At 41.6% G+C, this 142,787-nt stretch overlaps 13 protein-coding genes, 1 long non-coding RNA gene and 1 pseudogene across 17 annotated transcripts; 4 read left to right on the plus strand and 11 right to left on the minus strand.

Moving 5' to 3' along the window:
- On the minus strand, positions 914-7,552 carry LOC8056721 (tankyrase-2). The gene is made up of 12 exons (XM_021454352.1): positions 7,286-7,552; positions 6,892-7,056; positions 6,327-6,458; positions 5,623-5,762; positions 4,778-4,888; positions 4,410-4,535; positions 3,077-3,256; positions 2,343-2,435; positions 2,169-2,270; positions 1,678-1,848; positions 1,515-1,594; positions 914-1,214 (listed from the first exon to the last, which is right to left on the minus strand). Exons 1-12 carry the CDS (start codon positions 7,413-7,415, stop codon positions 1,151-1,153), a joined length of 1,494 nt encoding a protein of 497 aa, XP_021310027.1. The 5' UTR covers positions 7,416-7,552; the 3' UTR covers positions 914-1,150.
- On the minus strand, positions 14,108-20,365 carry LOC110432972 (ankyrin repeat and protein kinase domain-containing protein 1-like). Of its 2 annotated transcripts, none has more exons than XM_021454366.1 (11): positions 20,162-20,365; positions 19,976-20,044; positions 19,717-19,881; positions 18,355-18,486; positions 17,489-17,628; positions 17,052-17,159; positions 16,773-16,898; positions 16,037-16,138; positions 15,233-15,403; positions 15,059-15,138; positions 14,108-14,440 (listed from the first exon to the last, which is right to left on the minus strand). In XM_021454366.1, exons 1-11 carry the CDS (start codon positions 20,241-20,243, stop codon positions 14,395-14,397), a joined length of 1,221 nt encoding a protein of 406 aa, XP_021310041.1. In that variant the 5' UTR covers positions 20,244-20,365; the 3' UTR covers positions 14,108-14,394. The 2 variants fall into 2 exon arrangements, with proteins under 2 accessions (XP_021310041.1, XP_021310046.1); XM_021454371.1 differs by lacking the exon at positions 14,108-14,440 and adding an exon at positions 14,519-14,953 and having other exon boundaries at positions 20,162-20,359.
- LOC8054173 (ankyrin-1) lies at positions 22,424-28,431 on the minus strand. Its single transcript, XM_002466626.2, has 11 exons — positions 28,150-28,431; positions 27,759-27,923; positions 27,232-27,363; positions 26,508-26,647; positions 25,669-25,779; positions 25,416-25,541; positions 24,776-24,928; positions 23,953-24,054; positions 23,140-23,310; positions 22,964-23,043; positions 22,424-22,874 (listed from the first exon to the last, which is right to left on the minus strand). The coding sequence occupies exons 1-11, from the start codon at positions 28,277-28,279 to the stop codon at positions 22,832-22,834; spliced, it is 1,353 nt and encodes a 450-aa protein (XP_002466671.2). The 5' UTR covers positions 28,280-28,431; the 3' UTR covers positions 22,424-22,831.
- Positions 28,278-32,984, plus strand: LOC110436536 (annotated as a pseudogene).
- On the minus strand, positions 35,778-42,569 carry LOC8056722 (ankyrin-3). Its single transcript, XM_021461192.1, has 13 exons — positions 42,368-42,569; positions 42,150-42,218; positions 41,312-41,461; positions 40,105-40,236; positions 39,722-39,861; positions 39,102-39,212; positions 38,884-39,009; positions 38,520-38,672; positions 37,204-37,299; positions 36,992-37,093; positions 36,558-36,728; positions 36,390-36,469; positions 35,778-36,119 (listed from the first exon to the last, which is right to left on the minus strand). The coding sequence occupies exons 1-13, from the start codon at positions 42,453-42,455 to the stop codon at positions 36,065-36,067; spliced, it is 1,473 nt and encodes a 490-aa protein (XP_021316867.1). The 5' UTR covers positions 42,456-42,569; the 3' UTR covers positions 35,778-36,064.
- Positions 51,344-52,825, plus strand: LOC8054175 (cytochrome P450 89A2). Its single transcript, XM_021463849.1, has one exon. It carries the CDS (start codon positions 51,344-51,346, stop codon positions 52,823-52,825), a length of 1,482 nt encoding a protein of 493 aa, XP_021319524.1.
- On the minus strand, positions 54,440-60,447 carry LOC8056723 (phosphomethylpyrimidine synthase, chloroplastic). 3 transcript variants are annotated; one of them, XM_021450777.1, is made up of 7 exons: positions 60,291-60,445; positions 59,270-59,565; positions 59,044-59,171; positions 57,793-58,619; positions 56,560-57,235; positions 55,847-55,942; positions 54,440-55,664 (listed from the first exon to the last, which is right to left on the minus strand). In XM_021450777.1, the coding sequence occupies exons 2-5, from the start codon at positions 59,560-59,562 to the stop codon at positions 56,561-56,563; spliced, it is 1,923 nt and encodes a 640-aa protein (XP_021306452.1). In that variant the 5' UTR covers positions 59,563-59,565; positions 60,291-60,445; the 3' UTR covers positions 54,440-55,664; positions 55,847-55,942; position 56,560. The 3 variants fall into 3 exon arrangements, with proteins under 3 accessions (XP_021306452.1, XP_021306450.1, XP_002466673.1); XM_021450775.1 differs by having other exon boundaries at positions 54,440-55,685; XM_002466628.2 differs by having other exon boundaries at positions 54,635-55,942; positions 60,291-60,447.
- Positions 66,716-68,030, minus strand: LOC8054176 (probable galacturonosyltransferase-like 1). The gene has a single exon (XM_002466629.2). The coding sequence runs from the start codon at positions 67,979-67,981 to the stop codon at positions 66,920-66,922; it is 1,062 nt and encodes a 353-aa protein (XP_002466674.1). The 5' UTR covers positions 67,982-68,030; the 3' UTR covers positions 66,716-66,919.
- LOC8054177 (E3 ubiquitin-protein ligase RNF5) lies at positions 79,898-82,450 on the minus strand. Its single transcript, XM_002466630.2, has 2 exons — positions 82,020-82,450; positions 79,898-81,062 (listed from the first exon to the last, which is right to left on the minus strand). The coding sequence occupies exon 2, from the start codon at positions 81,037-81,039 to the stop codon at positions 80,350-80,352; it is 690 nt and encodes a 229-aa protein (XP_002466675.1). The 5' UTR covers positions 81,040-81,062; positions 82,020-82,450; the 3' UTR covers positions 79,898-80,349.
- Positions 88,706-94,222, minus strand: LOC8054178 (crooked neck-like protein 1). The gene is made up of 4 exons (XM_002466631.2): positions 92,438-94,222; positions 89,886-90,102; positions 89,581-89,779; positions 88,706-89,452 (listed from the first exon to the last, which is right to left on the minus strand). The coding sequence occupies exons 1-4, from the start codon at positions 94,070-94,072 to the stop codon at positions 89,335-89,337; spliced, it is 2,169 nt and encodes a 722-aa protein (XP_002466676.1). The 5' UTR covers positions 94,073-94,222; the 3' UTR covers positions 88,706-89,334.
- On the plus strand, positions 100,825-104,118 carry LOC110431884. Its single transcript, XR_002449363.1, has 2 exons — positions 100,825-101,015; positions 103,886-104,118. It is a non-coding gene; the product is annotated as an uncharacterized LOC110431884 (long non-coding RNA).
- Positions 112,733-113,545, minus strand: LOC110436567. The gene has a single exon (XM_021463911.1). It carries the CDS (start codon positions 113,543-113,545, stop codon positions 112,733-112,735), a length of 813 nt encoding a protein of 270 aa, XP_021319586.1.
- On the plus strand, positions 121,472-122,250 carry LOC8054180. Its single transcript, XM_002464042.2, has one exon. The coding sequence runs from the start codon at positions 121,535-121,537 to the stop codon at positions 121,943-121,945; it is 411 nt and encodes a 136-aa protein (XP_002464087.1). The 5' UTR covers positions 121,472-121,534; the 3' UTR covers positions 121,946-122,250.
- LOC8056724 (translation initiation factor IF-2) lies at positions 124,691-125,833 on the minus strand. The gene has a single exon (XM_002466633.2). The coding sequence runs from the start codon at positions 125,572-125,574 to the stop codon at positions 125,026-125,028; it is 549 nt and encodes a 182-aa protein (XP_002466678.1). The 5' UTR covers positions 125,575-125,833; the 3' UTR covers positions 124,691-125,025.
- Positions 128,127-132,139, minus strand: LOC8054181 (thymocyte nuclear protein 1). The gene is made up of 3 exons (XM_021457609.1): positions 132,010-132,139; positions 128,635-129,868; positions 128,127-128,540 (listed from the first exon to the last, which is right to left on the minus strand). The coding sequence occupies exon 2, from the start codon at positions 129,389-129,391 to the stop codon at positions 128,651-128,653; it is 741 nt and encodes a 246-aa protein (XP_021313284.1). The 5' UTR covers positions 129,392-129,868; positions 132,010-132,139; the 3' UTR covers positions 128,127-128,540; positions 128,635-128,650.

Consider the following 142,787-nt stretch of genomic DNA (forward strand, 5'->3'; position numbering starts at 1 on the left):
AGGTTCGGTACGCCTGAGGGCGCAGAAGAGAAATAATAAGACGCATGAGGAAATAAAAGTGCTTCGGGAGAAGAAAAGGCCCATGAGGGGCGCTGTGCCAGGCCCAGGCGGGGCACCGGACCAGGCCGGGGCGGGACGCGAGCAGGCCGAAAGCCGGCCAGGCATAGCCCCTGACGTTTTTGCGAAAAAGGCCCCGAGAATGGCACAAACGGATTCGTCGTGTTTGGGACTGCTACTTTTTTCAGCTCCACGTTTTTGAGACAAACGGTTTCAGCTCCACGCACTTAGTTCGAGGAAAAAGGATGGAGTTGTGAGAGCACTTAAAGAGGTGGTACTCCATAAACTCCAGTTTTTTGTGGAGCTGCTCCATGGTGGAGTTTATGGAGCAGAGTTTGTGGAGCAGTCACAAACACCCCCTAAAACTCTACTCTCTGGCACAATTGCAACCCCCCCTCCCCACCTCCTATAAATTCTTGATTGGCCCTGTTGCTTAGGATTATATATTAATTGATTTATATCTATGCTTATTAATCACGTGTCTCGTATGGTAGAGAGGACATACTCTTTTTTTTTTTTTGCGAAGAATAGAGAGGACATACTCCTTCAGAATCCAGCGAGAAATCTCCTCCAGAATCAATCCAGCGAGACATCATCAGGATCCAGCGACTGTCTGAATTCATTTGCTCTTTTTTCTTTTATGTGAATTGAGCCATTCGATCACGATGTCCATGTTCATCTTGTAAATGTAAATGTAAAGAGTCGGAGATCGTTCCTTAACTTCTGATAAAGTGACAATCAATCGAGATTCTGACAACCATGATTGAGCCTTGGGTTTCGCCGTCGCCGCAGTGGCATTGGGGCAAAACTGCACTCTATGTCAGGCCTTGGCCCATATAAATAATATTCCGCAAAGTAGCCCATTTAACCAGCCGAGAAATTAACCATTAGGCTCATTGGGCCAGTGTACCACAGTCCACAGCTGCACATTAGCCAGCCGAGAAACGATCATAGTATATTGGACAATTTTCCGTGGCAGGAAATCACCATGGCTGTCTACATATTTACAAAATGGGCAGCACAAAAGAAATCCCATACAAAACAGGCAGCACAAAAGAAACCCCAGTGCCTGGACATGTCAGTGCTGGTTCATCTAATCGATGGACTCCAAGTCCTTTGTACCAACATGGTCCTTTTTCATGGCCTCAGCTGCCTCCCTGCGAAATAAGAGCATTAAACAGACCCATCAAAGCCGGCATAAGAAACAACTTTTCTCCCTCAATAAAATCTTTCTTGAAAATGTATATATCCTTTTATTCTGGCAGAACTTTCATGCCTTAAGGGCAGTTTATCCCAAAAATGGAGTTCACCCAAACCTTGCGATTATTATGAAAAAATATCTAAACGGTTACTATAGCCATTGCACATGATACGAATGGCTTACTGTCATGGAAAAGAAACCAAAGAAGAGATCCACACACACAAAAAAAAAAATTAGTAGTCAATAAAAGGTTTACCAGAACATTCTCTCCATCACAGCATTTGAAGGGTCTAGCTTGAACCCAGCCATGAATGCATTACATGCTTCTTTGTACTCCTGGGATGAAGATTTGAGCTGATAAATATACCACTAGGTGACATAAAACAGTATACAAGAGGAATTATGCCCTTCGATCTAACCTTGAGTGACATGAGGGCAGTTCCTTTCCTGTAGTAACCTTTTATCCATTCAGGTCGCATTTTGATGCAAGTACTGGCATCAGACAGAGCCCCTGTTGCTTCGCCAATTTGAAGAAGGCACAAGCTCCTGTTTGAATACAGTGTTGCATCAGCTGGGTCTAGTTCAATTGCCTGCATCAGAACACATGCGAACTCAGTGCTCTTTCTCAAAAAAAAAAAGGAACTCAATGAGCATCACAATCCAACAACTTTTGACAACAGCAGACAAAGTGTATGACTATAATCAATGCCATAATGGTATATTGATGTCTGATGAAGGTTCTAGATTGCAACCTGAAAACAAAGGTTTGAATTCAGGCCTTTCAAACACCAGCAGGTGTAAAAATAAGTATACACCCCTCTGCTAATGCATAGTATTAATGAAAGCATAGGTTAAGTCAAGCATCAGAAGAGCACAATAACATAAAGTTCCTCCTAGTATCACCACCAACCTTGCCATAGAACTTTGATGCGGTAAGGTAATCCTTTCTCCCAACAGCCTTATCACCATTTAATTTCAGCTCATCTTTCATGCTTTTATCATATTGCTCAGCCTAAATTATGAAGACAAATCAAGCTTCAGATGAGCATAATAAAAACAAATTGTAAATCATATCATCACTGACCTCCCCATATAGCTTTGATGTGGCAAGATGGTTCTTTCTCCCAACAACCTTGTCACCATCTAATTTCACCTTAACTTCCGTGCTTTCCTCATGCTTGCCAAAGACACAAGTTCAATGAGGTGACATCACATTAACATATGCAAGGATTTCAGAAATAACCAAGTTGCATACAGTTAAAACAAACCATCTCTTTTAAAAAATGTAAGTGCAATGCAAAAAAGCATTGTGTAAACTAAGATTTCAACCTAGGCTTGTTTTGCAAGCAAATGCCACCATGGTGACATGGTACTGTATTCAACTCATTTCAATCCACTTCACCAGGAGATTATAATATAGAAGGTTAAAAAAATCCCATGCCAAAGCATAGGTCTAGATTGGGCCTAGGTCGTGTCTGTTCTCAAATGGGCTATAATGCCGCTGTGTATGTGTGGGGGTAAGGGTTCAGGGGTTTTCTCAACCTGCTTGAGGTCTTCTTAGCAAAAATGGCCATGGGTTGCCCCCACCCCCAAACCCCCGGTTGAGTTTTTTTTAATAAGTGTAAACATGGAAAACTATAGAAACATAGACTGTTGACTAGGATCGTAGAATCAGATCAATTAGTTAAGATCGTAAAGACATAAAATCGTATTGTAAAATCATAGATTAACAAGGTGTGTGGGTGCTCCGGCCTTTTGTAGATGTGCCCAGACTATCTTGCAAATGAGGGAGTATGTATGAACACATAAAGTTCATACCTTGGGCTTTGAATGTTTCGAATGTTTTGAATATTTCGAGCGTTTTGATTTGACATGAGAAATAATTCCATCAACACTCCATTTTGACACAGTTTGAATGGGAGAAGTGAAAGGAAATAGCATCTCCACATGCTTTCTTCTTCCACAGCTTGCAGCAGTTTCTATTGGCATAGCACCACACTGTCAGGCAACACAAGAGGAACCTTATTATAAGCTATGTCAGGTGATTCAAAAAAGATGACGGACATCATATAGGAATAGATGTAACAACTGAAATGGCAGACATGGATTTCTCAAAACTCATCTGTACTCAGCACACACAAACAGTAGAATATGCAACAAATACATAAAAAAAGTTAAATACATCAGCAATCCATGAACTTGTCCCGGTGTGCCACTTAGGTCCATGGACTCTGAAAATGCATTTCTGGGTCACTAAACTTGTTAAATGATGCGCCCCAAGTCCATAACAGTTTGTTGGCGCTTCCTTGCTGACGTGGCAAGATAGCATGGCATATGTTTTTTTTATGAACAAATGGATTTCTAGAGTTTGTGGACCTAAGTGGCACAACATGACAAATTCATGTACCTCTGATGTATTTAACTCAATGCAAAACAATTAAGCATTGCTATTGTAATGACCACGAGCACTGTCTTTTTCTTGCAACAGACTCATATCTGAGACCAATTTCCTGAAGGAAATCCGTAGTTGACTAGTTGTACTGTGTCTTCGAGAAAGAAAAGAAGCAATACTATTTATTTCCCTTCTTCAGCACTAAGCACTACTCAAGTGACACAATTAGATGTACTTAAGTACTATTCATGTTGACATTCTAGTTCCTCACGTAACTAGCTCGAAGTACCACAAATTCGAGACCAATTTCCTTGACCTTAAGTACATCTGCCCAAAATCTCAAGAACAAAGGTCTCAAGATAACAAGGCACAACCTCTATCCTAATTGTAGGATCCAAAATAATGAAGACTGCATTTGACCACGGGATAGTAGTTGCAGTAGCAATAGGGAAGCTATCAACAGATGTGCCACATGGTAACAAACTGTTAGTCACTAACATGAAGGTTGTAGAACATTGATTGTATGGCTTAGGAAGAGGCATTATTGTAAAATAACAAAAAGATGCCTATACCAGAATTTCCCAAGTATCCTAAACAAAACTGATGATTAACAAAATTTAAAAAAAGATCCTCCAGTAAAAGTGTATATGTATATTTATTGGTAAAAAAAATACCAGAAGGGATTGCATGATTAACGAAACTGCAAGCAGCAAGAACAATGAGCAGGTAAAAAGAATAAAAATGTTGAAAAATACTCACACAACTATTTGGAATGTTAGCATTTGCACCAGCCTTCAACAAATACTTAATGCAGTCAGTCAAGCCATGAGTAGTTGCGACCACTAAGGGAGTGTCAGGATCAGTAGAATTCACATCAGCACCTGCCTGTAGATATGGATTACATAGAATAAAAGTTGTGGCAATTTATCAAAAAATGTTAATACCATACTCATTCTATGAGATTAGACTTTTGATATATTTTTATTCTCAGACCCGCAGGAAAGATGTGCCATTGTATAAAAAGATACAAATGGTCCGGTTATATGCCGATTCCACGGCTTGGATTAGTTTTGAATGAGTATGATATTGATACAATGACATGAAGTGAAGGTGAAATAGTCGCTTACCTCAACAAGTACCTTTACACACTTCAAAGAAATACATTCCTCAAGTCCTTCTGTAGTAGCATGAAGTGTTGCAACCAATGGTGTACCTAAAACTTCTGAAACCATGTTCGGCTACAATTTTTTTGAAAAAGAAAACATCACCTCTAGTGAAAAATGTATTGAATATGATCTATGCAATACATAAAATACTGGACCAGAAATATGGAGCCAAAATACTTTGAAGTACAGAACACATCAAGATGCAAATGCACAGTTCATATTCAAAACCTCAAGCAATAGTATACATATAGAAACTCCCCCCATTCTTATAATACCTTGCCTTTGCTTACAGTCAGCATAAGAAATACTGCAGGATCATAACAGCCCCCCCCCCCCCCCCCCCCCAACACACACAGACCAAAAAAGAAGTGTAAAACAGATATCTGTATTGAGTGGCAAACGTAACTAGAAATCACAGAAGGGTACAACACTCCCCATGTCCATACTTGAAACTGAGAAGGCATTAAAGATGCAAAACAATGCACCATCCATAATCTCATGGTATACCATAAAGATTGAACAATCACAAATATAAGGAAATAAGAAGATGCAACTGTAAAAAACAACAGGTCTAGATGAAATGTTTGTTCCAGCTGACAACTCCCTACATGATTTTGAGCTGATAGTAACTGTAAGTACAGATGAATATCAAGAGTTGAACTGTTGAAGACTTGAAAAAGTTGAGATAAGGTCACAGTGGATTAGTAGAAGTGTACTCCAAGTCTCCAACAAACTACATGCATTAGCATTATTTACCAAGGTAGCATACAAAACACAAGTTAAGAAGAGTAGGGTTTGCTAATTACATCTGCATGGTGCTCCAATAAAATTTTCATGACACTGGCCTTCCCATAGACAGCAGCAATATGTAGTGGCGTCGCATGAAAATAAGTTAGATCAACACTGGCTCCTCTAGATAGTAACAGCTCTGTTACTTCGGCATGCCCTATAGAAAAAGCACAAAAAAACCAAGTTACAAGCTTTCACTCTCCTAAATACCATGAGCATAAGAATTCTTACACAAATTGACTAAACAACGAGGATATAATATTAGAATGTATGGTTTCATCATACATTCTGAATATATAATTTAAGTAAAACTCATCTGGAAGAACCTAACCATGTTCTATATGATCTCAAATACCAGTCATGCGACTGCTAGTTCTCAAACTTGGAACAAAAAAAAGGCATCTGAAACTGAAGGTAAAGTAGTGATGCCCCCAACATCATCTCATCCAGGGGTCAAAAAGGTAAAGAACACACTTATTATGTTATTGGGCAACACTAAAGGACAGAAAATAGGGAAAGCATACAAAAGATCAGCAAGTAATCTTTTCAAAGCTTGTAAGAAAGCTCAAAGAACAAGAAAACCACATCTCACTAAGAGCAGAAAACGAGCAGTGGCAGAAATACTAACTATCCCAGCACAATAAACTGTTGTACTAAATCTATTCCTTTTATACAACAGCAAATCTGCAGATAGAAAGTTCAGAAAATTTAGAGGGAACACCATATTTTGCAGCACAGTGAAGAGGAACTTGGCCAAGTTCGTCTTGCAGATTTGGATTAGCCCCGTTGTCCAGAAGGTATCTCACAGTGTCGAGTCTCCCATCCAATGCAGCAGAAGACAAAGCTGTCAAACCTGCCATATAAGATGAAACAAAGTCACTGGCTGTAAATGTAATCATCAGTACAATTACAAATCTACCAAGTCGGCAAGTCCCAACTATAGAGCATACAAAAGATACGTGCACAGGGTAATAAACATATAGTCATCTAGCTGCAAATATGATGTTTAGTGAAAAGCCAAGTTAGTTGGAAGCCAACAAAGCAGAGTTGATAAATACCCTTGACAACTGGCAAGAAAAGATGCAAAATTTCAATGATAGCAGGCTACGTCAAGCAACAGTCCACGGATTTAATGGCACGAATTTAATGAACCCAGCATTTCAGAGTTAATGGATCTCCAATGGAACAAGTAGATAAATTATGACGAACGCTGCAAAATCAGAGGCTCATGGATGATGCATCAGAGGAGCGAAACCTTAAGGCAGAGAAAGGAAGCGCGCACATACCAAACTGGGCGCTGCCGTGGTTGACGTCGAAGCCGAGGTCCTCCACCAGGTACCTGACGACATCCAGCCTCCCCATGCGCGCCACCACCTGGAGCGGGCCCAGGCCGTCAAAGCACACGTCCGCTAGCAGCGCTCTCTCTTCCGCGTCCTTGCCGCTCGCCATCTCTTCAGTCCGATCACAAAATGAGTCCGTCAGCAGCAGTTAGACCAAACAAATACTAGCAGTAGCCGCGCTCGGCGCTACCCGCGAAGCAAAGGCCAAAGCAAACCCCCTCCAAAACCCCAGCGCAAAATGCAAGGCGAAACAAGTGTGGCTGGGGGGGGCAGCGGCCGCCGCATCGGCGGCGCGGCAACGGAGATCGATTCCAGGTCGGGATGTCGGCGATCGGCTTACCCCTGAGGCGGGGGATGTCGCCCTCGAACGCGGCCTCGAAGAAGTCCATGTCCGGCCCCGTGGTGCCGTACGGAAGGTTGCGGTTCAGGCAGAGAATGGTTCTCATCTTGAATTCGAAGGGTGCCTCCATGGCCGCCGCCGGCGACGACGACGGTCGAGGTTCGTACAGGTCGCTAGGGTTTCCGCCTCCGCGGGCCGCGGCGGGGGGGTTTGGGATGGTTGCGTGCGGCGAGCTGGTTTGAGATGAGAGGAAGTGCGGACGTGAAGTAATGTAGTAGTGGAAATGTTGGAATGCGCACGCGCACCCGGCACCCGGCACCAGTATGCGGCAGCGGCACACTGGGAACTGGGGGAAGTGGGAAGGGGAAGCCGTGTTGTGGCTGGGATGTCGCATGTGTCCGTCCCGTGTGTGCATCCAGCGTATTGTTGTTTTTGGTGCTGCCGCAGACATCACAATGCAGCAAGCAAGAAAGAAAAAAAGAATGAAAAAGAAAAATAGGCAATGTGCCTTGGAGGCCTGGAGGAAGAGTGAGCAGAAGCCGTTTGTTCACGAGCAATCAACAGTATTTAAAATGGGGCTATATTGTGATGGTGACTAATAAACAAAATTGTCTCTTGATTTACTCCCTTTTTGAGCCTCTCTAGTTTGTAATCTTTTGTACTATGTACCTTTGTTTCATTTAATTTAATCTTTGTAGGGGCTGCAGCCCCTCCAATTCTTCCAAAAAAACTAATAAACAAAATTGTACATAAAGAGCAAATAATTACTACTTTAGTAAAAAAATATTTATAGGATATGGGCTAGTCAAACTAGTTTAAGTTTGATCAATTTTATAGTAAATAATTAATTTAATGATACTTATTTTGTATTATAAATGTTAGTGTCTTTTTAAATTTTAGTCAAATTTCAAACTGTTTAACTTCTTCAAAAGTAAGAATTCATTTTCTTAGAACGGATGGAGTAGACTATAATCAAATAGCTACAAAGGGAGATTTTACACTTTGATAATCAACAAAAAGTGAGCTTAAATCAACCCGTTGAGTGTGTGTTTTTTTTTGAAAGATCAAGTTATCAACTTTCATCGGTAGAAGAGAGCAATTTACAAGGCTATGTAGGCATAAGCCTCGCCTATATTTTTCCATGGTTTTACAATGAAGTGAAGACCGCGCCACCCCTAAAGTACTTGAACTCGCTTTACATGAAGATTAATAACAACTTAATAGCACTGTCTATGTAAAAAACCCATTTGGCGTAGTTTGTGCCGGCTACACGTGCATTGGTAGAATCATTTCGAGGCCCTTGTTCCCGATGAATATCCACATCCTTGCCTCGTCCCATGTTGCACTGAGCACTTGAAGCGGTGTCCTGCTAACCTTTTTGAAAACGTGGTTATTTCTTTCTTTCCAAATTTCTCAATTGGTTGACTAGACCATCGACCTTACTCTCGGTCTTATGGTTTGTGGTCTATTGTTTCCTATCTCAATGAACAATTATCCCACATCCTAGAGAATGAACAATCCCTATACATCTCGTTAGGTTGAGCATGATGTATGGCACAACCAGTTGAGTCTAATGTATGGCCATGCATCCAACTTTTAGGTTGGAGTCATACTCAAATTTAGATGCAATCAATTGCTCTCACTTTAGGTCTTCGTTTGGATTGTTCATGTATCCACTTCAATCTATATGTGTTTACACATGGATTGAGGTGGATATATGTGCATCTGAACAAAACCTTAATTTGAGCACATAGACGGCTTGAGAACCTGAGGCAAGATGCACAAGGACCACAACATCGACATGAACGTGAACAAGATGGCAACGATGATTAGAGGTGCGACCTAATGGAGATGGACATCGAGGACTAGTCGGAGCCTCTGTCGAATGGGTCACGGTTTCCGTCGCGACCTGAAGATGTCGAGGTCAAAGACCTAGACGAAGCTAACGGTGGCGGCATGTGCAGCAACCTGTCGTCTCCGCTATGGCTCTCAGGACCATAACTCTAGTCAGACATCTTCGAGGGCAACGCCTCTAGCCCCCATGCCTATAATGGTGGAGAGTAGCAAAGCAATGGGAGTTACCCGTCTTTGCGCCACCCGCGCCTCCCATGTTGCCCATACACAATCATCATCATTCGCTATTGTGCCCGCACTCCGCTGTAACAGTGAGAAGGTGCACGGGCACCACTTTTTTTTTGAGGGTCGACGGGGGAGAGGTGATCCCCACCTGAAAATATTTATTTTAGCCCAAAACGGCTCGCAATTTTGAGAGGTTACAGAAGCTACAGAAGTTACATGGCAACAACATGTTTGTGTTGACGGTCACAGAACTTCTAAGATAGGAAAATAGATTATGAATGTCTCTATCCTCTATCCTTGCCTTGCTCTAGCCATTTGCAGAATGGAGCACCAATGATTTATGATGGGTCTTTTCCTCGTTGGGAATCTGTACAGCAGTTAAGCATTCCTAGAGCACCTGATTCACTGTTTCGTTTCTGAATATCTTTGCATTCCTCACCTTCCAAATCTGCCAACATACCAAAGCGACAAAGGACGGTAGCTCTGGAATTAGGTTGGAAGGTTGACCTTGAACTGAATGTAGATCATTCATGTCCACTGAGATTATGGACAGAAGGTTCATTCTTGCCCAGACATCGCGGCCAAGAGTGCAACCATCGATGATATGCTCCGGTGTCTCATCGGCAACGCTGCAGATTTCACAAGTTGCGGAATCAACGATGCCTTTCCTCGAGAGCACCGAACGACACTGAATTTTTCTTTGCATTAGGAGCCATATGAACAGCTGCACCCTGGGAGGTGCCAGGCTTTTCCAGATGAATGTTGCCCTTGGATTACCTCTCTGTCCTCTTGCCTTGATCATCTTTGTACAGTGCACCACTGTCCAAATTGTTGTTCGGCCTGAAGAAAGGTGAGCTTCTCTTGTTAGGTATCTGAGTTAGGGTTGTTTGATCGATGACCTGAAGCACCAGCTGTAGCTCTTGTTGATAGGCGAGGCACTAAGGTTGACAGTAGACCGGATGTTTTGATCTCCCAGACGGTAGCCTGTTTGAAGGTGCAGTGAGACATAAGAGCTGGGAACCTGTCGGCCAGCGGTTCAGAAGGAGTTACACTTGCCATCGCCGACCACGACAGTGGTAATGGCCTGGTATAGAGGAATGATGGCCCTCAAAGTCTGCCAGTGATCACCATGTAGGTCACCGCTCAAATTCGTGATGGAAGCCCGTCTCGGCACCCATTCTACCCAAGCAGATGATTGGGGGCAGTGAAGCCGATGCAGGACAGTTCGTGGACGAAGAGGTGGGGCGACCATAGTGGCCATGGCGCCGCGAGCAGATACAGATTCTAGAGAGTAAGAAAAGGGATGACACATAAAGCTAAGGAAGAGTGTGAGCTTCTTTGTACCTTGAGAAAAATACCGTCATTGAAAGTTTGCAGTCTCCATCTCATTTAAGCTTCCACGGTTACTTGCTGTAACATCCAAAATTTGAATTTCAATTAATAGGATTTAATTTGAATTATTTAAGAATTTTAGTGAGCATTTAATGTAGCAAATAAACAATTTTGTGGAAATTTAAAATTTATCATAAGCTTAGTAACATGATTTTGTGCATTCATGCTGAGACATATTTTATTTTGTGTTGATTGTATTTAGTTTATATTTAATTGTCCTCAAAATCCTTTTTGAAAAAGGTTTAAAAAAAAAAAAGAATAAAACAAAACAGAAAAAAAAAAAGAAAGGAAGCCTTCCAGGCCGAGGCCCAGCTCCCCTCCCCGCGGCCCAGCAAGCCGCGGCCCAGCCGGGCAGCAGGCGTGCCCCCTTTCCTTTTCCCTCTCTGGCCGACAGCTGGGCCCCGCCCCTTCTCTCACTGCGACGTGGGACCCAGCGCGCAGCGCCCTTCTTCTCCCTCGCCGTAGCCGAGTGGAACTCGGTGGGAGCAACCGAACCAGCGTGATCTTCCAAGATCCCGAAACTCTCGCGATTTTTTTTGCCGTTTTGTGCGCTATAAAGTCCCTTTCCAACCCCGCGGTTTTCCCTTGCTGCGCGGCTGCCGAACCGAGCCCTAGACGCTCTAATCGGTGCACGTTTGGATCTCGCCGAACCGCGAGTCGAGACACCACCGTGGCGCGAGCTCTCTGCCCACTCACAGGCCGAAACGATCCCCTAGGTGCGTTCGCGTGAAGCTCCTCTACCTTTCGGTGCTCTTGATTTCGTGTTTGGTGCTCAAAATCGCGAGTTGGGAGGTCGCCGGTGAGGCGCACGGCGGCGCTCATGGCGCACCACCGCGCCGGACCTCTCTCCGGTGGCCGGCCGGCCGGTGTGGCAGTTGGATGAATCGGGAGCCGTCCGATCGGAGATCGACGGCTGATAATAGAAGATACCCTTTCGCCGGCTGTTTTCTTTAAGAGCCCCTGAAGTTTTCGCTTATCAAACCCGCAGTCCAAGGCGCTTTGGCAGTTTACGCTTTCCCCATTTGAAAACGTATTTTGTCGGTTCAAGTGAAAAGGCGTAATCAGATATTTACAGTTTTGCCATTGGAATTGAATTGAGCATAAAATATTCATTTTAATTCCGTTTTTGTCCATCCAAATTTCGTTAGATTTGTTTCAATGAGCACTACATGTTAGAAGTATTGGTTTACTGTTTTGAAACTTTTTAATTCAGCAGTAGCATTTAATTAATTATTTCTCTATAGGAAATCTTGGAAAATGCATAACTTCTCCGTTTTAATTCCGATTTTCGTGAACTTTACGTTTGTGTGATCGTAGCGCTGCGTAGAATATTTCGATAAAGTTTTATCTTTGTTTTACCACTGTTTGGTGTATTGTTCTAATTATATCTTGTTTGCTTCGTGTATGATTGTCTACATTGGATTGCGTGTTGTTGATTGGTGATTGGGGTTAGACGGTGAGCCGTACGTTGGTGCTCAAGATCAAGTATTTGAAGACCAGCAGGCTCAGGAGAGCTTTGAGCCAGGCAAGTATAACTTGGGATTGTCCTTGTTACCTATTCACTTATAACTACACATATACGTCATATGCATGCTATCACCTTGTCGACCTTAGCAAAATCATAGATGATTGTTACCTGTATTCCTTGCTACCTACTTGATATGCATTTGTTGTAGATGTGCTAGTGCTTGAAATAATCCATGATCTTGTAAGATGATTAATAGCTATGCAATGAACATAAAAGAATGACAAATAACTGTATGAGATCTTGTCTGTACGTGATCACCCGGGATAACAGTGCAACCATGAGGGCTATAATGGCTCTGGCTTTAGCTCAGTATGGAGACCTTTTCTAGCTTGTTAGAGGTTACCCGAAAGGGCGGAGGGGCTGAACCGACACGGGTATAGTGCGAGCCCCTGTCCCTATGTGTATAGGCTGCGCGTCATTGTGCCATTCGGAAGGGGGGTATCTATATCTGCTCGCAAAGGAAACCTTGCGGCCCTAACTTGTTAGACGAACTTTTGAAAGGCTTCATAGTGATCCCTGCCGACCTCCCTAGGAAGGGGGTTAAGAGATTAGCTACCTCGGGCGAAAGGGTAAATCATGACTCATGGGTAAAGATGTACAACCTCTGCAGAGTGTAAAACTGGTATACTAGCCGAGCTCACGGTCAGGAGCGGCCTTGGGGACATCTACATTAAGATGATGAGCTTGTTATGTTATTACGTTCATTTGATTATCGTTTATGCTATGAGATTAACTATGCTTACACATGATCATGGGATTAATGGATTATTTATGCCTCCTTGACAATTGTTCATTAATTATGAACATGCTATCCACTATTAAAAGCTAATTGCAGTCAAACCAGTGTCAGCTATTTGAGCCTCATGAACCCCTGGTTATACTTGTTGAGTACGATATGTGCTCACTCTTGCAATTTCCCAACACCTCAGGATATGATAATGAAGATGACTGGAATGAGGATTACCGTAATGAGTACTAGGTTTGGGGTCAACCAGTCAACAGTGTCCCTGTGTGGAGCTTCCGTCGAGAGCGTTGCTTACTTTATGCTATCATTTTTGTACGAGACTATGTGATTCAATATATATTCCGCTATGTAATAAACACTGCAATGGTACATTTGAGATTTGTCTACTTATGTGTGCGACTGTTTCTGGGGCACATATGAGTCTTTTATGCATCCTATTTTGTTCTTAAAATATGGGTGTGACACTTGCTTTTCGAGGTTACCAGATTTACCTTTCCTAGTCTACCTTGCTAAGTTAGTTGACATGATTAGAATCTAGGATGCAAAACGCTTTAACGATAGATATAACAAACACTTACCAAAAACATAGTGCGCATCTAGATAAATATCTTGCATGTTTTGTAACTTGTAAGTAGGGTTTATAGACCCTTAGTTTTAAGTTGCATAATTCACACCTAAGCCCCTCTTAGAAGTCTCAGTCCCTACACAAACTTTTTCACGCTCAAAGATACCTTGAGCGCCTCCGATCTGCACTCTGAACATGTCATAGCTGCCTCCACTGTCACCATCATCCACTCCATCTTTAGCCAAACATTGTTTATTCATGGCATTGGCACCCCTACATATGGCTGGCGGCTAGTGTTGCTTCATCATCTACACTCGCATCTCCATTGGACTAAGCCTGTTGTCAACGAAGCTAATAACTCTAATATCGACATCTATTCAGGAAAAACCCAACTCTAAGCCACAAAACTCCGACAATGAACATTAACATCAGCGAGGTGTGAATGAAGTCAGAGCAGAGGAAGAGATGAATGAGGAATAAAACTTAAGCATGGAAAGAAAATTGTCAAGAGGATATACTATAGAAATTTTAAAAACAAAATTTCATATAGTCGCCCATTGTTGAAGAACACATCAAAACGTGGCCAGGAAAATATGCAGAAAACATAGATTTAATATGACAGCGCTTGTTCAAGGAGTAATGCAAATCCATTTCTTCAGGCATGCATTTGCCCTGCGTTGCACTGTGCTACAAATCCATAACCTTTGGATCAAAGTCTCATTTCGATAGATAGACCTGAAGGTCACCATGTCAGTTTATTGGTATTGACTAATACACTTGTTGCAGATTGGTTGATGAAACTATTTTTCCAACATACATGATCCTTCTGTCGCCTCAAGAACCTCTCTGCAAATAAATATAATTAAACAAACAATAGTTTCTTAGGAGAAACAAAATTAACAAAAGCTAAAAAATACCCAGATGTTGAACATGCAAACACAGCAAGACAATAGTCTGCAGCAGCACTCAAATTCACAGAGCAATACAGGTGATAAGTTTGACAGGTTGAAAAAGGGAGACCATTTGCACTTGGAAGTTCAAATTCAAGCTGCATACTTCGTTTATCTCCCTATTAGCATGGAAAAGGAAGCCTTCCAAAAGTATATTGCTAAAACACAAAGACAGTAGGGAAGTTAAGCGGGTGTGCTTGGTTTGAGCAATGAAGTTTGCAAACTAGTGCACCTCTACCACGGTTTTAGACAATTCCGTGTAAAAGTTTTAGTCCACACAACTGTCTACATATGGCTATGCTACACACAATATATATAAGCATAGAGCCCATAAGTTGCCATTTCCTCTTATTGATAGTGGAGGCCCTATGTAGTAACATGGTCCTTTTTCATGGCCTCAATTGCCTCCCTGTGATCATGTAAAGATAACACTGAACAATTAGTAATGTCCATGAAAGATGGCAACAAAAGACAACCAAATCTGTAATAGTCTACTAGTCTATAGATGGTTTACCTGAACATCCTCTCCATATCAACATTTGTAGGGTCCAACTTCAGTCCAGCCAAGAAAGCATCACATGCTTCTTTGTACTCCTATAGGTAAAAAAGATTGGATCTGATACATATACCACAAAGTGACATAAATATAGTACTAGGAATATAACATCATATTATATTTATATCTTACCCTGAGTGACATGAGAGCAACGCCTTTTCGGTAGTAACCTTTCAACCATTCGGGTCGTATCTTTATACAACTATTGGCATCAAGCAAAGCCTTGTTTGCCTCGCCAATTCGTAGATGGCAAAGGCTCCTGTTTGCATACAATGTTGCATCATCAAGGTCCAGCTCAATTGCCTGCATTAAAATAGAGCCACATTTGTGAGCAACACCTACTTCCAATTAAAGCAGACAAAGCTACACATTTGCGCAAATGTCATGGGCAGCTGGCAGCAGCACTGTGATGACATGACCAGTACAGCACACCGCAGACAAATTAGCCATGCTAAGGTAAGCTTGGAGATACAAATTTGATTTTAGTTTGACGAACATTTGATTTAGTTTGAAGGGTGGCTGCATAAATAAGTTTGGATCCTTATCCATTAGGAGACTGAGCCCTCTGGGAGGTTATCATCAAGGAATATCACAAATGATGAATTAACCGTCCACCATAGTTTTGTCAAGTCAATCCATGTCTTTCTACCAAGTTTTATCCCTTCAACCATGTCATTTTGTGCTTTGTACATTAATTGTCCAAATGTCCAAACATATCAGGTTTATCATAGGCAAAGTTACACATAAGAGAACAAAATTTCCTTGTCAACCATCAATAACACAATGCTAAATTGATCCTTCACAATTGTTCTAAACTTATTTTTGCACACTGGGTAAACAAAAATAGTACACCATTTACTAAAGTAGATATTAGTGCAACCACAGATCAAGTCATCAAGAATAGAGGAGCACTATAAATATACTGATACAACTCACCTGAGTGTAGAGCTTTGATGCAGCAAGGTAGTTCTTTCTACGAACAGCCTTATCACCATCTAATTTCAGCTTAAGTTTTGTAGTTTTACCATTCTTCTCAACCTAAATAATGAAGACAAATTAAACCAAGTGTAGTACGATGAAATTATCAGTGAACTGACAGATCAACAAGCCAACTCATCCTGGTTCCTCTATTCTCAATTCTTTCATCTAAATGTTAGTGGGTTTGTGAGGCACCTGGTTTATAAAGGCAGTTGAAGAGTCCTAGGTCAATCATGCAAGAACCTAAGAAGTAGTCCAAGCCTCCCGAAGGAGCGAACCAACTGGTTCTTCCTGCTACCCTAGCCAATCTATATTAGCCTCTGACTACACTATAAAGTAAAAGAGGAACAAATCATAATAAGTTTGATTAATACATCCACAAGAGATTTTATAAGTGGTTTGCCACCAGAATAATTTCACACCTAAATGTTTTTCAGAAGTGTAGATCAAATTAAAATCAGGAAGTTGACCATAAGAGATTAATTTACTTAGGGGCAAAAGTAATTCATGTAATCCCATAGAAAGGCATGAGATGTGCATACAAAGACGTAGAGCATGCTATCTAAACCATGTCAGACTCATGGGTGTAGAAAAATATGAATAGGTGATAATGTAACTGTGTACTTGTCAGTCTTATCTGTTGCATTTCATGTGCCCTACAGATGGCAAGAAATAGGGAAGAATAAAACTTCACCTGATTCTTTGCAATGTTGGGGTCTGCGCCTGCCTCCAGTAAGCACTTAATACAATCAGTCAAGCCATTCACAGTTGCAACCTCCAAGGGAGTGTTTGGATTGGCAGAATTCACATCAGCACCAGCCTGTGGGTGAGTATAATGTCAAGCAAAATGCCAATGCATACAGCAATCAAATAAGTCGAGAAATCAGGTGATCAAACCCACTTATATCTTAACTAATCGGTTCCAATCGCTCCTAGTTAAGACAACGAAGCTAAGAGGGACAGGATACCAGACCTTGATGAGAAGCTTCACACATTCCAATGAATCAGATTCATTCACAAGTTTAGTAGATTGAAGAGCTGATACCAGAGGGCTGCCTGACACTTCTGAAATGATGTCTGGCTACAAATCAAAAGGAAAAAAGGTAACCCCCAACACAAAAAGTGATATAAACAGGCTATAGAAACTTCAAACTTGAATGCAAATAATGTTGGAAATTTGGGATAGAATGTAAGAGCCAACCAGTATCCTACTTTATGCTATATTTAATATTTCAAATTTGTACCTATGGTCTTGATACTATTGAAAACCCATAAAACTAACATATTCATGGTCAACGATCTCACCCAAAAGTTGGTAATTCTTTTACATCCAGATATCAACAATGACATTAAACTAGCATATCCAACATGAACTTGAAGCAGAAAGAAATGTCAAAATCCACTTATTACATCGGCATGGTGATCCAGTAAGATCTTTACAGCATCAATGTTCCCATAGGAAGCAGCAATATGTAGTGGTGTCCCCTGAGGTATAGCAATATCAACTCTGGCTCCTCTGGATAACAATAGCCGCATTAATTCACCATTCCCTATATAAATAAATATAGAGAGAGATGTCAGGGACACAATAACTGGAGAAGAAGTAACAATAAATCCCTATATAATGTATGCTAATGTGTTCCATAGAACACATAATCAGGCTGTACCATTCATAAGATAAGTTTTAACACTTCAAGATGCAGACATGCTATGCAGAAGCAACAAATTGTGATTCATTTTTAACTGCGCTACAACAAAACAGTTAAATGCATAGCAGTCAAATTGCAATTTCAAAGAATGTGGCCTGTAGCATATATGCAAGAGTGATGGATGAATTTATACTGACCTCTGTTGATCAAACTGTCAACCACAATTGGCAGATATCATGATATAAAAGTCACAGTAATTGAAATGCTGGTGATCTATAGTATGGTGAAACACCATCATTTCAAAGCATGTTAGCATGGTATGAAAATTCCAGGTATCAAAAAACAGTTGGAATGTTACTAATTACTGTACAATTGATGAATCGATGACCAAATTATGGGGAAGATCAAAGGTTGCATGGAACAATAATCTGGTGACTGTAATTTGTGAGAAGAATAACAAGTGTTATTATTAAGGCGCACTCCAGATAGACAATTCACATATTGTTTTAGCCGCAAGGGTGAAACAAAGCAGTATAAAGTGATAAAATGATAACATACAAGTGACAACTAGGTTTATTCTTGCTTATTTAGAAACATTTATATTGATAAGCATATCTAGAGGGGTACCATTTTTTGCGGCGTTGTGCAGGGCAACAGAGCCTGTCTCGTCCATCTTGTTCGGATCAGCTCCATGGTCTAGAAGAAACCTCGCACAAGCCACTTCTCCAAATAATGATGCACAACCCAAAGGTGTTGCACCTGCAAAAATAATGTGAACAACCATGCCAGGTCCAAAGCATCTCTGGTTCTCTCAACTAATAGATGAAATAGTTGCAGCTATAACAATGAACAGTAACTAAGATATAATGGCATCTAGAGCACTGCGCCCCCATTTCACAATATTTAAAAGACCTTTCACTCCTAGAGGGCCATAGAATGCTACACTGCACCTGCGTGTGATGTATAAATTTTAGGATTTAGGAAGGGAGGTTATATGTTCGCATGTGCTTGTTAATGGACAAATGGAATGAAACAAGATATTTGGACTCTCTAACTCACTTTCATTAAAGATAGCACGTTTAGTGTAAGCCTGGTAAGGGCCCATCAGCCTATCTTCCATACTAGTCCAACACATCTTGGTATTTGGGTGTTGATACGTTGTTTAATTTTTTAGTGGCATATAAACAAAGGAAAATTAAAGAAACAATTGAAATGTCAACCTTCATTGTTCACTAATGCAGACATTAAAAACTTGTCTCCCTACTCCTTTGAGCCCTTTTTCACCTAAATCAGATTAACATTTAAGCAGATAAGCTCAAATGTGCTTATCCTGATCTAAGCCATTCAGATAGTCAGAGTCCCCCAAAATTTAGGGTTTTTTAGACTTGATAGCTTCTACATTTATGACTTTGAACTGCCCTTCAGTCCTATAACAAGAAGTACAAACACTCCTAAATTACTCAGTCGAATACTCAAATTGACTTACAGACTAGAGATACAGAGTTATTGCTTTTTTTCTGGAGAATACTACTTGTATAGGACTATAGGTAACTGATGTTCTGAATGTTTTGGGTAGAAAATGCTAACTTCCCTTGTTTCTGTCTCCAGCCCTGATATTATGGTGTGATTATCCTTGTAATAAAATCCAAATGATGGAGTACACCATGCTATAGCCAGGCTTGAAATAATTTACCAGCACTAAGAGAAACTGAAGTTTTTCGAGGAATTGTACAGTGAGGGCAAAGCTGACCAGAACTTTGCCAAAAGGATGTCGGAGCTTTGTACATCTCGGATATGTGAATATGGGGGATTGGAAAGATATTATATGGCTAGATTTACATTGCACTAAGTTGTTTATCATGCAAGCACCAATGTGCTTAGTCGTTCAGGTAAATTGGCTTTTGCAAAGAGAAACGAAATTTACTAGGTATATAACAATTTGGCACAGGAGCACGAATTCAATTAACCTGGCACAGAAAAAGCACTAACCATTACAGAGGCCACTGCAATCCACGTCAAAACTGAGGTCCTCCACAAAGTACCTGCAGACCTCCAGTTTTCCTAGGAACACTGCCAATTGTAGCAGCCCATGTCGATCAATATTCATTTTGGCAAGCTTGGCTCTGGTATTCTTTTTCATGCTACTCACCAGCCCTTGAGCACAAGATGTCAGAGAAGAATCACAGTGAGAATATGAGATGCACGTATGTAACAACCGGGAGAGGCAAGATCAACAAATCTTCATTACCCTTGAGGCGGCGGACATCTCCGTCCTGGATCGCCTCGACGAGCTTGCCCTTAATCGAGTCGCCTAAGACTGGATGCAGGATGGAACAACCAAAGCCACTCGCCGTTAGTACGCTCCGCCGCCGGGGCAAGTGGCACGAACTAGGGTTTTAAGGAGGGAGGACGTGCCGAGGGGAATCGCACGTACCGAGGATCTGGCACCCGAGCCAGTAGTAGAAGTCGTACTTGTCCACGCCGCCACCACGAGGCCGTGGCTGCGGCAGTTCCATTCTGAGATTTGCGCGGCGCGGCGGCGGAGATGCTTCGGTTTTGGGGTTTTGGCGGTGGCTTCGCGGGGAAGGAGGTGGGAGCCGGGAAAGCGAAGAGGCCGAGGCGGGAATGTACGTGGGAAATGCCGAAATGGTGAGCTGGACCTGGATGGTATGGAAACGGATCAAACTTTCTTTAATTTAATTAGGTTCGTAATCGAGTTTCATTAAAATTTCATGGCATTAAATATACTAATGTGGCACCATATTAATAAAGAAAGATGATAAAAGTTTTATAGGAATAGAGAGAGTTTCATAGAGACAAAACTTTTCTATACTATTTCAAAAATTAAATACTAATTAAATTATGTATACATTTATACATGCACATGTATACATATCAAATGTTAAAAAAACTAAGAAATATTACAATGATTAAAATACTAATTAATATTCAAGATTAGTCAATGATAATTAATTTGGTGTTAGAACATTCATCAAGTTATTAAAAGAGTGGCACAGAGGGAACACAAAAATTAATTTAAGCTTCTCTAGCCTGAGGGCATTTAAGTTATTTTGTAACGCCGTTAGCCACCGTTAACGTTAAATATGGACGGAATAGCTTGTACGGCAAAAAAAAAGAAAAGTGTCATGACATACAGGTTCACTCCAACTTTTTAGTGACACAGAGAAAGGTGTCATCTTTCTTAATGGCACACAGGGAAAAACCTTAATATTCTTGGTTTTCAGTTAGAAAAGATGTGATGACAATTGTTTATTACTTTGGGCCTAGAATAATATTGATTTGAGTTTGTGACGGCTTCTACGCATTACAAAAAATCAATATTTTGCCGTTATGCTCCTATGCATTAGAAATAATATTCTTTCCATATGACATTAAAAGTGACGGTGTAAGAACAACTCCGAGAAGAGCTATTCATGTTATGTAATCTATATTTTGCTATTTTAGAAAAAAAAAGAGTCCAACAGCATATATCTCGGAATCCTTGTAAGCTAGATATAGCTTGTATGTGCCGCTAGTCATTCACTTCATCCTATTGGAAAGGTTGTTAGAGTTTTATGTTTTTTTACTCGAGTTTTTATTTTAAATATTAGCTAAATCATGAGTTTAGCCATCTATTTTTTACTAACTTTGTTGGAGTTGCTCTAAATTTTTATGAGTTTGTGACTAGGCAAAAGGTGATATGAGTTTGAGATTGCTTCTATGTATTATAAAAATCAGGCTTTATGGTTGAGGTCTATGCATTTCAAAAATAATTTTTCATACGATACTGATTTTTATAGTAATTGGATTTAGAAATTTGATTGTCATTCTTCTATCATGGAAGATTTTTAACACACACGTGCGTGGATTTTATAAAAGAGTCACTTTTGTGAACAAAAAATTATGATTACATTATATTAATATTTATATTACATCAAAATATGGCAATGTTAGCCATATTTGTCTGACGGGCTCCCCCCTCCCTTTATTTCTTTTATGGTTCCACCGCTGGGTGTGGATTAAGGGCTTGTTTGGTTCCCTTGCTAAATTTTAGCTAGCTAAAATTATTTTAGCTACTCTTGGGTGATTAATGGAACTAAACTATTTTAGCTTCTTTTAATCAATGTATTTGTAACTTTAGCTACTAAAGTGACTAAAATTTAGCTAACTAAAATTTAGTTGGTGGAACCAAACAGTCGGAGAAGGAAGAGATGAACAAGGAATAAAAATTTAGTATGAAAAGAATTTGTTGAGGATATACATCAAAACACGGCCACGAAAAGATGCAGAAAATACGGATTTAACATGACGTGACGCTTGTTCAAGGAGTAACGCAAATTCATTTCTTTAGGCATGCATTTGCCCCACGTTGCCTGTGCTAGAAATCGAGAACCTTTCGATCTAAGTCTCATTTTGATAGATCGACCTGAAGGTCACCGTGTCAAAGTTTTTTTTGAACATAGGTCACCGTGTCAAAGTTTATTGGTATGGATTAATGACTACATACACTTGCTGCAGCTTGGCTCAACAAATTAAAAACACAATAGTTTCTTAGGAGAAACAAAATTAACAAAAGCTAAAAAAAAATGTCGAACATGCAAACACAAACAAGTCTCCGATTCAGCGTTCGAATGGATAGCTTCGAGCAGATTAGCTTCTATGCATTGAAGCTTCGAGCAGAGCGTATTACCAGAGCTAGGGGGACTAAGTACACCACTGCCGCAAGTGATAGCAAACCATGCAGCATATGAAAATCTTCAGTGCAATACAGGTGATAAGTTTGATAGGTTGATAAAAGGAGACCATTTGAACTTCAAAGTTCAAATCCAACTGCTAACTTTGTTTATCTCCCCATTAGCGTGGAAGAGGAAGCCTTCCAAAAGTGCATTGCTAAAACACAAAGACCATGGGGAAGTTAAAGGGGGTGCTTGGTTTGAGAAATAAAGTTCACAAAATAGTGCACCTCTACCACGGTTTTAGACAAATCCGTGTAATAGCGTTAGTCCGCACAACTTTCTACATATAGTTGTGCTACACATATATATACAAAATGGCAGCATAGAGTCCACAAGTCCTGCCAGTTCCTCTAATTGATGGTAGTGGTCTATGTAGTAACATGGTCCTTCTTCATGGCCTCAATTGCCTCCCTGTGATCATGTAAAGACAACACTAGACAATTAGGGATGTCCATGAAAGATAGCAACAAAAGACAATTACTAGTCTATAGATGGTTTACATGAACATCCTCTCCATATCAACATTTGTAGGGTCCAACTTCAGTCCAGCCAAGAAAGCATCACATGCTTCTTTGTACTCCTATATAGGGATAAAAAAGTGGAGCTGATAAATATACCACAAAGTGACATAAAAATAACAGTTGGAAGGTAATATTATATTATATTCATATCTAACCTTGAGTGACATGAGAGCAACACCTTTCCGGTAGTAACCTTTCAACCATTCAGGCCGTATCTTTATGCAACTGTTGGCATCAAGCAAAGCCTTGTTTGCCTCACCAATTTGTAGCTGGCAAAGGCTCCTGTTTGAATACAATGTTGCGTCATCAGGATCCAGCTCAATTGCCTGCATTAAAACAGAAACACATTTGTGAGCAAAGCAGACAAAGATACATCTTTAGGCAAATGTCATGGGCAGCTGGTAGCAGTACTGTTGTAGTTCACGCGATGATGTGAACAGTACAACACACAGCAGACAAATTAGCAATGCTAAGGTAAGCTAGGAGATACAAATTTCATTTTAGCTTGATGAACATTAGATTTGGTTTGAAGGGTGTATGCATAAATAAGTTTGGATCCTTCTCTGACAAGGAGACTGACCCCTCTGAGAGGGTATGCTATTATCATTAAGGAATATCATAAATGATGAATTAACTGTCCATCATAGTTTTGTCAATTCAATCTTCGTCTTTCTACCTACTTTCAAAAAAAAATCTTCGTCTTTCTACCATGTTTCTCCCTTACATTAGTTGTCCAAATGTCCAAACATATAAGGTTATCATAGGCAACACGACACACAAGACAAACAAAATTTCCTTGTCAAACAGAAATAACACATGCTAAATTGATCCTTCACAATTGTTCTAAACTGATCGTTGCACACTGGGTAAACAAAAATAGTACACCTTCTACTAAAGTAATATTAGTGCAAACACGGATCAAGTCATCAATAATACAGGAGCACTACAAATATACTGATACAACTCACTTGAGTGTAGAGCTTTGATGCAGCAAGGTAGTTCTTTCTACCAACAGCCTTGTCACCACCTAATTTCAGCTCAAGTTTGGTGATTTTACCATACTTCTCGACCTAAATAATCAAGACAAGCCAAACCAAATGTAGTATGATGAAATTATCAGTAAACTGACAGATTAACAAGCCAACTCATTGGGAAAAAAATCTATTCTCAATTCTTTCACCTTAAACTTATGTCCATAAATACATGTAAAGATAAAATTGAAGTTCTACGACAACTACTAGTTCCCTTTTATATCCCTACCTTCATTATCAACATTTATTTTAGAGTCATTACCACTAATAAAATGAGTACTTAGCAAAAGCCTTGTATGTGGATACTATAGTCTTTTATAGATCTATTGATGTTGTTTGCAAATTTCTAGAATCCTCTGTCTTACACTATAGGTCATTTCAGCTTTTCTAGGTACATAACTTTTGTTATGCACCAGAGTACTTAGCAAAGTCCTTTTATGTGGACCTTATATAGATCTATCGATGTTGTTTGCAAATTTCTATAGTCCTCCCTCCATTTAAATTGTAGGTTGTTTTGACTTCTATAGGCACATAGCTTTTGTCATGCACCTAGATATAGAACTCTAGATATATATATAGCAAAAACTGTGTCTAGAAAAAGCAAAAACGACCTATATCATTTGGAACTGAGGGAGTACATCACAACTTAGTAAGGACCTTGCATGTGGGTAGAGTCTTTATAGATCTGTCAATGCTTTTCTGCAAGTTCTAGAATACATTGTATTGAGGATCAGAAGAAGCACCACATCAAAGTTCATACCTTGGGATTTGAATGTTTTGATTGGGCATGAGAAAGGATTCCATCAACAGTCCACACTGATACAGTTTGAGTGGGAGAAGTGGAAGGAAATAGCAATTCCACATCCTTTCTTCTTCCATAGCCTGCTGCAATTTCTATTGGTATAGCACCACACTGTCAAGCAACACAAAGAACAAGATTTCTATTGGCATAGCACCTTAACAAATTAATCAACAGATTATTCAGTATATGAAAGTTACCAGCTTAACAAAGTAATCAACAGATTATTCAGTATATGAAATTGCACATACATATATAACTACCAAAAAAATAGTGTAGACCTAATTAAGCCTAATGTTTCATTATACAGCAAATAAATGGTGGGCATAAAGCACAGATTAAACCAACTTTTGACCAAAAATCGTGAGGATCACCATCCATTTGATCATGGCATAGTAGTGGCAACAATATGGTTTGTAAAAATGTGCACCAAACAATTACTTATTGACATGTTTTCTGTGGCATATTGATTGTATGGTAGGGGCTTGAATATTATACTCAAATATGATGTTTGTGCAGATGTCACAATGCTATAAAGTTATAGAGCAGCAAGAATTAAGGGAAAATCACGAGCAGGTTAAAAGATGCCAAAAGAACTAACACATTTTTTGGGGATATTCGAGTTCGCGCCAGCATTCAACAAGTACTTGATGCAATCAGTCAAGCCATGAGTAGTCGCTACCACCAAAGGAGTGTCTGGACCAACAAAATTCACATCCGCACGCGCCTGTAGATATGAAATATATAGAATTAAAAGTTGTAAATGGATACAGATATATTAAGGTCACTTTGTATGGGATTAAACCTTCAATCATGCAAGCTGAACTGATAAGGCAAAGTGAACAGAAGCATACCTCGACGAGTAGCTTCACGCATTTCAATGCAATTGATTCAGGAAGTCCATCAGAAGCAGCATTAAGTGTTGCAACAAGCGGTGTACCTAAAGCTTCTGAGATTTTGTTTGGCTACATGTTTTCATGAGAAAAGAAAAGAAGATGTCACCTCTACTAAAAATAAATTATAACAGGGTATTTAAGACACAATCTTGGAACATAAATAGAGGCAGAGTATTTTGGGTTTAAGAAATATCCAATGTAACGCAAACGTTGTCTGACTTCAAACCTCAAACACAGAAACACTAGTCTACCATGTACAGGAATCAAACATGTATCCAAACTCATATACACCTTCACATTTGCTTGCAGACTGGCACAATAAAACTATAATCTTGACAATTTGTAATCCACTGCTATCTTATAGATGGATAAGCCTTAACAGCAAGGACAACCTTTTCAACTGAAGAAAACAAGGCAAAAATACTAGACAAAAGAAAATTATGTTGCGCTAAATCAGAAAGCATACATGGCAGATTGGCAGTATACTAGTATGGTACAGAAAGAGTTTCCAGCTTATGCTTAAGTATGGGTGCGCTAAATATTTAAGTCAATTGGCAGTATATCTCTTGCTACAAGAAGGGATATAAGATAAAATGATAGACATCATCGGGAACCAGTGAACCTTCAGTTACAACTTGCTAAGTCATACATGATTTTGGACTGACAGTAACTGGAAACACATAAATGAATATCAACAATACAGTAAGGCCAGAGTGAAAGTGCAGTGCAAGTACTCTAAATGTGTGTGCATTGTATTTATTGAGATAGCACAAAAAAACATGGAATTTGCTTATTACATCTGCATGTTGCTCCAATAAAACTTTCATGAAATCAGCCTTCCCATGGACAGCAGCAATATGGAGTGGTGTGCCATGAAAATAGGCCATATCAACATTAGCTCCTCTAGACAACAACAATTTTGCTACTTCGTCATGCCCTAGACAAAAAGAATGAAAAGGCCAAGTTAATGTCTATCATTTCCCTAAAATGTCAAATCATTATAATTAGACAAATATGAATACAACAAGGAATTGGGTAAACAACACAATGATAAAATAAACATGAGCTATTCATATTATTGTTTTCCTGCATACTAGCGATGATGTTAGTGACAACTGACAAGACTATTTAAATGCAGATAGTACATTATGCTCTACCAGTAAAGACACAAGTGTTCTATGTTACACGAAGCCACAAAGTAGGGATGTTTACCATTTCAGTCAAGGCCTGCCCAAAAGGAAATGAGTTATAGGATCGAACAACACTAAAGGACAAAAAGAATCAGCAAAAAATAGTAAAAGTCACAACTTTTCTTGTCTTCATAAAGTTGCCAGCAAATTCAGGCTACCATAGTGTTAGATGTGAAGAATGTAGCATCTTCTTTAAAGTGAGAAGTGACCACAGGAAAGAAACAAATGCTATCCTAACAGACAGTGAATCATTCCATTATTATATATATTTGACTTCTTTTATACACAACAGCAAATCCATTAATGGGATACAGAATATGCAGAGGGGTACCATATTTTGCAGCACAGTGAAGAGGAACTTCACCAGGTTCATCTTTTTTATTTGGATCGGCCCCATTGTCCAGAAGATACCTTACAGTGTCCAATTTCCCATCCAACGCAGCAGCATGCAAAGCTGTCACACCTGACACCGACATCGAAAGCAAATTCCTTATGTGAGATCATGTAAAGTGATAACACTTCGAACTATAAGGGGATGAATCTAGAATTCTAGATGAGCAAGTTATTAGAAGTAAGTGTGACATTAGCAAATGGGCAAGTAAGATATACAAACCCACAAAACAAGTCAAGTGTGGGATTGAGTGAATAGGACGCAAAATTTAGATGACCGCAGACCGCAATATTCAAATAATGGATACTGCATGAACTCAATGCATATAATTTAACTGGACATCCTAGATTTAACGAATTAATTCAATGTTCTAACTTGCAAATTACAGCAATGAAGCATGAGTCAGGGCCGAGATCACGTCATAACTCACAACGCGGAGGAAGGAAAATGAGGAAGCGCGCACGTACCCGTGCCACTACTACCCAGATTGATGTCGAAACCGAGCTCCTTCACCATGAACTTGACGACGTCTAGCCTCCCCATGCGCGCCGCCGCTTGGAGTGGGCCCTGGCCCCCGATGCAGACGTCCACGAGCTGCGCCTTCCCCTCCGCGTCCTTGCCCCTAGCCATCTCTTCAACACCCGACCACAACGTACGACAACGAAACCAAAACACAGATGAACACATCAGAGTGAGAGCACACAATCGCAGCCAGTATTAGCATCCATATAGGCGCGCAGCGACGACGACACGAAGCCATAGCGCGAAATGCAAGCCCAGTAGAGGGCCCGGCCGCACCGGCACGGCCGCGCGAGGGGTAGTGGACGGGGAGGGAGGTCGGCGATGGGGAGCGCTTACCCCTGACGCGGCGGAGGTCGCCCTTGAACGCGGCGTCGAAGAAATCCATCTGCGGCGATTTGTCGCCGTAGGGAAGCCGGGAGTTGAGGCTGAGGAAGATCCTCGTGTTGAGGTCGAAGGCTCCCTCCATGATCGCCGCCGCTGCCGGCCGGAGCTTGGGCAGCAGTTTGCTAGGGTTTCCTCACTTCGGTCTCCGCGCCAAGGTTTTGGGGGGTGTTTGCGCGGTGTGGTTTGGGAGGAAGAAGTGCAGACATGAGTGGGAAAGGAGAGAACGCACGCGCAGATATAGGGAGGCGCTGGACTTGCGCGTCCGCGAGAAAAAAAGCCGGGAGGACGAGAAGTCCTGTACTCGTGTCATGGTGTGGCTGGGGCTTGTGATTGTGATAGCTGGGGGCTGTGTTTTGCGGCCTTGCGGGTGGACGAGACTTCAGACTTGCATCTTCTCCCGTTGCAAATTACAAATCGTTCCAATTTTTTTTATAAAGAGTTATATATTTTAAGTTTGATTAAAATTATAAAAAATATAAAGATTAATATTAAATAAATGTAATATAATAATATAATTAATTAAAACTCTATTGATAATTATTTTATATTAGGGCTTGTCCAAAAACTCCGGTTATTAGGACCGAAATTCTTAATCTCGTAAAGTTGAACTAAGAGCAACTCTAAGATATTCTCTATATCTTTCGTAATTGCTAGTAATAAAAATTTTAATAAAAATATCATCCAATAGTTTCTTTATTTAGTTATTATCTAAATATAGTTCTTCTATTTTGAATTTCTCGTTAATCAAATATAGAAAACGAGAATAGCTCTGAAATATACACAAGATACAGAAAAACTATTAGAGAACAAAAAGATATAGAAAATAATTTTTATATAAATAGTTCTCCAAATAATGATTTAGAGAGTGGGTTTTACAAAGACTCTTAGAGATACTCTAACTAATTATGTATGGAAATACTCAACATTAAATCGAGTTATATATATATAGTATTGAAATGGAATTAACGGGTGTATTCTTTTAACCCGCTAACTAACATGGAAAGGCTCCGCGGGTGTATTTGTGTGTGATTATGAGTAGAGAGTAACTACTCCTTGGGAGTAGGAAAATACTAATTTTACGATAATATGTATACATATAAGGAGAGTATATTCAGTAGCTAGCTACAAAATAAGTTATTCTATAGCCACTTCTATTTACGATAGTTTTATATACTAATTTACGATAATATATATACATATTTATGATAGTTGGGTTACTATAACACATGGGGATATTTACCATAACATTACAGCAAACCACTTAGTAAGAAGTTACTATAATCTCATAAATTAACATAGTTATTATTGTAACTTAAACTGGCTACAGAATATGTTATTTTGTAGCTAGCTGTAGGATAATAGTTCTCTCTCTCTCTATATATATATAAAGGAAATGAGCACTTTGTTATATTTATTTGTGTTTTATCCTTTGTATTAAAATTGACAATTTTTAAGCTTTTACAACTGACTTTGAAGCAGACTGTCTATATATAGTTTATATACATGCTCTTAGACTTTTTAGGGCTTTTATTTCACGCACAATGGTACCTTATACTCTCTGGTTGAAAGGAGCCTAATAAACTTTTAAATTATAATCTTTAGATTTGATTTTAATTTTATATAGATTGTATAAGTTTCTGTCAATTTGTGCATTGTTCGTGAAAAGACAAGAAGCTAACAGTACACTTTTATTGGTAAGTCGAAGTCTATATATACCTTGAGATTGATTTTTATTGTGCGTTGCAACGGGGGAAAGTATCAAATGGCCATAGAAAGTTATGACATAATGTTACATTCTATTTATGTTTATGTTTTTTATAAAATTTAAAGTCTATAATTTATTTTATTGATAACCATGACATCTATGGTATTAAATAGTTGATATTTAAAATAATATGTAGCTTGGAGACATATTTCTTTAATAGTAAAAATAGAAATTAGTCAAACCTTCTCTTACTTTAATATTACCTCTTCATATACGTTAGTATTATATATTAAAAATAAAAAGTTTGTTGGTAGCTTTGTTTTTTATTTAGATTAGGATTTCTATAAAATATGATATATCAGTTAAATGTACGTAGATTATAAACACATGGACTTATAAAGTGTTCACATAACATAACAACACATCATGCAAAGATAGTGTAAGCATCCTCAAGCATAAATTTAGTTAAATTAGTAAATCAGTGAGATATACAGGAATTATGCTAAAACTTTTACCACAAATCAAGCATCACATTAAATAGGCTATTATAAAATTTTCATAATAATTAGAGCAAGATAACTACAATTTTAGTTTTACACTAAAAAGCATAGGCAAGCATCTACCAACAGAAAAATATACTAAAATTTATGATTTTTTTGTTTACTATATGGATCTAAATATGTGGAGCTGAACAAAATTTGTTTTATAATTTTTAGATTTTTCTATAAATTACTATATATTTATTAATTTTATAGAAGATTTTGTATTAGGAACCCTAAAAAAACTTCTATTCTTTTTCCTCTTCCCGTCTATCTATGGGCTGATTGTGGATGCGGCTCTTCCAGCAGTCTATCTACGGGCGGTCGGATAGATTGGCTGACAAATTTGCACTTAAGCTCCTGTACTTTCTTTAATTTTAATATGAAAATTTCTATTTTTTTTCCTCCTCTACTGATTCCAAAAGGAAACGGATATACGGAGTAGTGGATAGGCTGGCAGGAAAAATATGGCAGAATAGGTAAATAAATAGGTATAGATTCAGCTAGGAGGCCCTTTCACGAGGTGAAACCACATGTACCGGTGATTATGGGATATGGTCAAGTCCATCACGATGTTCACCGAACCAAACACAAATCGTGGCCATGGGGTAGATAAACCAACCCGTCTCACGCACTTGGTGACGACTATCTGCGGCACCAAACAGAAAACTCAGGCCTTATTTAATTCCCAAAAATTTTCAAAATTTCCCGTCACATTAAATCTTTATACATATACATGGAGCACTAAATATAAACAAAAATAAAAACTAATTGCATAGTTTGTCTGTAATTTGCGAGACGAATCTTTTAAACCTAGTTACTCTATAATTAGATAATAATTGTCACATACAAATAAAAGTACTACAGTAGAAAAAACAAAAAAATTCGTGATGCAAGAGGTCCGAGTCCGGGGTGAGTCCATCGATCGAGCACCTCATCCCCAAAGCGTTTTTTTTTCCGAGCGCGGGTCAAGGAATAATTCCGTGCCCCCAATAACGAAGATTTTATCTCGGCTTTTTTTTTCTTCTTCTCTCCTCTATATATATATAACAAGGGAGCTTCTTGGCAGAGATCAGATCAGGAGACGGCGAGATTCAAGTTCAAGATTGCCGCACCACTAGCGGCGCCAACAGTGTCGATATGTCTGCGTCGACGACGACGACGTCGCCCTGGGCGTCGTCTCTTCCGGATGATTTGGTTCGCCTGGTCGCGTCGCGCTTGCTGGCCGCCGACGTCGTGGACCACGTCCGGTTCCGAGCTGTCTGCGCCTCCTGGCGATCCAGCACGGCCTCCCCGCGCGGTCGCGGCGTCGTCGACCCACGCTTCCGCCCGCGGCGCTGGATGATGCTGCCCGAGGGCCACGGGCTCTACCCTGGCCACCCCAAGCTGCACGGCTACGTGCGCTTCTTCAACCTCGACACGGGGGCCTGGGTCCGCGTCCACATCCCGCTGTTCGACGACCACTGCGTCCTCGATTCCGTCGAGGGCCTTCTCGTCCTGCAGCGGGACGACGACACCGCCGTCCGCCTGCTACACCCTTTCACCGGCGACATTGTCGACCTGCCGCCGCTCTCCACTCTCCTCCCACAGATGCACCAATACCCCACCGCAGAGCGATCTGCGCGACGGAAGGTCCTCTACCTCAGATCCATCGTCTCTGCCGCTGCTACCTTCACCGACGACGGCGTTGGTGACCGTCATGCTTGTGTTCATCAAGAGAATACAACGTGTGGCCTTCGCAACTTCACAGGACCACCAGTGGACGATGTCCACCTGGTCGTACCCCATACATAGAAGCGGCATCGCACCCTTCTCATGCCATGGCAAGACCTACGTGGTGAGTCAGGACATAATAGGGGAAGTGCGACACACATATCTAACCAAGATTTTCCAGATAGACACGCCTCTGCCTGGTGAGTCGCTACGGCCCCCAAAGCTGATCGCCACATGCAAAACGCTGTGGCCACGCGTCTTCATGGTGGAGTGCAACTCGGAGGTCCTGGTGATAGGCCATACCGACGCTGTTTGTACCAGACAGCTAGTTTACAGGCTCGCGGACCTTGTCATGGGAAGGTGTATGCATAGTGGACAAGGCCATCTTCGCGCACAAGAGGACGCTTAGCGCCTCCGCCAAGGCGTTGCCGATGCTTGAAGCTGGCACGATCATACGCCGCAATCCAATGCGATATCGTCTGATGAAATATCACATTAGCAGTGGCTCCTGGTCGCCGGCCATGGATCCGTGCAGCTTAGATGGGATGGAAGCAGGTCCATGCAGCTTCGCCCAGCACATGGTGACCTGTTGCAGCTGTACCCACTGGTACGTATTACGTGTCTGTCTACTTTCTGTTTCTCGATCTCTCAGGCTTGCGTGTTTCTTGTTTTTCTGAGTTATATATGACACAAGTTCGATCTCATTTGGTTTTAAATAATTTTATTTCTGTTCTATACTGATCGACTTTTAGCCGATTCACCTTTTTGCTGATGATGTGCTTTACGTACAGGAACAAAGGAGTGCTGTTCCAAGGGAAGACACGCTTTGATCACCCAGCGAAATGGCTTCGGTGGCCAGTGAAATGGAAACTCCGCCATGGGGTTAGTCTTCGTATCCATTGTTTAATTTGTTTTTTTTTTGCTAATAATAATACATGCTTTCGTATACGGACTTCCGTTTTGCTTCCTCTATAGTGTGTAAATTGTTAGTATTAAGCTGAAATTCAACTGTCGTCAATATTTGCAGTGTAGCTTGCTTCAGCTAATTTGAGTTTTTTAGTTTTTGTCTTCACTGATCTAAAGAGAAAATAGCTAGAGCCAAATCAATTCAAAGGTGATATATGGTCATCATACAGTATTGTTGGCACTTGTGCTATGTCTTCACGGTGTTTTCTAGAAATCGGAAACTTGTTTTTATACCCTTAGAAAAGCCCTCGAATCTGATTATTAATGCTATGTATATATTATCACGTTAGATTTTGATGATTTATAGAGTAGAGAGAGATAAGTGAGACAAAAGAGGCCAACGTGTTTCCTTAATTACGTGCATTTTACATTTTTTTCAACTTCTAAAAAAACATAAAAAGTATTGTAGTCCGATTTCCAACCTTGAATTACGAAACCAGGTAATCCGGCACCCTCCGGCTGTCAAACCGAGCTGGTTTCAAAGGTGGTTTATCATTTTTATATAAAAATGATAAATATCCCATTTACTATGTAAAATTCGTAAATAGTTTAGTTAAAATTTAAAAATGAAACTAGTACCAATTTTTTCTCAAAATGTTATGTACTTCCTCCATCCCAAAAATCTTAGAGAGTCAAAACATCTCAAGTTTGACTGACATTATAGAAAAAAAAATTAGAAAGATTTATAACATCAAATAGATATTACTATGAAAATATAACTAATGAAGAATCTAATGATACTTAGTTGGTATCATAAATATTATTATGTTATCATATAAATTTGGTCAAACTAGAGATGCCTCGACTCTCTAGATTCTTGAAATGACTTATAATTTGGTATGGAGGGGGTACCTTTTATGATTTATATGTAGTTATTTGGAATTGATTTTAATTATATTCCTATTCCTTTATTGCTCATAGCCATACTCATTAATTTAGAGCAGCAACAAACATATAACATTTTTAGAAGAAAACTGGTGCTAGTTTCATATGTTTCTAATTTTAAGTAAACTAGGTGAACTCCCCGCGCGTTGCTGCGGGATTTTCTTAAAAATAAATCATTATATACATAACAATACTGAACAATGTGTTTTATTGTATTAGATCTAGGAAAAAAAATGCTAAGCTAATAGAAGAAAAACTAATATTTGGTTATATTATAGAGGAATTGGTAATGAAACAAATAGTATATGTACATGACTTGTATGTTAATAGATTAAAGATTTAATCTATTTCACATGATATAGATGATATGGTTATTTTTTATAATTAATATGAAATGATATGGACTTAGTGGGGAATGATGTGGATACCTTGCATGAAGAGATAGAACATTTAGTGGGTCATTTAGTGGAGAATGATGTGGACACCTTGCATGAAGAGAGAATTCATCTAGTGGGGTTTAGCTTTATAAAAGTATATGATATGATATGATATGATATGATATGATATGATTAATTATGAATTTTTAAAGTACAAATTAGTTTTTTGTTATTTTAAAAACACCTTTGAAACTAGCTAGCTGAAAAAGTTTATCTAGTTCTGACAGTTGAAGGGCGCCCGTTACCCAGTTTCTTAGTTTAGGATTGAGAATCAAATTACTATGTACGTTAGATGGAGGTTGAAGAATGTATTTTATCCGCGTATTTGCATAGCCAACTTGTTGATGAGTCCACTGCTGTACTCCCTCGTCCATAAATAAATGCATTTTTTATTTGACCATTAGTCTTATTTAATTTTTTATGCAAATAATAAAATAAATAAATCATTAAAAAATATATCTAACAATAAAATAAGTCATAAAAATAAATAATATTTATTAAATTTTTTGAATAAGATAAACGGTCAAACATGAATCATAGAAGTCGTGTTTATTTGTGGAACGGAGGGAGTAAAACACATCAGAGACTCTAAACATACATGGGCGTAAAACTATAACCTACGAGATAGCTAGAATCATCCTGAATGACCTAATGGTAATTCTGCACAAGAAAGTGAGTGCTTATGATATATAGCTGGCTGTCATATTTCTTGCGCTTTAACTTTTATGTTTCAAAAACATATGCATGGCTGATGGCTCTGTATTGTTCATGGACCTGACGTTTGTGCTTTTTATTTCGCGTTGCAGGCGTGAACTCTCGCACTGCCGCACTGGAGAGCTGGTTCCCGGACATTTTACCATCATCGATAATGAAAGCGTCATTAGATTACTTCTACTTTTTATACAGTACGTATAAAACAAGTGTCCTTATTTGGAGCAACTAGAGGGCCAGCCACAGCGCCACGCTGATCGAGTAACTGATGTGCTGGATGTAATCAGTTCTGTATTTGCCTTCAATTCCTTTCTCAGCTGTGCCGGACCAAGCCAGTTTGTGAAACTATTTGGGCCCCGTTGCAATACATACAGAATTATGGATCTTGAAAACTGGTATTTACCAGCATGAAACACGCATGCACAGCAAACGAAATCTTCTCTTTTTGGAAAAAATAGCAAGCGAAATCTTGAGACCTTTGAACAATCCATTACGTCGGTTCCTTCTCCTAAAGGATAATAATGCTTGGCTGCTGGCCATGCACTTCCTAAAATAACGAAGGCCAACTTCTGATCTCCAATCATACGCCCAAAGGTAAGAAAGCATCCAGCAATAGCCACATAATGTAAAGTGAAGTAGTGAACCATCTGCCTATCATTACAGGCAAAGTTCTTTGTTGCAAAAGGAGAAAGGTCCTTACACAATTGCCTACTGGCCAAAGTTGCGGCAGAAACATAGGTCCAGCCACTGTTCAAAAACACCTGTAGGTGGTGAGTACAGTACGTCCAACCAACAGAAAAAAGACATTTCCGAGACACGGTAACATAAGAGCATATCCAATTCCCCTTATGACAAGAAGTACGAGAAACTTCTGAAACAAACAGGTGACTCGCCCAAGCCTACTCAAGTAACTAATCAGCACTTTGTCCAGTAGAATGTTTCTTGATCATTGCCTCGTCTGCCTCCCTGAAAAAAATCAGCAAGCTTATTCAGAAATGTGAATGGAGCTGGTTTACAAAACCTTGAAAATTGAAGGTGCATTCTGTTCAATATCTCTAGTTTACAATCATTTTGTGCAAAATAATGTCCACATAGATCGTAGGATACAAGCAATATGATTTTTTAAACATGTTTCATTTGATTACCACAAGCTTGGAGTACAAAATGTCAAATGCAATTTCAAGCAACCTTTCAAGAGTAGTGATCACATATGAAAGGCAATAGGGAGAACAATACCAGTAAGCATTCTGTATGTCCAAATTTGAAGGATCCAGTCTCAACCCATCCATAAATGCATCACGTGCTTCTTTGTACTCCTATAAGAACAAAAAAAGATGGAGCATATGATCAACAAGAGGTGTGGTGTCCAAAGCAGAACGAGACTAGAAAGTTGTATCAACTGACCTTAAGCGACATGAGGGCAGATCCTTTACGGTAGTAACCCTTTGGCCAGTCAGGCTGCAGGCTTATGCAAGCATTAGCATCAACCAGAGCATCCCTGGCTCCACCAATTTTCAGATGGCAGAAGCTCCGATTTGAATACAGTGTTGCGTCAGCAGGGTCCAACATGATTGCCTGATAAAATCAAATGGTGAGAGCACACCCAAAATCAAACTGGGCATACCGAAATCAAAATCGTGAGAGCACACCCAAAATCAAACTGGGCATACCGATTTTATTAGTACATACACAATATGATCCTTTTTGAGTAAAATCTGAATGTTCATCCTTGATGTAAGAATGTAAGCGAAACAAGGCTTTTGAATGAAACACAAGTGCCAACATTTCAATCCAAGAAAAAGTAAACCAGAACCAATTGACAGTACACGATGATATACCTCAGTGTAGAATTTTGAAGCACCAGCATAATCTTTTCCTTTAACGGCTTGTCCACCATGTAATTTCAGCTGAGCCTTCCTATCTTCATCACTTAATTTATCCTGTACCATATAGAAAACATGAACCATTGTAAAAGGAAAAAATACAGATGCTGCAAACATGAGGTCAGCACACTAGATTATTTCCAATAGAAATATTGCACTAGACATACCTCGGTGCAGCCCTTCAATGCGCCAGCATCCTCCTTGACTGATCTTTCACCATTTAAGTTCAGCTGAATTTTGCTATCATTATCAGATCTCTCGCCCTGAGTCAAGATGATGGTTAAAAGGCTATCATAGCTATATAAGGACCAAGAAGTTACTCCCTCCATTTCAAATTAGAAGACATTTTGGCTTTTCAAGATACATAGTTTTTGCTATGCACTTAGATATGTCCGTACATAGTAAAAACAATGTATCTAGAAAAGCCAAAACGTCTTATAATTTGGAATGCAAGGAGTACCAAAAATAGTTAGTTTTGACCGCATTCATTAGAACGGCAATTTAGCACCTCAGATAGTTGCCGTTCATTTCCAGGCCACTGTTTTAACAAATATTTGCTAAAGAGTAAAGGCACACCAACGTGAAGCACACAGGCTACTAAAATAATACTGCCGCTGTCCACAAATGAATGCCATTCTAGGTGCATTCTTGGTTAATATGTCCAAAGTTTGACTAAATATATAGGTAAAAGTATTATTGTTTATGACACCAAATAAGTAATAGTGTGAAAATATATCTCATGAAAAATCTAATTATACTTATTTGATATTATAAGTATTGATATTTTTATTTATAGTCAGTCAAACTCAAGATACTTTAACTTGGTAGTTGGTACTGTTCTAGAATTGCATTCTTTTCTGGACAAAGGGAGTATAAACAACTAAGTATAAATCAGCAAACAAGTGAGTATTTATAAGCAGAAACTGTAGTAGTATAAAACTGTCCAGAATCTTGCATATTAGTTGAGTTTTACAAACAGATCAGTCCTGTTTACCAGATAAAACAGACGTAGACTACCAAACAAGGACAAGATTCACCATCAATTTAGAACTTAAGAATAATCACAAACATCTCATATATGTAGAGGCTACAAGAAGTGGTTTTAAGTGTGCATGGGTGCAGGCGCACACGATCTGCTAACCATGCTGCCTCAGGAAAATTAATGGTTTAGCTCTATAATCTGATTTCACAATAATTAATTAAATAAATAAATAATCTGAACTCCAGATAACACAAGGACAAATACAACACATGTGAACTCTAGTACTCTACAATATATGACAAGCTACAGACTCTCCACTCTGCTTCTGCTTGCACTTCAACCTACCCTACAAGGCTACAACCTCTTGTCCGAATGCTATTTGGCTAAGTTATTCGATTATCCAGAAGTGAATAACAGACAGAAGTGATGGGCTCAAAGAATGACCGAGTCATACAGCTGAAAAATATTCAACAAAAATGGCTAAATGGCAGGTTCTGTTACCTTGTGTTTTGATTGCCTTGATCTTGCATGAGCAAGGATTCCTTCAACACTCCAGTCTGAAATGGTTTGAATGGGTGAAGTGAAAGGAAATAAACTCTCAACAAGATTTCTTCTTCCAGACTTTGCAGCAATCTCTATTGGTGTTTTATGGCCCTGTAATGAAATAAAGAACAAAAAGAACTATTTTACATTGGTTAAAACATAAAACAAGAGAACTCTTATGCATAACTAGTTAGTATTATCATACAAATGAAATTGTTTCCTCGTCCTACCAGAAGAAGAAAAAAGGAGAGAAAATGCACAATTGAGTGTAGGCATATAAAATTTAAGAAAAAAATAAAGTTAGTAAGAGATAAAAGCTCACATGTTTGATTTGAATATTTGCATTAGCTCCAACCTCCAATAAGTAATCAATACACTCATTTAAGCCTCTGCTAGTTGCTATAACTAATGGAGTGTCAGGATTTGTAGAATTCAAATCAGCACCAGCCTGTGATTAGCAATTAGTACTGAATTAAATAAAGGGATCTTTCAAGATTCTCTCCATTGATCAATATATAAAGAAAGCAAATTGGGTACCACCTTGACAAGGAGCTTCATGCACTTTAAGCAAGCAGATAAACTGGCTTTTTCATATGTGGCACAAAGAATTATAGCCAGGGGTGTACAAAGATCTGGGGAAACCCTATCTGGCTGCAAAAAAAATTTAACAAACAGCTGCAAATCCATCCCAAGAAATCCCTCTAAAGCAGCATAAGTTGATAAGATAAATCAATTTAATGCAGCATAATTTCGAATGAAGAGCAGGTACATTGTCCAAAACAAAACAGCTGCCAATTTACCCAAAGAAAACCCTCTAAAGCAGCATATGTTGATGAGAACAATCAATTCAATGCAGAGAAATGTAGGATGGCTAACTAAACATGGAAGCACAGGGTATGGTAAAAGTTCCAGTCACAAACATATAAAAGAAGGCCACAATGAAATGAATTCTAATGTAGCAAATATAAAGTACAGTGAACATTTCATCCGTGTTTGGGTTACCGGCACTAAAATCTTATGTACCCACACAAAGGTGCAACTGGAGCTGGAGCAAAGCAAAGCACAATTTCCAATCCCTCAGCCCCCCCCCCCCCCCCCCCCCAAACCAAATAATACCCCACCCCACCATGTTGAAGTTAAAAGTTTGTATTAATAATTACGTCTGCATGGTGCTCCAACAAAATCTCCATGACACCGAACTTCCCACGCGCAGCAGAAACATGTAGCGGTGTCCCTTCAGAAGATTCCACATCGACATTAGCTCCTCTAGAGAGCAACAAACGTGCTATTCCACTGTACCCTGGAAAAAAAATCAGAAGCGGGCAACAGTGTTACAATAAACTCATCCAGCCACCTCTTACATACTATCAGTCCCCAATATACAGGAGCTCTAATTCATGCTGTTAACACATAAAAAATGTTTAGGTGATCGTTAAGTAAGATTATAACCAGATACAAATTCTATGCACTATGCAGTGATGGATGAATTTTAAAATAAATATAAAGTGTGAGTAGAAATGAAGGCATTCACAGAAAGGGGGACCTTTTTTGACAGCATAGTGCAGAGGAGTAAAGCCCATGGCATCTTGCTTATTAAGATCTGCACCCTTGGCAATAAGATACCTCACAGCAATCACTTTGCCACGTGACACTGCACAAGTCAAAGGAGTCTTCCCTGACAAGGTGTAACAAAAAGGCAATTTAATCAGACCTATCTTTGTGGACTACCACGGCAAAGAGAAGGAATAAAAGATTCACCAGCACATCATACTATTCCATAGATACAATTTTAGCAAATGTGAAACAGTGGTTCAGAAAACGTTTCCATCGTAGACTAAGATTTCATATTAGTAACTTAAAATCTTTCATTTTTGGGACAGTATTAGCAGAAACCACACAGAAACACCATATTTATAATATGGTATCATTAGAAACAGGCATTGCAATTGGTGTCATCTAGAAACATATTATTAACATAGGATCTAAGAATCCAATTAGCGTGTCCCATGATTAAATTATACCAATGCCACATAAATAGAAGAAACCAAAAAAACTGAGACTATACCTATAGAAGAGGACCTATAACTGGACAAATTGTACCAGCAATGGCACACTGTGCCCGTTAAATCAAGGCCTTGTTTACTTCCATCCCAAAACCCAAAATTTTTCAAATTCCCCATCACATCGAATCTTTAGACGCATGCATGGAGTATTAAATATAGACGAAAATAAAAACCAATTGCACAGTTTCGTCGGAATTGACGAGACGAATCTTTTGAGCCTAGTTAGTCCATGATTGGACAATAATTACCACAAACAAACAAAAGTGCTACAGTGTCACGAAATTTTTCAAATCCAGGAACTAAACACGGCCCAATATAAAAGATGAGGAACTAAAGAAAGATTTAACTCTTTAAGAAAAGCACATAAAAGGTAGGAATGAATGGTACCTTTTGTGCATACGTGAAAGTAACATCCATATCTCACGAGTTCAACAGTGTTACAATGTTGTATTTAGTGAATAGTGATACAGGACAATTTCACATGATAAACCATAAGCTAAGAAAAAAATAGAACATCCAGATTTGAAATTATAGGCTAAATATATTAGTAATAAATACGGAAAAGATTCACATTATCATCAGTTAAGATATGCTCTCTTTTTTTTGCAAGTCATCAGTTAAGATATGCATCTCATCATATTACAGAACAAGCAGAAAATAATGAACTTCAACCTAGGAAACACGTACCCGAGCCATCATTAGCACGAACATCGACATCAAACCCAAGATTTTCCACCAGGTGTTTGCAAACATCCATTTTGCCCGCCCCTGCCGCATCATGCAGTGGCCCCAGGTGCTCCTCCTCGTCAGAGTCTTCAGCCATTCTTTCAAGCACCTCTGCAAGTCCCAAACAGACAGGAAACAGGTAAGTGAGAAACTTGTCAAAAGGATAACCCATATGTTCATAAGAGAGAACTGCATAACATAGGACCAAAGCCTCACGGAACAAGGGAAATGCGCACCCTTCCCAAAATCACAGTTCAGAACATAACAATGTCAAGCAATATACATAGCCTATAAGAATGTCATATTTAAAAGCAGCAGAGCATGAAAACATTAGTGCGAACCAACAGACATGCACAAAAATCTCATCTCAATCTCATCTCAATTATTACCAGTAGTATCACTCATCGTACATGCATAAAAATCTTAAATTAAGAAGTAGAGAAAAAGGAAACCATTTTGTGGTTGTGTCTGAACTCTGAAACAAGTACCCAACCATGATTGACACCGCACATGATGACATGAACATGAGACTGCCAATTGCACCACTCCTCCCCACACCACCATATACGTGAACAAATATGGACACGCTCACCCCACGAGCGCTCACGATTCGACTATGCCATAGATCAAAACAAAAAAAAAAACCACAACTTCAACAAGAAACCAGTGCCGTTTTGGGGGGGAAGGCGCTCACGATTCGACTATGCCACAGATCAAAACAAAAACCCACAACTTCAACAAGAAGCCAGTGCCGTTTTGGGGGGAAGGGGGAGAGGAAGAGGTGGGATGCCGATCTCACCCACGACGTTGCTCGCGTCGCAATCCGCCTTGGCTACGGTGCGCTTCATCTCGTCCAGCGTCTGGGAACCTGCACGAGGAGGAGGGGGAGCAGCGGCAAAGCATCAACCACGTGCCGCACTACAGCGGGACGGGACGAATCGAAGCGCGAACTAGGAAAACATAAAAAAGGAAACAGCCCCGGCCGGGCCCTGGCGACGGCGGAGTCGTTTTACGTACTAATTCCGGTCCCCCCCATGGCGGAGGCGATCATGCGCAAGGACGCCGCCATCTGCTTGTCGTGCTCGCGAGAGCTCCAGGCCGCCATGGAGGAGCGGTTGGGGTTCCGGGGTTTGTTGGGGGGTTTTTGGGGTTTTGGAGTGCTGTGAGGCGGAGGCTTCCAGGGGAAGGCAGGCTGGAGGAGGAAGGAGAGGGGAAGAAGGCTGGCCTCGCTGCGCTGCGCAAGCTGGCAGACTTTAAGCAGGGAGAGCCGCGGGAAGAGAGAGAGAGAGAGAGAGAGGAGGGGGAGCGGTGCCTCCATCGGCCGACGCGTGTCCGGATGAACGGACTAGATTGGGGCGAGGAGCAATTGTGGAGGGGTGATTTGCTATGCAGCGCCCGGACAGAATCGTGGCCTGTGAGCGCAGGCTTCGGGATTGGGTGTTCGTACCACGGTTTTCAAAGAGGAGAAATGGTACGCGTACGCAGCCGGGCTGGCACAAAACTTTTGCAGATTGACAATCACCGTTCATGCTGGCGGTCACGGGCCGGGGCCCACTAACCTGTTCATGCTGGTGTCCATCCCTCGGCGCCCCGATGGGCGGCCGACTTCGGCCTTGGCCTTTAGGCCATGTTTAGTTCCAAAATTTTTGGCAAAATGAGCACTGTAGCAATTTCGTTTGTATTTGACAAATATTGTTCAATCATGGACTAACTAGGCTCGAAAGATTCGTCTCGTCGATTTCGACTAAACTGTGCAATTAGTTTTTATTTTTATCTATATTTAATATTCCATGCATACGTCTAAAGATTCGATGTGATGGGGAATCTGAAAAATTTTGCAAAATTTTTGGAGAACTAAACAAGGCCTTTCAAAATATTTTGTAAAATAGACACCGTAGTTTTTTCGTTTTTATTTGACAAATATTGTCCAATCATGGACTAACTAGGCTCAAAAGATTTGTCTCGTCAATTCCGACCAAACTGTGCAATTAGTTTTTTATTTTTGTCTATATTTATTACTTCATGCATGTGTCTAAAGATTCGATGTGACGGAGAATCTGAAAAATTTTGCAAATTTTTTTTGGGAAAGTGAAAAGTTTTCGGTACGGTAGCACTTTCGTTTGTTTGTGACAAATATTATCCCATCATAGACTAACCAGGATTAGAAGATTCGTCTCGTGATTTACAGCTAAACTGTGTAATTAGTTTTTGTTTTCGTCTATATTTAATGTTTCATGCATATGCCACAAATTTTGATGTGACGAAGAATTTTAAAAACTTTTTAGTTTTCAAAGTAAACTAAACAAGGCCTTCCTGGGTGGGACACGCTCGTGCTAGCGCCAGTGCCTCCCTCATGGCTGGAGCGCTCGCCACGCCCACGCCATGTCTGCCGGCGGCAGCTACGCCGCACTCATGGCCACGGGCTAGCGCTTCGGCACCAGCATCGGGGCTGGGTTCTCCCGCGTTAGGCCTTGTTTAGTTACCTGAAAATTTTGCAAAATTTTTCACATTTCTCGTCACATCGAATCTTTAGACGCATGCATGGAGTATTAAATATAGACGAAAATAAAAACTAATTGCACAGTTTGGTCGGAATTGACAAGACGAATCTTTTAAGTCTAGTTAGTCCATGATTGGATAATATTTGTCAAATACAAACGAAAGTGTTACTGTGTCTATTTCTCAAAATTTTTCAGAACTGAACAAGGCCTTATTGCGCCGGCCGGTGTACAACGCCGTGAGATCTCGCCGCGGCGTCCTGTCGTGTCGACCCTGTCGTCCTTGCTAGACGTACGTAGTATGCCTGCAACGTTTGTTGGTCCCGAGGGCCTTGTTTAGTTCTGACGCGTTAGGCCCTGTTTAGTTCTCCACCAACAAAATTTCATCCATCCCATCGAATCTTTGGACACATATATGAAACATTAAATGTAGATAAAAAAATAAACTAATTACACAGTTTGGTTGAAAATCGCGAGACGAATCTTTTAAGCCTAGTTAGTCTATGATTAGCCTTAAGTGCTACAGTAACCCACATGTGCTAATGACAGATTAATTATACTTAATAGATTCGTCTTGCAGTTTTCTGACGAGTTATGTAATTTGTTTTTTTATTAGTTTCTAAAAACCTTTTCTGATATTCTTCCGACGTATTCGATGTGACACCCAAAAATTTTTCATGTAAATCTAAATGGCAGTGCACAGTCGCAGCGGTGGTTGTTAATGCGTGCTGCGTGGGCGCTACAAGCTAGCAGGAGGCACACATGGTGCTCGATCGTGCGCACCTCGATCGGACGCACCTCTGAAGCCGATCCAGGAGATCAAGCAAGCCGTCGAGGACTCCAGGCGCAGCTGGCAGCGGCGGCGCGTGTGGAAGGAGATGCTCTATCGTGCGGCAGACCGCAGACGGAAAACGTGCTCTGGATCATCATCTGCATTGTCGGTCTGCAGTCCTTGCAGCAGACGTCCGGCATCGATCGACGCCATATATCGTGCTCTACATACAGCCCGCTGTGGTGTTCAAGAGAAGGTCGACATGTCGTCGTCGAACAGTGCCATGCCACCATTGCCGTAGGAGGGGTAGGAGTGGTCAAAGACATGCTTCATCCCTCGCGGCAAAGCTAGCTCTTCTCCGACCGAATCGGCCGTCCGGCGCCCGCTTCAGCTCCTCTTGCCACTTGCCAGAGCACGCAGCAGGCATTGCTGTGGCGCTGACCTCGATCTTTAGCCCTTACCCTGTGCATCATCGGCGCCATGTCCACTCTACACGGCGTGCAATGCGTCCGTGCAGCGGTGCTGCTAGCCGTCGTGGGCTCGTGGCTGTGTTCTCCGTTGGGTTAGGGCCGCTCGCTGGCGGCGCCCACGTACAGCTCGGAGATCTCTTGCCGCCGCGTCTGCGCGCGCAAGGCACGAGCGCGCCTTGCCACGACGGTGAACCGGGTGACCTGTGGATTTGGTGACCATGACATAGGCCTTGTTTACTTCCACCCAAAAACACAAAATTTTTCAAGATTCCCCGTCACATCGAATCTTTAGACGCATGCATGGAGTATTAAATATAGATAAAAATAGAAACTAATTATACAGTTTGGTCGAAATTTACGAGACGAATCTTTTGAGCCTAATTAGTCCATGATTGGACAATAATTTTCACAAACAAACGAAAGTGCTACAGTGGCGCGAAATTTTTTCGCTCAGGAAGTAAACACGGCCATATTGACAATTTGACATTCATCTGTGTCGCGGGACTAGATCACCATACCTGGGTTCTTCTTCCTATTTGCTGGTATGGAAGCAGCCGCTGCTGTTCATGTTCGTGTACCTGCAGCTGCCAGAGACTAGTGGGTGGAGCTCGGAGGACATGGACATGCTCTTCGCCAAATCATAGGCCTTGTTTACTTCCTAGAAAATTTTGCAAAATTTTTCACATTCCCCGTCACATCGAATCTTTAGACACATATATAGAGTATTAAATATAGACAAAAATAAAAACCAATTGCACAGTTTGGTCGAAATTGACGAGACGAATCTTTTAAGCCTAGTTAGTGCATGATTGGACAATATTTGTCAAATACAAACAAAAATGCTACAGTGCCTGTTTTGCAAAATTTTTTGGAACTAAACAAGGCCATAGGGAGGGTCTATTTCCTAAGAGAAAAATAATTGTGAGAAGTTAAATGTTAAAATACATATCATGCGCATGCCGCATCAAGAAAAATGTCTACCTGGTTGGCATGGACTTGAGATGCACCTCTTAAGGCCAGTCTCAATGGGGTTTCATTAGAGTTTTATGCACATTAAATATGCTGATGTGGCGCTATATTAATGAAGAGAGAGATGATAAGAGTTTCATGGGAGTAGAGAGAGTTTCATCCCCATGAAACTCCTATGCACTGTTTCCAAAATATTGATGTGTTGGAAACTGTGTCATGAAACTTCCATTGAGAATGGCCTAACAAACTTAGAGATCCAAAAATATATTTTTAAAGTTCGTGAACTTACGCGACACACTCTTCCAAGTTTTGAGGGCATTTCACTCTTGTTTTTTTTTAAAGAAAAGAGTGCTTTATTAATTGCTCAGAATCACAACTACAATCTTTAGGCCATGTTTAGATCTTGTTTTTTGGATTTTGATATGGTCGCACTTTTATTTTTATTTGACAAACATTGTTCAATCATGAAGTAACTATGCTCAAAAGATTCGTCTCGTGATTTACAAGCAAATTGTGAAATTAGTTTTCGTTTTCATCTATATTTAATGCTCCATAAATGTGCCGCAAGATTCGATGTAAAAGGGAATTTTGAAAAAAAAATGATTTTTGAAGTGAACTAAACAAGGCCTTAATAATAACTTGCTCGATACACACTGAGACGTTGAAATGTCATGTTGCTGAATGTCTACTGTCTATGTCTTGTCGGTTGTACAAGGACATGTGCAATAACAATTTGGGCCTTGTTTAGTTCGCGAAATTTTTTGAGTTTGGCTAGTAACACTTTTGTTTGTATTTATTAATTATTGTTAACCATAGACTAATTAGACTTAAAATATTTGTCTCACAAATTATATAGAACTGTACAATTAATTATTTTTTATCTATATTTAATGTTTTATGCATACATATCCAAAGATTCTATGCAATTAGAAAATTTTGAAAAATTTTGGAAACTAAACAAGGCCTAGCTCTCTTTTCATGTGGACAGCTTTCCAAACTGGTAACCTTTACCTCTAACCTCTATTGCTTCTCTTATGATTGATGATAAAACTCGCGTCTGTTTTTTAGGCTCAGAAGGATAGCACTGACAAAAAGGAAACCCAATAGAACGAGAAAGAAGATGCTGACTACTACCGACTACCGAGGAACAAATAATCAAAGAAATAAATTAAAAGAAAAGATTATTGACATTTCAACTCTTTTATCTATCATGAGAATCTGTTTTACCAAACATTCTTCTATAGGAGTTGCTTAGAGCTAAAGAAAGTTGTTTCACCAAAGAAGGTAGAGCCCAAGTATTTTTAGCTAAAACTGGAGCTCTGCAAACACACCCTATATTTTAAAGCTTTTTAAACTTCATTTTCTTAAAAGTCCTCAATGGCAACCAAAGGTTAATATCTATCTATCTGGATATAATTTTTTTCGTGTAGTTTATTTGTTTTCTTTTTTTAGCTCTTTTTATATAAAATTGTGTTAGCTCCTTTGATCTCATTGTGCTTAAAAGCTGCAATAATGCACTTAAATATAATAGCTAACAACCGCAGTAGCCCTTCCCGTGCGGTGGTCATCATTTTCCCAATTCCCATTCCACTATAACTCTGACTCAGCGAGCAATATATATGCAACCAACGCCATCGTTATCAAAATATGCCGAATATAGTATAGTATCTTCTTAAAATTGCACAAATCGGGGAGGGCCATGGTCCATTATGGCCACAGTGAAGCTCCATCCCTTGTTACCCCCACTGTATAGTCAGTCCCTTCTCCCTTGGATTTCGGACAAAAGCACAATGTCTAGTTGAAAATTGAAAAGAACCTGAATTCAAAGAAAATGTAAGAATTTCTAGAGAGTTGAGTTCAGCCTTAGAGCATCTCCAATTGTTTGGCAAAATTCGTTTCTCAAATCATATTGTTTGTCAACTCCCAAAATAATATGGGGAGGGAAAAAAATCTCATCTCCAACAGTTGACAAATTTCGTTTCCAAAAATCCACTAACGAAACAAAGAGCCCCGCTAAGCAATGAAGAGCCTCCACTAAGCATGAGGAGAAAGACCGATGCTAAGCACGGAGCCGACATGCATATTTGCGCGCTAGAATAGGGAGATATGCTAAGTTAGAAAAGACGGAGAATTGGGATGCTAAACTGTTGGAGAGAGGTTTTTCTTATTTTGCTAAAAAAATTATGAATGAGAAAGTTATTTGTCAAACTGTTGAAGATGCTCTAAACAGCAAACTTCGTACCTACCTTGATGACCACTTGAATTGACCCCCTTCTTTATCTTGGTGAACACTAAACACCTTGATAACCATCAATTAGGTTCACCCCTTCTCACAACCGTGCTACCTTCACACACGTCCGACACTTTCCTCCCTTCTCTTTCTTCCATGGCGAGCTTCATCCATGGGCGCCCTCGCCCGACCTAGCCCACCATGGTCCTGCCGCCCACTGCCTCGCCACGAACAAGCTAGGGTCTTATTAGAGTCCCATGGTCGCGGTCATAGCCATGGAGCTCCAGTGGAACTCTAGCTCGCTCACGGTGACACCTTCTTCCCCTCCACTCGCCCCCCACCGCCGCCATGGACATAGCGCCCCCGCCCTGACTTGGCTCATCCACCTCCACCGTTGCCAGGCCCCCTAAACCTCCCTATCACCTGACCGAACTTCCTCCCCAAACCCCTTCCCTTATAAGGTCGTCAGAGTTTGGGGAGAAGGGAGCGGTATGGGCGCGAAGGAGGAGAGGACGTACCTCACCAAAGCTGAATTCACCCCCACTGCCTGCCGGAGGAGGTAGAGTGCGGTTGTGGGCATATGGAGGAGGCTGCCAAGAGAGAGAGAGAGAGAGAGAGAGAGAGAGAGAGCAGTGCGGGCGAGCGCAAGTAGGAAGAATGTGCATGTGTGCAGTGTGTGCATGACACACACGCCCATTTTGAAGTCTTTGCCTAATTTTCTCTCTTCTACCCCATCCATCCCAAACAGAATGTAAATCTCGCTACCGGAGAAGTCAAAGATTCTTAATTTTGATCAAATATAGATAAAAATGTATTAATATTTATGATGTGTAATAAGTATTATTTAATTAATCATGAAGTATATTTTCATAATAACCCTAAATAAAGATGTAGATAATATCTTATATATATTTAGTTAAACTTATGATTATTTCACTACTTGTGAAGCAAAATTTATATGTTTTTAGGATGAAGTATATATATCTATCATATTTCTTCGTATATTGGTTTCCGTTTCGATATAGTTTTTATAAGAAACTCCTTTCTTCAATTTTTTTCCTTAATTCTAGTGGCATATCATTACCATCCTAATTAGTTTTCTATCTAATTTCTAGGTTGAGACTACCCTTACCTAGGCTTATCGTGGTAGCTGTGGACCTGGTGGTAGGGTCAAAGGTCACTGGAATAATGCCATTACTGAGTCTGTTCTTTTGAGTTTATCAGTCAAATCTGCTAACATTCACTATGGGAGACAGATGCTTTGCCGAGTGTCAAAAACACTCGGCAAAGGCCCAAATACACTCGGCAAAGCCTTTGCCGAGTGCCACACTCGGCAAAGAGCACACGACAAAATTCTGGTCGGCAAAGGAGTCTTTGCCGAGTGTTTTTTATCGGGCATTCGGTAAAGGCTTTGCCAAGTGCCGACACTCGGCAAAGAAAAAAAATAAAAAAAACCAAAAAAATAGAAAAAAAATGTATTTTTTTTTGGGGAAGGGCTGCCATCAGCTAGCAGTAGCGCCCGCTAGCTGCACCCTCCTCCACCTTCTTTTAGCCCGCTAGCTGCACCCTCCTCCACCTTCTTTTTAGCTTTTTCTACAAAATCAGCGGAACCAAGATTCGAACCCACGACTTTCAGGTCACAGAGCTCCCTACTTCACCAGGGCACTACACCATCACATGTGATTACATTACGTTTTGGTTCTTCATATATCATACTAAATCACATGTAAATTGATTATTTGAGCCTCTAAACGATTTTAAATCAAAAAGTTATCAACTACAAAGTTTCATAACTTTTTGAGATCTATAATTTTCATTTAGAAAGTTTCTCCATCCGAGGTCGTTTACAAAATTTGAATTTCAAATTTGAGAAATTTAAACATAGTTTTTGCATGACAACAAGATTTCAAATCAAAAAGTTATCAACTACAAAGTTTCATAACTTTTCGAGACCTACAAAGTTTATTTAGTCAGTTTTTTCATCCGAGGTAATTTTAGAAAATCAAAATTAAAAATTTTCAAATAAAGACTCAGTTTTAAATGATAAGGTAAACTCAAATGAAAAAATTGTCAACTATAAAATTTCATAACTTGTCAAAATCTATAAAGTTTATTTTGGTTGTTTGATCATTTGCTCATCTGACACGGTAATTCTAATATTTTTTACAAATCTTATATATCTCTCTTGTAGTTCTAGGAACTATAAGAGAGAGATAAAATTTATGAACAAACTTATTTTCATTATGCCAAATGAAGAAATGGCCAAAATAAAGATTATAGATCTTGAGAAGTTATACAACTTTATAGTTTAAAACTTTTTTATTTGAATTTGTTTAGGGCTTCAAATTTTGATTTGAAATTTTCTTTGCCGAGTGTTTCTTTTTTTGCACTCAGCAAAGAGGGTCTTTGCCGAGTGTAAAAAAAAACACTCGGCAAAGAGGGTACTTTGCCTAGTGTCAAAAAAAAAAACACTCGGCAAAGACCTTCTTTGCCGAGTTTTTTTTTTTTTTTTTTTTTTGCCGAGCGTTTTTTCTTTAGCACTCGGCAAAGAAGCTCTTTGCCGAGTGCCCGAAAAAAAACACTCGGCAAACCATTAGACACTTGGCAAAGACTGGTTTTCCGATAGTGATTTAACAATGTTTTTCTCTCACAACAAATCAGGCAATAGTACTTTCTGCACAGCCAAACCAAGAAGGCCATTGGTGCTTGGAAGGCTAGTTGAGAAAAAACACTTGCATGCATGCGCCAAACAAGCGAACGGTTCAAAGGGGAGAGGCGTTCGTTCGGATGGCTGTGATTAATCGATTGAGAAAAATATGAAAGACCTAAAGTACTGGTGATGACCCATACTAATTATATTAAACTAAAATTGGTGAGGAGAATCACAATGAAGCCACCATGATCTATATTCTATATCACCAAAAAATCATTAGAGCACACCAGACGACGAAGAAAAGAAGAATCAGAAGAGCAGACTGGGCAGCTGATCAGTATATATATACGTATAGGCACAACAGGATTCATCACAGATTCACAGTTTCTAGGGAAGAAGCCATGGATACATTAGTGCAGGTCCTCACACTTGGCACGGCCTTTATTATCTTCCTCGCCGTTTTCCGGCGAAGCATTTGGCACGGCCGTGGTCCGGCGAGGCCGACATTGGTCGAGATCAGTGACTCTGCCGTCGCCCGCACAGCGCTGATCGACCACGCCGACGCCTTCTCGAACCGCCCGCTCACGCTGTTCCCGGTGGCCTTGGTCACCGGGCAACGCCGCCGCCGGAGCGACAGCATCAGCTCGGCGCAGTACGGCCCGCTCTGGCGCGCGCTCCGCTGCAACCTCACCTCCGAGGCTCTGCACCCCTCACGCTTCGACCAGCTCGGCCCGCTGCGGCGAGAGTTCGTGGCGGCCCTCGTCGCGTCGCTGTCCGCGAGGGTCGCCGGCGACGGCGGCGATGTGGTCGTTATCAGAGACAGCGTGCACGCTGCCGTGTTTGCTCTGGTGGCGCGCTTGTGCTTCGGCGACCTCGTGGGCGACGCTGCCCACCTGCTGGCCATGCGGCGCGTGATGCAGCAGTTCGTTCGCGCCATAGGGGAGGCCAATGCCTTCGCGGGCTCATGGCTCACCAAGCTCCTGCACTGGAGGCAGTGGCGGCGCTTCGTCGCCTACCGCGGCCAGCAGGCCGCGTTCTTCCTCCCTCTCGTGTCGGAAAGGGACCGCCGGCGCCGTTCTGGGTGCTGCAACGACGGCGGGATCAGGCCGTACGTTGACACTCTCATCGACCTCCGTGTCCCCGACGACGACGAGGACGACGACGACAACGACACCGCCCGGCGCGCGCTCACGGACGACGAGATGGTGAGCCTTCTGTCGGAGTTCCTCGGCGCCAGCACGGAGTCGGTCGTGTCCTGCATCGAGTGGGCACTCGCTCACCTCGCCGCCCAGCCGGAGGTCCAGGAGAAGCTGCGCCGCGAGATAGCAGGAGATGGAGGCGGCGAGGGCGGCGCGGTGCCCGAGGAGCGGCTCCGCACGTTGCCGTACCTGCACGCCGTCGTGCTCGAGGCGCTTCGCCTGCACCCGCCGGTGCCCTTCCTCATGCGCGAAGCCCACGCGGACGCGGAGGGTGCGGCGGCGGTGGCCGGCGGCGGAACAACGGCGGTGCCTGCAGTGGGCGGCGGCGGGAGGACGCGGGTGCATTTTCTTATACGGGACATGGCGAGGGACAGGAAGGACTGGACGGACCCCGACGAGTTCTGGCCGGAGCGGTTCCTCGCCAACGGTGAGGCGGAGGGCGTCGGCGCGGTGCCCGGGCCGAAGGAGATCAGGATGATGCCCTTCGGCGCCGGCCGGAGGTACTGCCCCGGTGCTGGGATGGGCATGGTGCACATCAAGTGTTTCCTCGCCGGGCTCGTGCGCGAGTTCGAGTGGGCACCGGCGGCCGATGGACATGGCTGCGGGATTGACTTCACAGAGCTGGACGGCTTCTTCAAGGTGATGAAGACGCCACTCAGAGCGCATGTCAAGCGGAGCACCTAGACGTCATCCACTCGTGTATAATTGTACAAGGAAATAAACGAACCATCATCCGCTCTATATATACGTGATTGAATCTGATTCAAAAAAAAACAAGGAAATTGAACCAATGGCAGCGAATTTTCTCTCTTGAGAAGCCTAACAAGCCATGTCCATGCCACTTCTTTTTCGAATTTTGATGAAATCACACTCACCCCAAGACTGAACCGACAGTCACGAGCCATGTTGGAACAACCCGCATCAAGTATTTGAATCCAAATGTATAGGTTGTGCTACGTTCAGAACTTCAGAGGCAGTCCTTTAAAGAAAAGGCTAATAATTCATACGAATAAATCAAGAACACACACAAAAAAAAGTAGAATGTAATTTAAAATTACGCAATAGTTGGCTCCACAAACCGAATTGATGATGAAACCATTCTATGAAAATTTTTCTAAGCAAAACATGATGAAAGCAATAGAGGCAAAAGCTAAGCAGTGGCCAAGGCCCAAGGGGGCCAATCTAGAGAAACGTGGAGTGTGCTCCCCTAAACATGAATCCACCTAAAGTTCTCATATATACATAGGGTCCATCCTAAACATGAATCCCCCTAAATTGTTCTCTCTCATAGCAGTTCTTCTAGATCTCAATCTCCTATTTTTCAAGATAGGGTAGACAGAGGAGTGACTCAAATTTGAGGTAGGAGGAGGATGATTTAGGATGCCACAAATTTAGAATGTTGGATAGGACCATGTTGGGTTTTTTTTTTTTGCATAAACCTTATTTTTTTAATATGGTACATGTTGAATAGAGTCACTATTTGAGATGCTCTTATCGAGGAGGGACTTGGGCCTGTGTCCTAACAAAATTGCAAGGTCCAAGGCCTTATAAAATCTGGTGCAAGACTTGCCATAATAGCAAGGACATGTTGTGATGATTTTTTAAGCCTCACCTATGTGATATTGAGGCTAGACAAGATCAATTTGAAAGTAGGTACTCATATGCCTTAATAGGACTCTGAAAACTTATGACCTCTTCTCAACTGTGAGGCTGCTTACAAACTAAAAAATGTTGTGCTTCCGTGGCCCTGTACTCTAAGATGGGTCTTGTACCATCCATGCTTCATATATGTAGTCTTGTAGAAGCCATGGCAGGTGTCTTTCAAAGCGTTTAAGACCCTCAAATGATTCTCCAGTATAACGAACACAAGCACCTTCTTTTTCGCCTTCGTTAGTCTATCCTAAAAATGTGCCCCATTTTCCCAATAAACCTGGGTTAATGTCTTAGAACCTAAATAAATATTATGCTTATTTGCTGCCAAGTCCCATCTATTTACTAAGAAGTGCAGTGTTTTTAATATCCATGTCATGAATTCCTAAACCTCCTCCTAACAGAGTATGCTCTGTTTGGCAAAGTTGATCATAGGTAGAGGTCCTGCTATTTTTGTTCGAAAAAAAAATATTCTTGAGATCTTTGCCTCTGGTAATTTGAGTTTGAATAAAGCAAAATAGTAACACACAGAACAGTACAAAACAGCTAAAGCATTGGGTCCTTAATCCATAACAAAATTATACTCAGGGAGACATTCAGATAGAATTCCTCGGTTCCGTATAAACAGAAATGGAAGTCTTATAATAATTAACATTTCAAATTTTCTTGGGAAGCACTTATAAGGGATAACATGAGATTATGAGAACTTGAGCAGCAACATCAAGAAATTAGGTGCCCAGCTCAACTCCACAAGATTTGACACTCCGCCTTGTGGGCACAATCAGAGTTGATCTTAGCTTTGCGGATGGGAATAGTTCATTGGAACCACAGAGTGCACAAACATTGAGCAACAACAGAATAATTTACTTCACCGACACATTTAACATCCCACAATCAGCCTTGGCAGTTGGATATGAACATATAATGCATAATACAGCCAAAGCGTGAAGCAGGCTGCAGGCAGTGAAACATGACAAAAGTGCAATCGGCTGAAGTAAAACTAATATAGTATTCTTCACAAATGCAGCAGCTTGGAAGTTACAATCTAGTTCTGTTTTGAATTTGCAGGTGCTTTGAGATACTGCTGCTTTCAGACAACATGCATATGGAAATTATCATGCATAATGCTAGACTTGGAAAAAGTTCACATGAATTTTTTACAATACTGTTTAAAAAGACTTTGTGAAATATTTAGCTACACCTATTTGAAAAACCCACGAGAATGGGGAGAAGCAATTAATTGACAAAAAAAAAACTTTCTTAGTTATTTATCAATAGATGAGTACAATATAATGGCATGGTACTTTCCACCCTCAATTGACAAACATCATCCATCTAACAAAATTGTCAGTTTTAGCTACCTCCTTTTGTACTACTATATTAAATATACTCCCTTCCCAAAGAATTCTTGATATTGTACTATGCCAAAAGGTCCTATCTCAACAGGTCTAGAAAGTAGAACTCACAAGCTTCATCAAAGAATAGATGGAGCGCACAATCAAAGAACAGATAGATGTAGAACTAGATTATATAGGACTAGCAAATGATATGACAAATTTCGTGGATGTGTAGATTTAACTAAATGATTTGTTAATTATAAATATAATGTTAGGTGACATGATGAAGCTGATACCTGTTAAGATTCTCCCCCCTTGGAGAAATGCTAACAAGCTGCTGTGTAGAGAACAGGTAGGCCTGGTTGCTGAGCTCCACACAATCATGGACAATACCTCAATTTCCACCAAAAGGTTGATAGGTTCCTGGAAAACATGAAAATAGAATTGCACACTCCCTTCGCAGGCATTATCCTGTTCAGGTTCAAAGGGACTTTCTCAGCCCATCTCACAACAGTCCAGGCTAAGAGGCTCTCAGACTGTTGAGAACACAGGCACCCCTGGTGCAATTTTCATCACTAACAATCCCATTGTGATACAAAGACGACCTAAAGCATAAATATAATGCTAGGGAGAACAATACAGAGTTTTTTATTACAGTACATAATGACATTTACAAACTGAAGGTAAGCAACACCAGCTTTATTCACATACTGCTTACCATCTCATTAGATAAGATGGTAGAGCTGCTGCGATGAATGCCCTAGCCACTAGCCAGCACATCTGCCTCACTTGGAATGGATGGCTCTGAGGAAACCTACATGAATTTTGCAATTCTGAGTAAAAGAGCTTCTATATTCAAAACTACAAAGAAAGCAAAGCTTAATAAATTAATAGTTTGATGAAGTTCCATAAAGATACAAATAAGAGTTTCAGCAGAGAATAAAAAATGATATCACAAAAATTGCATAATACAAATAGTATTTTAGGGTGGAAGCACTGTGTCCTGCATGAGATCTATATCCAATAATTAAGAATGCCAAACAGAAGAAGAAAAACATACATGGATCAAAATTTATGATCATATACTTAATTTTTTTTACAACATTTCGGATATAAGATATGAGCGACATGGTTATTGATCCAAGAGAACTTCTAATTTCCAAAGCACTCATTACTCTGCAAATTCAGAAAAAAAGTGCTGTGTCCATGCTAACTGACTAGCATGTATTATTACTGTGTACTGATGTATCAGTCTGCTAAAGTTCATTTATATACTCTCTTATATGTGTGAAGTTTGTTGAAATAATTTAAATATTATCCCATGACTATATCATAGATCACTTCATGCTTCTTAAAAGATCATACATCTTCAGAACAGAACTTTCATGGATGAGCTCTTGCAAGGCAAACTCTACATGATAACAGACTGACCTTATTTCTGTGCTGCATAGCTTTCTGGTACATAGATCTCCCCTCCTGCTTCACCATGCTGTTCCCCACTAATTGTTTTCCTTGCAGCCAAAAATTCAGCACTCATAGCATTCATTCCTTGTATCAAAGCTTCCTCTACTGTTCCATATCCATTTTCATCAGCATACTTCCTGATATCCTCCGTGATTTTCATTGAACAAAACTTGGGCCCACACATTGAGCAGAAATGTGCCACTTTGGCACCCTCAGAGGGCAATGTTTCATCATGGAAAGCCATAGCAGTTACTGGATCCAGAGACAAAGCAAATTGGTCAAGCCATCTAAACTCAAACCTTGCCTTGCTAAGTGCATCATCCCAAGCTTGTGCATAGGGATGACCCTTTGCCAAATCAGCAGCATGAGCAGAAATTTTGTAGGATATTACACCAGTCTTGACATCATCACGATTAGGCAAGCCAAGGTGCTCCTTTGGTGTTACATAGCAAAGAAGCGCAGTGCCAAGAGCCCCAATGTTGGCAGCACCAATGGCTGAGGTGATGTGATCATAACCAGGTGCAATATCAGTTGTCAAAGGACCCAATGTATAGAAAGGCGCTTCATTACACCACTCCAGTTGTTTCTCCATGTTTTCAGGAATTTTATGCATTGGGATGTGACCTGGGCCTTCATTCATCACCTAAAAGTCGATACATGTCAGGGAAATTGGTCTAAAGTGAGATACATACTGAAAAAAAAGAAACTTAAAGATGGATATCATTTAGAGACCATCATCTATAAATCAAGGGTTCCAAACATAAAGTATTTTGTTATATGTTGATCTAGACAAACTCTTGAAGGGTGTAAGTAACAATAGGCAATTCCTAGACAAGCTTATTAACAAAGGTAAACTGTTGTACTTTCAATACATATAATTTAAACATACTGCTATCAAACTAAGAGTAGATAACTGATTAGATCCTACACAGCTATACCTCATCTTTCATGCTTGATATGCAATATGTATATCCAGCAATCATATTTGGTTATAGTGCAACAGATTAGCTTTGTCAATCGTACATGGTTTAGTCAAACTCAGATTTTCAAACCCATAAGTTACAAACTTGCAATATCTAATACTTTTCTGACCAGGTCTGCATACGCACCATCTTAAATTAATCATTTGCCTTATGCATTTTGAAGTTAAAACCATGTTCGTATTTAAGAATATAATAAAAATAGGAATTTTATTCTCACCTGCACATCTTTTGCCCATGCTCGACGTGTTAGTTCACCTTGAGTCAGCAGTTCTGCAAACTGTGCACTATCATTCGCATCATAAATGGAACCAGGCCTCAAACCATCACCAATTGATAATGCCACATCATACTGATTGCATATGTCAAGAATGTCATCCCAATGTTCATATGCAAAGTTCTCCTTGTGATAAGTTAAGCACCATTTTGCATGAATTGAGCCACCACGTGAAACTATGCCCGTCATTCTCTTTGCCGTAAGAGGAATGTAACGAAGCAGGACACCAGCATGGATTGTGAAGTAATCAACGCCCTGCTCGGCTTGTTCAATCAAGGTATCCCTAAAGATTTCCCAGCTCAGATTTTCAGCAATGCCATTTACTTTCTCAAGTGCTTGGTAAATAGGAACAGTCCCAATAGGAACCGGAGAGTTGCGAATAATCCATTCCCGGGTCTCATGGATATGTCGCCCTGTTGAAAGGTCCATGACAGTATCAGCTCCCCACATCGTGGCCCACTGGAGCTTGTGAACTTCCTCCTCAATGGAGCTCACAACAGCTGAATTCCCAATATTTGCATTCACCTTTACAAGGAAGTTTCTTCCAACAATCATGGGTTCCAATTCCAGGTGCCTCTTGTTGGAAGGAATTATGGCTCGTCCACGGGCAACTTCTGTCCGAACAAATTCAGGACTAAGGTTCTCACGGCTGGCACAGTATAACATCTCCTCTGTTATGATTCCCTGTTTGGCATAATACATTTGTGTGTACCGAGGACTACCCTGTTTTTCCCTCCTATCAATCCACTCCTTCCTTATCTTTGGGAGTCCTGAAAAATATTTTGAATGCTTGTTACAAAATGCAGTGTGTTAAGTTGTATGCTGTAGAGTAATAGAACTTCTGTTAAGGGAATACAGCTTGATAGAGCCCATCTTTCGAAAAATAATATAGCAGAACAGTGCAACAGAGTGATGTCAGCACTTCTAAGTTATTCTGGTTTATCAGTGCTTATTTTGCTGTTGATACTATCACGTAATTTTATAAGGAAATTCGTGCATCACAATTTGCAGGATATATATAATTCATATTATAGCCCTTTTTTCTGAAAACTAGGTTAACTACTCCAATCTGAGCTTTTTAAAAATAGAAAAATAATAAAAAAATTGTATATCAATTTGAAGATATGTGAACACAACTAAAAAGAATGCCAAAGCAATTGAAGACACAAAAATGAAGCAAGGCCATTGAGTTACCAATCCTTGGGCTTATATTTTGAGGGCCACTGGTGTCATATGTATCAAAGTGCTTCTGATCTCCAGTCAAATGGACTCTCCGGAATGGAACCTTGAGGACATGACCAGATTCCTCATGAATGATTTCGCTGAATAGTATAACCCACAGACAAACATAAGCTATGTTAGACTGTTAGTATGTCCAAGAATAACCATATAAAAGGTGAAACGAGAAAGGACATCATGCCTTGATTCTTTGGTACTCCTTGGAAAGCATTCCTCAAAAGATGGGAGAGGCAGAAATTCTGGAGCTGTAGGGTCGACCGTGTGCCTGTTTTGCTTGGGTTTCGATGGCTCTGCTATTGATTGGTCAGTCACTGAAGCAACTTTGGGGATCAAACAAGCGAAGCTAGCTTTCCTGTCTTGAGGGCGTGGAATGCCACCAAAACCAGGTAACAGTGCAGTTTGCGGGAACTTCAGGGCACTGCAGCTACTCTTCAAAGTCATTGCTGGTGAAAATGAGGGTTGCAGTGCAGCCATTTCCTGATCATCAAGGTACAAAATAGTGAGGCAACACATTTCTTTTTTTTTTTCCTTTTTTTTTTGGAAGGGCGGTTCTCGATTCTCCGTTATTCGGTGTGATCGGGAATTGACGATATAGTAAAAAACTGAACGACCGAGGGCACCGAAATTCCGTTGCCCATGGAAGATTTCTAGCTGAACAGCAAAGAGAGCCATTTTCCTTCGTCCATCACACTCACTGGCGGGCCCAGAAGCCCACATAGGCCCATGAAATAAAATTATTAAAAAGATAGGCCTATAAATACGCCAGCACAGTAGGTCACTAGGCCACCAGCCCACGAACTCGTACGTGCAAATTGTTTTGATGGAAAGACAACGAACCCTAGCCGCCAACAGCAGCTCTCCCGCCATCGAATGGCACTAGATTAAGAAGGGAAGTGGGGAACCAAGCAAATCGAGCAACAAGAACCGAAGAAAATAGACTTTAGATCGAGGATGAGAAAGGCGATGAACCCACTGGAAGTCGCCGGAGGACGGAACCAGTCGCGGGCATGTCAGCCGCGGAGAGGTTTCGTCACCCGGGAGGCGGCGCGATGCGTGTGCGTCGGCGTCGGCGTCAGGGGTTGTGTAGCAGGCGAAACTAAAAACCGAAGCCGATCGAAGAGATCGACGAGGTCACCGGACTACATGCATGACGCAAACGGGATCGTCGTCGGATGAAATGCGCAAGCAGGTTAATTTCTCACCTCGGAGGAACGGCGGGTCTGGACGCGAGGTGGCGATGACGATCGGCGACGGCGAGAGAAGAGCGCGAGTGTGGAGTGGCAGATTTTTCCTCTCCTTATATAGGACGCCCCCGTGAGGGAGAGGATAGGGGACGGGTGGCCACACGCCCACACCACGCCGTTAACGAAAAAGGTGAGAAAGGACAACAACCGAACAGGACGAGGACGGCGACCTGAGATATTTCTTTTTCCCGAACGTGACCTAGAGATATTTCCATCGCCACTGGAAGATATTGGTAGGCTTTGCTCATGAAGACCCACTTTAGCTGTGGTTTCGCTGGTATACGTTTTACGCCCAACTAATCATCGGATGTTCGCTAACCAAAAAAACAACGGATGTTCGCTGATTTAAGGCCATGTTTAAGTGCATCCAGCTAACTAGCTATGTACTAATTGTTAGCTGGATGATTGGTAAGATATTAACTGGCTTGTAAACTAATGACCTCAATTAATTTTTAGTATAATGCTAAAAACCATATGGTAATTTATAGAGAGATTTACTTGTATGGTTCTAATAAAAGATGCCTCTGTCTTGTATGTCCTTTTTTTTTGAACTTCCTTCTATGGTTCTCAAACGAACTTTCATTTCTTCTATGACCTTCCGTCCATTTTCAATACTTAACCGTGTTAAGTGGAGGGTAAAAAAACTATAATGCTCATTTGTAGGATTGCTCAAGTCAATTCAAGAACTCTTGTCAAGACAAGAAAAGCGAAGAGAACCTAGAACATCTACTGTGACGTTAGTCATAGGAGTAGTTTGGGCCAAGATAGTTTGAAGCCTTTTGATTAGCTGGTGTTGTTTGTTTTTCATTGCTACTATACTAGTTTCCTGTAAACCGATAAACCCAGCAATGATTGAATCCAAACTTGAAACTTCTATGTAAAAATAGAAGTAAGAGAAAAAATTAAATTAGTTCGTTACATGTAAGTGGGATATGAGCCCATTGGCCCGTTGCAAAGGAGCTCACTACTATACTAAACATTCGGCCCATTTCTAGGTTTTTATGGATCACAAAGAGTCACTTGTCTGCTAAATATTGAGCCCATGCTCATACTGACATCTAGAACCCCTTCCAACTTTGCTTGAACTTTAGATTTGAGGGGGCGGCGATAAACCAAACTATTAAGTCTAAAAAATATGAAACTATTTGAAAATTTTCCAAAACTGATGTCCATCTTATGGTGCCTAGTTTGGAATTAGCTGAATCTTATATAGTCTTCTTTTCTTACATTTATCTGTTAATGCCTTAGATTACGTAGAAGTTCAAGTGACTTCAACGACAAAACAAGTGTTATATAATCACCTCATACCTAATCCTATTTAGTTTGAATACAAAGTGACAACTTGTGATATATGGCCCAATTTAGATTTAGCGTACAGTGACCCTTCCGTACATTTTATGTAAGATTGTGGGGGTTTAGTTCTACCTAATTATTGAGGGTAAGTTAAACCCATATATTAGACTTCTAGAGTCCATATCAATATATAGCGATCCACGAGTTAACCCTTTTAAACGAAGAGGTTGGTGGTTGCGTGTGGTTAACTCAGCATATAAAGTGGATATGAGTCATTTGAACTTTGGGGGTAAGAATCCCACTACCGAGTTGGTGCTCACTCAAGCATGCCCTATGAGCTAAATAATGAAACATAAACATCCTTTATTGCACATAATATTTTTTTATTTATTGTCTACACTAGCATGCAAATGATTTTTCTTAATGATGTTTGAATTATTAGCACAAATCTGACACTTGTGAATAGTGTGGATTGTGGAAATAAGTTCACAAAATATTGTGAATTGGTTGGTTCCTTATGGTTGAACCTGCTTACCCAAGCTTGAGTTCTAGACTCAAGATATGTGCTCATATTTTTCTAGATTCAATGTACATACAAAATTATTTATGTTGCAGACTACAAACACGTCGACATCAATACTTTATGGTGGGTTCACTAATCTCAAGTTTTGTGCTAAGTGATGGTTGTGCATGCGTGCATTCATAGACGATGTGACAGTGGATATGTATATGGAGCATGCAGGTACAAATTGAAACATATCTTCACATTTTGTTGAAATCACTTGAACTCCTAATAAACACATAAAGGAGACTGATTGGAATAATTCTAAGCTAGGCATAATTAATGTCCTTTTAAGATTAATCAGGTTGGGATTTTTATTTGCATAACTTCTGAAAATATATTTGATATTTAAAAAAAATATTTTCATAACTTTTTTATGAAGTCTATTTTATCCTTAAATTGTCAACATAGTCCAATTAAGGCCTTGTATAGTTCACCTCAAAACCTAAAAACTTTTCAAGATTCCTTGTCACATCGAATCTTGCGGTACATGCATGATACATTAAATATAGATAAAAGAAATAACTAATTGCACAGTTTATCTATAATTTGCGAGATAAAACTTTTAAACCTAGTTAGTCCATGATTGAATACTAATTGCCAAATAAAAATGAAAGTGTTATAGTATCAAAAACTTTTCACATCCTCAACTAAACAAGGTCTAACATTCCTCGTTGTCGATATGACACCATGCAGAACGATTGATGTGGCAAGTTCAAAAGTTAGAGAAGGTAAAAAAATCCGGTTTTCTAATAAGGGAACATATCCCGTGCAACTCAGCTTCATGTGCAACTTATGCAACCACCAATTAAGACCACAGGATCTAAATCTAACGTCTGAGGTTTTTTTTCACATAAACCCTTCCATCTGCATACACACGGGTTAGATTTAAATCCACAGGTGGAGGAATTTAAGTGAAAAAAATCTCAAACGTTGGATCTAGATCCTGTGGCCTTAATTGGTGGTTGCATATGTTGCATACGAAGGTGACTTGCATATGACACGTTGACTTCTAATAATGGGTGGAACGGTGGTGTTGTAGTCGAATATTGAAAAAAGTTGGAGGAAGTCGGGGGACTTTCCCCCCATCCAGAAACAGATATGTGGGCTAAAATAGAAAAGATTCTGCAAACATGGAGATGTCTTGGTGGCTGAACGGGTACATCAAGGCCTGGTTTAGTTCCAAAAAATTTTGCAAAATAGGAATAGTACCAATTTCGTTTGTATTTGATAAATATTATCCAATCATGTACTAACTAGACTCAAAAGATTTGTCTCGTCAATTCCGGCTAAACTATGCAATTAGTTTTTATTTTCGTCTATATTTAATATTTCATGCATGCGTCTAAAGATTTAATGTGATAGGGAATCTGAAAAATTTTGCAAAATTTTTTGGAAACTAAACAAGGCCCAAGTCGATGCAAATGCAAACGTGAAAAATCGAAACAACTCGTGAAGTCGTGATTGGGAATAAAGTGTTTTTTGACCGAAGTTTATTTTTTTTTATTTTTTTATAATGTAGATCTGTTTAAATTGGTTCCTACGGAAAGTCAAATCTAGGTCTGCTGGTGTTAAATTAGGAGTAAAGTAAAGCATAGGAAATCAAGGTGACGATGACACTACACCACAACACTAAAATAGCATCAGACGTCTGTTGCTAAATATTAAAATTGCCGTTGAACGGTCCGTTGCTAAACATATCTCTCGGATCCTCCGTTGCTAAAATTCAATACTTAGATGGATAATCCGTTGCTATAAGTATTTTACTTTTGCGTTAGATCGTCCGTCGCTATATATCAGTAATTGATTCTGATCGTCCGTTGCTAATAAATTATTCAGTGGCGCATCGTTTTCATCCCGTTCCCACGAAAATTTTGACCCAAACTGAGATAGAAACCCTAGTTTTCACACACCAACCACACGAAAAACATCCACACATCTCTCCCTGCTCCCGCTGCCACTTCCCACGCCGCCTCCCTGCTCCCGTGTTGGTTTCGTTCGTACGGCGCTGCACAGGCCGCCGCATCGAGCCATTAGGCGGCCGCCCGCCCCTGCCCCTGCCTTTGTCGGCCGCCGGCCGCCCGCGCCCTACCACGCCCCTACTCCTGCCCTCACCGGCCGCCGACCAATCTCCATCACTGAAGGTCGCCGGTGCACTAGACGTCTGCATCAGGTCCCGACCGCCGGAGTACCAGGTGCCCCAGCCAACAGTACGCCTAGGTCCTGGCCGCCTGAGCACTAGACATACTTGCTCCCATCGTGTGCCCACACTAGCAGGGCCCTCTGCAGCTGGTCACCCCAAATCTTCTAAAGGTATGTGCTTTATCTGAAATAGATGCAAATACAGGCAATGTGGCACGTATAGCATTGGATTTGCAGGATCTATTTTTGGTTCTTGAGTCCGTCCTTTTTTTGGATGGGGGAATTGTTTGTAGCCTCAAACTTGCTTGTTGTATTGGTTGTTTCACCTGAAAGGAGAGGGACCTAGTGCTCACTGTAAATTTGCTATGGCAATGGTGGACTGAAAGAAATAGAGTCTGAGAGGGAGAAAGGAGATGGGAAACTAGCTGGACAGCGTATATTGTCTCTTTGCAATTTTTTTTACAACAGTCTCTTTGCAAATTGATGAGTTCTTGAGCCTCATAGAGAAAGAACTAAAAAGAACACGAAGGCTGAAACAGACATGGGAATGGGTTCAAGTGTTTTTACTTGCCACATTCATTTTATACAGGTACTGCCGATTCAATCTGTTACTAGATTCGTTTTTTTCTCTTGTCAAAATTATATTATAAGGTCAAGAGAGTAGAAAGGTAAGGATCCCTAGTACAACCTGAGAGCTTGATTAATTCTTTACATTATTCTTACCATTTGGTTCAAGTTCACTCATGAAGTCAGGCATTTATATGTGTCGCCAGTGATAGGCTAATAATGAAAAAGGATATCTGCATATGTGAAACTCTAAATAATGGTGTATATATCTGCATAAGTGACATTACATATATAATGTACTAGGTCGATACAAGAATCAATGTATGGATAATTTGATCACTTTTGAATGTCATCACTTTTGTGTATGTGAACCAAGGTATGAGTAATGTTTGATCATCGGCTATAAATTTAGAGCAGCTTTTATTTTTTTTACCTATTTAATTGAGCTCGATGGACTGTCCGTTGCTAAAAGTTCTTATTGCGATGGATTGTCCGTTGCTAAAAGCTCTAACAGGCTGTCTTTTGCTAAAGGTTGGACCGTCAAACTGTCCGTCGCTAAATATGATGTCCGTCGCTGTATATATACAACGACGGCTTCAATAGCAACGGCAGTGGTCCGTCGCTATAGCCTTTAGCAACGAATTGTCCATTGGTGTACACACCTTGTAACAACGGATTGTCCATCGCTGTTTAAAGGTTGTGGTGTAGTGTGACTTAATTTTTGCAGCGTGCTTAATTAGTCTGGCACGTAGGCTGTTATAGGCATTGGGATTAGATACGCTCGTCTTTGTGCTAGCACACGTTCTTCGGGCAGCTCTAGATCCCCTGTTGCCTTTGCCGATAACAGTGGACCAGGGCGACCACGGCCTTGTTTAGTTTCGAAAAGTGAAAAGTTTTCGGTATTGTAGCACTTTCGTTTGTTTGTGACAAATATTATCTAATCATGAACTAACTAGGATCAAAAGATTCGTCTCGTGATTTACAGCTAAACTATGTAATTAGTTTTTGTTTTCATATATATTTAATGTTTCATGCATGTGCTATAAAATTCGATGTGACGGGGAATCTTGAAAACTTTTTGGTTCTAAACAAGACCCGCACTGCTGGGAAGCCTGAAATCCACCTGCGTTGACAAAACTGGCCGGGTGCCGATCGACGCAGCTCATCACAGGTTCGAATCTGCAATGTGGAGTGCAACGCAAGGATGAGTTGAGGGCCATGGACCGTTCGAAAGTTGAAAATCGCTGACTGACCATGAGTCGATGACGGGAGATCGGCTTCGAGAGGACAAAAAAGTTTCTCTAAAGAAAATGACGAGAGGAGGCGGTGGAGCTGACACCGTGAATAACGCGGATCATCAGAGAAAGGCTCGGTGCGCGGCTACCTAAAGTGGAGGACGAACCGCCGGTCGTCCCCGTCGTCCGCGGCAGCCGGCAGGCACGGCCTGGTCCCTCTCCAGCCGCGGCGCCGGCGCCGGCGCCTTGCAGTTGTAGGATTCTCACCAACTCCACGCGACGCCTAGCGCTCAGCTGCGGGGCCCAAAGTGCCCGAAATCCTGAATTTCTGGTGATTAAAGTTAGAAAGATAAGATCATATTTTTATCTTTTTAATTTTGTTTTAAAAAAATGAGAGGCCGCCCAGTAATTTCTTTTTGTTTGCTATCACTGATGGTCCGATTTTTCTATACGAGGAATCAGTTAAAGCAGCCCAACTGTCTATATACTGGATAATTGCTGGTAAAGTGGTAACAATAATCTAAATCTGACAACCAGACGGAAAAATGCTTCTCAATATTTTAGTGAAAGGAAATAAAGCGAAATGGAGAACTAAAAACTTTTCCAGGAATATTGCTCTTGTAGTTATTATTATTGAAGTTAGCAACAGTATGTACAGTTCACATGAACCCTCTGATGATCGATCTACCAAATATCTAGTCTAGATCAACAAAACAACGAACATCACGTGCTTCTAAACCGACCAAAAAAAACGAGCGCTCAACTCGATCGAACGCCGTTGTGGGTGGTCACGAGCTCTCGATGCCGGCGGCCGGCCGGAGCAGGTCGTACTTGGCCCAGACGGCGTCGAGCGGGCAGGGCCTTCCGGCATCCAGGCGGTCCCAGGGCTTCCCCTTGCCGCTCCAGTGCAGCAGGCTGACGGCGCCGGCGTGCAGGCCGCGGCAGAGGCCGCGGTAGTTGTCCCCGCCGAGGCCGTGCTGGTTCCATCGGTGGTCCACGGACGCGATCCGGCCGGCGAACACGAGCAGGAACGGCGGCAGCGAGCCAAGCTCGTAGATGCGCACGCGCTTCTGCAGCTCCATCCACTCCTCGATCTGCGCCGTGTAGCCCGCGCGGCGCCACCGCGCGAGGTCCAGCACCATGACGCCCGTGTTGAAGTAGCAGGCGCGGCGGCCCGCGAAGGTGGAGGACAGCGCGGGGGACGCCCAGAACCCCGGCGTGAAGTAGGCGGTGAAGTTGGCGCCGCAGTACTGCGGCGCCGCCACGGCCGTCTCCTCCTCCCCCGGGAGCGGGGTCGCGGCGAGGGACGCGATGTCGTCGGTGAGCACGACGTCGGAGTCGAGGTACACGACGCGGCGCACGCAGGGGGGAAGCGTGGAGGCGAGGTAGGACCGCGCGTAGTTGAGCGGGCGGTCCAGCGCGCCGCGGATGGAGGTGGAGATGAGCCCCGCCACGCGGGCCTCGTCGGCGAACGGGTAGACACGGAACGCCAGCGACGGGAACGACGCGCGCACCGTGGCCCCCAGCTCCTCCGCCGTCGCCCTGGACTTGGGGGAGGCGGAGGCGATGAAGTGGAAGTGGATGGACTCCGGGCACGACGCGTGGCGCAGCACGGAGAGCACGGCCGCCATGGTGCCGCGCAGGTACGACGCGTCCAGCGTCATGGCCACGTGCACCGCCGCGTGCGGCGAGCACGCCGCGTCCGCGTCCGACGGATGCAGCGGCGGCGGGCACTGCGCCGCCGCCGAGTTGGTGAAGTGCGGCGCCTCGCGGTACCGCGGCACGGCCGCCGTGGCGGCGGCGGCGCAGAGGAGGAGCAGTAGGATCAGAGTCAGAGGAGAGCGCGTCATCTCGGTGAAGTTTGTTTGCGTCGTTTGGAGAGGCCTGTGTGAGCGCGGCGAGGCCCGCCGGGTTTATATACGGGCGGGTGAGAGAACGCGTAGGTGTCAAACTTTGGGTCAAAGGCTTGCGGGGGGCTATGACTGACTGAGCAAAAGCGTGTGGGGGAGCTGATGTGAACGCGTCAAGGGGGAAAACAACAAAAGGGATGGGATTAACTCGTGGTTAAATATCCGTGTAATCTTTGCAAAAAGTTACAGCTACTTTGCGTGTGCCGTGACGCCGTGACGGTGAGGTCTGGCATCGCCACCGCGTGAAAGGAATTGAAGGTGCGTTGATATATAGTTAAAGCGATTATTATTATTACCTTAATAATTCAATAATAATATGCTTCCACTTGTGTATCACATGGTGTCTTCTGTTTTGGGTGAGGTAGCATATAGGGTGGGCAAAATTCACTTCTTCAAATGTGGAGCGAGATTATGTTTGTAGATATGGGAGGGGAAATGATTGGAAGTACTGGCACTGCGTTCTTTTTGGTGATTTTACTACGTTGTCTATCAAAATCATCTCTTAAAGCAAAAGCTCAAACACAGATTGGGACTAATATAGTGGAGGATCCATGATGTAAATCCATTAAAATTGTGTAGCCCTCGTTGGGTGACCACAGTGTGACATATTATTATTTTTTTATTATTTTGATGCAGAAAACAACCTGCTAATACTTCATCTTGTGGTGCTCCACGACCCACTGTCTTAATCCAACTAGTTAGAGCATCTCTACCAATTTGTCATATGGCTTTTTTATCCTTAATTTTTTGACAAAATAAAAAAAAATCTTCTCCAATAGTTTTGCATCTTCTCTCTCCATCTTTTTCAACCTTGCAAAAATTTACCTGAGCATGCATATATGCTTGTAGCCTTGGAGGACGTATCCGGAGTTCCGTGGCCCGTCTAGTAAAAGGAAAAAAAGATATGGTTACATGTGAGAAAAACACAAAGAGAGAAAGATCGGTGGAAGGGCTTAAACGCGTACCGAAATAAATTCAAGGTTCGTAATACATAATGTGAGATCGAGTCGTAGGAAAAAGTGACGACGAGAAAACTTTTAGGATAGAAATATAGAAAACTCTTACAGATGACTTCTTTCTTCCTTCCTCATACTAATTTAAGAGTTGGTAAATACCATATTTTGAAGAACAAAATATAAAGATCTCTTAAAGATGCTCTTAGTATGGCCAAAAACCGTGCTTTTATTTATCTTTTCCCTTTTTGCTATAGTCAGTGGTTTTTGCCACTTCACTATGATGGTAGTAAAATGAAACAAAGGACATGAAGCCAATCAAGTCATCAAGCATTTAAACTAAGGGCTTATTTAGTTCCTCTTCCTAAGCGCTTTTTTGGTTCTTCTTGATTTTCTTAACACCCATCATATCGAACGTTTGGACATATACATAGAGTACTAAATATAGACTATTTACAAAACTAAAAACATAGCTAGAGAATAATTTGCGAGATGAATCTTTTAAACCTAATTAGTTCATGATTGGACACTAATTGCTAAATAAACGAAAATATTACAATACGTATTAAAGTTTAACACCTCCAACCAAACACCCCCTAAGAGCAACTCCTAAAATTAGTAGCCAAATTTCATTGTTTATCAATTTTGTAATATAAAAAGCTCCTTAAAAAGGAAGAGATCTACAATAACCTTGCTATTTTACATAGTTAGATAACCAGTGTCCGTGGTTGGCCACATATGCCCACCAAAAATTAAGGGATAGGCAGCTTTCTATTTTACAAAGTCATATAACACATTTGTTGAAGCCTATTTTTGCTATACAAAATTAAAATAGCCTCCACAGCAGGAATAACGAAGTTGTTGGAGTTGCTCTAAAGTTTACTCTCTACCCTATCGGATGTTTAGACACATGCATGAAGTATTAAATATAGATAAGAATAACAAATTGGACATATTGTGACTATTTTACGAGACGGATCTTTTAAACTAAATTAGTCTATGTTAATGATAAATTAATTAGGCTTAATAATTTCGTCTCACAGAGTAACAATGACTTCTATAATTTATTTTATTATAGAGTCTCACAGTGCAAAACTTTATCACAGAGTCCAAGACAATTAATTACATATTATTTATAGTATTCTGCTAATGTAGCAACATATTTATTGAAGAACGAGGTAGAAAAAATAAGACTCCAAGTCTTATTTAGACTCTAAGTCCACATTGTTCGAGATAATAAATAACTTTAGACTCTATAATAGAGTCTACATTGTGCAAGACTCTATCACAGAGTCCAAGACAATTAACTACATATTATTTATGGTATTTTGTTGATGTGGCAGCATATTTATTGAAGAAAGAGGTAGAAAAAATAAGACTTCAAGTCTTATTTAGATTCCAAATTCATATTGTTCGAGGTAATAAATAACTTTAGACTCTATAATAGAGTCTGGTGAGTGCCCTTATATGATATTTGATATAACACCTAAAAACTTTACGCGATTTAAACAAGGCCCTCCTCCGGTAAAGCCACAACCAACAAACCAAGACTTGTGATTGGAGCATTTTGAATAATCCGCCGCCGGCCACCGCCGATTTTCGGAAGTACTCTACATGATGACATGCATGTGATGCCCACTACGCTTAAATTGCTCACAGGTTTTTTATTCCGGCATCTAAAGTAGTCTGGATTTTAAAATTTTAAATTTAAATGAATGTGGGGTTTTGATTTGTCGGTGAGCGATGATTGTTCGTGTGTTGATTGCCTGATGAATCAGGTGGGGATCCTCTGGGCTTGTGGGTCCACTCAAGAACGTGACGCGTGGCAGCATGTCGCCAGGCATATAGTTCCAGGCTTCCAGCTGGATCGGCAGCTGCCTCGATGTCGGTGCTCCCCGCGCACGCTTGAAGATGCGATCGCTGGCGTGGAGCACCGAGCACACGCTGCACTGTGCACTGCAGTGCGCGGCTGCGCGGCAGCATCTTCTGTGAGCTCCTCGCATCGCATCGCACGAGACGAATCGAGTGGTGTGGTGTGGTGATCTCAAAATCAGCCTCGGATCAAGCGGGGCTTGCCGCTCGGCGCTCGCGACATTTCCGATGCCGGTGAGTGCGCCACTCTCTGAAATTCTGCGCGAAAAATCAGCCGCGAGAGTCGGCGCCCACGCTCGCTCGCTCTTGAGCTCTTCCTTTGCGGCCCATGGAGTCATCGATTCATAGGCCCGTTTGGTTGGCTAAGAGCAAGTATTATAGTGGCCTGTAAGCTGGCTAAATGCTGAGGTGGAGGAGAGAAGGGAGGAGAGAGAGGAGAAGCGGGCTGTAAGCTTACAGCCAGCCTAGGCACAGGAATCAAGAAACTTTGTGAGAGAGACAAGTGGGTCATGTATTAATAGTGAATAGCTAACTATTGTATGGGTGGGCTGGGAGAATGCTGTAATAAACCTTATAGCCAGCAAGTGGGCTGTATTATTAAACTTGCTCTAAGCGCACTCACAATGCAGACTTTATTATAGAGTCTAAAATCATTTATTACCTCGAACAATGTGGATTTGGAGTCTTATTTTTTCTACCTCTTTCTTCAATAAATATGGTACCACATCAGCAAAATACCATAAATAATATGTAATTAATTGTCTTGGACTCCATGATAGAGTCTTGCATTGGGAGTGTCCTAAGTTAAAATTTAACTCCCGTTATATCGAACGTTTAAAATACTAAATATAGATTATTTATAAAACTAAAAACATATTTAGAGAGTAATTTGTGAGACGAATATTTTAAATCTAATTAGCCTATAATTAGACAATAATTACTAAATAAAATAAAAATGCTACAGTGTATATTAAACTTTAACACTCCAAACTAAATACCCCTAAGAGCTCCAGCACACTCTATATTGAGAACACACCATGGGCAACCCCCCATTTCCTTGTGGCCTTCAAATGAAACTATTCTACCTTCAAGAAGTGCATTATACGCAATGCTGCAAAGATGCACCGACACAGGGGATGTTTGGTTGCTAGCGATAGTTTACCACAACTAACTTTAGGCAAGTGTGGCAAGCCACAAAAAGTGTGGCTAGCAAATTGGTTGCCACACTTTGTCATGCCTAAAGGAATCTTGCCACATTTTTTAACTCTATGACATGTGGAGTCCAAAAGAATCATACCTAAACTTAGTTGTCAACCAAACACTTGCCAATTTGGTCAAACTAGCCTAAGATAAAGTGTGGCAAACTGTGTCTAGCAACCAAACAGCCCCACAATGCTGCAGAGCTGGAGGGGACGAGACGCTGAGCGTGAGACTCAGAGACAGCACATGAGAAGTAGAGTACATGACACGAGCATCTTTAGGCCTTGTTTAGATGCGAATTTTTTTTGGATTTTGCTACTGTAACACTTTCGTTTGTTTGTGACAAATGTTATCCAATTATGGACTAACTAGGATCAAAATATTCGTCTCATGATTTACAGGCAAACTGTGTAATTAGTTTTTGTTTTCATCTATATTTAGTGTTTCATGCATGTGCTATAAGATTCGATGTGACGGAGAATCTTAAAAACTTTTTGAATTTTGGTGAGAACTAAACAATTGTGAACCTAGAGAAGCATGCTGCATGCAGCAGGCATTTTCACGTGTACATGTAGGACACAGTACGGCCTGCACGTATACTACAGGGGCAATATACCTCTCTTCTGCACCAAAGTGTCCAAGTCATGAATTCGTATAAAGTCAAAGTCTCAATAGTTGTGGAGAACTATGGCCGATCAGAGTACCTAACACGGACCTTTAAAATAAGTCCATCGAGGTTTCCCAGTGTTCGAGCCTCTCTATTTGATTCGGAAATGGTAGTTATGCTTGTGAGAGCGTGCTGCGTCAACTAAAGAATGGCCTGTGGCAGCACCTGATCAGCTGATCTGCTATTCATGTTCACAATATTTGATGTGTCCTCCTTGCTGACATTTGTTGATTCTTCAGCAGGATACGACTTTTAGGCCTTCTTTAGATTAAAAAAGTTTTTAGATTTTGACATTATAGTAATTTTATTTTATTTAACAAATATTATTTAATTATGGAGTAACTAAGCTTAAAAGATTTGTCTCGCGATTTTTAGGCAAACTGTGCGATTAGTTTTTGTTCTCATTTATATTTAATGCTTCATGCATGTATCAAAAGATTTCAAGTGATAAAAAATCTTAAGTTTTTTTAGTTTTTAGGGTAAACTAAACAAGGCCTTAGCTGATTGCAAGAGGCACTCTATAAAAAATGAAGCGTACACTTTCGTTTTGACGGAGCCAATGGTAAAATAGTTGACGAGCGAGACAGAGAAAATAACTAATTTGGAAAGGTACAGAATAGAAAAACAAAATGAAAGAGGTTCAGATAGCACTATAGCAGCTTGGATCGACCAGTTCTAGGCTTTGTTTAGTTCTAAATTTCTTTTTTGCAAAATGGATACTGTAGCACTTCTATTTGTATTTGATAAATATTATCCAATTTATAATTAACTAGACTTAAGATTCGCAAAACAGGTCAATTGTGCAATTAGTTATTTTTTTATCTATATTTAATGCTTTACGTATGTGCTGTAAAATTCGATGTGACGGGAAATCTGAAAAATTTTACAATTTTTTTTGAGAACTAAGGCCTTGTTTAGTTCGCGAAAATCTTTGGAATTCGCTACTGTAGCACTTTCGGCTTTATTTGACAATTATTATTTAATTATAGACTTAGTAAACTCAAAAGATTCGTCTCGCAAATTACAGGTAAACTGTGTACTTAGTTATTTTTTTATTTATATTTAGTGCTCCATATATATGCCGCAAGATTCGATGTGACGGGCCTGGCCTTGTTTAGTTCTAAAAAATAATTACAAAATGTTTCAGATTTCTCGTCACATCGAATCTTACGGCACATGTATGGTGCATTAAATATAGATAAAAGAAATAACTAAATATATAGTTTATCTGTAATTAGTGAGACGAATCTTTTAAGCCTAGTTAGTCTATAATTAGATAATATTTGTCAAATATAAACGAAAATGCTACCGTGTTCATTTTGCCAATTTTTTTTTAAACTAAACAAGGTCTAACAAGGCGCTAGTGTTGTACCCAACTACCCATCGTCAAATCGTTTGGTCTAGTACTGGTAGTGGCAACGCTCTTTGAAATGTAGTTAGGCTCCACCGAAGACCCGGATTGCGGCGGCCGTCAACCGGCAACGGATATAGATGAAAACAAAAACTAATTACTCGTCACATCAAATCTTGGAACACATGCATGAAGCATTAGATATAGATGAAAACAAAAACTAATTACACAGTTTATCTGTAAATCGCGAGATAAATCTTTTGAGCTTAGTTAATCTATGATTGGATAATATTTACTACAAACAAACGAAAGTGCTACAGTACCGAAATCTGAAATATTTTCGGAACTAAACAAGGCCGCCACCAACTGGTTGTTGGCTCCCGCTGTCCCGCAGCTGCAGCTTTGCCAAAACTTGGCACGTGATCCTTGGGCCTTGTTTAGTTCTAAAAATTTTTGCAAAACAGGTACTGTAGCACTTTCGTTTGTATTTGAAAAATATTATCCAATCATGCACTAACTAGGCTCAAAAGATTCGTCTCGTCAATTTCGACCAAACTGTGCAATTAGTTTTTATTTTCGTCTATATTTAATATTTCATGCATACATCTAAAGATTCGATGTGATGGAGAATGTGAAAAATTTGCAAAATTTTCTGGGAAGTAAACAAGGCCTTGGTACCGCGCTCGCGTCGCATCCCCCGCACCTTGTCTCCCACGACGGATGTTGCCGAGAGTCCAATGCGTGCGATGACTGGCTGACTTGTTAAAGGTCCAATGGCGGGTACGACTCCGTGAGGACTTGACGGGCAGGTCAATCGGTCTCCGACGGGTAAACTGGCTGCTGCTGGCTTTTTAGGCACTGTTAGGTCCGAACCAAGGCCTTGTTTAGTTCCGAAAAGTGAAAAGTTTTCGGTACTGTAGCACTTTCGTTTGTTTGTGACAAATATTATCCAATCATGGACTAACTAGGATCAAAAGATTCGTCTCGTGATTTACAGCTAAACTGTGTAATTAGTTTTTATTTTCGTCTATATTTAATGTTTCATGCATGTGCCACAAGATTTGATGTGACAAGGAATCTTAAAAACTTTTTTGTTTTTAGAGTGAACTAAACAAGGCGCAAACCCCGCAGCCGCATTGCGGAATGCGGCCCTGCCTCGCCCTCCCTCAGATTCATCAAGCCTAAAAAGTTGATCCAAGTTCTCGAGAAGCCGCCGCCGTTCCGTTCAGCAGAGCAGGGTTACAGCTAGCGTTGCGGAGTACGACTAGCGCACCCAGCACCTCTGCAAAGTAGGAGTACTTGACAATCACGAATTCAGCGACCACCAGATTGACGTGGCCTACTGTCAAACTGATTGTTTAGGCCTTGTTTAGTTCCATTTTTTTTTCAAAATGGATATAATAACATTTTTGTTTGTATTTAACAAATATTGTCTAATCATAAAGTAACTAGTTTCAAAAGATTCATCTCGTATTACAGGCAAACTATATAGTTAGATATTTTTTTATCTATATTTAGTGCTCCATGCATGTGCTGCAAGATTTGATATGACAGAAAATCTAAAAAAAATTGTAAATTTTTTTAGAACTTTGACTTTGTTTAGATCTAAAAAGTTTTTGAATTTTGACACTGTAACACTTTTGTTTTTATTACAAACATTATCCAATTATAGAGTAACTACGATTAAAAGATTCGTCTCGTCATTTACAGGCTATGCAATTAGTTTTTATTTTTATTTATATTTAATGCTTTATGTATGTACCACAAAATTTGATGTGACGGAAAATCTTTAAAAGCTTTTTGTTTTTGGGTGAACTAACGAAAGCCGTAAACAAGGTCTTAGTCGACGACCGAGGCCTTGTTTAGATCTAATTTTTTTAAAAAAATTTGACATTGTAGCACTTTTATTTTTATTTGACAAATCTTGTCCAATTATGAAGTAACTAAATTTAAAAAACTCATCTCGTGATTTTCAGATAAATCCTGTAATTAGTTTTTATTTTTATCTATATTTAATACTCCATACATATGGCGTAAAATTCGATGTGATGAAGGATTTTTTTAAAAAAAATTGGTTTTGGGGGTAAACTCACCAAGGCCCGAAACTAACGGCCATAGTTTTGGGCTGGAGAAATCGGCTGCGGTTCCAGAGTTGGCGAGATCATCATAGGCGTTGCATTGCAGTACGTGACGTGGGCCAGTCGGGTCCGGCGGAAGCGGTGGCGCCTCCACTAATCATTTGCCCACCCCACCACTTGACATTTTGCGTTGCACCCTTCCGTTCCGCCGTTCCATGAAGCTTCTTCGAACTCCTTTTCCGTTCCGCCGCAACTTGCTTGCCGATCCTATCCCAAATTCCCAATGCCAGTCCCCGTCCCCATCTCATCCCCGCTCCAGTTTCGCTGTCGTCCAAAGCGGAAACGCGGCGTTTTGTTTTCGACGGAAAGGCGGCCAGCCGGGGTCCGGGCGTCCGGCAAGTCGCCACAGCGCGTCTTGTCGGGTTGACTCCCCCGTTTGATATGCACAGCACAGCACAGCACATGCACATGTTTGTTTTCTCGCCTCCGTCCGCTCATCAAGGTCAGCGCAACTGGCCGAGTGGACGTGGTTCTCAACTGAAAACAGCGCAACAAGGGGGTTTGCTCTCTGCCTGCAACGGATTTTCTCCATCAATCCTCTGAACGCGCACTATTTCTGGATCCAAAGGGATAAGGCCTTGTTTAGTTCACTCCAAAAATCAAAAAAATTTCAAGATTCTTCGTCACATCAAATCTTTCGATACATGCATGTAACACTAAATATAGACAAAAAATAAAAACTAATTGCACAGTTTACCTATAAATCGCAAGATGAATCTTTTAAACCAGTCCCTAAAACCAAAAAAATTTCAAACGCCTCCAAAGGATCGCAGCCTGAGAACGAACGAGCAGCAGCTCAAATTGGCACTGGGCCCTCAGCGCAAACTGTTATGCTTTCTTTAGAACGAAGAAATTACACACAACTGCCTCCGTTTCTTTTTAATTGTCGCTTGCGCTTTCCGAAAAACAACTGCCAGCAATTATATATTTAAAAATATTAATATTTATAATACATAATTAGTATCATTAGAAAGATCTTTGAATCTAGTTTTTTAACAAATTTATTTGGAGATACAAATGTTGCACGTATTTTCTACAAATCGAGTTAAACTTGTGGTATGCACACCGACGACGACAATTAAAAAGGGACATAGCGAGTAATGTAAACACCCACGACATATGCATACTCACACCTATAAAAGACATGTACGCAAATCTGGTGTTGCCATGTCAGTAGCAGAGGGCTCTCGCCAGGGAGACCTGGTAAAACTTGAAAGGGCCCATATATTCAGTCAATGAACTTTAACAATCGTGCCAAAAAGAGGACCAGGCTGAATTTCGAGCAAAGAATGATAGGTATTAGGGCCAGCCATGGGCCATGGGCCATTACCACCTCAACATGTTGCCGGAAACATTTGATTCGGGCACGCACTACTGCGTGGTCCGTCGAGATGCTTTCCCTGGAGCTCGGCCTTGTTCTCACCTCGAAATCCAAAAAGTTTTTAAGATTCTCCGTCACATCAAATCTTGCAACACATGCATGAGGTATTAAATATAGACGAAAACAAAAACTAATTACACAGTTTGTCTATAAATCGCGAGACGAATCTTTTGATTCTAGTTAGTTCATGATTGGACAATATTTGTCAAATAAAAACGAAAGTGCTACAGTAGCGAAATCCGAAATTTTTTCGGAAGGCCTTGTTTAGTTCCAAATTTTTTTTGCAAAATCGACACTTTAGCACTTTCGTTTGTATTTGACAAATATTATCTAATCATGGACTAACTAGGCTTAAAAGATTCGTCTCGTCAATTCCGACCAAACCGTGCAATTAGTTTTTATTTTCGTCTATATTTAATACTTCATATATGCGTCTAAAGATTCGATGTGACGGGAAATCTGAAAAATTTTGCAAAATTTTTTGGGAACTAAACAAGGCCTAAACAAGGTGCTTGCTGCTACTGCTACTGCCGCCGGTCCAAAGGCTGCACAGCTGCTGCCTGTCTGAAGAGTGAAGGCGACGGCGGCAGCACCAGCACCGACGCAGCTAGTACCTTTCTCATTGGTGCGTGCATATCTGACGGTACAATGTGCAATGGCGCACGCACATGCCGGACAAAAAAAAGGGTCCACACCGTCCAACAGTTAGACTTTGTTTAGGCCCTGTTTAGTTCCCCATCCAAAAAATTTTCATCCATCCCATCGAATTTTTTGGACACATGCATTGAACATTAAATGTAGATAAAAAAATAAACTAATTACACAGTTTAGTTGAGAATCGCGAGACGAATCTTTTAAGCCTAGTTACTCCATGATTAGCCTTAAGTGCTACAGTAACCCACATATGCTAATGACAGATTAGTTATGCTTAATAAATTTGTCTTGCAGTTTCCTGACGAGCTATGCAATTTGTTTTTTATTAGTTTCTAAAAACCTCTCCCGATATCCTACCGACACATCCGATGTGACACCCAAAAAATTTTCGTTCCCAATCTAAACAGGCCCTTATATATATATATATATATATATATATATATATATATATATATATATATATATATATATATATATATATATATATATATATATATATATATATATATATATATATATATATATATATATATATATATATATATATATATATATATATATATATATATATATATATATAAATGAAAATAAAAAAAATAATTGCACATCTTGTCTGTAAATCGTGAGACGAATCTTTTAAGTCTAGTTACTCCATAATTAGACAATATTTGTCAAATAAAAATGAAAGTGTTACAGTGTCAAAATCCAAAAAAATGGATCTAAACAAGGCCTTAATCATCTGACAGGGATCCAAATCTGAATTCATGTGCAGTTAACACCTTGCAGTACAACATTGTTTGCCTTTTGTGTTTATATTCTTTCATTACTATGTTGTTTGCTGTCAATTTCATTGTCTAGATCTAAAGACCAGTTGATGCATGCCTTGCATATTTATTTGGACCTGTATTTTCACTAATTTTCGACAGGCACATCATGTACATGTTCTAGAATGGAAGCAGATCTTGTCTAGTTGTTTATGTACTACAATATCTTAATCTCTCTGAATTATGAGACACATTTAGTCATGAGAGAATAAATAGCCCATGCCGGTGTACAAAATAGCAAATCAAGCAATCTTTTAGATTTCATGGTACCATGGTAAAAAGTGATTATTTCCTGATAGCTGGTAAGAATGCTTCTCACACAATCTTATCACTCTACATTGCACTATTGCAAGTTAGCGGCAGCAAACAGCAAACCATGTCAAGATCTTGCAAGGTCGAAGTCACTAGCTGAAGTGATCATCCATAGACAATATGTTTGGGTTTAATTCCATTGATCCGATTACAAAGTTTAATTATGTCCTTGTAACTGAGCATGTGTTAAGTTTCTTGAATGATGCTAATTCAGTTCTCCATTTGTTTGATTTGCATTTCTGATTCTATTACTTATCACTGAAACACTTGGAACTAGTATCTCTTCAGAGCTTTGAAATATATGGAGGGCAGTCTTTTCGGAAAAAATAAAAAATTAAACAATAAAAAAATGGTATCAATAACTGTTCACATTTTTATTTCTTTCAGTTTGTTGTTCTGAACTTGTGCTAACACTGAAAGGTGGCAAACCCCTTAGAACCATGCATGGATTTCCTTTTTAGCTCAAGACTCAGGAGCATTGCAACTGCACTGCCTGATACTGTGTTTCGAACAAGCAGATAATTATTGACTGGTTTTCTTGTGCACATTTAAAATGTAAACACTTTACAGAGGTATATATATTTGCCTTACGTCTAAACAGGACCCAAATTGTACATCACGTTCACATCCAAAGAGTTAAAAACCATCAAAACTAAACAGCAACAATTGCACCATGTTCCTCCTTACACTCTATAAGGTGTTGTAAAACGCAGATACTTATCTAGACGTAAATACATATTCTATGGACACTTCATGCAAATACAATAATAAGTTATGCAACATTCAGCACCAGGCTATAGTACAGACCCAACACTGAAATTCTGGCAATTCATAGGCCAATATGCCATCACAATGTCAAACTACCAACGACTTTGAAATGCCAGGAGGATTACATTCCCAGAATTCCAAGTTCCAACCATGACGAGCAGGCTTCCTGGTAGTTGTTGCCAACAAGTTTAAAATGCGAGGAGGCTTGCAATCACTAGAATTCCAATCATGAAGAGCAGGGCCTTCAGGTAGATATCTGCCTGCTGCTGTTGGCCCAATGGCGCTTGTCGGTGGACACCATGGGTATGTCCCATATGACCGCCATGGAATCCATGCCCATGGCCATACCCATAGTGGAACCCAGCAGGCTGTGCATAAGCAGCAGCATCTGGAAACCCATGAACTTGGAAGCTAAGCATAGGGAATAGTCCCCCGAAAGCAGCTGAGAATGCATAATTCCCCCACCGCGCATTTGCCAAAGGGACTCCTGTGCCCATGAACCATGGATTCGCATTTGCATTGGCATTGGCAAAGTTGTTAGCATCGGCCTGGGGGGCTGTGGCAGGCCTCTGGCCAGTTGGGCGGTGAGGAATCTCACCCTCAGGCATGTTCTTTGACCTTGGGTCAACACGATCCTTGCCACGTCCATAAAGGGGAACAAGCTTGTCCTCCTCCACAAGGGCCTTGCACACTGGGCACTCTGGCGAATGTGCATGTATGTGCAGCCACCGGTAAAGGCATGGCCAGCAAAAGAGGTGGCCGCAAAGAGTCACTATCGGCTCTTGAGGCAGCTCAAAGCATATGTTGCACTCAAAGCTCCCCCCAGCTGCATCGCTGCTGCTGCCACCACTGGTTGATTCATCGACGTTGGCTGACATTTTGTAATTTGTGGTGTACCAAGCTGCAATTGACAAAGAATACACAATCACAAACACTGCTAGAAATAAATATGACTGGAAATACTGATAGTAGTGAAAACCAACATCGAACAAGTAGGGAATTATATATAGCATCCATTTTTTCTACTCAGCATAATGAAAGCCACAAAAAGGTCCATGTTTAAGGGAAGAGCAAAATTCCAATGGACTTGAACTGCAACCAAGCCATAAACCAACAAACATAATAACAATAAAGGTTCCCCACAGGGGTGGAGGTTGGTTAAGACCAAGCTGGGCCATAGCCACCCCTGCTCAATGTTATCTTCCACTGTCTAAACAGTGTGTTTTTTTTTGTATTGTTTATTATTGTCTAATCCTCAATTATATAGACTAGCTCCCTCCTAATCCTATAGCCAAGCTCCGCCACTGGTTCCCCAATTAGTTCTGAATAAAAGCGATAACTCCAGCAACAACATTTCAAAATTTTATTTTATCTTCTAGATGCATAATCTGGCAGTTTCAGTATGAAAGTTGTAGCCTTCTGGCATCCTAAACCTTTTTATCTGCAGAAACAGGAAAGTAATTTCCTAGAAAAGAGTTTCGATAACTCAATCAAGGGGGTATTTCTAAACTCTGACAAAGAAAAGAGTTCCCATAACTCAATCAAGGGGGGATTTCTAAACTCTCACAACATTTTTTTGAAGCTTTACCCCAAACTCCAGAAGAACATGATAGTATGATACTAACCACGGGCGGACCCAGTAAAGAACATGGGTGTACACATGCACACCCAATATTTTTTTTGCAAAGCAATCGAAGTTAGTAGGCATATACATATACACCTGTAATTAGATTCAGATCCGATTACGATTACGAATAGTATGTTAGGGTTTGGGCGCACGATTTTACCTACGAATTACGTTAAGGTTTGGGCGCACGGCTTCACACAGCAGGAAGGGAGGACCAAGGCGAGGGAATACCTGCTGTCCTGGTGGTGCTCGTCGCCGGCCAAGGTGGCGAGTGTCGAAGTAGGACAACAACGACGGTCGCGGGGGCGAGTGGCTGCAGAGGGCGGACGCCGCGCCGGAACTGGTCGCGAGAACGCTGAGCCCCAGGTGGTGCTCGACCTAGCGTAGTCTCCTCTCCGGATTGCGGCGCGGCGAGCGGATGGAGGAGATCGGCCGCGGGCGAGACGAATTCAGGTTGCGTGCCAAACGTCGGGCAAGGTTAGAAAAAGCGGCGGCAGTATCTATACGGTGACCTTGCCTAGAGCTCAGGTGAGCACCTATACCGCCGGTGCACCGCCTGCGGAGGGCCGTCGGCCTGGTCGCCGCCGCTTGGGGAGAGACGAGAGGCTGGGGCGACCCTTTTTTTGTTTTTGTTTTGTTTTTTGCGAGGAACGGGAGGGGAGGCGAGATATTCTAGGAGAGGACGAGGAAAGAGGGGTGGCTGCGTGTCTTTTTTTTTTAATTACTGCAACAGTAACCGGTGACACGTGTTCTGGCTCTCGTGCCGGAAATTCCTGAGGATTAAAGTATAGAATTTACATACTCCCTCAGTCTTAAAAAAACCGTTATTATTGACTTTGATCAATTACATTTGACCGCTAAAAGACCGTTGTTATTGACTTTGATCAATTACGTTTCCGCTCGTCTTATTTAAAATTTTTGTGCAAATTTTAAAATAAATAAATCATTATTATAGTACCTTTAGTAATCAAATAAATCATATTAAAATAGATGATATTTATAAAAGAAGTTGTAATAAGACGGATGGTCAAATAAAATATCTAAAAGTCAATAACAACAGTCTTTTGGAGACGGAAAAAGTATATAACTATCTTAAAGATAATAAAAATAAAAGATTGGATCTAAAGTTATACCCAAAAATTTTAAAAAAAAGTTCATCTCACCTTATCTAAGTACACATTATTCTTCTCGACTCAACTCACCACTGAATCCAATTTTATGTTTATTTTTACCTTCTCTCATGTGCGCTCCTCGTCTATCGACACTACCTCCTCATATACGTGCCAATCATTTATGCAATCTTATGCTCATCACCTCTGCTCTGCCCTCTCCCCTGCTATCTCTAGTTGACTAGTTGCACCTGTAGTGTATCTTCCTCCTAGACACGCTTACTGCTGTCTTCCGTGTTTTTTAGCAAAACTTAAGGAGCATCATATGTATCAAAATAAGTGATGTTCTAATAAAAAATGTACGAGATAAAGGAAAAACCAAAATTATCACTACGATAGAAGGCCACAATGGCAAAGCATAAATATGATAAAATATTTTGTACTAAACAATATACGAATATACATAAGTTTAAGTTGTTAAAAACTAGAAAAAAAATCATATACACCTAATATTATGAAGTTGTACCCGCTATTAATTAGTACTAACGGAAACTTATCGAAACTCCAAAAGCTTACTATTCTTGTTGTGGAGGTTATTTTAGAATTTGTATAGTTAAAAGTAAGCTCCAACAGATGTGCTATCTGGTTTTGTAAAATAGAAAGTTGGTTATCTCTTGATTTTCTATGGCTATATATAGCTAACCACTGACATTAGCTTATTAGTCGAATTTGTCAGTCATTCAACAGTGTTTTTCTCTCATAACAAATCAGCTAACAGTACTTTCAGCCATGATTTATCGGCCAAACGAACAAGGCTATTTTGTAAAATAGCAAGGTTGTTGTGGACTTCTTCTTTTTAAGAAGTTTTCTATTTTATAAAATAGCTGAATAATGAAATTTGGCTACTAATCTTAGCCAAATTCTTGGAGTTGCTCTAACAATGAGATAGGGGCGGGCCGTCATGGGTGTGCATATTATCTTATAAGCCGTATTTTTTTGTCAGCTAATAGTATTTTTTTTCATAATAAATCAGTAAATAATATTTTCAGCCATGACTTTATCAGCCAATAGGCTTGCATATACACGTGTAATTTGATTGGATCGGGATACAAATAGTAAAGTTAGGTTTTCGATGCTTGGTGTCGCGGCACAAGAAGGGAAGACCAAGGGTAGGTATACCTGGGGTTGCTCGTCGCCGGTGAAGGCCCCTAAGGCTTTGTTTAGATTCAAAAAGTTTTTTATTTTAATATTATAGTATTTTCATTTTTATTTGATAAATATTGTTCAATCATAAAGTAACTAAGCTTAAAAGATTCGTTTCGTGATTTACAGATAAATTATGCAATTAGTTTTTATTTTTATATCTATATAATACTTTATGTATGTATTGTAAGATTCGATGTGACGGAAAATTTTAAGAAGTTTTTAGTTTTTTGGGTCAACTAACACGGCCTAAGAAAACTTGGCGCCTGGCGTAGCCGCGTAGGCAGGAGCGACCTGGCCCCGAACTCCCGAAGAAGACCTAGCGTAGTCGTCACCGACGGTCGTACGTGCACGCTGCAGCGTGGAGGTAACGGGAGAAAAAGAGGACAGCGATGATGACCGGGAATAAATTTGCATGGGCCCCAATTTAATTTTCTCTCTGTCGTATAGATTCTTAATTTTGACGGGCAATAAGTGGCACTTTTCTAAAAAAGAAAATATACGGTAGAATATGTGTACGGTTATTTTAGATAGAAAAAAATTGAGTGAGTACGTTTCCACATAGCAATGGGCATCCACGGTGAGTTCACGACACATGTTTATGTGCATGTATCCAACGTATAATAGAACTATAAGTTTTCTTTCCCACTGGGCCGGACTCGTCTCATTATCAGCATTTTAGACCTGTTTGCAATTCATAAATTTTAACCAAATTTATAACAATTAATCAATTCTATTTTTTCTAAAAGCATACTATTAAATAAATATCCTATGTTCCAAACATACCCTAAGTCCTTGTTTAGATGTTTATATATCTACGTCAATTCATATGGTTTTGTGTGGAAGGACGTGGTTAAGAATAGAGATAAACGACGGATGCAAATATATAATATAAAAAAGTATATAAGTGGCTAGGTAATTTGATATAATAGTATAGGGCTTCAAATACAAAACTTACCTTCTAGTTTTTAGGAGCATAATATTAAAAATGGTTGAAGAAATCCAACAAATACGCTCTTTTTTAACTCGAAAAATTCATTGATTTAGTAATTTTTTTAGAACTATTTGAGACGCACTAAATATTTCGTGATTAAGCATGTTTAGGTAATTACAACATTGAACCTTCCTAGGAGAGAACACGCTAATTACTCAGGAAATAAACGACCAAATTTCCGGCCGGGCGCACCGCGCACCCACCGGTCACCTCCGCCTCCGTGTGCGTTTGATCGTGCAGAGTATATATGGCTGCTGCGTTTTGCGTGGTTTTAGGCCCTGTTTAGTTTCCTACCAAAAAATTTTTCATCCATCCCATCGAATCTTTGGACACATGCATGAAACATTAAATGTAGATAAAAAAATAAACTAATTACACAGTTTTGTTGAAAATCGCGAGATGAATCTTTTAAGCCTAGTTACTCTATGATTAGCCTTAAGTGCTACAGTAACCCACATGTGCTAATGACGGATTAATTATGCTTAATAGATTTGTCTTGCAGTTTCCTGACGAGCTATGTAATTTGTTTTTTTATTAGTTTCTAAAAACCCCTCCCGACATCCTTCCGACACATCCGATGTGACATCCAAAAAATTTTCATCCCCAATCTAAACAGGGCCTTAGACGTTGCGACATCCTTGAACTGTCATTCGCAGATCATCCCTTCTGGAAGAAGTACACCTCCTGTGAGTCCCAGTTGCCTCGCGTCCATCTCACACCATCACACCCTCAATCACACCATCAGCAACGCGGTGCTCATGGATAGCCTCTGTAAACTCCTCCCACGTCATGTGAGCGGGTCCGGATGAGTGTCGCTAAAACTGTCCCACCAAACACGAGCAAAGACCGTGGCTGGTGACGAGTGACTCCCACATGGCCACATGGGTGTGGCTTGCCATCAGCTGGCATTTCACTAGTTCATAGTATGAATCCTGATGCCTCTCAATTCTAATATTTGTTAATAAGATGTGTGGAGATAGAGAAATTGAAGGTCGCTTTGTTTTGGACTGCAATAATCGCTACTGGGATGAAGATTAATACGAAAGAAAAGGAGAAAAAAAACTATGGCATTCGCGCTGTTCCAAAAATTTACTCTTAGTCTCCCCTATTAATCTTGCCGCTTTCTTCTACTTTCATCGCCTTCATCCTCCTTATAAAGAACCGGGTGAAAGGTGCATTCACGATTTGAGTAGGTGAGCAATAACTGAGAAGACATAGCGCAACTAATGTGTGTGTACCAACATGAACAAGTTGAGGTCACTATGCACAAAGTTTTTTCCCCTAATCAAACATCAAAGTAAATATGCTAGCTTGTGGTTTAGATCCTTCCTCTCATAATATAGAACTGTAATTGTCTGGGCCTGGACTCAACTTATTTTATTATACACTTGGGATGCAGTTTGAGTGATTGGACACACTTATAACTATGCATGGACATAATCTTGAAGTGTAAAGTTTTGCTTCTCAAGTTTAGCATGTTATAATTTAATCTCTGACTGGGGCACCTCATCACAGCTCTGCCAGTTTTTTTTTCTTCATTACTAAGTGTGAGGCTGTTTTGCTTGGATGTAGAGCTTGCACAAGTTGTCAGTTGCTGAAAAGGCCAAAAGGGTAACAATCTGCAGTAAAAAAAATAATTTGCCTTGCATTGATCATGCACTAACTTGCCATTTGATTTGATATGGAACATGGAAAATAATCTGCTTTCATATACATGAACATGGAAGATGCACATGCATCGTTGTTTTTGGCAAAGGTAATTCGGTGATCAATTAGCTGGAATTGATGCTTGCTTTTCTATTGGATTAACAGCTCATGCGCCAGGGAGTGTTGGCCGTGGAGCTGTAGCAAATATTAATGCACCATTCCCATCAACATTCACATTTGTATTATTTCATATGTTTATGCCTAGCAAAGGAGGAGCAATACTGTCTTCATTTTTCTCTCTTTTGGGATATCTTTAGCCTCAGATTATGCCCATGTAGCTGTGAGTTAGCTTTTGTTTTGATGGCCGTAAAGGAAATTGAGTAACTGAAGCCTGAAGGTGGTTGCTGTTGACACTTCAACTAAAGCGACTATTCTTGCTTAGTGCGTATGTGTATGCTTAATTTTATATAATAAGGGAGAGACTAAAACATCTGTACTGCCTAAAATGATTGAATCATGAACCAAGTTCCCACTTCCCAGTCATCGTATTCATTACTAGATCAAAGCAATCTCAGACTACAACAGCGTGTGCTACATGGCAAACCAAGCGTCGTAGGAGGTTTAACTGGTCGGCAATACAACACTTTCTGAACCTTCCAGGAAAGAACACACTAATTACTCAGGAAATAGAAGAGCATCTAATTAACTTGTTGGGGCGCATCAACCGACCGGGTTGACCAGCTCCGCCTCCGTGTCTGTTTGACCGTGCAGAGAATGCTGCTGTATTGTGCGTGGTTGTTGACGTTACGATCTCACCGTTCGTTTCCTTGGAAGGAGTACCCATGCATATGGCTTGACATCAGCTGGCACTTCAGTGAAAGGTAGTAGGAGAATGAATCCTGATGCCTCTCAGTTCTAATAGTAAATTTGTTAATAAGATGTGTGGAGATACAGAAATTAAAGGTCGGTTGTTTTGGACTGCAATATAATCTCTACCCGATGAAGATTGATAAGAATAGAGAGAGAAAAAAAACATGGCATTCACGTCACGTCTCGCCTATTAATCTTGCCGCTTTCTTCTATTTTCATCGCCTTCATCCTCCTTATAAAGAACCGGGTGAAAGGTGCATTCACGATTCGAGTAGGTGAGCTCTGGGAGACAGCAATAACTGAGAAGATATAGCGCAACTAATGTGTTGTACGAGGCCTGTTTAGATTGGGAACCAAAATTTTTGGGTTGTCACATCGGATGTGTCGGAAGGATGTCGGGAGGGGTTTTTAGAAACTAATAAAAAAACAAATTACATAGCTCGTCAGGAAACTGCAAGACAAATTTATTAAGCATAATTAATCTGTCATTAGCATATGTGGATTACTGTAGCACTTAAGGCTAATCAAGGAGTAACTAGGCTTAAAAGATTCGTCTCGCGATTCTTAACTAAACTGTGTAATTAGTTTATTTTTTTATCTACATTTAATGTTCCATACATGTGTCCAAAGATTCGATGGGATGGATGAAAAAATTTTGTGTGGGGAACTAAACAGGGCTGAACAAATTGTGGTCACTATGCACAGAGTTTTTTCCCCTAATCAAACATCAATAGTAGCCTTTTTTTCCCTTTAACATGCCTTACCATTACCATGCATCGGTACCAAATTATTGGTCACTTGTCATAAATCTAATTCCTCTAATTTGGACCAAATTATACAAAAATACACCACCATCTCTACAACATCGAAATATCTACGAAATACACCTTGATAGCAAATTTATTTGGACTTGTGGATGTTAATCTCTTTTTAAGAAAATGTAGTTGAAATTAATTTAGTTTGAATTAGGACAAAACTAATATAATGGATGGTCTGTTTTTTTCTTTGAAACGGGATGGACTGTTTTTTTGTTAGATGGAAGACAAGTCACGGCAAGTCTAGGCTTGCCAAAATCACAAAAAAAAAAACACATATAAAAGAGCAAAGGAAGAATTTCCTCACTTTCGTATAGCTGCCCCTTTTCCTTTTCTTTTGTTTTTTTTTGGCTGTCTTGTACATTTCTCGTCCTTTCTAATAAATTAGCTCAACAGAGCTTTGGTCGACTTTTCGAGAGAAACATACAAGAAACACACTTGGCAACAGACTATTAGGAACCAAAAGCCTCACTGGCTAATAAACAGAGCTGATGCACCTAAGATGACGACCTACTGAATCCTGGACACCAGCGTGACCAGCATGGCCTCACATCGATTGAAGTCGAAGATGCCCAGTTTACTCTAACTGCACTACTGCAGACAAAGCATAGACACTGGAGAGGCACCTTTGTTGCAAGACAAACTCTCATACACCATCGCGACTTGTGTAGTCCCCTCATTGTTCTGAGCCTGAACCGACACATGGAAGCGACTCATGGCCACCAAACTACCATCCATACAGTTATCAGTTAAAAGTAATTCGCACGATTCCTTTCAACAGCAACGACATCCTCTGTGACATGAAGAAATTGATGATTCCCATTCCGATAGCTCTAGCCAGTGTTGCGGGACATCTGATTTTGGCTGTGGCAAAACATTCACGACAATTCCATACTGAGATGCCAGGATCACTCGTCATCATCTCCGGTCTTCTGCTTCTTCCATTTGTAAGCAGCTTCTAGGATCTTCAGGTTTGGTGCTAGAGCAACTTCATCCGGGAAAATGTAATCTATATACTCCTCATATCTGAAGGATTAAGCAAATGTCATGTCAGTACATATATTTCCATTGCTCCAGAAAACAAAAGGAAAATGACATATTGCAAACTTTTCGATAGAGAAGTGCTAAAAGGGAAAAGTGAGTAAAGAGCGTACGCTATAGTGGAGCCATCTTCTGTAGGGATTGGTCTCTTCCGCTTGACTTTTCTTGGCGCCTTCTTTTGCACTAAGCTGACATCCCCAAGATCACCAAAGCTCACCTCCTTATTAAGCCATTCTTCAAGAAGCATAGCTCTTTCCTCCTTCAACTCTGGGGCACTGGTTCTGAAGTAGTCAAATGCCCTTTCAAAGATAGCTGATCATCAAAACACAAGGTGTTATTTTTAGTCTGCAACGAGTCAATAAATGCAAAAACATATATGGTTGGACAATTTAAGATTGATCTCTAACTCAATATTTACCTCTACATTTTTGGACCCGCTCCATCTGCTGTTCCTGATAACCAACTTCATTCTTTTTCTCCTCGCCTTCACTGTCTTCACTGCCCAAGCCAGCAGAGGCCTCAAACTCAGCATAACTGATCCATACCTTCAAATGTTTTGTCCTATCAAGCAGTCTCTCATATAGTTGCCTTGTCCTCTCAAATTCATTTTCATCAATTTCAAACTGCAAGTACTCCTGTGAGTTAAAGAGCACAACATGAGTTGGTAAGCATCCAAATGAGTTTATCGACAGCGTAAGAAAGACTAAATGATTTTTCAGAATGTCTCAAATGCTAAAGCGATATGGACTAATGCTGCATAAAGTAGATCAATAGATTTGCAGAACTTTTAAATGACACCTAATAAAAATCATACAGCATCAAAATGCATTTTAGGACAGATATTTCAAGCAACTACTCAGCAAAGCTGGCAAAGTCAGCAATTCAAAAGGGCCTTTAATTCCCTTGCTACCCTTGGCGCTTGGTCCCTGCGGAACCATCACAAGAAGTGTGTGTTTGATTTATGGTGTGTCTCCACATTTGGAGAGGGCTTTTTTGCTCCCTTGTGAGGAGTTTCACTTGTGTGTTCTGACTCGAGTATTTTGTACCTCTGCCATTTTTTCATAGTTTTTACTAGGGCCTGCACAGCGCAATTATATGGCAAGGCACTCGTGGGCGGTTACAACAAAGTGACACCACATTGAAGACCAGGAAAAGTTGTTTTTTTAAGGAACAGGAGGGGCTTGCGCCCCTACTGAGATTTATTGAAAAGGAAAAAGCAGAGCAAATATTACAAAGCAAGGCTAGAGTTTAGCCAACCAGGGAAAGTTGTTACAGGCGTTTACGGCCTGTGTCACCGCCTGGCTAGGCGTTCTATGCCTCTGGAGCCTACTAGCCTACTAGGAGCCGCATGCTTCATGTTCTGTTCCATTCATGGATGGAACAAGAGCATATACTAGTAAGAGTGAGTTGCAGCATTACAGATGCACTGTGGTTAATGGATCTTAAACAAGCTCTTAAGATTATCAGCTAATTTTAAAAGCGTGTCCATTGTAGGTCGGGGCTCCTTCATAGACTCTTCATGATGTATCATATATTCTCCAATAAGAGTATACATAAGAGTCTTTGCATTGTACGTGCCCTTAGGCTTGATAGAGGTCATGTCTTGCTATAGAAAAGGAGCATATGTTAGTGTGAGTGGGTTTGTGTGTTGTTACTTGTTAGAGCTCTTCCCCCAATTTTTTCTTCTTAATATAATTGTACACAGCTCTCCTGCATGTTCGAGAAAAAAAATCGAACAACTATGTTCCACCCTCCTAGAAACTGAGGCAGACAAATCCAACAGAAAACAACAGCACAGGTGTTTTCACTTCAGTTACTTGCACTGCAATCTGACTTAGAACTTTGCTAAGGTATTATAAACACCAAGTAGTAAGGCTACTGAAGAGTCCAAGAAAACTAAGCAAAATTGCACATTAACTTACAAACTACAGCATCCTAGGCAAGCATGTGTAAGATTATAAAATGCAATTAAAATAAAACAATTCATAATTAAATAAACAAAGGAATTCCAAGAATGATATAGCAGAGAAAAGTACTTTCATAAATTATCTCTTATAACACAGATTTCAATGTAGAAGCATTGATGAAATTATATTTTATAAACCACACCTTATGATGTCTTTATGTCTAGTAATGGATATAGTACGAAAGGAGAAGATATCTAAACCCTAAATTTGACGGTACAAAAGTTGTGCCAAGAAAAAAAATCTGGTTCAGGAACAGTAAAAATGAAATATAAAATACCATTTTAGCTTGAGACACAAACTAATTTTAGGACATTCGAGCCAATGTACAGACCTCCAAAATCCAAGAAAGGTCAAAGTCTCCAATAAGCATATTGTGCAGTTAACCATCATGGCATTGATATAGGAATGAATATGATCAACTAATATCTTACAAAGGTTTTCACGTTTGAACAAAGCATAGTCAGATTCAATACTTTCCTGTTCAATTAGAATACTGCCAAGAGAAGTGTTGAGTTTAGGCTACAAGTCCGAAAGACCGAAACAATAATGGGCAACAATCAAACAGCCCAATGAAATTTGCGAAAATTCACCACCATGGGAAAGGCATACAGAGAACAGGGGCTAAAATACAGGACACTAAAAACACAAGCGCACAACAAAGAAATGTTTCCACAGGCCTGAATGGTTCCACGAACTTTCAGCAGAGATACAATAGGTAACATTGCAAATCAGAGATCTGTACAGCAACTTATTCGTATCTGAAGGATGGTGCCTCTTAAAGGCATCTAACGAGCAATGAACTGTTCACTAGAAATGAGCTCTGGTGATTTTAGTAACTAGGGCAACATAATAGCTATTTACAACATCATTTATAATACTAGATCAGTTGGTTTAGGAATAAAAAAAACGCATCTACTATACATCACTATACAAACCATATAATGTATATCATGCATTCATGCATAAGCTAAGAATACAACAGCAACTCTGCAAGAGAGCATACCTTCCACAGAACCTCTGGTGTATCAAGGGCTGGCTGTGCAATAGCAAGTTCATATATTGATCGAGCACGATCAGTCTCACTAAGGTTCTTCTCCAATTCGGCATACTTCCTCCAGGCATAACAGTTTGCTGGGGACCATTCAATATATTTCTCATAAAGAGTCCTACAACGGTCAAAGTTGCCCAGATAAAGCTCAATTTCAATATATTTCTTGAATATCTTGCCCTTTGGGGCCATTCCAATTGCATTTCCAAGAATTTGTCTTGCAGCCTTCAGATTTTTCTGCCTTATCTCAAACTGGGCCGCCATGAGCCACATCTTTGCGAACGTGAATTTCTTGTGAGGAATCAGCCTCAGGCATTCCTTGTAAACCTCCCTGGTCCGTTCCATGTCTTGTGCGTCTAGCTCCTCATAAAGTGCATAGTTAATCCAGAGGTATATGTACCTCTGCCAATATCGCTTCTCCTCTGCAGGGGGCACATTGGCAATGGCCCTCTCATACACCTCCCTGATCCTGTCTTTATTCCCAACACTTTCCTCCAGCCTGATATAATCAAACCATGAGTCGTAGTTTAGTGGGTTCTTCCTAACCTCATCCTCGTACTGAAATCTCCTCTTTCCCACAATGGCATCTTCAATTCCCTCGCGGTCACCAAACTGCTTCTCAAATGCCAGAAACTTCCTATACAGTTCCTCAGCACGACCCTTGGGCACCCTGTCCAGAGCATACTTGTACATTGCACGCGCACGCTCGACCTCACGGCACCTCTCCTCAAACTCTGCAAATGCCACAAATAACACTTCAGCATCCTCATCATCCGCAAGCAGGTCTGCTGCACGCTCATACACCCGCCGTGCCCGCTCGACCTCGCCACGCTTCATCTCAAACTTAGCATAGCGGATGAAGGTATCTGGCCTTGGGTGCTCAGCCACAAACCGCTCGTAGATAGCCCTGGCACGCTCGACCTCCCCGTACCGCAGCTCAAACTTGATGTAAGAATTCCAGCCGGCAGTGTCAGGCCGCCAAGACATCCAGCGCTCGAACACCTGGCGGGCATTGGCGACCGCACCAAGCAGCTCCTCCATGTGGATGTACTTGTACCAGAGCTGGTCCACCCGGGGGAGGAGCGACACCGCTCGGTCCCAGACATTCCGGGCGTGGTTGACGAACCGGTTCCGCATCTCGAACTCGGCATACTTGAGCCAGAGCGTGTGGTCGCGGTGGGCGACGTCGAGCGCGCGCTCGTAGACGGACCGGGCGCGCGCGAAGTCCCGCTGCTGCTCCTCCCACCGCGCGTACTTGACCCAGGCCGAGACGCTCCACCGCACGCGGCGGATGACGTCCTCGAACTCCTTGCGCTTGCGGAGGCGGTAGTCGGAGAGCTCGTGCGGGTCGGTGATCTTCTGCTTGGGCGGGCGGATCTCGGGCTCCTGCCGCTCCCGGGCCTCCCGGAGGATCTGCTCGGCCGTGATCTGGATCGGCGCGGGGGTCTTGTTCTTCACCCGCGTGGCGCGGGGCAGCTTGACCTCGGTGTCGCGCTTGGTGAGGAAGCCGAGGCTGGGGTCGGAGGCGGACGGCGCCTTCGCGGGATCCCCGCCGCCGGCGCCGGCGCCGCCCCGCGTGGTGAGCGCCATGGCGGTATTAGGGTTAAGGTTTGGGTTTTTTGGGGCGGCGGCGGCGGAGGAGGAGGAGCCGGGGAGAGTAACGGGATTGGGGATTGGGAGGGAGAACACTCAGAACAGGCTGCTGGGTCGGGGGGCCTTCCGTTCCACGGCCACCGGGCGGAGCAGCGAGAGAGGCGCCCGACCAACTGGATAAAACAAAAGCCTTGTTTAGTTCGTAAAAATTTTCAAGATTTCCCGTCACATCGAATCTTTGGTCGCATGCATGGAGCATTAAATAAAGATAAAAATAAAAACTAATTACACAGTTTACCTAAAATTTGTGAGATGTATCTTTTGAGCCTAGTTACTCCGTGATTGGACAATGTTTGTCAAATAAAAACGAAAGTGCTACAGTAGCCAAAAAGCCAAAATTTTGCGAACTAAACAAGGCTAAAATAGCTTTCGCCGTTGGCACCGTAGGCCTATAAGGCCCAACCCAGAAAGACACGTAAATCCTCCGGCTGAAAATGGGTTTCCATTCGATTCTCAGGTTGGTTTCCATTCGATTGAAAATGGGTTGGCAACACCGCAACAGTAGGAGTAAATCCTAATGGCTCTCGTTTTCACATTGCTGAAGTTCTTCATGTGATTGGGATTGGATTAATGTGAACAAGAATATGATCATCTAGCTAGGCTTTTTCAGGCTCTCCACGCTATAGTACTGGAGGAGTCAAAGCCAAAGGAGCCACAAATTGTTACTTTTTTTTGTGTTTAGACAGATAACTTATGTAAATTGTGGCCTAATTCAATAAGGATTTAAATGACAACGAATAATGCATCCGTGGACACTCAAGTGCTCAACAACTCCAAAACTACCTTCTTTATGGATAATATGTCAGAATCAGGAGAAATGCACTAGGGGATGATCATAGTTGTCCTTTAGTCTAAATCCAATGATGCTTATAAATTGAAAGGTGTCTCTTAAATGGTACCTGAGTGGTGGACAACACTTAAAACTCTTGAACCAAGAAATAATTTGAAAATTATAAATCTAAGGGCATATTGGTATTTCATCCTCGTATCCAACAACTGTACCAAGAGGGTGATTTTCCTTGTTCTTTTGTAATGACATCTCTCTCCCCTTTGATGACGTTGCCAATCTTTTATGTGCATCATTTTTTATGCTGATTATATAGAGATCATCATCCAAATCACTCACATGGTTGATGGTATTCAAATCACTCACATGGTTGATGGTACGGCATTTTTTGGATTTTTGTCCAATTACTTACTCTTGTTTCTTCCAAAAGTAATTCTCATATTAATATTGTTGTTTTCTTCTACTTCTATTGCCTTATAAAGATTTGGGTAAAAGGTCCACTCTTAACAAAAGATTATGATTCGAGTAGGTGAGCTCTGGAAAGTAGCAACACCTGAAAAATGATATGGTACAATTGATATGTGTACCAACATAACAAGTTGAGGTCAGTAACTCAATATTCACTGGGTTGTTTACCTGATCTGCTATAGCATATATCAATTCCAAATTATAGGTCACTCCCAAGAGTATCCTAGCTTTGACAAAATTATAGAAAAATGTACCAACATATATAGTATTAGTTAGTTTCACTAAACTTATCGCACATAAGAGGAGGTTGGTTTTCCATAGTAGGAGGATAAATCCCGACGCCTCTCGTTCTCATAGCGAAGTTCCTGATGTGGAGTGGAACTTGGACATGAATAATGTAACCAGAGGGTTAGTTTGGATACCAATAAATCTCTATGTCTAGATGGAGATCACTAGAGTAAAAGAGAAAGATGATGGTAACATTTAGGTTTCATGCCTAAAATTTTATCTTCTATATTTTCCTAGAATGTTGTCAATCCATTTGGTTTCCATTGCCTCCATACTCCTTGTAAAGTAACCCATAGAAATATGCACTTTGACAATGGATCAAGTCTGAGTAGGAGGCATGTGAGTTATGGCGTGGAAAATGACCCTTAATGACAAGTGACGAGCGATTGCACAGTTCGTGTTTGGCTACTTGCTACACTCTATAGTAATGAACGAGTTAGTATGGCCTAACTGTTCAAGGTACTCTAGGAGTACTCCCTACCCTTAAGTAAAAACAAAATAGCCACTTGTCCTAAATCAGAGAAAATGAAACAACATCTTTATAGAAATTAATAGTGGACCTGAAGTGATATGATACTATATGTAGTTTCTAGAAACTGGGTCTAACTTAGAAACCATGTCTACGCGAGATCCAAGACATGAAGTGATATGATTAGTGGAGAATGGAGAGAGAATGAATGTGATTGGATAACAAATTATTGTATAGAAACTATCCATTGAAACCATAGTTTCTATACATAGTGTCTATAGAAATTAATAGGTATAGAAACTATATGTAGTTTCTAGCATTGGGAATGCCCTAAGGAGCTAAAATGCACTCAAAAGAGTTGATGGACCCAAATGATATTCCTCCAGAATGAATAGACCTATGAACATTTTACTCAATTTTCTATGAATTATATATTGATAGTAGATTTATTATTTGTACTTATAGATGTTAATGTACTTTTTTTATTAAACTATAGAATAATTTGATTTAGAATAAAACTAAAGCAACATATAATTTAGAATGCTAAACAATTTTACTAAAATTAAAAGGAGAAGCAAGAAGACAACAATTCATAGCAAGCCTAGAATTGCCAAACAAACACACATAAAAAATAGAAAAGGTTTACACGAAACAAACTTCAAGAGACACTAGTGGTAACTTTTTCTAGCGGTTATACAACTATAGCAGCGCTATGACATATAATGTTTTTATAAAAAAATATATAAAAACATCCATAATTGATGAAAAGAAAACATGGTAAATATGAATTTTGATGAACACAATTATGTTTCTATAAATCTAGGTAACATTACTAAATACCAATATGATATTACAACATGATTCATGAAAGCGTAGTTGTACAAAATATTATATTAGTAGCAAATGATAACTGATAATCTAGTCTGAGATAGAGTTCTGAGAGTCGGCCCGAAAAGATTTGTCACTCAAGCTCTGTCAACTTTCACCACTATAGTGTTACTGTTTCAAACATTAACTATGCAACTTAGCGGCGCTATAATGGTGAAAGTTGTCATACCGGCAAAAATATAAATAGCTTAGCGTCAAACCTGTCCAGCCGTTATAGTCCGCTATTTTTTCTTTGATACAAACCAAAAGCTTCAGTGGCAAATAAAAAAATACTGCAAGCGACTAAAGATGGTTATTTGCTTTGTAAGATCCACCGTTTGGGTCCTTCCATGACAACAAGTAGCAAAAAAAAAAAAGCATGAAGGGCCGTTATTTCACCCGATGCTTATTCAGTTTTGGTCTCCTACAAAGGAATCATGGAGAGGCACTCTTGCACGAACCATGCATCATGACATTTTTTTTAGTCGCGCTGATAATCAAATGGGTTCGTTCTTCATCACTGTTCTGAGCCTAAAACTCTAGATTGGATCACATGGCTACACCTGAATTCTGGAGCTGCAACTAATGAAGCGCCAACAGGAGGTTCAGATCCCAACATAAGTGGTTGATCGGACTGCCCATGTTTACTCCTGCTGGTCTTTTTTTTAGAGAAGGCGAAAAGTTGGATTCAAATGTATTTTGCGAGTGTCGACATTTTAATTGTTCCTAGATCTTGTAACTCTTGTGCCAACGAGTTAGCAAAACTTGGCTTCAGTACAACGAGTTAGATCTTGTCTGATCGGTTGCACCTTTTTGCACATCTGTCTCTGTCTGTGCTCCCCTGATGTAGTGGGTGTTCTGCTCCATCCACAGTCGCCATTTTGCCAAGATAGGGGAGCAAACAAACTGTCCATTCCGTGACGATGTTGTCTTGACCAAGGCCCTCTCAACCTTGGCAGCCTGTGTCGTCATTGGCAAAGGCTGAGTTGAGTGCACTGTGAACTCTGTCCCAGACTTCTCTCGTGTACCTATAGCTGATGACTAATGGTGATCGTTTTGGTTCTGCCTCTTGGTTACACAGATGGTTAAGGGCTCTAGCTTCAAGTCCATGGCATTCCTGTTGGTCTGCCGTCCAAAGCCTTCAGCAACAGGCGAGCCAAAGAAAAAAAAATCTTAACCATACCCGTAGAACAGAAGATAAATCTGCAATTTTAGAATGGACGAGGTAGAAAACAGCCACTTTACACAAAGTGAAAATTGTTTGTCAAGTTACCTAATTCAACAGAGTATCATATTGCAATGAAGAATACTCCAAAATTACTTCTCTTTTGTTCCCTGGAAAGTAACAGGACCAAATCATACTATCAAAATATCCATAGGAGCAAACCTAGGAATCATTTGAACGAAGTTGCTGTTAAAATAGAATTAGCCTATAATATCCTTGCCGGTTAATTAAAGAATGTTGAGGTTCCTTGTCTCCGCACCACTGCCAACCCAACAGGCAACCGCATGCCTTCAAATCCCGTGATGGAGGCTAGCTACCGTACGACGTGATTGTCAGTAGCCGGGGGGCTTCTGTTCCACGGCTACCTGGTGGACGCAAGTGGTACCCAGACCAACCGGCCAATATCGCTTTCGCGAGCATCCTCGGCCATGGTAAGACCTATTGGTCAAGTCATGCTAGCTAGGCTCAAACCAGAAAGGCAACAATCAGATGCCGCTGCCTCCATTTCATTCCTCTCGACAAACATTGCAAGGCAGAAGCAGGTTGGCTTCTATACAATTAGAACTGGGTTGGTGACAGTACAAGGATAAATCCTGACGCCTCTCATTCTCACATTGGTGAAGTTCCTAATGTGATGTGGATTGGAGTCATGTGGAGAAGAGTATGTAACCAAAGGACCAATTTGGTTATCGATAAATTTGGATGAAGACCACTAGAGCAAAAGAGAAAGATATCTGGGTTTTGTACCTAAATTTCACCTTCTATATTTTCCTAGAATATATGCCAATCCATTTGCCTTCTATTGTTGCTCCTTATAAAGAGTAGAAGAACTCGAGGAATATTCGCTTTGATAGTGGATCAGTCCGAGTAGGAGGCAAGTGAGTTATGGTGGAAGAATTGCCATTACTGAGAAGTGATTGCACATTCAGTATATGTAGGATACTTACTAGTTCCCTATAGAGATGAACGAGTTAGGTCTAACCAACCAACCTACTCTGGAAGTGAAAAGTCACTAGTCCCAGTCACCAGTTACAAATAAAAGCCACACCCACACTACACAAGACACCATCTGGAACGTCTAGAAAGAAAAGAACAGGAGAATTTTCTTCAACTCACCTGAGACGGCGCTGTAGGTGACTGCAAGAACAAAAGAAGATATCCTACAGTGGAGGAGGGCCCAAATTTGGAGCGTATAATCGTTTTTAGTGTTATTGTATTTTGTTTCTCAATCCCCCAGATCAAGGTTGGGAGGAGGGGGAACTGCTGTACATAAACTCCTTTTCCAATCTTAATTGAAAGGCAGAGCTCTTGCCAGTTCACTTTCAAAAAATATTACAAGCCAGCTGCCTAGACTTGTAGATTAATTATAGAAAAAATGTACCAGCATTTACAATATCAAATAGTTTTATTAATTTTTCTAGGAATGATTATACTTTGATAGTAGATTAATTTTGTACTTGTAGATGCTAACATACTTTTTGTTATAAAACATCAGAGTTGTTTGACTCAGGACAGAGCTAAAGCGGCATATAATCTGGAATGCCAAACTATTTTATTTAAAGGAGAAGCAAGAAGACAACAATTCATGGCAAGTCTAGACTTGACAAACAAAAAGTACTCACATAATAAAGAATAGAGAAAAGGTTTACAAGAAAGAAACAACACAACATATCAGTACCAGTAGGAACCAAAAGCTTCAGTGGCAAATAAACATAGCCACCGCCCACCGGTGACTGAAGATAACGATTGCCAGGAGGATCCACTAGTTTCGTTTCTTCCATAACATACAGTGGCGCAAAAGCATGGAGTCGCTATTACACCAAACATCTATCCAGTTTCAAGCTCCAACATACAAATCACGGAGAGGATTGGACGACAAACTCTCGTACACCATGCATCACAATATGTTTTTAGACATACTCTCATACTGCTTGACAAAGATGATCGATCGCATTGTGATGGTGACAATCAGATGGGTTGGTTCTTCATAATCACTATGTTTTCTAAGCGTGGAACTCTAGATTGGCGGCTATGCCGCGACTAGTTTTGGAGTCCGGATCGAGCTGCAACTATAAGGAAGCACCAAAAGGAGGTCTAGATCTAGAGCCCAACACAAGCAGCTTATCGGTCGATCTACCCATGTTTATTCACGAACCAACTCCTCACAACGCTTACTCTAGTCTCATTCTCCACCATTGGCTTAGAAACTAAGTCCTGCTAGGCCCTGTTAGAAACCGAACGGCACTGAACAGCGGCGAGCAGCAGCAAGTGGAGAGAATGAACAAGAACGCAATGAGTTTTTTTTGTGCTGCCTGAAAGCGCAGCTTTTCTGATCTTTTTCTTCTCCTTTTATTCAACAGAGAGTACAACTAGCGATGCCCACCACGGCGCGCGTCCATCCCCACGCACCGCGAACGCCGGACGTGACTGCATGCCAATGCACGTGGCGAGAGCGATTCTCACGCCACGGTTCCTACGCGCGCGGCTTGCCACAATCTAGAGAAAAGTAGCGCTTGTTTGGGAAAAGGAATATGCAAAGATAAAAAATAGCGCTAGGCTTAACTAACAGGCTCAACCGAGAAAAGTACACAATCAGAAGGGTTGTGTCATATCTGTTCTTAGCAACAATTCCTTGTTTGGATGTAGGTTGCTTTCCCGTAGGGGGATAAATCCCTCAATGCCTCTCATTCTCAAGTTCCTGATGTGGATACCGATAGATCTCTATATTAGGATGAAGATCACTAGAGTGAAAGAGAAAGATGATGCCAGCATTCAGGTTTGGTCCCTAAATTTCACTTTCTATACTTTCTGGTTTCGTAGAGTCTTGCCTATGCATCCGGCTTCCATTGTCTCCATGCTCCATCTGCTCCTTATAAAGAACTAGAGAACTCAGAAAAGGTGCAGTTTGGACAGTGGATCGGTTGAGTAGGAGACATGTGAGTTATGATAGAAAATAGCCTTTACTGAGAAGTGATTGCGCTTTCATTGTGTCTCGTCCCAAAATACATGTCGTTTGGCAGGGCTTCTCTAGAGGAATCAAAGCCGGAGCTAAAGAAAAGCCTTGCCAAATAGACCCTCTGTATCGTAAATGTTAATATATATTTTTTTAAAAAATAAAGTCCACCACTGGTCCCTAAACTTGTACCATTGTGTCATCCCGGTTCATAAACTCGCAAATTGATGGTTTAGGTTCTTGAACTTGTTCGTCTGTGTCATCTCGGACTCTAAACTTCTTCAACTATATGTTATCCCGGTCCCTAAACTTAGAAATCACCCATTTAAGTCTTCAAATTTGTTCAGTTGTGTCATCCCGGTCCCTGAACTTGGTTTTGAGTCTCATCTGGGTCAAAATAAAGCGATTTAAAAACTCTATATCAAAAATAATTCATAGCTTTTTCATATGAACTCTGAATAAAGACAAAATTTATATCAAAGTTGTAGCCCTCAACGCGATCTACAACTTTATAGTTGAAAAGTTTTTTTTGAAGTCATTTAGTGTCACAAAATTTAATTTTAAACTTTAAATTTTAAAATCTATAAACTTATAACAAAACATTTCGGGATCCTAAATGATTTTAATTTAAAAACTTTTCAACTACAAAGTTGTAGATTGGGTTGCAGACTACAATTTTAATATAAAGTTTATCTTTATTTGAGTTCATATGAAAAAGTTATGAGTTATTTTCGATATAGAGTTTTATATTCACCCTATTTTGATCCAGATGAGACTTAAAAACAAGTTTAGGAACCGGAATGACACAACTGAATAAGTTTGAGGATCTATATGGGAGATTTTTTAAGTTTAGAGACCACAATGACACAGTCGAATAAGTTTAGATACCCAAATAATCATTTTGCAAGTTTAGAGATCGGAATGGCACACCTCAGTAAGGCAGTAATGGACTTTACTCTTTTTTTAAAATATCTAAGAGAACTACGTCCCTTTTGTATTAAAGTAGGATCGATCAAAGGTGTCTAGCGATCGAGCCAACGCCCTAGATCAGCAGTTAGCCCAAGAGTGCTAATACAGCGTTAAAAGACTTAGGCCCTGTTTGATTGGCTTTGGTAAACTTTACCGTCCGTTATATCGAATGTTTAGACACATACATAGAATACTAAATATAAATTATTTATAAAATTAAAAACATAGTTAAAGAGTTATTTGTGAGACGAATTTTTTGAGCCTAATTAGTCTATAATTAGACACTAATTATCAAATAAGACAAAAATATTATAGTAGCTATTAAACTTTAATAACTCAACCAAACACCCCCTTACACAGACACTAAACTACCGATGCAAGTCCGTGAGTTCCCGCTCTGGCCCATTGCTATGCACCTCTGCCTCGTGTCTGATGGGTTGCACCTTTCTCTGCACCTTGCACGTCTGTCTGTGCTCCTCTGAAACAGCGGGCATTCTGCTTCTCCCACACTTGCCAAAGGTACAACAAACTGTCCATTCCACGGCGATGCTGTCGTGACCAATAAGGCCCTCTCAAACGTCTCCATCATTGGCACACAAAATGACAGCCCATTGCCACTGGCAAAGGCTAGTTGAACGCGCTGTCAACTCTCTCTCCCAAACTTCTCTCGTGTAGCTGTAGTTGTAGCTGTAGCTGCGCGCTGTGATCGTTTCTGTTCTGCCTCTTGGTTACACAGATGGTAAAAGGCTCTGGCTTAACTCCATGGCGTCCCCGTCGGTTCTGCAGTCCAAAGCCTTGGGCGAAAAGCGACCCAAAGGAAAATCAATCTTAACCCATAGAACAGAACTAAATCAATTGGCATTTTGCCATTATATTCTGGAATGGACGAGGTAGAAAACAGTTCGTCTAGTTACGTCATTCAGTAGCGTATCAAATTCCATGCGGAGATTCCACTGCCTGCCACCGCCGCGGCACCGGCAACCCAACCGCGCTTGCCTTCAGTTCCGATCCCGGAGCTTTTTACCTGTATGCTATTATGAAAGATCGACCAAACCAGAAAGCCACTAAAAAGTTGTTTCGCACCGTTATATCCAACTTCATCTTCGGCTATACCCGTGTGCCATTCCGTCCATTTTGAAGTCTAACGGCAGTTAAGTGGCCTGGCAATAGACTTGAATGCCCCTGGGCTACTTGGTCTCGACAACAAAATTTTTTTGTCCCCAGTGCCACTGACTGCCAATTTTGGATACCGCTATGAACGAGCCAATCAAAATACCGTGTGCCACTAACGGCCTATTTTGGATACTACCATGATAAATGCAGGATATGGTGTATGGTTAAAATACCGTGTGTCAAATTTTCGTGTATATTTAATGCTCCATAAATACGTCTAAAGATTCGATTTGATGGAAAATTTGAAAAATTTTGTAAATTTTTTTGAACTAAATAAGACCTTAATCTGGGTGCCCTAAAAGTTAGGTGAGCCTCTGCGGTTTTCAAAATTTTTTTGGAAAATTGACACTGTAGTATTTTTGCTTGTATTTGACAAATATTGTCCAATCATAGGCTAACTAGGCTCAAAAGATTCGTCTTGTCAATTCCGACCAAACTGTGTAATTATTTTTTATTTTCGTCTATATTTAATATTCTATGTATATGTCTAAAAATTTGATGTGATGAAGAATCTGAAAAATTTTGCAAAATTTGTTGGGAACTAAACAAAGCCCTGATCTCTGGCACTGAAATTGGCAAGACATCCCGTCCGATGCATGGGAAAGCAGCGGCACGCCGGCACCTGCTGTCTAATTATGAATTTTTTTGTTTGTTTTTTTCGTATTGCTACGCCAAACCAGCAAAACAAAAGGTCACAGATCTGATGTTACCTAAACTAAAAAAGTTTTAGCCGTTAAACTGTATGATTAGTTTTTATTTTTATCTATATTTAATGCTTCATGCATGTGCCGCAAGATTCGATGTGACAGAGAATCTTGATTTTTTTTTGGTTTTCAGGGTGAACTAAACAAGACCATAAAATAAAAAAATGAATAATGCACGAAAAAAAGAAAGAGAAAAAATAAAAAATAAAAATAAAAATCATTAGCATAATGAAAAATCACACGAAACAAAAAAAGAATAAAATTAAAAAATCAAGATTAGAAATAAAATGTTAAAACGGAAAGAAAAGAAAAGAAAAAAAATAAATAAAAGAAACATAAAATGGAAATTAATATAATAATAATAATCACTTAAAACAAAAAAGAAATGTAAATAAAAATAAAAATATAAACGAAGAGGAAAATAAAGAAATGAGAACAATAACAAAAATGGAAAACAAAAGAAAGCCGATCCCGCGACATGAAACACGAAAAGAAAAAAATAGATAAAAAAAGAAAAGAAAAGTTAAATAAAGAAAGGATAAGAAAAAAAAAAGAAAAGTAACGTACTCACCTGAATGTCGTCGACTCCCTCGCCTCGGAGGAACAGCGCCTGCGGAAAGCAGCACGAGAACGGCCTCCGCGTGGGGGTTATGGACTCAGGGGTAAGAGGGACATTTTTCTACATGGGACCCACGTGTCTGATCTTTTGAACGTCGATCTTTTGAACGTCACAAAACAAACGGAACTGAGACGGAATGACACACGGGTATAGTCGAAGATGAAGTTGGTCACAGCGGTACGAAACAACTTTTTAGTGGTCTGCTGGTTTGGTCAATCTTTCATAATGGCATACAGGTAAAAAGCTCCCGATCCCCTGTCAGTGTCAGCTGGTCGGGTGCACGACGGCCGCATCCTCGCTGATCCTCTGCAGCGGCGTGGCCCCGCGCCTCTTGACAGGCGGTGCGCCGCTGGCGGTGGCGGCGTCTTCCTTATTCCCGCCGCTTCCAACAGAGGCCGCCGCGGCGCGCCGGGGCTGCATGGCGCGCACGAGGTCCCGCAGGTCCTCCTCGGAGTGCCGGCTGCCGCCGACGCCGAAGACCCTCGACGACGTCGGCCGGCCCACGCCGGCCCTCCTGGGGCTCGCCGCCGCGAGCAGCCTGTCGAGGCCCCTGAGCCCGCGGACGTAGAGGTCGCGGGCGCCGCGCAGCGCGCGCATGGCCGCGCTCGGCTTGCGGCCGCGGTGTTCGCCCATGCCCACGCACGGACGGCGGCAGAGAAGGATCTATATGGCACGATGGACGGCCTCACGGCCGGCGGTCCGGGGCTTCGAATCGTCGACGGACGCGGGTTGTAGGCGTTGCTCTGGGTTGCACGTATAGTTTATATCACCGTGAGAGCTGAGGATATTGAAATGAAGGTGTGGATGCGCACGCAAGGGACGCGAATTGGGGCTTTTGTCATCATCTTTGAAGTTTTTGTTTTCGATGTGTTTTTGTAAGCAAGGACGACATCTTTACAGTTGGGGTGTTGTATGGTTTTTAGTTAGTTAAGCCTTGTTTAGTTCACAAAAAATTTCAAGATTCCCCGTCACATCGAATCTTTGGTCGCATGCATGGAGCATTAAATATAGACGAAAATAAAAACTAACTGCACAGTTTACCTGTAATTTGTAAGATAAATCTCTTGAGCCTAGTTACTCTGTGATTGGACAATGTCTGTCAAATAAAAACGAAATGCTACAGTACCCAAAAACAAAAAATTTTGCGAACTAAACAAGGCTTTAGTTTACGAACTTATGATGAAGCTAGGGGGAGGAATGTTGGGCAGTCACAATCGGCTTGCATGGTCGAGCAAGAAACACGGAGATTTGGATCGAGAGAACTATAAATTAGGGTTGTACACGAGGTCGACAGCCATGGATTGAATTGAACTAGTAAGGGCACTACCAATACAGAAACTATCATAGTTTCTATATAATGTCATTTAAGCATTTTTACTGATGTGGCAAGGTAATTATTGAAGAGAGAGAGCAAAAATCATAGAAACCGGGTCTAACTTAGAAATCATGCCTACGTGAGATCCAAGACATAAAGTGATATGATTGGTTGAGAATGGAGAGAGAATGAATGTGATTGGATAACAAATTATTGTATAGATATTATCCATTGGGACCATAGTTTCTATACATAGTGTCTATAGAAATTAATAGGTATAGAAATTATATGTAGTTTCTAGCATTGGAAGTGCCCTAATAGTGTACTCCCTCGCTCCTTAAAAATTAGGGTTCACTGATTTATTGTGAGAGGAAACACTGCTGGCTGGCAGAAAAAATACGACTATAAAATAAATGAACGGAGCCACCGAAAAACAACTTTTATTAAATACTCCCTCTATCCCTTTTTAATTGTCGCTGTTGGTGTGTGTGCCACAAGTTTGACTCGATTTGTAGAAAATACGTGCAATATTTGTATCTTCAAATAAATTTGTTAAAAAACTAGATTCAAAGATCTTTCTAATGATACTAATTATGTATTATAAATATTAATATTTTTTAATATATAATTGCCGGCAGTTGTGTTTCGGAAAGCGCAAGCAACAATTAAAAAGGGACGGAGGGAGTATATATTAAAAAATATTAATATTTATGGTACATAATTAGTATTATTAGAAAAAATTTTGAATTTTTTGTTTAATAAATTCATTTGAAAATACAAATATTGTACGTATTTTCTAGAGATTAAGTTAAATTTGTGACATGCACACCAACGACTACGGTTAAATAAGGACGGAGGGAATGCTATCTTAAATAGAAGAGAAGAGCAAGTGATGACTTTTTTTTGGTACTTTGTGCCCTATTTCTCAATACTGATATTGAGGTATCTTGATGCTTAAGGAAATTGGAGCTTTTGAGCGCTGTTTGTGTCAACATTCACTTTCATTGAGAAATTAATAGGCAACTGTGGTGGATCTAGGATTTTAATCATGGGGGTACGAACGAAAACGATATAGTTTATCGATATGAACATAACATAACTAGATCACTAAATGGTGATAAAATAGTTGTGAATATAGAGTGTTAAGGTTGTTATATAAGCTAAGTATACTAGCAATTATGTATAATAATGTATTATACATGTATATATTATTAAAGAGTATACATATTAAATGTTTTTCAAAAACATTTGGGCGGACAGCTGTCCCCCCATGCTACTACTCTAGAACCGCCCATGGCAGCATTGGCGGACCTAGGCCTAAGGCCACTAGGGCCAAGGCCCTAGTCATGATCCATATAATCTACATATACTTTAATAATTATCAGAATTCATCCCAACAACTTTCAACCAGACCAGGTAGATAAAAAACGCCGACGCCTCTCTCGTTGTCTCGTCCTAGTCTTGCGTCTCAACCCTCTTGCTCTGATGCTCGCGCACTCACGTCGCCGCTCGTAGTGGGTGCCGTCGCTTGCTAGTGCCTCATTGTGCTGTAGTCCTACGAGCAGGTGTCCGCCAGCGCCTATCAGCTGATGAACCCATCCCTGCGCCGTGGGCACAAAATACTGCCTCATCTAATGATGTACGGGTCATCGTCAAATAAGGAGATGAGCGTGAAATATAGGGGCCGTGTTTAGTTCCCTTGCGAAAACCTTTTAGGTTACTGTAGCACTTCGTTTGTATGTGGAAATTATTGTCTAATTATGGACTAACTAGGCTCAAAAGATTCGTCTCATAAATTACAGGCAAACTTGTAATTAGTTATTTTTTTATCTATATTTAATGTTGTATGCATGTGCCGCAAGATTTGATGTGATGAAGAATCTTAAAAAGTTTTTAGTTTTAAGAGGAACTAAACAAGACCTGCGATTCATGTATGCGTAGGTTGCAGGACCACACATATATAAAAATTATGGTGTAGTTTTCAACCTTTCGCTAGGAGAATTTGGCCCTAGTCTTGAGCGAATCCTGGGTCCGCCACTGCATGGCAGGAGGTGGGTTTTTCTTCCAATACTACGTGTGACTTTCGGACCGGCGACCAGGAATATTAGGATTATACTGCAAGTTCACTGGTTACCACGCCTTAAGCTCGTCAATCTCTATGGTTGGTGGCCGAAGGAAAAGGAGCTGAGGTTGGCGTGGCTGACCAGGAGTTGGAGAACCTGCACGCCGCTGCGTAGTCAGGCGCTCAGCACGGACGAAAGCCGGGAGGGGAGTGTGTACCAGTTCATTCTTCTTTCTGTTTATTAGGTGAAGGAGACTGAAAACTGGTTAAGGCCTTGTTTAGTTCACCCTGAAAATCAAAAAGTTTTCAAGATTTACCGTCACATCGAATCTTGTGGCACATGCATGAAACATTAAATATAGACGAAAACAAAAACTAATTATACAGTTTAGCTGTAAATCACGAGATGAATTTTTTTATCCTAGTTAGTCCATGAATGAATAATATTTGTCACAAACAAACGAAAGTGCTACAGTACCGAAAACTTTTCACTTTTCGGAACTAAACAAGGCCTAATTTCAGTGGATCGGATTGCAGTCCTAGACATTTTATGATGTGATGATTGATAGAAATATTCTGTGTTTAGGATCGACTAGCAGTAGATCTAGACGGGTACGATCTTTAAATTGTAAACAACAGAGTACAAGCCCTACACAAGATCTAGTTCGATAACAGGAAATACAAGTAAATAGATCGAGATTAATAGGATTAGACCGTCTATGGAAGTAGGAGCTGCAGGGCCGGCTGAGGTCGATCCCGAGGCCATCACTTCGCTGGCGGAGTGGATCTTCTTCGACGTCGGTGGTGGCAGTGATGCGGACGTCGAGGCGGCGCAGATCCGGCGTCGGTGAGTGTTCCCGTCGCTGGCTGCGCTCCCTGGATCGGTTAGGGTTTCTAGGGTTTGGATGTCGGTGGGGAGGAGTGGTCACTGCTCAACACGTGAACAGTGCCGCCGGCCACCACCTCTTATTTATAGCGCAGTGCGACGGGGGCCCACCAACCATATAGGGTTGGGCGCCCCCGATCAGGGCGCGAGACAAGGCCCAATAAGGCCGTTGGGCTATATTGGTGGGAGATCAAACCAACATTCTCCCCCTTGATCTCACTCTATTCTTTGTCTGTATTCTTTCTTTTGAAACTCTTTTACCTTATTTATTTCATCACAAATTAGTGCATAGAACTGCGTCATCATCACGGTCTATCGCCGATAGACTTGACAGCTACAAATACACTTCTCTGATCTGAAACAAATTCTGTTATTCTTTGGGCCTCTTTGTCCAGGAATCATAGGCTTTCCCTTAAACCCATGCCGGCTACGTGTTCTCTAAACACGCTGGGTGGTAAGCCTTTAGTAAGCGGATCCGCAAGCATCTTTTCAGTGCTTATATGCTCAAGCTTTATGACATGATCCCGGATCTTATCTTTCACAACATAGTACTTTATGTCAATGTGTTTGGCAGCACCACTTGACCTATTGTTGTGTGCATATTCTACTGCTGGATTATTATCGCAGTATAACTGTAGTGGTTTTGAGATGTTGTCAACCACTCTCAAACCGGGTATGAACTTCTTTAACCAGTTCACCTGCCCCGACGCCTCAAAACATGCTACAAATTCGGCATACATTGTGGACGATGTAGTGACCGTCTGTAATTTACTTTTCCACGATATGGCTCCATTCGCGAGAGTAAATACATAGCCTGACGTGGACTTTCTGTTATCTCCCGCATAATCTGAATCTGAATATCCTACTATCTGTAGGGAATCTGATCTTCTGTATGTAAGCATGAGGCTCTTTGTTCCTTGCAAATAACGCAGGACCTTCTTTACTAATTTCCAGTGTTCCACACCTGGATTACTCTGAAATCTGCCAAGCAACCCGGTAACAAAAGCTAAGTCAGGACGAGTACATACTTGAGCGTACTGTAAACTTCCAACAGCCGAAGCATATGGAACTGATCTCATCTGATTGAGCTCATACTCATTCTTGGGACACTGAAAATCCCCATATCTGTCGCCCTTGACTATCGGTGCAGGTGATGCACTACATTTGTGCATATTGTATCTCTCTAGAACTTTTTCTATATATGCTTTCTGTGATAATCCCAATACCCCCTTCTTTCTATCTCGGTGAATCTCTATGCCCAAAACATATGATGCTTCACCAAGATCTTTCATGTCAAACTTCGAGGACAAGAATTTCTTTGTTTCCTGCAGTAGACCGACATCACTACTTGCGAGTAGGATATCATCTACATACAAGATTAGGAAGATGTACTTCCCATTCTTAAACTTTGCATAAACGCAGTTGTCCTCTACATTCTGTTTAAACCCAAAACTTCTTATGGTCTCATCAAACTTCAAATACCACTGTCTTGAAGCTTGTTTTAATCCATAAATGGATTTCTTTAGGCGGCATCCCATTCGCTCTTTTCCTTCCACGACAAAACCTTTCGGTTGTGCCATGTAAACATTTTCCTCCAAATCCCCATGTAGGAAAGCCGTCTTAACATCCATCTGATGTAATTCTAAATCATAATGTGCTACTAGAGCCATTATGATCCTGAAGGAATCCTTACATGAGACTGGAGAAAAGGTCTCATTGTAATCAATCCCTTCTCTTTGCGTAAAGCCTTTTGCCACAAGTCGCGCTTTAAATCTTTCTACATTCCCTTGGGAGTCATACTTGGTTTTGTAGACCCATTTACAGCCTACTGTTTTGGCTCCTTTAGGAATTTCTTCTAAATCCCAAACTCCATTGGAGTTCATGGATTTCATTTCTTCTATCATAGCTTCTAGCCACTTCTGTGAGTTGGCGCTTCTCATGGCCTCATCATATGAGGTGGGATCACCCTCCATATGAAATTCCTCTGTGTTAAAAACTTCATAGTCATCTGGGATGGCTGACCTTCTAATTCTTTGAGATCTTCTCGGTGCCTCCACAGTTGGCACTTGATCTGGTTGGGGCTGTTGTTGCTCCCCCTCGCCTGTGGCAACTGGTTCTTCTATAGGTTCCTGAAGGACAGGTTCCTCATTTTCATCTGTTGTTGTCACAGGAGAGTGAGCAATTGTATCTGGCATCACAGTGTCGGGCACTGTCGGTGCATTCACAATGGGTAATTCAAAAAATGGCTCTTGAATCATCAGAGTGGGCGCATGCACCCGCTTCTCTTCAAGATCAATCTTTCGAGCTACCACGCTCCCCCTGATCAGCTCATCCTCTAGAAATACGGCGTGTCTCGTTTCTACAAACTTTGTATATCTGTCTGGACAGTAGAAACGATAACCCTTTGATTTTTCTGGGTAGCCAATGAAATGGCAACTGACTGTTTAGGGATCTAGCTTTCCAATATTTGGGTTAAATACTTTAGCCTCAGCTGGGCTCCCCCACACACGCAAGTGGCTTAGCGAGGGTACTCTTCCTGTCCACAACTCATACGGTGTTTTAGGCACCGATTTACTGGGAACTCTGTTTAGAATGTGAATGGCAGTTTTTAATGCCTCCATCCACAAACTTAGCGGTAATGTAGAGTAACTTATCATACTTCGCACCATATCCATCAAGGTACGGTTGCGTCTTTCAGCTACTCCATTCTGCTGAGGCTCGCCCGGTGTAGAATACTGGGGTACTATGCCATGCTCCTGTAAGAACTTTGCAAAAGGTCCAGGAACTTGGCCATAAGGGGTGTGCCGACCATAGTACTCCCCTCCACGGTCGGATCTGACTATCTTAATCTTTAAGTTGTGCTGATTTTCAACTTCTGCCTTAAATATCTTGAACTTATCTAATGCCTCTGTTCTTTCTTTAATTGGATAAATATACCCAAATCGGGAGTAATCATCTGTGAATGTTATGAACGAGTCATAGCCATCCATACTTTTCACAGGAAACGGTCCACAGATGTCCGTGTGGATTATTTCTAAAATCCTTATGCTTCTTTTGGCATTCTTTTTAATTTTCTTTGCAAATTTTCCTTTAATGCAGTCTATGCATTGATCTAATTCTGAGAACTCAAGTGGAGGAAGAATTTCATTCTTTACTAATATCTCTATTCTCCCCCTCGAAATGTGGCCTAAGCGACAATGCCATAATTTCGACGATACATCTTGAGTTTGCTTTCTTTTTCTATTCTCATTCTGAGACAATGACGTATTTTCTGTAGCATCACATACGGAATTCACTGTTTCACGAAGTGATAATAAATAAAGATCTTGTTGTTGGAATGCAACACCAACACAGTCATTATTACAATAAATCTGGCACTTGCCATCACCAAAATGACAAGCAAAATTATCATCGTCCAATCGTGAAACACTAATCAAATTTCTCTGAAGCGAAGGAACGTAAAGGACATCTCTAAGTAAAAGTGTGAAGCCACTAGCAAGCTCCAGGGAGACATCGCCAACAGCTTCAACATCTGCTCTGACTCCATTCGCCACTCTAATGTGTCTTTCTCTTCTTGCTGTCGTCCTTGTCGAGCTGAACCCCTGTAAAGAATTAGCAACATGAACAGTTGCACCTGAGTCAACCCACCAAGTGGATTTAGAATAACTTATATACAGGGATTCATTTACAAAGGTAATAATATTCTCACCACATGATCTGAGTTTCATCTGTAGCCAATCAGGGCATCTTTTCTTGTAGTGTCCTTCTTTCTTGCAGTAGAGACATTGGTTTTGGTTCACTACAAACTGGTTCTATTGAGGGAGATGCTGCATGGTAGGCTGAGACTGGTTCTGGCCCTGGTGCTGGGTGGAAGGCTTGCCCTGTTGCTGCATAGGGCCCTTTCCCTTATTCTTTGAAGGAGAATGGTAAATCTTTTTCTTGTTGTCCCTCAAATGGTTGATTGAACCACCATTTGAAGCTTTGATTCTCTCTTCTTCTTGAGCACACATAGCAATAGTCTTTTCTAAGTCCCATGTTTCTGGTTGCATGTTGTAGTTAACAACAAAGGTTTCAAATTCTTTTGGCAACGACGCAAAAACCAAATGAACAAGGAAAGCATCAGTAATGGTGAGATCCTTGAACTTTTTGATTTTAGATGCCAAGTGACTCATTCTAAGGATGTGCTCTCTAATACCAGTGCCACCACCAGTATATTTCTGTGAGATCAGTTCTTTGATCATTTCTGTTGCATACGTTTTTGTAGAGCCAGTAAACTGCCTCTTTATAGTATCTAGATAATCTTTAACGCTGTCTACTACTGGAATGGAATCTAATATGTGAGACTCCATTGTGTTCTGTACAAGCGTTTTACATTTCTTGTTTGCTGATTCCCACTTTTTCTTTTCAAGGTCATAAGACATCTGGATAGGAGCAAACTCTCTTTCTCTTTTCTGCCATGCATCATCTGTCTCATCTGTTGCCCGCACAGGTGGCACGGGCTGGACGGGACGCTCTGTGTCAAGGACCCAGTCCACCTCAGCAAAGGTGAAGGCCATGTCGATCTTTTTCCTCCACTCAACGTAGTTGTCCCCTTTGAGTGGTGGAATGGTGTTGATGAACGTCATCAACGAGTAAGCTCCTGAAATACAAACCTCTGGGTGAGAACATAAATAATCACAATTGTATGCCTTAGTATCAACATTGGTCAAAAATTAAAAACATACAACTGTTTATGCAATAAAACTATATCACCGTTGGGCAGAAATAGAATTAATGCATAATAATCTTTTAATTACATCATAATACTGCCATTAATCAACGTTGGTCAGAATAATAACAATATTATAATAATCTGGAAAACATATCTATTTTCAAAATTAAATTCTCCCGTTGGTTCGAATTTAATAGTGAAACAAATATCTGTAAATACGCAGCGGAAACTTTAATAATTTCTTTATCTATTTTCCAGAAACATCTGAATACTTTACTGTTCTCCGAATAAAATTATCGTTGGACAAAATTATACAGAGAAAAGCAATAAAATCTGTGCAAAATATAATTAAATATGCATAAAACTGCTTTTAGAAAAAGAAAAAGAAAAATTGTGCTATTTACTGTGTAAAACGGCCATTTTGGCCTGGGCAAAACCGCGGCCCACGCGCAGCGGCAGAGCCGAGCAACGGCTGGCCCGCGCGCGCGGCCCGGCTCAGTGGAGTTGCGGCCCAGCGGCCATGCTCTATTTTTTTTTTGTTTCTGAGTAGTTGGGCCACTGGCGGATTTCGGCTCGTGAACGGAGCCGCGTGCAGGGGTCCCGCGTCCCAGGTCGCAACCTGGGCCTGGGCCGGGAAAGTGGGAGGCCGCCTGGGCCAAATCTGGCCCGTTCCGGCGTTGGCCGATCTGAGCCGTAGGATTTAGGTTTTCCTGATCCAACTGTGCCGCACGCATTTCGGCGCATCAAAACCCCCAGCCGCCGGCTCCAGGAACCCTAACCCTCATTTCTGTTTCCTCCCTCTCCATTCTTCCTTTTCTTCTCTGTCAGCCAGAGCGGCGGCGGCGAACCGCACCGAGCCCCTTGGCCGGCGGTGGCGGAAGGACCGCCAGCGGAGCAAAGTCCGGCCGGTTTCCCTCCTTCTACTCTTTCTTTTTTTTATCTTCCTCTACGGCGCCGCCCGGGGCAACATCCGACTCGGCGGCGGCCATGGAGGCCACGGTGCCGGTGGTGTCGCCGCCGGGGCTGGTCCGGCTGCTCCCCTTCTTCCTCTCTTTCTATTTCTCTCTGCCATCGTACCGTAAAAAGCAAGCAGTAGTGTCATGCGACCCGAGGAAGAAGACGGAGCAGCGCCGCTGCGGCGCCCCTCGCCGGAGCACGCGTGCGGCCGGAGCCGCGCGCGGCACCGTCGAGTGGCCCTGCGGTGGTGCCTTTGCGGCGTGGATCTCTGTTTCTTTTTTTTCTCTCTGTTCTAGGGTTAGGGTTTGGTCTTTCTGTGATCTTTCTATCCCGATCTGGATCCACTAACTAGTTAGGCGATTGATACCATTGATAGAAATATTCTGTGTTTAGGATCTACTAGCAGTAGATCTAGACGGGTACGATCTTTAAATTGTAAACAACAGAGTACAAGCCCTACACAAGATCTAGTTCGATAACAGGAAATACAAGTAAATAGATCGAGATTAATAGGATTAGACCGTCTATGGAAGTAGGAGCTGCAGGGCCAGCTGAGGTCGATCCCGAGGCCATCACTTCGCTGGCGGATTGGATCTTCTTCGACGTCGGTGGTGGCAGTGATGCGGACGTCGAGGCGGCACAGATCCGGCGTCGGTGAGTGTTCCCGTCGCTGGCTGCGCTCCCTGGATCGGTTAGGGTTTCTAGGGTTTGGATGTCGGTGGGGAGGAGTGGTCACTGCTCAACACGTGAACAGTGCCGCCGGCCCCCACCTCTTATTTATAGCGCAGTGCGACGGGGGCCCACCAACCATATAGGGTTGGGCGCCCCCGATCAGGGCGCGAGACAAGGCCCAATAAGACCGTTGGGCTATATTGGTGGGAGATCAAACCAACAATGATGTCCAGTAATTTCCTTGAAAATTAGCTCTTTCCTACGTAATCCATTGCTTTTTTTTTACACTGTTTAGCTCTTGGCTCCCGCTGAATGTACCAGCGCCACTGCTCGTTTTTCTCTATTTGCTTTGCTTGCCGGTAGATCCATGCCGCTGCTTTGTTTGCTTGTGACTGAAAAAATCAGCGTTTGGGCTGAGCCAGGCAGGCCTAGTTGCTGGGCTCGGTCGGTAGTGCGTTGCGTTTGGACTGTTCGGCCTGTTAGCTTGAAGGTGAGCTTGGCCCGGTGCGATGGAACTATTCTACGTAAATCGTGGACTTGTGGGGAACGCGGTTTTTTTTTTCCCTAAGGCATATGTCCCCACTCTTCTACCCATTGGATTCGCTTTCAGAAGTGTACAAACACACGTCTTAAAACAGTTTCGCATTACTTCTCAAAGTGAATCTAATAGGTAGAAGAGTGAGGGCACATGCCCTCAAGGGCAACGAAAACTTTACCGACTTGTGGGTCGTATTGGTTTGGTGTTAAATATTGCTCCAGTTCGGCTCGAGTTGGTAAGTTTCAGTGCTTCTAGCCCGCTGGCAGCGTACCAGCCAAGTTGTTCGGCTCCCAAAAAACTAAAAGTGTGCAACCAATGACCGCTCGTTAGGCGCAGATCAGACAATGGTTATTACTGATGTACAAAATATAGGGCACCTAGAGGGAACATGACAACAGCGGCAAGCGCTGTATTGATCTCCTCATATATAGTGACGTCTAAATTGATATGGTACATCTAAATTCTATGATGCATGAGGACAGTCTGAATTGTCATTACAAGCTATATAGGGACGAATCTTAATGAGACCTATAAGAGAGTGTTTGGTGTGAAGAATGTGGTGATCTATCATCTTTTTACCCCTCACTTTTTATATTTGGTTTGTGGAATGGAATGACTTGATCCATCACCACCTCATTCCCCGTAAGCTAATAATTAGTATATGCATGAGAAATGAATTAATTTCACTAAAATTCATAAGATAAACTCATGATGCATCACTTCCATGAAGCATGGGGTACGGGACTCCATGAACTAAACATACCATAAGTCTCTGCAACAAGTCAGGACCTGCATTCTAGAGGATGCAATGAAATTCATGTTCCTAAGCAAGCATCCTCAAACACGTTCGGTTTGAGAGTTCTGAAGTTAAGTGGATTTCTACGTGTAATAAGCTACCTAGTTCAATTTATAAACTTCAACCAAAGCTGTTGAGGTATTTTGACGCTCCTAACCTTCCTATCTCGGACTTGGTTAAATCCTTGAACCATCTCTTGAACGTGCAAACCTTGATTTATTCTGCGCAAGGACTGGAAACGGAGAGCATCTCCTGAGCTACTGACGTGAATATTGGATTGGACGCTTCGGGTCTTTAGCTTAGCTTGACAGGAAAAGTGATGCAGTGAAGATGTGATGACGTGACTTTACTAAATCACAGGAAATTCCTATCTAATGAGGTTTTCCTATTTAGTTATAGTAGTAGATTGCGTACACTGTTGGAATCCTTTGATGATTTGCATTATTTCAGTTTTTAAACATATTTGGTTGCTACTCCACTCTCTTCGAGATTAGTGTTCTCAACTTTATAAACGACATGGAATGCTTCTAAATCGCTTTGGTGATTTTTTCAGTCGTGTATTTGAACAAGACAAACTGTTCAGCTGGTGCCTGAGTCTCTATGCTAGGCCTCTCTTTGCCAGGGCTTCAAACAGCGTTGGGTTTTTAAGATTGAAATTGGGCATCTTTTTTGCCCGTCTCCACTATTTCTGGTGTGGCCAGCCTCGACCGGCCACCCAAAGGCCCTGTCTTGGTTAAACATTAATGAAGGCGGTCGTCTTAATAGGACTAGCTCTGTTAATGCATATTAACAGCGACGGTTGTCTTAGGCTAACCGCCTCCATTAGTACATTAACTAAGACAGTCTTAGGTTGACCAAGATTTTAGACAAACAATGTTGACATATGTAAGTTTGTTACAGAGTGTGCGCACGAAGGGCGACCGTTCTCAATCCAGAAAATGAGCTAGCTAAGAATTCGAAGTTCGCGAAAATAGAGCGACCATGAGGGGGGGTGGGATAAAACTCACTTATTACATGTTGCCGGACCTTTTTTCCTTGAAGAAATGATAGCATGATATTAGCGTCGTAGATCTTAGTTTTTCAAGTGTAAACATTTGACATATGCTTGTGTAATCTAACTTCGAATAATGTTGCATGGTTGACGTACAATGGACGATATCAATGAATGTATTATATGCTTGTGTTGAGTAATATGTGTTTATATATGTCTTTCTGCTTTTATATATGTGTTTGATTTGCGAAAATATAATTCAAATAAAACTACAGAAGCTTTTTTAAAAATGCTAAAATTTCAATGGAGGTAGGCAAATAACAACAGTCTGCCTCTGTTAAAATCTTAGTGAAGGCGAACGTTATATCCTTGGACGCCTCGGTTAAAGTCTTAGTGGAGGTGGACAGCTAATGGTGCCTTCCTCAGTCATGACGATTAATGGAGACGGTTGTCTTATGACGTCTATCTTCATTAAAGTCTTAATGGAGATAGGCAGAGCAACCGTCTCTATTAAGTTATGATTAATCGTGACCTATGGTTTGAGGTGGTTGCAATGCCTGCTTTCATTAAACCAAAACGCCTGTTTCTATTAAAATTTGTGTAATAGTGAAGACAAGTGCTAGTACCGTTCATGTATGCTTCTCTCTTCCAAACTAGAAGCCGGTGAAGTCTTTTCTTTTGGTTTTGGCTTACCGTGGACCGTGACACTGTAGCAATAAACTTAAACTATTTAAAGTCCTGCAAAGAGAGTCTAAAATTTCTCACGTACTTCTCTAAAGACATTGTCATGTATTATTGGTTGCCTCAAAAAGTTGCTACACTTTGATGAAATCTTTAACCTTCATGAGCTATCTTCCTCTTTTGGCAGACTCCTTTGGCAATATGCATAGCATAGATAGGCTTCAGTTTTGAACTTATCCGATCGCTATGGACTCCACGCACTACCAAAATGTTAGATGTGAACTTCATGATCGTACACATATCTATTGGATTGCCACCACCTTGAAAAGCTCCCAAGATTGCATTGATGAACTTTCCGAACCTGTGGTGTTGTTTGGGTCTCTCAGCGAAGCCAAGAAGTTAAGAGTATTTAACACCATCTACTCTCATTTAGTATTGGTTGCTGATTTATTGCTTCAAATTAATTAAGTTTATACTCCGTACCTATAAAGAAAATCGTTTAGGACAACGACACGGTCTCTAAAGCTTAACTTAGACTCCTTGTTTTTATAAAAGATTTTATCAAAAAATGATATATGTATATTTTTATGAAAATATTTTTCAAGATAAATCTATTCATATTGTTTTCATATTTCCAAACTCCAACAACTTAAAAGTTATTTATGATTTTATATTCCTAATATTTAACCCAAATCTTGTCCAAAATGACTTTCATTGTGGGTATGGAGGGAGTATCTTTTAGCCTGCATGTTTAGTGACTTGTCATGGTGAGCTTTGCCTCTGTTGTTCATATAGATTCTTAGTGGAGTAGAGCATCGATTATCATGTGAAAAAACTAATCATGGCTAGCTAAGTAAAATTAATTGTCAGTCTCTAAACTTGGCCGACAGTGTCATCCTAATTCAAGAAGTATGCAAATGTTATTTCCACGTGTAGGAACTTGTCACGGGTGGCACCAAAGGTCCAAACGGGTCCTGAGTCTACCCGAATGCAAATGTGGCGACACGGGCCGATTTAGCTGCCCCTCTCCGCCATTGGCACGACACGGCTCATGAGGTTTCTTTGTTCGACCATGGGGAGGTGGAGGTCATCGGTCGCTCACTGGTCACAGCAAGCTGGAGTGTGATGAGAAGGGGACCACACTACACGATCCTAGGAACTATCTACCATGATGGCCAACGACAATAGTTATAATACCACACAGGTCACGAACGCAACAACCACAACCACAACAGCGGAAGCAAGCAGACCTTCCACAGGACCAAACCAAATGGGTTTTTATAACATAAAATCTATCAAAACGGTGGGTCATGTGGAGCACGGAGCCCCCCTTGACCCATGAGTCCGCCATGCCTAGGCCCATGTGTCCATTGTCTGCCTTCCTCTGATGCTGTTGTTGGAGACGAGCTTGTTGGTGTTAGGGTTCCGAATTTTAGGGGGCTTAATGGCCGGCGGCCTTAGAAGGTGGAGGGGACTCGGTGGAAGCGGTTGGCCCGACAATGGTGGGGGTTAAGGGCGCGGGGCATCACCGAGCAAGTGGAGAGGAAGAGCTTACAATAGGGGAGAAGGTCGTGTGTCCTCCAATTGAGATTAGTGGAGGAATGGTTGGTGTGGCTGGGGTGGGCGATGAGCAGGGCGGTGAACGATGGGAGCATCGCTGGCCAAGGTGGTGGACGAGGAAGTCAGTGGTGGCATCTGGAGGGTCGTCGACAAAAGATACAAGTGAAAGCGTAGATGGCTATGTTGCGCTCTTAGAAGGCAACCCGTCGCACATTAACACGCTTCTTTCTATATCTCGTCACATCAAATCTTACGACATATACATAGAGTATTAAATATAGATTAAAAATAACTAATTATATAATTTATTTATAATTTACGAGACGAATCTTTTAAATTAGTTAGTTTATGATTGGACAAACAGGTCAGGTCACATACGCCAACCAACACGCCGCTTGGCTAAAGCTACGTACGAAGCGTGGACCGGCCGAACGCGACTTTTGTGCGTGATGGTGGGACAGGTGCCGCTGCGCTGCATTGGTAATTTGGCATTGGCAGGCATCTCTTGCGAGTCGTTGCGAATGGAGCACTGCTGCTGGCCTGAAGCGTTGACGAGACGACGCGCTTATTAGGTTCGCAGCAGCGTCAGCGTGGACCGTGGAGTGTTAAAGAGGTCCTCGTGAGACAGGCGAAATGCATGGCACCTGAACGGATAGGCCTAATAAAATAAAAAGCCCTGAACCGTTGGATGGCGATCCTACGGCGGCGGCGCTGACCGGAGCCAGGAGCCAGCGCGAAGGGCGACGGTGTAGGCCGTGGCGCACCTCGCTCTACGCTTGCGGCGCACGCGGCCTCCCGGGCTGCGGCGGAAGCGCACCGTCGTCGGCAGCTCAATTTGCCGTTGCGTTGCCGCGGTGGTGGCCGTGGTGCCGCCGTCACGCCGTGGCTGGGCGTGGGCGCGATCCGACGGTAGGTGCCAACAAAGAAACGAGTGTCTTTTTCTATATGGATGGAAGGAAGCAAAAGAAATGATTTCCACACGAGGAAGGAATGCAGGGTGCGGACTAGAATATCCACGTCCATGCTGATAGCACGTCGGAGCACCGTAAGGAGCAGTTCCGTCACCGGCCGGGGTGTCTTGACAGCTCCTGGCATCGAAAATTCGTGCCCTCTCATAGCGTCGCCGCGCACATGGCTCCCAGATTGTAGAACATCTTTGCTTCCAGTTCTTGGAAGGTTCTTTTCAATGCTCGAAAAAACCTGAGACTTAATTAGGCTCTGTTTGGTTTTCACGTGCTAAAATTTAATTCGTATTTATATTAAATATTTAGATCGAGAATAGTTTGTGAGACGGACACTGCAGTGCTCTCAGTTCCCAGGATACCACTTGGAGAAAGCCAGGGGCCGGGCAGGCGCACGCGGACACGTCGTCGTGGCAGTGGCAACCAGCCCCGGAGCCGTGGCCCGCGGTTAGGCCAGCCGGCCTGTCCCGTCCCGTCCGGTTCGGCGGTCCGCTTCCACTTCCACGCCACGTTGACCACCGTCCCCACGTGTTCCATTGCACCCAGTCGCAGAGCCGCCGCCGCCTCTGTCTTTCCCTCAAAGCAGACGACGACTAGTCTCGCCGACTGAACTTCAACACAGCCCCGCACGCAGCGAGCGCGTGTGAAAAGGGAAACCCCTCGTCCCGCCTATTTATACACCGCGGCCTCTCGGACGGCACTCGGCATCGGCATCGGCAGAGAGCGCAGCGCAGAGTTTCTAGAGCATGGACCACGGCGACAGGAGGAGCGGCGCGACGGGCAGGCCCTGGCGCGGCGCCGGCGCCGGCGTCGCGGCGGGGGGCGGCGGCCCGCCACCGCCCAAGGTGTACCGCGTGGAGCCCAGGGACTTCCGGGAGCTCGTGCAGAGGCTCACGGGCGCCGGCACGCCCTCCGCCGCCGCCGGCGCGCCGGGCCCGTCGCCGCACCAGAGGGCGACGACGCTGACGCCGGCCATGGTCACTGCGGACAGCAGGCGCGCCCAGGCCGCGGCGGCCGTGCCCGTGCCCGGGCCAACCGAGCAGTTCGACTACGCGTCCTGGTTCTCCGCGCCGCTGCTCAGCCCGGCGGCGTACGGCGCGCCGGGCTTCGGTGGCGGACACCAGCAGCACCAGGGGAGCAGTGGGCCTCTGCTTTAGGGCTTGTAGGTACAGTAGAAAACAGAGTCGTCGTCGTCCCTGTATAGCTGCTCCATCGCTGGTTCGTGCTCCTCTGGCTCGTTTTGCCTTTGTGGTTTGGTCATGACTACACAACCTTCTTGTCATCTTGTGCCACGAATGAAATTCGACCAGCAAGTTATACGGCTATTGTTTATTTCTGGTACCTTCTGATAGAAAGACAAATAAATTTGTTTTCATCCCTTTTCTTTTGTTGTTTCTGTCGTGCTTGTGCATCCACCATCCGATCCAAATTTCCAATGGTGACATATAATATATGCTCCCCTTCACATTTTGGTCGCATGTAATGTAATCATTCCATCATTTTTGGCCCTAGCGATTGCCAAGCATTCGATGATTGCGGTTAGGAGCCCGGTCCTATAGGTTATAGTTGAGCATGTGAGAATTATGCTTAATATTAATGTATCTAATAGCGAGTCATTTCATATTTCACCGACGACATGTGTATCCGACGAAAACAAACAATCAGATGGCGTTCCGCGTTTACTTATGTGCCATCTTTATTTTGTTTGTGTTAGAGGTTCCAAACTGAAAGGGACAACTAGGAGAATAGGAGCAACAATCTAGAGAGGAGTCAAAAGCCGAACCGAAGAGCATCGAGTAAACTCATTTCCATTCGTAAAAAAAAGTAAAGTCATTTCCAATCTTATTTTTTTTATAACGTGATAACGAACACTATAACAATTACTCTTAACTTCGAGGTAGAGTAGATAATATAAATTCCGTTTTAGAGATTAGGTTATGAAATATTGTACCGCAATGATCGGCCATGGCTCCGCCGTTGTCGCCTACTAGAAGGTTCATCTGCATTGGATCACTGATTATTATTTTATAGGTATATGAAATACTAGGAAGTAAAGTAGGTAACAAAGATTTTATTTCTAAATTTGTGAGTGCGGCTAAAATGTTAGGAATCAATGAATAATCTAGGATGGAAGTTTAAGAGGGCTAAAAGTGTATCTTCAATCTCGAGCCTCTTCGCTCGTAGCCTTGGCATAAATAAAAAAAATTAAAATAACTTTAGAGAACTCTAAGAGATCAGTGACGGTAGGGGAGGGCCTTGTTCTGGTTGCCCAAGCATCCCAAGCCTTGAGGAAGTTCCCCTGCAAGGCTGCAAGCCAAACCATTATTGTTGCCTTGAGGAAATTGCCAATGTCTGATCAACAAGATTCTTCACATATGAAATCCAAGGCTTTGTTTAGTTTCGAAAAGTGAAAAGTTTTTAGTACTGTAGCACTTTCGTTTGTTTGTGACAAATATTATCCAATCATAGACTAACTAGGATCAAAAGATTGGTCTCATGTTTTTGTCTATATTTAATGTTTCATGAATATGCCACAAGATTCGATGTGACGGGGAATCTTGAAGGTGAACTAAACAAGGCCCAACTTGGGAACTCGAAGGACATGAAAGCGAAGAGCTCAGATTGGAACATGACGAAGCCTCACTTGCCCCCTAGCGTTCTCGCCATGTCCGATGCCGTAGTGGTCCCGCTGTCGCCTGAGCCTCCCCCATCTCCCGGTCAACCTCCACCACCATCGCAACCTCACCGTCCTCACGCCACCAAATCAAGGTCCTTTACTCGCGTATCCGACCATCGACAACCAGCGATGACTACAATCTCTCCACCATGTGAAGACCGTCGATGCCAAGCCCCAAGTTCGGATGCAGGATTTTCTCATGCGCAATTTTTACCTCACTGCGATCCTAGGTGCCATCGCTTTCCTCACCCCTTCGTTTAGATCGCCCAAGTTCAACATTTTCTTCGTCCGTTATGATGTTCACTTCCTGCTTGTTGTTGCTCTAGGTCGCCTGTGTGTCCACCATGTTTTCGAGTATGTTTTTTGGGTCCGCGTTTGTCAAATTATTGCAAACCTGTTGGTTCTTTAAGGAAGTCTGTGTCTCAGTTTTTCGTTCTTGCTCCTACATCCATCTGGGGCAATACCTTATAGTTGTCGGAGATGAAGCGGTTCCAGAAGCGACAGACACATTTGCAGACGAACAAGGAGCGGGCGGGGAGACGGTGAATGGTCTCGACAATGACATCCTCTAAAAGTTTAGCCAATGTGTTCCTGTTATTGGGGGCCTTCTCCATTTCGAAGAGCCTGCAATTGTCGGTGTGCAGTAGGATGAAAGCTTCCTTATTGATGAGATCACTAAGATCTTTCTTTGGATGTAGTCGAATTCGTATTAATTCATATTTGTTGGGAGTGAGTGGAAGTGTAATTTGAGCTAAATTTTACACTAATACACCTCAACACTTGTTGATTGAGATGAATCTAACAACGTCCAAACAAGCTTAAGGAGGAAAATAATCCGACAAAGATTCATTAATGAAGTGCGATACGAAAGCATATCCTTGTATTAACATTGTTTAATTACAATAATTCCCAGCTTCAACCCAGGTCAATCTAAATGAGGTCTTAAGCGGTTGACTGTCTGGAAGAGATGTGCTTTGATGGCTACCAAAATTTATCAGTCTATTGTACAATCAGCAAATGTGTAGTTCGTTTTTCAGCTTGGCTGGCCGAACAAACGTGTACTAGTACTCGACGATCGCGATCACGTTCTATTAAACGCGACTTACTATTACCTAGAAGCAGATGACACAGTTCGATGGAGCTCCAAACTTTTCCTAGGGTGTCCTGAAATTCGGAAGCCATAATAACTCTCACTCACAGTACAAATAGCAAGAGAGAAGAACACTGAAGTGTATGCTTATATATAGCTCTTTATTCATGCATACTGGATTTCACAACCACATATCTGCTTATCACTTAACCAAAGCAAGAACACAATGTAGACGAATAACCCTAAGCAGAGAGCATCTTCGAAATAAACCTCCCTTATCCACATCGTGGAGCACCCTTGTACTGTTACTATAACAGAAGGCCAGAAAGTACGCTATTACTGTTACTATAATAACACTGCAGTTAACCACCCGTACTCAACTCTCACCGACGCGCGCCATCACACCAAACAGTCGACCACTCACTGCCAGCTAAACTGCTCAGCGCCAGCGGACGGCGGGCGGAGGTGAATCAACAGTAGGCCGTGCACTTGACCTTGCAGTCGACGGTGCAGCTGCCGCCGCCGCCACCACCGCCGTACCCCTTGCCGGCGCCGCTGTAGGAGGAGAAGCACTTCTTGGGGCAGGTGACCTTCTTCCTGTAGCAGGGCCCCTTCTCGGTGCAGGTCACCGTGGGCGCCACCACGCCGCCGCGGGCGTAGCCGCCGGAAGGCCCGCCGTAGCCGCCGCCCCACCCGCCGGCCATCCCGGGGATGCTGCCGAACCCGCCGCCGCCCATGCCCATCCCGGGGATGCCGCCGCCGAAGCCCGGGATGGTCGGGATCGCGCCGCCGACGCCCCCCGCGCCCGCGCCGGGGCCGACGGGCGGCGGCTTGACGCTGGGCTTACCAGGCGGCTTGACGCTGGGCTTCTTAGTGCCCGGGGACGGCTTGGACGTGAGCTCGGCATCATGCGCGGCGCCCGCGCGCGCGGCGACGGTGGCCGTGGCGTGGAGACCGACCAGCAGGAGCAGGAGGAGCGCGGCGTGGCGGGGCGCCGCCGTGGCCGTGGCCGTGGCCATGGCTCTCCGATCAGCCTTTGCCTTTGCTCGCCGAGGTAGGTGTAGGTGTAGGTGTACGTGTGCGCTTGCTTCCGCGTTGTCTGTCCCTGATGGGCTTGTGAGTAGCTATTAGTAGGGTAGGGGGCGATTTGCGTCCTGCGAGCGCGGGGTGGGCGCGCATTAAAAGAGGCACGTGAGGAGAGGCTGGGGGTTGGGGATCTCGCGGGCAGGCAGAGCGGCCACCGGCAGCGGAGATGTGAGAGAGAACAGCGAAGCTCATCAGGCAATGTGATCGGCAACAGCGGCTCGCGCCAGCGGTTTGATGCCGCGACCGGACCCCATCGGCGGCGACGGGTGGGTCAGGTTCGTCCGGGTCCAAAACATCACAAAAGATCAATCGGGTCACAGTCTCACAGACACAGACAGCAGTAACGGGCTTCGCTCGCATTGGCAACACAACACCTGTGGCTGGGGACGGAAGGACGCAACCACGGGAGCCGTTCATGTGCACATTTATGGCGCTAGGGGGCCTCGGCGTCGTCGTCGTCGTGGATACGCGTCCACTTTCGGCCACCGGCGCGCGGCGGTTGCGCCCGAGCACAGTCGCGTCGCGCCGCCGCATTTTCCGTTCCCCGCACCGCTTGACCGCTATGCATCTTTGACGCTCCGGAGCGTGTGCTTGGTGGCCGGCGCATTTCCCTTCACCACCCCCCCTTCTCGTCGTTACTGTCAGGCATTCAAAGACGACGGTATCTGTAGACTTGGGGGTGCTGGTACTCATCAATGCTCCGGCCAGATTTGGTGGAACTGGCCTGTATGGATCGTGGCAGTGGCAGAGAGAAAAACGAATCAGGATTCCCGTCACATCGAATCTTTAGACGTATGCATGAAGTATTAAATATAGATAAAAATAAAAACTAATTACATAGTTTGGTTGAAATTGACAAGACGAATCTTTTGAGCCTAGTTAGTCCATGGTTGGACAATAATTACCACAAACAAACGAAAGTGCTACAGTGTCGCGAAATATTTCTCATCAGGAACTAAACACGGCCAGCAACAAGTCGCCGACAGGCAACATGGGACGAATTGAAGACGAAACAAGGTATGCGACACAGCTCACTACCGGCGCTGCTCCATCGCCCAGTCCCAGCACAGCCTTCAGCATCAGGTCTTGGTCACATTCATTGGACACATTGGGTCCTATCTGAATCTGGGTGACTGGATAATGCCGCGCACATCACTGATCGCACAGCCTGTATCGCCGACTGCATATGTGCCAAAAATGAAAACTGCCACAACACAGCAATTGGTGTTCATTTTTCTGGTTTAGTTCTGATTTTTTTTATTTTTGATATGCACTTTTGTTTTTATTATTTAGTAGTTATTATCTAATTATGAATTAACTAGACTCAAAAGATTCATCTCACGATTTACATGCAAATATTACAATTAGTTTTTATTTTCGTCTATATTTAATTCTTCATGCATGTGCCGTTAGATTCGAAGTGACAGGAAATCTTGAAAAGTTTTTAGTTTTAGGGTGAACTATTGGAGAGGGAAAAAATTTTAGGTATCATATCGGATGTTTCGTAGGATGTAGAAAGAGGTGTTTAGATACTAATAAAAAACTAATTACGTAACTTGGTTGGAAACTACGAGACAAATTTATTAAGCCTAATTAATCTATCATTAGCATATGTAGGTTACTATAACACTTAAGGCTAATCATGGACTAATTAGGTTTAAAAGATTCGTCTCGTGATTTCCAACTAAATTGTGTAATTAGTTTATTTTTTTATCTATATTTAATACTCTATGAATACGTCTAAACATTCGATGTGATAGGTGAAATTTTTTGAGTTGGAAACTGAGCAAAACAAAGCTATACAGTAACTTAGAATTTTGTATCTACGCACAACCAATTTTCAGGACCTCTTACGTTATAATTAACGGTGTTTCTGAATCCTCTCCAAGGACAGCCAAAAAAAAGCTAGGAAAAAAAATTTGGAGATAGGACATCTTTACATTCTTGTTGCACAAAGACCAAATTTGTGTAAAAACTTGTATATATCAGCTGTGTGCCTTTGCAAAGATCATGAAGTTTAAATTGTCATGCAGATGGATTAAACACGGTTGTATCGCCTCAGGCCATGCCATGTCCTCTAGAAGCTCCCAAAACATTGAATGAACCTAAGCTAATCCTGGTACGACAGCTTAAACCAACCCAATCACTTTTCAGGTCCCAAAGCCACAGGCCATCTTTCCAGTTGCCACTTGCCAGTGTCCTGCGGGCTGGTCGTATATGCTCAGAGCTCAGCTGACCAACCACATTTGTGCCTGCATTATAAACTACAACAGCTTACAGCTGCATCTCACACGAGCACCGTAGTCCTTTTTCCCCGCCCTGCGAGGAGATTGCGAGTATCAGCTCCAATTCTTGATTTCCAGCTTCATTCGAGTGAACAGCTTTCGACATGGCACCCTTCATCACACGATATAGAATTATTCTGCATTTTACATTGATAAGTGAGCAGTTGCAAAGGAACAGTCAGTGCACAGCAAGTTCGGAGTAGATCAATATGCCACCTGCAGTTCATAGTGTGCGCTCTATGGTAATATAATTACCAATAGAGTGTCAATTAACGATATTCGATAGCATAATACGAACAACCTGACTGAAACTTCAGTGGACTGCATCAGACTGTCCATAAGAGCAGCAAGTAGATTATCCAGTAATGCGAGTCACAAGCTAACGCACAGCTCGAGTACTTCATAGGTCCAAGCTACACTAGCTACATCGGCCATTGAACTTACATAAATCAACTAGTAACTACATTCTTGTTGGGCACTTCTGTGCCGAGATGGCAAACACTGAAGAAACATGAATGCCTCTTCAGAACTCGCAACCCTTGCAGGCCAAAAGGACTCCACAAAATGCCTCCTTCCAGTTGCTCATGTCACCCGGTACCAGGAGCAACTTGGTTCTACAAGATGCCAGGATAAGCACAGAGTTTACAGAAATACTATAAATGTACCAATAAAAATCGAGTGTTCTTTCGGCAAAATCAGGTCGTGTACCTTCACATTTGCAGCATCAATCCTCTTCTTCCTCGACCTCGCCGACTTGCACGAAGCCCCCTCCCGCGTCACAAATCCAATCCCAGATCTTCGCCGGCACGGGCATCACCGATAGCCGCGCCTGCCGGAGCAGCGCGAAGTCCTTCATCCCCTCTACCTCGCCCGCGGCCTTCTTGATGTCACCGAGAGGGACGGGGTTCCGGAACTCCCCGACCGCCCGCACGTCCACGGCGCCACCGGCCGCCGCCTCCTTGCCCTCGCCATCGCCCTCGCCCTCGTACCAGGGCCGGACGACCTCCACGACGCCGACGACGCGACGGGAGGCGGCGCCGGCGCCGGAGTGGTAGAACAGGCAACGGTCACCCGGCCGCATGGCGCGGAGGCTGTTGATGGCCTGGCGGTTGCGGACGCCGTCCCACGGCGCGACGCCGCCCGGGGCCCGCGCCTGGTCGGACCACGACCACTCGCCCGGCTCCGTCTTCAGAAGCCAGTACTGCACGCCGGTGGCGGCGGCGACGGCCGCGGTGGCTTTGGCGGCGGGTTTTGCTTTCCTCGGCATCCTGTGCGGGAGCTTCACTCCAGGTTCAGGTATCCGGCGAGTCGCCGGAGGAGGCAAAGGTTCTTGTTTTAGCGGGAAAAAAAATAGGCGGCTAGGGCTGGTGAATGCGCGCGGGGAGGGAGGTTCTGCAATATCGCGTCCTTTCGACTTCGTGTTCAGAAAGCGGTGGAGGTTGTACTGGAAAGGGCCGAGTCGCATTCCAAGAATGCTGATTTGGGCCGGAACTCAGAGGAACGGTCGGCCCAGCAAAATTCAGAAGCCACGATATAGAGGCAAGTAAAATCCACAGGTGTTTTAAAAAGTAAAATCCACAGATACCAGGACATACAAGTATACAACCATGTGATCTTGACATCTAATAGTTACGAGATCAACCCGCATAAGAAGGTATGCAAAAAGAGTGGATTTCAAATCAGTCTGTGCGTTGCACGATGTCTTCTTCCAGCACAAAACTAGGGCAACTAATGTAACCAGTGCTAACAAAAAGTGATGCTAGCTGAGGATCAAGGAGTACACATTTGTATGGGCATCATCATTGTAAACTGCAGAAGAGGAGGATACTTATGTCAGGTCGAACCAGTCTGGCCTTCTTTTGCTGCCTCTTGCTGCTGCTTCTCTGCCCAGTATTTCTGAAGTGGTGGCCCAAATATAACATTCCCAGAAATCACTCCGATCCTGTAACATTTGTAGGAAAGACGAAAGAATAACTAAGAACATCAAGATAAAGGTTGACAGTAATAGCAGATTATGCTGCCAACATAATAAGCAGATATGGAATTGCGACTGTAGCCAACGAACACACCAATAAACAGGGGACAAAGACAACTAAGGAAACAAAAGAGAAATAAATGGGCAGTGGGCACAAAGCATAATTGCTATGTACAAACACTAGTCAGCACAAGGAAACACCATTGCAAGATAAACTATATATTTACATGTATGCCAAACAAATCCTTCATGTTATTGTCACAGCAGTACAAATATCACTACAAGCTTGAGTGCTTGACTTCATGAGCTGCCAACTACCAAGTTTATATGACGACGACTCTGTTACCCTTACTTTCAGATTCGAAGAGCAGATTTCATCAAATGATCTACTGAAAAACTCGTGCCCACACTAGTAAAACACTTATTTTAGAATCAATAGCAACTACATGAAGTAATCATAGTTCAATCATGTTGCAGTCCACAAAATTCTTCAATGTCGAGGGATCTAAACTTTTACAACTCTAGGTTGAAATCAAATATAAATGATGCTTTTGCAGTTATGCACATAAAAGTTATCATCAATGCACACACCACAGCTATTCCAAAACAAATTTCCTTAAGCTAAACTTGTGCCTGAACCAAAGGTTAGAAACTCATGTTGTAGCCTTTTAGGATATCAGAAACTCAACCCTGCACAGAAGATGCCATATCGTCTCAATCATTCCTAGAGTCTGTTCAATTCAGTTATTCAGTTGCTACATGGAAAACTGGAAAAGTGTTCTTGCACAGCCAGGTACTTATGTTATCACAATAACATCACCATTTAATCATTTGCTCAAACTAAAAGTAAATATATTATTTTTTTTCTTACAGAATATCCTAAGTGATTTTCTGGAGATGGATTCTGCCTGGCTAACACACTTCATTCAGCTGTGCTGATTTTATTATCCTAGCCATGAAGATTGGAAACAGCCGTTTTCTAACAGTGCTCTTTTTCATATAAGTATTATTGGCCCCCAATCAGATAGAATATGCATACACAATTCTAGAGCTGTTAGTATCTCATAGCTCATCTCTAAAGCAAAATAACAGAAACCGAAATCCAAAAGGCAGTTTCCTCCATTTACGAGTTGTTCTATTTTGCTTTTATTTATTATTAGGAACCTGGTGAGGTTTGTTAATTTGCCATCAAGTAACCAAACAGAAACTGCTGGGTTGCTGACTAACGAGTCAGCATCAAATTAGAATGATATCCTGCAGACTGCAGACTATAGGAACAATTTGATGAGTTGAAACTGGAAAAAATTGACATGTCCTTAAATACTACGTTGAATCCGTATCAAATTACTAGTTGAATACTTGAATCATTGAATTTATTCAGTTCCGCTAAATATTCACTGCCTGAGGGATAAGTTGACCAAAAATGAGTGACCACAACGAATTAGATGGTGTTTCATTCAGGGTAAAAGGATGTGTCGATGACCAATTTTAGAGGATATAGGAACCCCATTGGCTAAAATACATCTTACACTAAAAGCATTTTGTAACATGGTGGGCGGTGGGACATGGAGTATAACATGAATATAGGTTTCAAGCTCGGATTGCAAAGTCATATACAACAATTAACACCAAACCAGCAAGCATATGAAAAATAGGAATAAGGGATGTGTTTTGATGCTAGAACCATTGCCAGGACAAACTTCATAACCTGAGAAGTGAGAACAGATGTTCCTGTTGCTTACACGCGACGAGAATGGGTCAGGTACTACCTAACACAGCACCAGCAACCTACTGACATTGCCCAGATGTGTGCTCAGCGAAGCTTCCTGCGCATCTAACCAGAGCTGTGACTGACACCCACAGCCCTTTCGCGCTACACACGGGGACTACAGCACCTACCCCGGCAGTAAGCGAGGTTACAGTTCCATCTACAGCAGATGACACTGGGAAAACAAGGGCACCCCGCAATCCCGCAACCGAAATCGGATGTTGCAGTGGAGCAGCAACTGGATAGGCGCGTCTAGATCGGCATCGGGCTGGCGAGAGACGCCGAGTGGCATCCATGAAGAGGATGGTGCAGGTGAGAGATGGGGAATCGAGAGACTCACACGACGGCGCCGGCGACAAGGGGGAAGGAGAGCCGCATCCTGTATTCCCGATTCCCCTTGCGTCGAAGACGACTGAGTACTGACGCAAAAACAAAACAAAAACCATCCCCTGGGCCTAGGAAAGAAGATGGATTTCCATTTTCCAGAGTGGACGATTTGGGCCTGTGGCTAGCGGATTCGACCAACCAGGCCCATGAATGCAGTGGTCCACCGTTGTGCTAAGAGCCTAAGAGAGAGAGAGAGACTACAGGGGTCCATTTTCAAAAATAGAATGTAAAATTTCATGATTTAACCAATAGAAAACCTTCAAAAAATATGGAGTAGTACAACAGGCTATGAATTTTCCCTTCTCCATATTTCAAACTACCATGTCATCTTGTTTTTGCATATTGAATTGTTCACGTTGTTGTCCACCACTAGGTTTCATCTCGTTGCATAACATTGAAGGCTTGTTTGGTTCAAGCCCTAGAGTTGCCTGAGCTCTGTACCTGCCTGTGAACTACGTGTTATAGGTTGTGGAGTTGAATAATTAGGCATATTTCAAATTGATGGTAGAATCAAATATTTTTCATCATATATTATTTCGTTACTTACCCACTTTGGTTTCCCCCCTCACGTATATCCCGCAGTATAGGAGATGGATAAAGAGAGTTGACGTTATAAAAGCATCTCCAGTAGCTCCTCTTTCTCATCCCTCGTCCCCATAAATTTGTCATATTAGAGAATATAGACTAATTTCACTGCTCCAACAGCTCCCTAATATGCTCCCCTTTTTTAGCGATCACCGAAAAATTCTCCTTCTTCCCTCAAATAAATGGGAAGTTGGATCTCCGCCAATAGCTAGGGCCCACCCCAACTACCTCTTCTCCCTCCTGTGCTGCTCGTCGAAGATGTCGTAGTGACGATGGAGTTCGTCGCAGCTTGAAGGTGGCAACATTGCAGCTCCTAGACTGTTGTTGTCTAGTTTGCCCACACCACCAAGATTGCTCGTCACCATCACCACCAAGCTGGTGGAGGTGCCTGAGCTCGCGGGCCATGGTGAATCTTATGCGGTCGGCGGCGGCCATGGCTATGATTTGGGGTGGACAAAAGAAAGGTTGGGGATGGGGCTACGATTTGGGGCATCCATGGAGGAGAACCTTGCCTGACACCCACCTGATCTTGCATGGGAGAGCAAGGATGGAGCCAAGGCCACCAGGCAGAGTAGGGGCAGCGGCGTCGTTCCGTGCCACGGGAGTGAGAAGCAACACAAGGGTACATGAAGGACGAGAAAGAAGACGACAAAAAGAGAAGGAAAAGGAAAGAAATAAGAGAAAAAATATTATAGCCTTACATGTGGGTCTCAGTTGTTGGGGTAGATTATTAGTGATTTGTCGGAGCTTCTCCCCCAATATACCAAAAAAGCAGTATTGGTGATCACCGATACAACTATATTGGGGGAGATAGATTGGAGAGCTGCTGGAGATGGTCTAATAATGAACATTTTGACCATATGGTATATATACGTCTATGTGACCTTAGTAGTACCCCTTCCTAATAAACTTGTCTCGGTTATCACATAGGTTCCTATCCACTCCTTTCTTCACTATTGGTGTAATACTTCCACCTAAAGATGGCCTATGTACTGTTTGGTTCAAGCCCTAAAAACATGATTGTATTGTCAAAAGGGGCAGGTAGTGTTTGGTATAGGAGTTGCTTGTATTCTGCAATAAAAAAGTGTGTTCTTTTGCGTTGATTATAGCATGCAAGTTGGACAAGAACCCGGTCAATTGATTTTCTATGCCTAGAGCACAAGCAACAATCATAGACAACTATCACCAAGATAGAATCCTAGGGTCTGAAACAAATAAATTCTAGCATGTCACAAGCAGGGGTCTCATCTAGGAATTTTAGGTGAGGAATCTAACATAACAAGCCCTGAGTACCACCAAAATCCATCGCATAGGACTCATGGCAAGCTAGAACCTATCATGGGGCAACAAGGCCACATCCTGATCACCCGTGGCTAGCAGCCAGAGACCAAAGCTCGTTTGGTCGGGGGGAATTGGTGAGAGGTTATGGGAATTGGAGAGGAAGAGTCCAAAAAATCTCTTGTTTGTTTCATGGGGATTGGGATAGGGAGTTATGATGGGAAGAGGGATGGTGTTGATGGGAACAATTCCCATAGATCTCTTCCCATGGGTGACCTTGATAATTTAGGCAAGGTAAAAGGGAGTTTGACGCACAATGACATAAATGTGATGCTTATTTTAGTTCAAAAGGATGCATAAACAAAGGAAGGGATAATCAGTAATGATATCGTTAATTCACATGCCTAAATCACGTAACAAACAACGGATAACAATTTATTTTGAACTTTCTCTCTTAATTCCAAATACTTACCAAACAAAAGATTGAGACTAAAAAATCCTGCACTAATTCCTTCCTCAAACTCTCACCTCCAATTCCCATGCCTCTCCCCATCACTTGCTAGACGCACTCTAAGGAATTCTTTGGTAGAGCTTCTAGAGCAACTAGTAAGATAAATCTAAGAGGTGTTTTGCCAAAATAGATTCCTGTTGATAATTAATTCCATAATGATTCTTTGAATTGATTCTCTAAAATGAACTCGGTGGTTGTGAGACAAAAAACTAGCAACTTTTCCTCAATCACTATACACATAGAGTCGCTATACATAATAGACTATTTTTTCGAATTGGATTACATGGCAACAAATAGAAAACTTTATTGAAGTTTTAGGTTGGAAAATGTACTATTGATCTCACCAAACTATCAGTTGAGTTTGAGTTTCCTCCATGAACTGCAAAACCGGATCTTCATGTTCCTTCAACTATCAAAACCATACTCATTACAATAAAACCACTTGTTAGAATTATTTACTCGAGCAATATAGATTAGCGTATCTAGCACACAGGACACAGGTTTATGCAGCTTCAAGTATGGGGTATCCTATGTCTAGTTGAGAGTAGATCTCTCTATAGTGTATGCTTGGGTTTACAGGAGCGCTGATAGCTAGTTGTCTAGATATAATGAGATGTCTTGTGATATGAGAAGATATGAAGAGATACCGATTGGGAGCTCCATCCCAACCATCAATATATGGTCCAATGGGTGGGGCTATAGATAGAGTCTCGATCGATGTACATGTGTTTTTCCTAGTTTTTTGCAAGAAAATTTACTAGATAGAGTTGGTTTCTAAATATATATTGCTATGCCTTATCTTCCAAAATAGACAAGGTACCCCATCTGGGTTGGGCCTCTCGAATAGATTGCTTGGTATACCACATCCCCTTTAGGTTATTTTCCATGCGATGAGGTACCGTGGGTACATATCACCGACACCCTTTAATAGGCTAAGGAGGTAACTTGCATGATTTTGATCTTTGAAAGGGTATGAATGTTTGGTTTGTAGTTAGATAAGAAAGCTAATAGTTCTAGGAGGCAAAACAATTTTTTTGTTTAGATTTTAGGTTGTCATGAGAGTAGGTCATGATCGATAACTTGATTTTAGGTTTGTTTTATTTTATTTTTTAATGGGTAAAATTGTAGTTGTCCAAATGGACAACTGGTATGACATGCCAAGTAAGAACAACTCCAACAACACTCTTATTTTGCCCATGCTCTCTCAAACTATAACTCCTTATCTATGTTTCAGCCTCTTCTTCCTATAGCACCCCATCATCTCCTAAGTATTTCTAATTTTACAGTATATTTTCATGGGTCCTACTCATCGATCCCACTTGTTAGCTTTGTAAAAAGAGAGAATGGAGGAGTGGTAGGAGAGGATAAGGGGCTTAGAGGAGGAGAGCCCCTCATCCATTCGGGGCTAAATAGGAGCTCGGTTGGATGGTTTTTTATGCATTTGAACTTCCAAAATAGGATAAGGGCTTAAATAGGGTCTTTGTTGAAGTTGCTCTAAAGCATGGTTTACTTTTGCCACACTAGGACCATTTGTTAAATCCTCATGATTGCCTATGTAAAATTTTGAGCCTACTTTCTACTGAATGAAAAGACAAAACAATTGTTCGGATATGCTCAAAAAACCATTTTTTTTACTTTAGTAAGTAATGCAATGGTATTCAATTATTAAATATTGTAGATGTCTTTTAAAACAAAAATATTAAATATTAAAGTCTATGATATTCATCTATGCCAAACCTCATAACTAATTGTACTCGACATTATCTAGACAATAAATTCTCAATTTTTTGATCAAGGATACATACAGATGTTGAGGGGAAATGCAACATACAGGTTGCTAGCATAGCAACATTTTTTGTCCAATACAACAAAGTACCTAATTCATGAAAATACAACAAAATACTTCATCGAAGGGATACATAGCGATAACTTCAACACATTTTAGCCCATGAAACTTCTACAAATAAAAAATGCATAAGAGTAACTTGAACATAGTACTCCATGGGACATAAAAAAGAAAAATATATAAATAAGGCTAAATTAATGAAAACTTCACTATTAGCACTAGTATACTGTAAACTCCTTAAAGCCTAACATATGATCTCCTCTCGTATCCACACAATCTCTTGGTCTTCATTCGTGTTGTGACACAAATCTTTTCTTGTTCATCTTTCCTATCGCGGTATCAACATCTCATATGTTGTCTTGCTCCCAAATAACTAGGAAGTGTGAAAAATCCGCCTAGTGCACCACATTTTCGGTGAGGTGTGACTCTGTTTCCCACTGTAACTAAACTACTCGCGGGTACTCTAAACCCTCGAAAAAGCATTATCATGAACAAAACCAGATCCATATTAAGTTGTGGCTTAGGGTAGTCATGTGCCTATATTGACCTACTGTGCACACTGCCTACAGACATGTGTCCCTCCTTAAGGTACCAAATAGAAGTTATTATACCCACCAGCAAAAAAAATTATAATAAGGGTACCAAATAGAAGTTCTTATACCCACCAGCAAAAAAATTATAATATGTCTCATTAAGGGTCGGGTTGTTCAAGACTATGGCTTTGGGGTACATGTGCTCGTCCCCCTAAGACTTGTCAGGTGCCTTTGTTGTTCTAGAAGACACAGAGGTACAATTTGTTGTCACTAAAAACCAATATCATCTGGTCCTCGTCAATTTATCCTTGGGCAGGAGCTTAATCCACCTCACTGGCACACTGCTATTCTATACATTAAAAAAAGGAGTTGTGCAGTGGATCATATGAACTAATAGTATACAAGTCGAACTCATCAAGATTTACGTCCACCGCCTCGTAACGGCATTTCCCGAGGGTGGAACATGTGAGTATGCATACTAGCACAAGGTGGATGCTGGTGACAAGTGACGTCTCCATCTTTGTAACTGACAAGTCCACAAGTGCTTGCCACCTGTCTAGTCCCCCGTCATGTCAGACAGTTTGTTCCTCGCCTCGATCGCCATCTCTTTTTCTTCTTGTCGCCACCGGCACTACCACGGTCTCTACCATCAATGTCTATTAATTTTTTAGCCATAATTGATCTATTTATCTATGTGTCAAACCTTATAACTAATTGTACTTGGCATTAGCGATAAACATTAGATTGTCGATCTTATGAACAAGCACACAAATGCCAAAAGAAGGAAAATGCATCATACATTTAGCTAGCTTAGCAACATTTCTTTTTGTTGGCCTATGACCTAAGATAAGAAAGGTGGGAGTGGAGAGAAAGGAAGAAAGCCAAATGAGTGAGAGACAAGCCCCTCTCTCCACCTCCCCTCCCTTTTATAGAAAAAATAGTAGTGAAATTTTCATTATTTCTCCTAGTTAGGCTTCTATTTAGAAAAGAGCCCCCAAAGACTACAAATAGGCTCTAAACTTCATCTCAGAAGCCTTTTGGCAAAGTAATTGGAACTTGTGCACACTAATAGAAGTCCCTAACACATAATATACCCTAACACTTTTGTCCACCACAACAAATTATTTAAAAAAAATACAACAAAGTACTTCATGGAGGGGGTACATAAGGATAATTTCAACACATAGAAGTCCATGAAACTTATAAAAAAAGTAAATACATAATGTTAACTTCAACATAGTACCACATGAATCTTGAAAAATAAACAAGAAATACATAAGGGGGTGAATTCATAAAACTTCACTACTAGTCTAGTAGCACTTGTACGCTACAGGCTCCTTGAAGATTTGACACCTAAACATGAAAATCAGGAGCATGAAATTATTTTGCCTGCATCAGAAAGTCCATAATTTCTAGGGCTTCAATCATGTTCGGGACATGGATCTCCTCTCATATATGTTTTGTAGCATGCCATCATGATCTCATACATGGTCTTCCTCCGAGATTAGTAGGAGTCATGACAAATCCGCTCAATATAGCATGTGTTTTGACTACATCTCAGTGAGATGTGATTCTGTCTGTCATTGATATCTAAACTATTCATGGATGCTCCAAAACCTCAAGGCCTTAGAGACCATTATCATCAATGAATCAGAGCCATTGTTGGGTATTTTAAACGCAAACAGAAAAATCCGCAAGCGCACGGATACCGATGTAGCTTTCACCCGGGAGTATTCCAGAGTATCGATTTTCCACAGAGAACGTGAGTGTACTAATTAAGATCCAAGATCGTCCAAGGATAACTATATAATTATTTTTGGTGGGAAGAGAGGAAGTTTCCTGAGAGTTCTCTAGTTGATCTAAGAATCAAGAATTACTTCAAGATTATCTATTTCGGGACATCAGAACATTAACCACAGAAAGAGATGAGAAGGGGGCTAGGAAGCTCCGACTACGGTCCTACAAACACCGATCCGAACGTGGTGGAATACGTCGGCCGTTAGGGCTGTCACTACCCGGGCTACCACAACAATCCGCAGGATTAGGTGCAATTCCAGGTAATTGCAAGACTAAACACCACGTCTAATCTATTAATTACTACTCTAATGTTTCAAAGATTAGAGCACTTGATGCAAGCGGGAATCCAATAAATAACTTGAATGTAAATAAAAGTAATTAGAGAACTCAGGAGTTATGAGTTGAAGAACCTGGAGAACGATGAAGAACGAACCAGATGCTGCAAAAGTACAATGTTGAGGAAGATCCGACAGATCCGGCTCCTCCTCCGCTCTCCTCTTCTCTCTCCCTATTTTCTAGATTACAACTAGAACTAACTAGAACTAGAACTAGAGGAACTAGAACTAGAACTAGATGAACTAGAACTAGATCTAGATGAACTAGAGGTAGAACTAGAAGAACTAGAGGGATCCTCTCTACTTAGATGAAGAATTGAAACCCTAACTTTGATTCTGTAGAAGAGGTATGATCTCCAGGGGCCAGGGGGTCTGGTTTTATAGTCCCTTCAAGTGAATCTAGGCCGTCGGATCAAACCGACATTAATCGCACGGTTTTCCTTGATCCTTTAGGTCGGTGGAGCATAATCCACAAAACGTGTCCTGATTGGGCACTGTAGCTGGGCGGGCGCCCAGGAGAGTTGGGCGGGCGCCCTGCCTTCGAGCCCGATTGCCTTCCCGTTCGTTCCCGTGGCTTCTGGAGTCTTCTAGATGATAGAAAATTGCGCGACACGTTAATATCTCTATCTAAACCCGACGTGTGGGCCTTTCTTCCGTATTTCCTGATAACCCCCTGCAGAAATAGACAAACACCAAAACTCGTGGAATTCTGTCAGATAAAACCCTAAGTCTGGGTGTTGGTTGCATTTGGATCCTTTTCCATGATTAGTTGATGGTTAAATGTGAGCATTAAGGACCGTCAACAAGCTCCCCCAAGCTTAACCTTTGCTCATCCCTGAGCAAAGATGAACTCAAGAGTTTCTACAGTGGTTTCATGCCTTAAAGATACACATGCGTTCAAACAAGATCTCATCTCTAGGTTAGGGTAAACTGTTAAGATTTAAACTTACTCATTTTACCTTCCACCATGGGGCTTGCAACTGTCACCTGTGTCTTGAGCAGTTAAAAGATAGAACGGTCTAGTCAAGCGCCATGTCTCTTGTTCTTCGATTAACTATAGCTCTGGAGTTTTTGCAGATTTTCAAATAAAACTCAGAGATTCCTTGTATGACTCTCTCTAGTCTCTCTTTTGTGGTATTTCTGGATCCTTACCAAGGCAGTAATGGTGTATGCCTTCTCTCAAAGTATGTGGTATTTGTGGTATAAGGCATGGTGACATTGCCTTCTCTCTCACCCTACTCTAATAAGGTTTTGATATCTGGAGCTCATAGGTGGGAGACAGCTAATACATACTTACAAGACATTTATTGCATAGTCAAACCATGGATCCAGAAGAACAAGTCAATAAGTCAAATCAAGATGTGCATGTGTGGCGTATGAATGATGTATGGTGACGATGGTAATAACAATGGTGAAAGTCTAATTCTACTTTTGCTCTTTTGAGGGGGTACATACCTTTCTTGCACTTTGAAACTTTTTGAGGAGAATGAGATGCTCTATATTTTCTTTTTCTTTTCTCTCAGGTGGGTATCTTGTACCCCTAATTCTACTGTCGGACACTTGTCCATTTTTTACCTCTCGTCTCACTTTTTCTTTTCTTTGAGGTTCCGGGCACTTGCCCCTTTTTATTTCCTCACATTCTTTCTTTTTTTCTTTCTTTTTTTAGAGCACTCATCTCCTGAAATAATATAGCAAGTGGTAGTAACCAAGATAACTTGAGCATTTTTTTCACAGGGAAAAACAGAAATAGGAGAATGTTTTTGGCTATTCTCTCCCGGATTAGGAGTAGAATATTTTTGGGTGGTTCTGGAGATGGAAATGGATGGATATATGTGGATGGTACTTCTGGAGTAGAAGTAGCATGTGTGAGTGAACGTGCAAGTGAATCTTGATTTAACCACATGACAAGCTCCTAAGGGTCTACACAGCTTGACCACACTCAATGCTCATAAGCAGTAAAAAGTAAATGTGTGGTTCATAGTCTAACAAGCATGTATATATGGCTGTGGTAGGAATTTAAACTCTCATCATACAGGAACTCATCATGCAACATTTTAAAGATTTTCAAAGATAAAATTCTCCAGAATTCTAGCATCTCTAGAAACAGATAAACAGTAGCTCAACCTTCCCATATCATATCCGTTAACGACTTAGACTTCAGATCAAGTACTCTTCCCACAAGTTCAGGTTTAGAGCAAATTAATAACAGCCAGGCCTAAACTTGAGAGAGAGATTTCAATTTTGAGAATTAGTCATGGCAGAGCAACTATTCATCATTTTCATGTCAGAGCTTATCATGATGGTTCATAGCAGACTTTATTTATTTATTTATTTAGCAAACTAAGCAAAGATATATATAAGCACAAAATCTTTATTTGGGTTTCTATGATTATGCATCATTTTATTATTAGAGTAAAGTATAAATGTGAGTAGAATACTTAGCTGGATAAATGGGGGTGCTCTCCCCCAAGCTGGATTTTAACGTAACTTCTTCTCATGTAGCCAGCAGGTGGTGGAGGTATGTCGGCAGCACCCTGACAGCGATTAGGATGTCCATCGTCTGCTAGTCTTCTTTGATCCTTGAATTCTGTGGAGCTCAAATAAACAACAAAGCTTTGTGGAACTAGTTAAGTGTTAGCATAAATATCTAGCCTTTATCATGTTGAGCCTCCTCAATAAATGTTACTCATTAGTAGGATCATAATTTTATTTTTATAATTTTATTTTTATAGGACAGAAATATATTTATTTCATTTTTATGCCACCACAGTGAATGTACTTATGGGTTTTATGCCATGAGCATACTCACATGGGGCTTACTATCTTCAACATTTTTATTTTCTTTTTAAGATGATGTGAACCTAATTAACTAAGCAAACTATTTTAAATAATTGAAAGAAAAAAGATAACTACCAAGTTTACCTCTTGGCAAGGCGTTCGGTGTTTTTTTAAGTCCTCCGAACGGGACTCTTCGTTTTCTCAGTCGTCCTGGGATTCGCTGGATGGCGTAGTCGGTGGTTCCGGCGGCGCCTGCTCTTCGTGTATAACTATCTTCTCTCTATACACCTGACTCGGTGCTACGGTCTCCTCAGGACAGTTCTATTCAAGTTGTATGTCTTCAGATTTTACAACTTCTCCTTCATAGTCTACCCATCCGTCCTTGATGATTTGCCTCCTCTGGTTGCGGTTGCGTCGTCGTCTTCTTGTCCTCACCTGCTTAGAGTCTTCAACTATATAGTTAGGGTCAGTAAAACAGTGGCGTACCTTCTCTGAGGGGAAGTGCATGTGGACTTCTCTGGTTCCAATGTATATGATTGCTTTAATGGTGCTAAAGAACGGTCTTCCAAGGATGATGGGTGGATCATACTCGTCTTCTCCCATGTCAATAACCTTCAATCTTTCAGAATGTCTGATCTGCCATCTGGAGCTGAATGTATGTTGGTTGTAGGGACATGGTTCCATGCAGGAGCTGATAAGTGACTGCAGCCATTATGTTGACGTTAGATCCGGTGTCGTAGAGTGTCTTCTGAAAAGAATATCCGTTGATTGTGCACTCGATGCTTGGGACACCAGGGTCGTCCTTCTTGATCAAGAAAGGTGACTTGAGTTGACGATCTTGACCTTCTTGAGCTGCAGTGATCATCTTAGCTGACTCGGTACACATTTACTTGTTCTTGTTCCTCCTGTTGGTCCTCTTCCTTGGTTCATGTCGGGATTGCTCTGGGATTTGTGTAGTCTTGTTTCTTGAAGGAAAACGTCTCCTTCTTCCCCTTGATGTAGAAACTGATCTTGGCAGCACTTGCGTAGATGACAGCTCCCGAGGTGTTCAGGAATGGCTTCCCCAGG

Source organism: Sorghum bicolor, chromosome 1 (assembly GCF_000003195.3).
Source record: "Sorghum bicolor cultivar BTx623 chromosome 1, Sorghum_bicolor_NCBIv3, whole genome shotgun sequence".
NCBI lineage: Eukaryota > Viridiplantae > Streptophyta > Magnoliopsida > Poales > Poaceae > Sorghum > Sorghum bicolor.

Bases quoted from the DNA above. Each gene is read 5' to 3' on its own strand.
- LOC8056722 (XM_021461192.1), bottom strand. From the start codon at position 42,455: ATGGCGGCCTGGAGCTCTCGCGAGCACGACAAGCAGATGGCGGCGTCC. The intron at 39,010-39,101 runs GTGGTACCCAAT...TGCTAATCACAG, and splicing joins GCATGAAGCTCCTTGTCAAG to GCTGGTGCTGATTTGAATTC. The intron at 37,300-38,519 runs GTAACAGAACCT...ATCTTGACTCAG, and splicing joins CAAGGCAATCAAAACACAAG to GGCGAGAGATCTGATAATGA.
- LOC8054173 (XM_002466626.2), bottom strand. From the start codon at position 28,279: ATGGAGGGAGCCTTCGACCTCAACACGAGGATCTTCCTCAGCCTCAAC. The intron at 27,364-27,758 runs GTACGTGCGCGC...TGTCGGTGTCAG, and splicing joins TCTGGGTAGTAGTGGCACGG to GTGTGACAGCTTTGCATGCT. The intron at 25,542-25,668 runs GTATGCTTCTGT...TCATATCTACAG, and splicing joins GCGTGAAGCTACTCGTCGAG to GCGCGTGCGGATGTGAATTT.
- LOC8054180 (XM_002464042.2), top strand. From the start codon at position 121,535: ATGGACCACGGCGACAGGAGGAGCGGCGCGACGGGCAGGCCCTGGCGC.
- LOC8054176 (XM_002466629.2), bottom strand. From the start codon at position 67,981: ATGACGCGCTCTCCTCTGACTCTGATCCTACTGCTCCTCCTCTGCGCC.
- LOC110432972 (XM_021454366.1), bottom strand. From the start codon at position 20,243: ATGGAACTGCCGCAGCCACGGCCTCGTGGTGGCGGCGTGGACAAGTAC. The intron at 18,487-19,716 runs GTTAGTGCTTTT...TTATTTTTGCAG, and splicing joins TTGCAGTGGCCTCTGTAATG to GTGCAACACCTTTGGGTTGT. The intron at 15,139-15,232 runs GTAAGATATAAA...TTTTACCTATAG, and splicing joins TTGCTCTCATGTCACTCAGG to GAGTACAAAGAAGCATGTGA.
- LOC8054175 (XM_021463849.1), top strand. From the start codon at position 51,344: ATGGATACATTAGTGCAGGTCCTCACACTTGGCACGGCCTTTATTATC.
- LOC8056721 (XM_021454352.1), bottom strand. From the start codon at position 7,415: ATGGAGGCACCCTTCGAATTCAAGATGAGAACCATTCTCTGCCTGAAC. The intron at 2,271-2,342 runs GTCAGTGATGAT...TTCATAATTTAG, and splicing joins CATCAAAGCTATATGGGGAG to GCTGAGCAATATGATAAAAG. The intron at 1,849-2,168 runs GTTGGTGGTGAT...GTTCTGATGCAG, and splicing joins CATCAAAGTTCTATGGCAAG to GCAATTGAACTAGACCCAGC.
- LOC8054178 (XM_002466631.2), bottom strand. From the start codon at position 94,072: ATGGCGCTCACCACGCGGGGCGGCGCCGGCGCCGGCGGCGGGGATCCC. The intron at 89,780-89,885 runs GTAAATATTGAG...TTTGATGATCAG, and splicing joins GCGGGTCCAAAAATGTAGAG to CTATCTTTGAAAGGGCATTT. The intron at 89,453-89,580 runs GTACGCTCTTTA...TTAATCCTTCAG, and splicing joins GAAGATGGCTCCACTATAGC to ATATGAGGAGTATATAGATT.
- LOC8054177 (XM_002466630.2), bottom strand. From the start codon at position 81,039: ATGTCAGCCAACGTCGATGAATCAACCAGTGGTGGCAGCAGCAGCGAT.
- LOC8056724 (XM_002466633.2), bottom strand. From the start codon at position 125,574: ATGGCCACGGCCACGGCCACGGCGGCGCCCCGCCACGCCGCGCTCCTC.
- LOC110436567 (XM_021463911.1), bottom strand. From the start codon at position 113,545: ATGACGTTCATCAACACCATTCCACCACTCAAAGGGGACAACTACGTT.
- LOC8056723 (XM_021450777.1), bottom strand. From the start codon at position 59,562: ATGGCTGCACTGCAACCCTCATTTTCACCAGCAATGACTTTGAAGAGT. The intron at 59,172-59,269 runs GCATGATGTCCT...TATACTATTCAG, and splicing joins AGGAGTACCAAAGAATCAAG to CGAAATCATTCATGAGGAAT. The intron at 58,620-59,043 runs GTAACTCAATGG...AATATTTTTCAG, and splicing joins AAATATAAGCCCAAGGATTG to GACTCCCAAAGATAAGGAAG.
- LOC8054181 (XM_021457609.1), bottom strand. From the start codon at position 129,391: ATGCGACTCGGCCCTTTCCAGTACAACCTCCACCGCTTTCTGAACACG.